General features: G+C 43.1%; 1 protein-coding gene and 1 non-coding gene across 2 annotated transcripts; both read right to left on the minus strand.

The window, feature by feature from the left end:
* Nucleotides 1-18331: 18331 nt before the first annotated feature.
* On the minus strand, nucleotides 18332-81807 carry CSNK2A1 (casein kinase 2 alpha 1). The gene is made up of 13 exons (XM_003273460.4): nucleotides 81659-81807; nucleotides 46146-46355; nucleotides 42836-42947; nucleotides 37569-37670; nucleotides 36991-37041; nucleotides 35471-35530; nucleotides 33494-33577; nucleotides 30043-30153; nucleotides 27612-27713; nucleotides 26510-26610; nucleotides 25268-25416; nucleotides 24211-24297; nucleotides 18332-21311 (listed from the first exon to the last, which is right to left on the minus strand). Exons 2-13 carry the CDS (start codon nucleotides 46244-46246, stop codon nucleotides 21196-21198), a joined length of 1176 nt encoding a protein of 391 aa, XP_003273508.1. The 5' UTR covers nucleotides 46247-46355; nucleotides 81659-81807; the 3' UTR covers nucleotides 18332-21195.
* Nucleotides 81808-125822: 44015 nt separating this feature from the next.
* Nucleotides 125823-125884, minus strand: LOC115838117. The gene has a single exon (XR_004033162.1). It is a non-coding gene; the product is annotated as a U7 small nuclear RNA (small nuclear RNA).
* Between the last annotated feature and the right edge of the window lie 2175 nt (nucleotides 125885-128059).

Genomic DNA, 128059 nt, shown 5'->3' on the forward strand with positions numbered 1-128059 from the left:
GACAGAGTCTCACTCTATCACCCAGACTGGAGTGCAATAGTGATCATAGCTCACTGCAGCCTCAAGCTCCTGGGCTCAAGCTAGCCTCCTGTTGCAGCCTCCTGAGTAGCTAAGACTATAGGCACACACTACCATGCCTGGCTAATTTTTTTAGTTTTTATGCAGAGGGTGGGGAATCTCCCTATGTTGCCCAGGCTGGTCTCAAACTGCCTTGGCCTCCCAAAGCTCTGGGATTACAGGCATGAGTCACAGTGCCAAGCTCTTGAAATTATCTTGGACATTATAGGAATTTAAAGTATCACATTTACACAGATGCCTTAATGAAAAATTATTAACACTAGAAGTTTGAAAACATTTCTAGTCTTTGTTCTAAATCATTTTTGAGGCTTATGCCTATAATCCCAGCACTTTGAGAGGTGAAGGCCTGCAGATCACTTGAGGTCAGGAGTTCAAGACCAGCCTCATCAACATGGTGAAACCCCATCTCTACTAAAAATACAAAAATTAGCTGGGCATGGTGGTGCTCTTGCCTATAATCCCAGCTACTTGGGACGCTGAAGCAGGAGAATTGCTTCAACCTGAGAGGCAGAGGTTGCAGTGAGCCAAGATTGTGCCACTGCACTCCAGCATGAGAGACAAAGCGAGACTCTATCTCAAAAAATAAATAAGTAAAATAAATAAATAAAATGAAATAAATCATCATTGAGGTTAAAAGATGCTTAGTGCCCACTGAAGGAAGAATTAAGTCATCCCAGTTTAAGGGTAACCTGCTCAAGCAATTTGAGGTATTTATTCCCTTCTCAGTTTACTGAGCTGGTCATCCAGCCAGCTGGATTCTTTTTTTTTTTTTTTTTTTTTTTTGAGACGGAGTCTCGCTCTGTTGCCCAGGCTGGAGTGCAGTGGCGCGATCTTGGCTCACTGCAAGCTCCGCCTCCCGGGTTCACGCCATTCTCCTGCCTCAGCCTCCGGAGTAGCTGGGACTACAGGTGCCTGCCACCGCGCCCGGCTAATTTTTTGTATTCTTAGTAGAAACGGGGTTTCACCGTGGTCTCGATCTCCTGACCTTGTGATCCACCCGCCTCGGCCTCCCAAAGTGCTGGGATTACAGGCATGAGCCACCGCGCCCGGCCTGGATTCTTGCTTTTGGTAGTGATGGAACAGTGACCCCCACCCCATTCCCACCACCACAACTCTAGGACTAAACAGTTGTGTGGTCGTTGTGAAGCTTGGGCTAGAATTTACTTTCAAAAAATGTCCTGCTTCATGTATAATATAAAGACCTTACAATAGATTCCAATTTCTTCCCTCCTGTTCTTCTTGCTGTTGTCCTATATTTTACTTTTTAAAATCCCTTCCTTCTCTTGCTTTCTCCCCTCTACCCACCAACCACTTGCAAACAACCACTGATCTACATCCTGTCACTATAGATTGGTTTTCATTTTCTGGAATTTTTTATGGATGGAATCATATAGTATGTAGTCTTTTTTGTCTGGTTTCTTTTACTCAGCATAATTGTTTTACAAGCAATCACGTTGCATTAATCAATAGTTCATTTGTTTTTATTGTAAAGTAGAATTTCATCTTAGAAATATACCATGATTCATTTATCAGTATTTTAAAATTTTGCATGTGCTGCAAGTACACAATTCATTGCTAATATGCTTGCCTTAGACCAGGCAGTTAGCAAAAAAGATGGTCTGCCCACCTGCAAGCCAAAACCACTCTACTGTCTGATTTTGCATGGCTCATGAACTGAGAATGGCTTTTACCTTTATAAATGTTGAAAAATCACAAGTTAATTGTAGCACATTAAAACGATATGGAATTTAAATCTCAGTGTCCATAAACTTACTGAAACAGAGCCACGCTCATTCATTTACCTACTGTCTATGGCTGTTTTCTATTTTTTTTTTTTTTTTTCCAGACGGAGTCTTGCTCTGTCGCCCAGGCTGGAGTGCAGTGGCGCAATCTCGGCTCACTGCAAGCTCCGCCTCCCGGGTTCACGCCGTTCTCCTGCCTCAGCCTCCCGAGTAGCTGGGACTACAGGCGCCCGCCACTACGCCTGGCTAATTTTTTTGTATTTTTAGTAGAGACGGGGTTTCACCGTGGTCTCGATCTCCTGACCTTGTGATCCACCCGCCTTGGCCTCCCAAAGTGCTGGGATTACAAGCGTGAGCCACCGCGCCCGGCCGTCTATGGCTGTTTTCATGCTGCAACGGTAGAGTTCAGTGGTTGCAACAGAGATATGGCCTACAAAACCTAAAATATTTATTATCTGCTCCTTTGTGTATTTATTTATTTATTTATTTTATGTGTGTGTGTATGTATGTATTTTTTTGAGATGGAGCTTCACTCTTGTTGCCCAGGCTGGAGGGCAATGGCACGATCGCAGCTCACTGCAACCTCCGCCTCCCGAGTTCGCGTGATTCTCCTGCCTCAGCCTGCCGAGTAGCTGGGATCAGCCCGCCACCATGCCTGGCTAATTTTTTTGTATTTTTAGTAGAGACGGGGTTTTGCCATGTTGGGCAGGCTGGTCTAGAACTCCCGACCTCAGGTGATCCGCCCGCCTCAGCCTCCCAAAGTGCTGGGATTACAGGCATGAGCCACCGCACCCAGCTTATCTGCTCCTTTATAGAAAAAGATTGGCAGGACGTGGTGGCTCACACCTGTAATCCCAGCACTTTGGGAGGCTGAGGCGGGCAGATTACATGAGGCTGGGAGTTCGAGACCAGCTTGGCCAAAGTGGTGAAACCCCGTCTTTACTAAACATACAAAAATTAGTCAGGCATAGTGGCACAGGTCTGTAATCCCAGCTACTCAGGAGGCTGAGGCAGGAGAATCACTTGAACCCAGGAGGCGGAGACTGCCATGAGCCGAGATCACACCATTGCACTCCAGCCTGGGTGACAGAGTGAGACTCCACATAAAAAAAAAAAAAAAAAGTTTTGTGACCCTCTATTGTAGAGATGCGGGTAGTGGGGCTGTTGCCCAGGCTGGTCTTCAACTCCTGGCCTCAAGGGATCCTCCTGCTTCAGCCTCCCAAAAATGATGGGATTTCAAGTTTGAGCCCCATGCCCAGCTCACTTCAGTTATTTCTAAGGTAATTTAAAAGAGATTTTAATTATGCTTACCTTCTTTCAATTTCTAGTGCTCTTAATTTCATTGTGTAGACCCAGGTTTTTTTCTGGTATCATATTCCTTTTGCCTGAAAAACTTCCTTTAGTATCTTGTGGAAGTAGCAATGAATTCCGTTTTTCTTTATCTGAAACAGGGTTTATTTCTCCTTTATTTTGAAAGACATTTTCATTGGGTATAGGATTCTGGAATTTTGGGTGGGCAGTTTTTGTGTGTGTATGTGTTTTTTCCCCTATCAGCATCAGCAATAAAGTCACTCCATTGGCTTCTAGCTTGCATGGTTTCTGACGTCTCCATAATTCTTAGCTTCCTCTGTATGCAATGTCTTTTTTTTCCTTGCTGCCTTTAAGATTTTCTTTTGTTTTAGCATTTTGAATATGTCTAATTTTATGTTTGTGTATATATATATATATGTGTGTGTGTGTATATATATATATGTTTATTCTGCATGTTCTCTGAGCTTCATGGATTTTGTGCTGTTCTTAATGTTGAAAAATTCTCAGCCTTTAATTCTTCAAATGTTTCTTTTCCTGTTCTCTCTCCGTTCTTCTGGGAATCTAACTATACATGTTTGAATGTTTGATATTGTCCCACAACTCTTGGATGTTCTCTTTTGACAGTTTTTTTTTCCCTCCACCCATTTTCCCCAGTGTTCCCTTTTGAATAATTTATCGTGATCTATCTTTGAGTTCATTCATTCTCTCCTTGGCTGTGTCAAATCCACTGATGAGCTCCATGAGGCATTCCTCATGTCTGTTAGTGTGTTTCTTTTTTTTTTTTTTTTTTTTTTTGAAACGGAGTCTCGCTCTGTCGCCCAGGTGTGCAGTGGCGCAATCTCGGCTCACTGCAAGCTCCACCTCCCAGGTTCACACCATTCTCCTGCCTCAGCCTCCTGAGTAGGTGGGACTACAGGTGCCCACCACCACGCCCGGCTAATTTTTTGTATTTTTAGTAGAGAGGGGGTTTCACCGCATTAGCCAGGATGGTCTCCATCTCCTAACCTCGTGATCTGCCCACCTCAGCCTCCCACAGTGCTGGGATTACAGGCGTGAGCCACTGCGCCCGGCCGTTAGTGTGTTTCTTATTTTGACCACTTCCATTTGGTTCTCATAGCTTCCATCTCTCTACTGAGATTGCATTTTTGATCTTGCATGTTGTCTACTTTTACTGTTAGACCTTTTACCATATTAGTTATTTGAAATTCTGTATCAGATAGCTCTGACATCTGTGTTTGGTTCTGAAGATTGCTTTGTCTCTTGGGATTATGTCATTTATCTCTTGCTTTATAAGTGTTGGTGAAAGTTGGACATCTTGTGTAGGATAGTAGAGGCCCAGGGAAATGGATTTTGTGTAGAAATGGGCACACTTTTCCTTCTGTTAGGCCTTTAGTGTGGGGGTTTGAATTAACCTAGTTAGGAGTTGTGATAGGCTGGGTGGGTGGCTCATGACTGTAATCCCAGCACTTTCGGAGGCCAAGGCAGGAAGATTGCTTGAACACAGGAATTTGAGATCAGCCTGGACAACATAGTGAAACCCCATCTCTACAAAAAAATAATAAAAATTACCTAGGCATTTTTGGTGCATGCCTGTTGTCCTAGCTACTGGGAAGGCTTGCTGAGTCTGTCTTGCAGACTCTGCCCGAGCGATGGATGAAAGGAGTACTCAGATACAGATACCCAGTGAAAGAGCGGGATAGGGGACTACCAGCACTAGGGGCCGAAGAGAATTTGCAGTTCCCGTAAGCCAGCAGCCCTCACATTTGTTTAGTACAGATTTAATGACAAAGGCTTGCAGCAAACACAATTTGTGGGTAATAAACATTGTTGACCCCCTGAGTAGAGAGCAGTCCTGCATGCAAATGATTAAAGGTTGGTTTCTGGAGACAGGAGTAGGCAAATTTATCTAAATAAGTTTCTTTACATTCCCTTGTTATCTGCCCTTTGCTCTCAGGCTGCAGATAAGAGAATTTGGCTGCTTTCAGCCATAATTTCCTTCCAAAGCTTTTGTAAAACCTCCTGGCCTTTCAAGAAGGTTTGTGTCTTTACTATACTTTCTCCCACCACCCTGACCAATCTCCTACATCTCCCCCTTTTCTGTTTTTTGCATCAGCTTTTGTTAATTGAAGAGTACAGATGTGCAGCAACAGATTTGTCAGGTGTAGCGGTCACTGCTTGTATTTCGGCTTTGCATCCTAGAATTAGTAAATAACATAAGATAAACATGAATATAATCAGTAACATTCTTTTCCAATCAGGGAGTGACATGCAGTGTTACTTGCCACCTCAGTTCAATGTGTGCCATTACTAGGGAACCCCACTGGGGGTATGTTAACCCCTTCCAGCCAAGCGGTTATGTTATTAGAGGCTGGGAAGCGGGTGTCCGCCCAGGTAATAGGGTGGAAGAGAAGCAGATTTAGAAGATGGGCCCAATAGAGCATAGCAGGTACTGGTTGCAGGCAGAGTGAGGGAATTAAACAAGGTTAATAAAGCATAGTAAGGAATAAATTATCTGGAGAGAATGGTGTTTGTGTCCGGGGCAGGATTCGTTCAGCCTCCTAAGTTGTCTTCTTCAGCGTCCCCCAGGTAATGTCCGGAGCTTGTGTCGTCTGAGGAAGCTGCATCATCCAGGGCTGTGGGTCCTGCAGGGACATTTCCTTCATTTCTGGTACCAGGTTGGGTCCTAGCCACGCCATGTTAAGGTTTGATGTGTTGTGCTGGAATCCAAAGAGGACCTGAGGTGATGTGAACACAAACATATCCTCTTCCCCATGTTAGCAACTCATTTGGACCACACCATACATTACTGTTTACATCTTTCCATAAAACTGTGGGTTTTGGCCGGGTGCGGTGGCTCACGCTTGTAATCCCAGCACTTTGGGAGGCCGAGGCGGGCGGATCACGAGGTCAGGAGATCGAGACCACGGTGAAACCCTGTCTCTACTAAAAATACAAAAAAAAAATTAGCCGGGCGTGGTGGCGGGCGCCTGTAGTCCCAGCTACTTGGAGAGGCTGAGGCAGGAGAATGGCGTGAACCCGGGAGGCGGAGCTTGCAGTGAGCCGAGATTGCGCCACTGCACTCCAGCCTGGGCGACAGAGCGAGACTCTGTCTCAAAAAAAAAAAAAACAAAAAAAAAACTGTGGGTTTTATGTCTTGAGAGGTTTTAGCAAAGTGCTTTTCTATAGCTGATTGAAATTTATCATTTAAATTTAAGAAATTAAGGGTAAATAAGGCTTTTGCTAGTAGTGTTGCAGGGTCCTTACTCATACTCCCCCTTTTTTGTTTTTTGAGCATATTTTTAAGAGTGGACACGTTCTACTATGGCCTGTCCTTGGGGGTTATATGGGATGCCTGTGGAATGCTGGATGTTCCACGTGTGACAAAATTGTTGAAATTGTGAGCTGGCACGAGCCAGACCATTATCAGTTTTAATTTTTGTGGGCTGCCCCATAAACACAAAAGTTAAGAGAAGAGTTTAATAACATATCGGGTGGACTTTCCAGGAAGAGCATGTGTGCTAATTAGGTGAGAATAGTTATCAATGGATACATGTACATATCTTAGTTTTCCAAATTCAGGGACGTGAGTAACATCTGTTTGCCATAACTGATTAGGTTCTAGTCCTCTAGGGTTAATGCCTGTTAAAGGAGGGGACATGCCTGTGAGCTGGCAATCCAGACATTGCAGGATAATTTGTTTAGCTAGTCTTTGGGTAAGTTGAAATTGTTTAGTTAAGTTCTTCCAATTTTGGTGGAAAAATTGATGCAACTGCGTGGCTTGGTCAAGCAGTGACGTCATAACTTGCAGGTCTGCTTGTTCATTGCCATAAGCCAGTGGGCCAGGCAGTGAGCTGTGGGCTCGAATATGTGTGATAAAAATAGGATGTGTATGTTGATCCAGCAACTGCTGAAGTTAAAGAAAAACTACACACAGGGTGGGCTTGAGAGTGGACTTAATGAGGGCTGTTTTAAGGTTTTGCAATACATAAACAGAGTAAGCAGAGTCACTAATATTGATAGGCAGAGCGGAAAAGTTCTCCAGGGGCAATATTAAGGCTCCAACCTCAGCTCTCTGAGTGCTAGTAAATCCAGAATGAGTGAGGAAATTATGCAGTCTCCACCAAATAGCCACTTTTCTGTTTTTACCAGAGCCATCAGTAAAAAGTGTTAAAGCATTGGGGTATGAGGGAGTGAACTACTTTTGTAGGTACAACTACAGGAGTACGAGATAAGAACTGAATTAGGTTGTCAGCAGGAAGGGCATGCTCTATATGGCCTGTGTAATCGAGAGTGCTATCTGAAGATCTAGAGATAGGGGCAATACTGATCCAAATTGCCTTTTACTCAAAGGAATTCTTATGACATCAGGGGCATAACCTAGCAACTGATTGCACTGTCTGCGGCCTGTATAGATGACTTCACTAACTAACCGGATATAGGAAGATAATGTTTTAGTCCTGGTATGTGAGCAAAAAACCCATTCTAGGAAGCGTAATCCTGGGGTCATCTGTCCTATTAATACTGTTGGGGAATGTTTAGTAGGAAAAACAGACAACTGAACTGAATATTGTGGGTCTATGTGATATAGTTGCCTCTGAGAAATAGCTTGCTCTATTTCCTCAATTTCCCTTTTTGCTGCAGGAGTCAAATACCTGGGAGAGTCTAGGGCTGTATTGCCTTTTAGGATAGAAAACAGGTTTTGTAACTTATCAGTAGTTATGCCCAACATGGGGCGAAGCCAATTAATATTGCCCAGTAATTTTTGATAATCATTTAAGGTGTGTAAATCGCTAGTATTTAACCTTTTGAGGTCTTATTGACTAGAAGTTAGCATGTATCCAAGATATTTCCAATTGTACTTTTTCAGGTGCTATGATTAAACCACTTAACTGTGTATTCTTTACGACAGAGGCATATAAACTTAAAAGCACTGGTTCTGTTGGGGCGGCTAGTAAAATATCATCCATAAAATGAATAATCTTGCAACTAGGAAACTCTTTTCCACTGGGAAGCAAAGCCTGATTTACATGATACTGACACATGGTAGGACTGAACAGCATCCCTTGAGGAAGTACTTTCCAATGAAATCAGCGAGCTGGCCTCTCATTATTGATAGCTGGTATTGTAAATGCCAATTTTTCTCTGTCCTGTTCTGCAAGGGAAATAGTATAAAAGCAGTCTTTTAAGTCAATAATGACTATAGGCCAATCTTGAGGAATCACCTCAAGGGGGAAGGGAGGTCCTGTTGAAGGGGCCCCATAGGTTGCAAATTAGTATTGATAGCCTGTAAGTCATGCAAAAATCTCCATTTGCCAGACCTTTTGGGAATGACGAAAATGGGCGAATTCTAAGGGCTGTTTGACAGTTCTATATGGCCAGCTTTTGATCGTTCTTCAACTAATTCATGGGCTTTTTGTAATTTCTCTCTCTTTAAAGGCTACTCTTTTACCCAAATAGGATTTTGAGAGAGCCATGTCAGGGGTAGGGGAGGAATAACAGTGGCCATTATTAGAAAGGTTTGCTGTTCACACAATTTATCAAATTCTGCCCTCCAGAGGAGGTACTGACTGGCCTTTAAAGTTGTTTTAGCTAGCACTGACCAGTCCCAGGGGTGATATGGAAGTTGTCTGCTATGGCTTCAATTATTCCTTTTGTAAATGGGCTAGCGGCTCCGTTTTCTTTAATGCTTTTTCTTATCTCTTTATAAGCATCAAAAGAAGTTGTCTGCTATGGCTTCAATTATTCCTTTCATAAATGGGCTAGCAGCTCCATTTTCTTTAATTTTTTTTCTTATCTCTTTATAAATGTCAAAAGAAATGGGTTCATATACCTGATTGCCTTGTCGATCTTGCATTACCGGGCAGGCTAAGAGCTCCCCTTCTGATGCCGCTTGCCTAAGACAGGGTCCCAAAACTGTAGTGTATCCCTTGTCTTTTTTCCAATTTATTGGAGGAGGGGGCTCAGGCAAAACCTCCGTTTCCTCTTGTTTTTTTTTGCCTGTTAATGGCAGGGCTGAGGGAGGAGGAGGAGACCATAGGGTAGATGACGGTTCCACCTCCCTTACTTTTTAAGGCTCTTCTGTGTAGAGTGGGACCAAAGCAGTCCTAACTAAAGCCCATAACGTTAAAGATGTTACTGGGACCCATTGCCCTTGTGCATGACGTTAAGATTTCTCCCCACTTGTTCCCAGAGCTCTACGTCTAGCGTACCTTCTTCCAAGAACCATGCGTTATGGGAAACAACAGTTTGCATTAGGTCCCATAATTGAGCCTGTGAAACTGAGGCTCTGCTAACTTTCAGCAGCTGTTTTACTACTTTTATATACTGTTGCTGTTGAGCTGACAACTGTCGTCCCATAATGACAACTGTCATCCCATGATGATCGTCCCTAGCTTGAGCAATTCCCTTGAACTTGGAAATGCTGAACAGGCACCAATGACTTACTGACTGTGCAGTCTCTTCACCTTCATTTTCGAGGGTTCCGTCGTGATATGTTGCAGCATTCCTCACACAGGGAATCACCTGCCAAGTCTGTCCCACAGACTCTGGCTGAGTGACAGATGAAAGGAGTACTCAGACACAGATATTCAGTGAAAGAGCAGGCTAGGGGACTGCCGGCACTAGGGGCCGAAGAGAGTTAGCAGTCCCCTTAAGCTGGTGGCCCTCACATTTATTTAGTACAAATTTAATGACAAAGGCTTGGAGCAAACACAATTTATGGGTAATAAACATTGTCAACATCCCGAGTAGAGAGCAGTCCTGTGTGTGAGCGATCAAAGGTTGGTTTCTGGACACAGGAATAAACAAATTTATCTAGATAAGTTCCCATACAATTCCCTTGTTATCTGCCCTTTGCTGTCAGGCTCCAGATAAGAATTTGGCTGCCTTCAGCCATGACTTCCTTCCGAAGTGTTTGCAAAACCTCTCAGCCTTCCAAGAAGGTTTGTGTCTTTCCTATAATTTCTCCCACCACCCTGACCGATCTCCTACAAAGGCTGAGGCAGGAGGATTGCTTGAGCCCAGGAGTTTGAGGCTGCAGTGAGCTGCGATCACACCACTGCACTTCAGCCTGGGCAACAGCACAAGACCTTGTCTCTAAAAAATAAATAATAAAAAACAGAGTTGGGCTAGGTTTGAGGTTTATTGTTGCTATGGTTACCCACAATGCAGAAGCTTCAAGTTCCTCCAATGACACCCTGGACTGAGGGTGCGGGCTGGCCTGAGAGAGGGATTTTCCTCCTTCCATGTGTGCTCCCTGCTCAGCTTTAGGTCCTCCCTTTGTGACCCTCAGAGAGGGTCTTCTTCCCATGCTCTTGTCCGTCTCCTATAACATTTTTACTTTTTACTCAAGGCTTGTCAGCTTACCATTGGCCAGTGGAGGAGGAGGGAATTTTCTGTTGTGATCAAGTCTCAGTCTCTGTTAGGCCCTTTGTGTCTCTGGATTTTGGGGTTAGGGTCTCCTTAGTGGTCCTGTTCCTCCCCCAGTTCTGGGCCCAGTGTGTATTCCTGCTCCTGCCCAGGGAAAGTTTTATTTTGTTCCTGTTTCATTCCCCCAGATGCAAGGGGGCTTCATCCAAGGGGGTGACAGGATTCGGTGTCCTTCCCTCCACAGACTAAGGCTTTTGTTCAGTAGGGGATACAGGGAAGGGTCTGGGTGGAGCACTGTGATCCTTTCACAGTGGCTGTCATTGTCTTCTTCCAGATCTTGAGACATTTTATTAAAACTTCCTCCAATCTTCTGTGTGCTCCCAGTGGGGTTCATGGTGAAAAACCCTGAAAAGGGTAGACTCCTGCAATCTCCATGACCCAGTCCCTCACCAGTGGCCACTTGTGTTTACCAGGTAACCAGTGCCCATGTCGTCTCTTCCATTTTGTGCCTGTCTCTCCTTAGATTTGAAGCCAGTTGATCATCCTCTGATCTCAGCTCTCCATAAGACCTTTTCCAGAAGACCTCTCCCTGTGTGTCCACCTCTAAACCAGTCACAACTGCCCGAGTCTCACAGCAGCAGGGTGGATATCCCGCTGTCCCTCAAACTGGGGCTCTGTCAACAAAGAGGAAGGGAGGAATGACTCCCTTAGGAGGAGACAACAACATTGCCTGCCATCTAGTCTTTGAAAGGCTTTTAAGCAAGGGACTGAGATAAAATTTATTTATTTATTATTTTTAAGAGAGAGGGTCTCACTCTGTCACCCAGGTCTCACTGAGAGTAGTGTGATCATAGCTCACTGCAGCCTCCAACTCCCGGGCTCCACGGATCCTCCCACCCAGCCTCCCCAGTAGCTAGCACTACAGGCACACACCACCACACTAGTTAATGTTTTCACTTTTATTTTTTGTAGAAAAGGGGACTCGCTGTGTTACCCAGGCCTCAAGTGATCACTGGGCCTTGGCCTCCCAAAATGCTGGGGTTATAGATTTGAGCCACTGTGCCTGGCCTAGAATATTTATTTTTGAAAGATCTCTGGTTGCAGGTGTCAGATGAATCAGGAATTGAGACGAGATGGGAAGGCATCAAGACCAGTTATCTGCAATGATACTCCAAGCAAGAGATGATGGTGGCTGGGATGAGGAATTTGGCAACTGGAATGGTGGAAAGTGGATGCATTCAAGATAAATATCCATTTATTAAAATGTAGTTGCTTTTTCACCAGAGTAATACATAAATATAGTTTTAAAAGTAAATACTGCTACTATGTTAACAATAACTTTAAAAATCTCAAAATAACATGCAACTGTTTGATTTTTCAATTTTAGGCATTAGTTCCCCTTATAAATGATGAGTTTAGAGCTTAGATCGCTTGTCCTGTTACCAACACTACCGCACATGCCAGCATTTCCCATCACTCCTCTTTCTATTGTAATCATACTGTAATCCTGGTTAGACCAGTATTCAGTGTTTCCACTAAGACTATGTAAATTCTAATCACAGCTGAACCAGCAGTATGATATTTAGTTTTCCCTCCTTTCATAACTTTTCCCATTCCTGCTGAGTTAATACTTTTTTGGCTTGTCTTACTCTGCTCAGTTTTCCTTTTATTTTGTAAACTTTTAAACATTTGAACTCTAGCAAATATACTGAGAAGTGCCCCAAACATAAATGGAGAGTTTAACAAATAATTATAGAGCAAATACAACATGTAACTACCACCCCAATAAACACAACACTGAGGACCCCCAGAAGCACCCTGTGTACAGTGGAATGTTGTGTTGTTTCTGGCCATGGAGTCTCAAAGACTGATTCTCAATTTTTGTTGCTTGAAAACAAGTACTCTCAGTTGGGCATGGTGGCTCACGCCTATAATCTCAGCACTTTTGGAGGCCGAGGCAGGCAGATTACTTGATGTCAGGAGTTCCAGACCAGCCTGGTCAACACGGTGAAACCGTTTCTACTAAAAATACAAAAGCTATCCGGGTGTGGTGGCATGTGCCTATAATCACAGCTACTTGGGAGGCTGAGGCAGGAGAATCGCTTGAACCTGGGAGGTGGAGGTTGTGGTGGGCCGAGATCATGCCACCGCACTCCAGCCTGGGTGACAGAGTTAAGACTCCGACTCAAAAAAAAAAAAAAAAAAATTTGGTGTAATCTTTTCCATACACACACACACACATATATACATACACACATAGATGTTATATGTGGTTGCCTTCTGTTCCTACTGATATATATTAATAGTATGGCTGATTGCATTATTGGTTTGTTTCTTCATTCCCCTGTAAAAAGACTAAACATACACACCTTTTGCCTTACAACCTCATAAAGTTTTCCCAACACAGGCTCTATACTTCCCTACTGCACTGATGTTGGGCTTGGCTGTGTGATTTGCTTTCACCAATGGGATGATGGTGCTTGTGACACAGCAGAGGCTTGAAATGTGCTTGTGTGATTTCATTTGGTCTCTTATATGTTTCTGTGATCCATGAGAAGAGCACGCCCTGGGTAGCTGCTGCAACTTCTGCCACATTGGGCAAACCTGAATCCAATTCACATGGAGGTGTCTAGCCCAGCCGACCCACAACCTGAAAAACAGCTGCTTGGGCTGAACTTGATCTACATCAGCTGAACTATATACAGTTGCCTTAGAAATTTGTGAGACTAAGACTAGACAGAGAGCAAAAGCAAGAGAAAGAAAAAATTTATCTGCAATGACTGGCTAGGAACCTGGACAGACTCCTGGTTAACACAGCTATGCAAAAGCAGCCCCGCAAGCAAAATTGAGCCAGGAGACAGGGTTCTGATGCCAGGCATGGGCCTTGGCAGCTGAAACTTGTTAGGCTGGGCCTCTCCCTAGCCAGTTCGGGCAGCCCCTCCTCTGAGGCCTCATGGGCCATTCTCTCTTCTCCAAGACTTCAAGATTCCTTCCTAGTGAGTTTTTCTTTTTTTCTTTTAGATGGAGTCTGGTTCTGTCACCCAGGCTGGAGTACACTGACGTGATCTCAGCTCACTGTAACCGCCACCTCCCAGGCTCAAGCAATTCTCCTGCCTCAGCCTCCCAAGTAGCTGGGACTGCAGGCACACGTCGCCATGCCCAGCTAATTTTTGTATTTTTTAGTAGAAACAGGGTGTCACCATGTTGTTCCGTCTGGTTTCAAACTCCTGACTTCAGGTGTTCCACTCGCCTCGGTCTCCCAGAGTGCTGGATTACAGGCATGAGCCACCATGCCCAGCAACTAGCGAGTTTTTCTGTTACTTTTTTTTTTTTTTTTTTTTTTTTTTTTTTTGGAGTCAGGGTCTCCTTATGTTGCACAGGCTGGAGTGCAGTGGTGACATCATGGCTCACTGCAGCCTCAATCTCCTGGGCTCAATCGATTCTTCCATCTCAGCCTTCCAAGTAGCTGGGACTACAGGCATGCACCACCATGCCCAGCTAATTTGTGTATTTTTTGTAGAGATAAGGTTTCATCATGTTTCCCAGACTGGCCTTGAATTCGAGTTCAAGTGAGTCGCCTGCCTCCACCTCTCAAAAGTGCTGAGATTACAGGTGTGAGCCACTGCACCCAGCCTGTTAAATCTTTTTTTCAATTAATAACAACTTCTTTTATACACAGGGTCTCACTCTGTTGCTCAGTCTGGGGTACAGTGGCACTATCATAGCTCACTGCAGCCTTGAACTCCTGGGCTCAAGTGATCCCCCTGCCTCAGCCTCCAGAGTAGCTAGCACTACAGGCATGTGCCACCACATCCAGCTAATTTTTAATTTTGGTAGAGACAGGGTATCCCTATGTTGCCCAGGCTGGCCTCCAACTCTTGGCCTCAAGCAATCCTCCTGCCTCAGCCTCCCAAAGAGCTGAGATTACAGGTATGAGCCACCACGCCCAGCTTCTGTGACTTTAAAACAATTTTTTTAGATAGGGTCTTGCTCCGTCACTTGGGCTTGAGTACTGTGGCACAATCACATCTCACTGCAGCCTCGACTTCTTGGGCTCAGGCAATTAATTCTCATCCTTTGGTCTCCCCAGTAGCTAGGACACAGGCACACACCACCACACTCAGCTAATCTATTTTTTGTAGAGATGGGTTTTCACCATGTTGTCCAGGCTGGTCTGGGAATCCCGGCTCCCAAAGTGTTCCAACCGCAGGTGTGTGGGCCTTTCGGGGTATCTTAACCTCATCTCCCAGAGGCAACAACAGCTAGTATTCTTCCAGTTTTTACCGCCCCCACCACCTCAATCCTGCCCTTGCAGCCTTTCCAAGTGCCACAGCATTGTTTCAGTTTCTATCTTAGAAAGCCCGGAGTCTGTGTCCTACCTCCCTGGGGGCATTCAAACCCTAGTCCATAGCCTGAGGCCCACCTATACCCAGACCTAGTGTCTTGGAGGCACTGTGACTTTAATACCCACTTAGGCTGGGCGCAGTGTCTCACGCCTGTAAACCCACCACTTTGGGAGGCCGAGGCAGGCGGATCACCTGAGGTCGGGAGTTCAAGACCAGCCTGACCAACATGGAGAAACCCCGTCTCTACTGAAAATACAAAATTAGCTGGGCATGGTGGTGCATGTAATCCCATGCCTGTCTCAAAAACAAAACAAAACAAAAAAACCCCACTTATATTCAGGATGAATTCTGCCTTCCTTTTTGCCACCTTGGGATTTCCGTTTCTTTCTCTGAAATAGGCATTTGCATTTTTCCTAGGATTTTTTTTTTTTTAACAGTTGGAATTATCCCATATACACAATTTTTTCACTTTTCTAATTATCATACATGACCCCATGGGCTTGTGTCTCACCTCTCAATCCCCAGTGTACAGCAAAGGACCAGGCTCAGGGGCACTTACAAATGTTTGTTGAAACCAAAGACATCCTATATTATAGAAATGAACTTTGGAAAGACCAGTCAGCGTGGGTGGGTGAGGAATGCCAGAGATGGAGGAACAGAATGAGGTATACTGTCAGGTTTGAAGGGTTGAGGGTTATGGAGGGTTCTTCATAGGAAGTTCACCATGGAGTTCTTGGAACTGTTCAACACACAGAAGCAAGGTCCTCTCCTTCCAGATATAGCTGAGACTCTGATTCCCAGGGTGGGATCAGGAAGCCAGCCTCAGCAGCTGCTGCATTTTTTTTCCCCTTTTTCTCATTACAGGAGCCAAGAAAACTGTCAAAGCAGATGATGCAAGAGTGAAGCTGACTCAGAAATACTCAATCCCCTCAGGAACTTCTCTAAGAAATGGATTGACCATCCTATAAGCTTCCATTTGGAGGTACCTGGGGAAGGGCTTCTCACATTGAGGCCAATAAGAATCCCTAGTGGGCCAAGTGTGGTGGCTCATGCCTGTAATCTCAGCACTTTGGGAGGCCAAAGCAGGTAGACTGTTGAGCTCAGGAGTTCAAGACCAGCCTGGGCAACATGGCAAAACCTCATCTCTACAAAAAAAAAAAAAAAAAAAAAAATTAGCCAGGCATGATGGCTCGTGCCTGTAGTCCCTGGAAGGCTGAGGTGGGAGGATCACCTGAGCCTGGGAGGTTGAGGCTGCAGTGAGCCGTGATGGCCCTACTGCACTCCAGCCTGGGTAACAGAGCAAGACTCGTCTCAAAAAACAAAACAAACAAAAAACTTCTAGTGATTAGGGCCACAGGGAGACAAATCCAGTTTGTAATTTGCTACAGTGCAAAATATCTGGCTTTCCGTAGAGGGAGTGGGAACAAGGCAATGCTGGCCTTCATGCAATCAGAAACTTGACTTGTACCCGTTGAAAACCTGTCATGTTTAATGCTTGGATATTTCTTCTTCTAGTAAAAACACTTTACTGCCATCTGCTGGAAAAGAGTCAGAGATTTTCCAAATGCAAACATCTATGGCCTCCCTATAATGTAGCATCCTTTTACTGTACATAGTCTGCACAACTATACAATTTAGAAGAGAAACCAACATTTGGTGTAACTCTACCATATGCCAGGCATCTGTCATAGAATCTGAACAACCACTCTATGAAATCAGTACTTATACCCCAATTTAACAGATAGGAAATACTGGGACCTCTGGGGAAGGAAGGAAGAAGAGGGTATCACCAAAAAAGGGCAAAAAGGGGGCTTGGTCTGTATTGGTAATGGAAATTCAACTTGGGTGGTAGGATTATGGATGTGTTACAGCTTTCTTTATAATTTGGTACATGCCTAAAATGTTTTACAATAACAATTTAAATCACCTGTGAAGAAAAGATTCAGAGAGGTTAACTGATCAAAAAAATCACACTGCCAGACAGAACTCTATTAGAGGTAGACCACTTGCAGTAACATTACATTGCTTCTCTGATGGTTAAATTTAGCACAGAATCAAAGGAGAGCTATAAAGTCTGGGAAGTACTTATTTACATAGGATTGAGTCCAGAACATCTTGTGACACCATCTACATATGTTTTACTTGGAGAATAGTCTGGATTTCGTATTACACGTTGAGCATTTCTAATTTGAAAATATAAAATCCTCAAAAATCTGAAATTTTCTGAGCATCAACATGATGCTTAAAGTAAATGCTATTTGGAATATTTCAAATTTCAGATTAGGCATATTGACCTGGTATGTATTCTGCAAATATTCCAAAAAAAATTCAAAACACTTCTGGTCCCAACCATTTTGGATAGGGGATATTCAACCTATATTACATACAGGTAATACAGCAGGGGAAAAGCAGGGAGACTGCAGCATCTAAGTCTACTAAATTGGCCAGGATCATTCCTTAGTCTTTAGATACCTATTTATCAGGGTCTCATTAAATAAAGTTACTTGTCATGTTAGTTCAGTCTGGCCTGTGGCTTGTAATTATAGCTGCAAACTCAAGGGCAAAGTTCTTAGGATTTTGAGATGCTCTTTATGCAACAATACTTCCATTTACTGTGTGTGTGTGTGTGTGTGTGTGTGTGTGTGTGTGTGTTGTGTGTGTAGGGAGAGAAAAGGGGGGCAATGGAGTGGAGAGTGGAACTACAATTTATTAAGCACCTATTATTACAAGCCAAGTAGGGTGTTAAGCATTTTCCTTGTGCCATTCCATTCAATACTCCTCAATCCTGAGGGAAAACGAACCCACAAAAAACAAAACAAAAGGTTTTAATGAGGATTGCATAAGACATGCAAGGTCACCAGGGAGTTTACATGCAAGTGGGGAGACACAAAATAATACAACAAAAGTTCAAGTGTTCTGAGGAAAAAGAAGGGCAAGGGTAAGTGATGACAGTGGGGGAAGTAGGATTCAGGATAAAAAAATTTTAGACTCATCTTTTGAGGAAGGAACTGAGGATGACCTTACTACACAGCCTTTTTAGTTAAGTGTTTCTTTAGGAAAAGGCCCTGGGAAGACAGCCTCTCTACTATGCAAACCCAATTCCAATCTTGGGAGAGAATTTGCTGGTGGGGACAAAATTAGGTTTTTCAAGAGATGCTTAAATGGTCAATTCTAATTATAACCATACTTGTCAAAAGGTGAAGCAAAGATGAAAGTTAAAAACTAAGAAGAAATTAAAATTCCCAAATCTGTCAACCAATCTCTAATTTTCTCTGCTACTTTAGGACTATAGTAATTAGCCATAACCTGAGGATCTACTTTACAAAATATATTCCTCTGACAGTCCCACTCTTAACAATTTAATCTATCTTATGTAAGTTGGACAGGCATTTCAAGTATAAGAAACAGAATTCAAAACGTGAAAACTGAGCCATCTATCACACACGGTGTCGGTTGGAGAAGCATATTGCTCAGGCTGCAGGGACATTTCATTTATTTAAATGTTTTTATTAAAAAAAATTAAAGACCTTCATGGCACAACTTCTTCCCAGCACAGTTATGTTTTAGTTATACCAATTACAATACAATTACAACCAATAAATCAAGGTGGGGAGGGTCTTCTGGCTTCAAACTTAAAAAAAAAGCAGAGGAAGAGGGGAGGGACCACTTCAAACAAAGTTTAAAAATACTTTAAAAAAATCTTTCAGAGTAACTGCCAACATAACTTTTTATGTTGGCCATTCCATTTCCTGCCATCTAAGCAATGCAGACCCAGGTAGTGCTGAGGAATAAAGTGTCCCAATACAAGGTATACAGATGAGGTAATTTACAACAACACATAAGTTGTTACTCTGTAAACCCTTGCCTCCCCCCAACCCCCCACCCAATTGGGTCTTTTTTTTTTCTTTCTCTCCATGCTTCTGCAGTGACTCTAAGTAGCATTTTTAAAAACTTCTATTTATTTTAAAAGGCTCTTGGATGGCACCTCAGAGTCCTCTGCATTCACCTTCGGTTTCTTCCAAGGTCTGACGGGTGTAAGGAGGTCCAGCTGTCTGCAGCTCTCTGCATCAGCCTAAGCTACACCTAAATTTCCGAGCTACAAGGATAGGGTATGAAGTCTTGATTTACAACCCTCTCCCCACCTCAAAAGAAAGAACTCATTAGTTATAAGTGTCCTGTTCAAATCACAATCCAGTGCAAACATAATCACAAATTGCATCTCTGGCACATCTGGTGCTTTTAGCTTCTGCACAAATTCAACATGGTAACCCTCACAGCATTCTAGGGCATAAAAGGGTCAAGTACAATAAATATCCACTGTAAGTGGTCATAAGGAAGAAAATCACCCTGCCACACAGTCAGAATGTTTTCCCTTCAGCTCTATCGTTGAGAAGCGCTATAAAAGGAGGCTTTAGTGTCCTCTAAAGTTTACCATTATATTCACTAAAGCCACCACCTTGATAAAGTTACTAAAGCCAAGATGGGTTACAAAGTTAGATAAGTTCATTAAATTCAACTCCCCAAACAATTACGTTTACCTATGATGCCTAGGCGAGAAAGGCCTGTGAATCTATAAAGGTAGGAGAATGGGGAACTAAGATTTTAGGCCTTAAAATATGTTGGAAGAATTTTTCCTAGTTCCCACAAGCAGCTACTGTAATGAAATGACAGGAGAAAATACAGAGCTGATGGTTTTGCTATTGTGCTTAAAAAACTAGGCTTCCTCAGTGAAGCACCTGATAAACTTAGGTGGTTGGATTGCAGTGGAAAGTCCACTTTACACACACACACAAACACACAAAAACTGGCGACTTTTTCCATCCCCAATCCCTGCACTGCTGAGACACAAAATGAGTTTTATGGCAAAGGATCCTTAATCCCCAGAGACGCTTTGGCTTGTGGTGCTTTTTTTTAAGGCCTCTCTGCCCTGCCCGGTACCATGGGTCGAACAAGGGGTGTATAAAAATGGGGGCCTTGGGAAGCCTCCACGGTACAGGGCTGCAGGCCCCTCAGATGTGAACATGAGACACCCACCCAGCAAGACCTTTACACAGGGAACTTAAATCTAACCTTGATAAATAAAACCAAACGTTTATTTACACCAAAGAATTCCAACACTGGATCTTTCACATATGAAGGACAAAGTATTATATATATACACACAGCAAGGGGTGGCAGGGCTGTAACAAGAGAGTTTATAGTTTTCCCACAATTACAGGTCTACCATTTCAGCTTCAATGGAGATAGTGGCTCTGCTCCTACCTCTCAAGATACATTTACAAGACTGAGGAGCAGGTCTTCTCACTGGATGGCATGTGAGGGAAGGGGAAGGTCGGAGGAAAAGAAGGTAGAAAGCTTAAAATGGAACTCAGTGTGGCCACATCTCCCATTAGCTCTAGCATGAAACCTGTACAGACAATGTTTGTTTCTTTTGCCAAAAGCAGTAAGTTATGCCCAGTAACTAAATGAATTCAAAACGGCCAAGACAAAGAAAACCGAGAAAGATTTTGCCTTTCCCCTCCTACCAGCTATAGAGCACAGCATGTTGGGAGATGAACAGGGAAAAGGCCAAGGTAAGGAGCCTGGGAGGGAAGGTATCAACATTTTCAACTGAACTAAAACTAAAATTATAAATGAGTTGGATTTAGGGTTAGGTCAGTAAGACATGATTCTTAATGAACAGAAGTTTTTAGTATCTGTCTGCATTTTGGGTAGATTTTCAACATCTCGATGTAACTAAGACACACTTCCACAAGAGCCACTAGGATAACCCCACTGAAGCGCTTATGGAGTAAAGTGATGTAAGTGACCAGCAGGCAGTCCACTGCTCCTACAGATTGGGTCCTCCCTTCCTTCTTTCCTTCCTGCCTTTCTTCCTGCCTCCCCTGAGAAGCTACATTTTTGTAATCTCTGGAGAAGAGCACGAGATACCAACCCCCTAAAGTGTGGGACGGTGGAGGAACAATGGTGGGAATGGGAAGAAATCTCCACCTAAATGCAGCAGCCGGGATTGAGGCTGGTTTATCTTTGTTCTTTTGTGATGAGGAACTAAATTTGGGAGGGGAGAAAAAAAAATTTGTCCATGAAATATTCCACCTGCAGGTAATTTTTCAGGGAATCCCCTGAGTTATGAAAAGTTCGAGTTAAAAAAAAAAAAAAAGAAAAAAGAAAAAAGAAAATCAGCCTATTATAATTTTTTTTTTTATGACTGAACTACTATAAATCCACAAGCAACGGTTCAGACACGGTGCTTCTGAAGTGTTTCACCCCTCCCCGCCAGGCGCAAGCTGCATCAAGGAGGGGGTGGACTCCCCCACCTCTGCTCAGGCATCAGGAGACAGATAGGGCCGTTACTGCTGAGCGCCAGCGGCAGCTGGAACAGGCATCCCAAGGGGGTTGGCAGCAGCAATCACTGGTGAGCCTGCCAGAGGTCCAAGGGGTGAAGGGGTTGGCACTGAAGAAATCCCTGAAAGAAAAGAGCTGTCAGTGAGCCAAAGACACCAACCATGGCAATCTTACCACTTTCTCATAGCAGAATCTCTTAGCCGGATTTTTACATATACTTCAAGTCTGATCTTCACAAATTCAAGTTAAAGTGGCAAGTCCTTATCAATTTAAGAGACAGGTAAAGAAATCTAGGCTTGGACAATTTAAGGAGTTTGTCCAAAGTACACGATTAGCAAGTGGCAACCATGGTTGGATTCTAACCCAGGCCTGTCTAGGGCAGAGATGTCCACCCTGGTGACCAGTAGCCAACCACATGTGGCTGCTGAGCACTTGAAATATGGCTAGTGCAACTGAGGAACTACATTTTAAATTTTATTCAATTGTAATTAAATAGCCTCACGTGGCTAGTCACTACCATACTGAACAGCACAGGACTGCAGTCAAAGCTCATGTGTTCTTACACCATGCTGTCTTGATAGCTGGCAGCTTTCAAAATTATTGAAAGTCAATTTGAATGGGGAAACAGCACTTTCTAAGATAAAATTTGTGTTTTGGAATTTATTTCCATTTGATTTCTTCCACCTCTCTAATCATGTTTTTGTGTGTGTGTGTGTGTGTACACACAGGTAATACATTCACATGGTTCAAAATACAAAAAGTTCAAAAAAGTATACAAAGGCCAGGTGTCTCACGCCTGTAATGCCAGCACTTTGGGAGGCCAAGGTGGGCGGATCACCTGAGGTCAGGAGTTCAAGACCAGCCTGGCCAACATGGTGAAACCCCATCTCTACTAAAAATACAAAAATTATCTGGGCGTGATGGCAGGTGCCTGTAGTCCCAGCTACCTGGGAGGTTGAGGTGTGAGAATCACTTGAACCTGGGAGGCGGAAGCTGCAGAGGCTGAGATTGTGCCACTGCACTCCAGCCTTGGCCACAGAGCAAGATCTTGGCTCAAAAAAAAAAAAAAAAAAAAAAGAGAACATTATTATATACTCTTCTCCACTCCTGCTCTAATAACGTATGAGAACGTTATTATATATTCTTCTCCACTCCTGCTCTTAGACATGGGCTCTGCATCTCACTTTTGTTTTGAGACAGTCTCACTCTCACCCAGGCTGGAGGGCAACGGTGTGATTTTGGCTCACTGCAACCTCTGCCTCCCCGTTCAAGCGATTATCTTTATTTTTTATTTATTTATTTATTTATTTTTGATTTTTTGAGACGGAGTCTCGCTCTCTCACCCAGGCTGGAGTGCAGTGGCGCGATCTCAGCTCACTGCAAGCTCCGCCTCCCGGGTTCACGCCATTCTCCTGCCTCAGCCTCTCCAAGTAGCTGGGACTACAGGCGCCCGCCACCACGCCCAGCTAATTTTTTGTATTTTTAGTAGAGATGGGGTTTCACCGTGGTCTCGATCTCCTTACCTCGTGATCCACCCGCCTCGGCCTCCCAAAGCGCTGGGATTACAAGCGTGAACCACCGCGCCCGGCCTCAAGCGATTATCTTGCCTTAGCCTCCAAGTAGCTGGGATTAAAGGCGCCCACCACCATGCCCAGCTAATTTTTTGTATTTCCAGTAGAGATGGGGTTTCGCCATGCTGGCCAGGCTGGTCTCAAACTCCTGACCTCAAGTGATCCACCTGCCTCAGCCTCCCAAAGTGCTGGGATTACAGGCATGAGCCACTGCACCTGGCCCTGCATCTTGCGTTTTAAATTTCACATTATTATATTGGAGTTGGAGATCTAACAGAACATGAAACTCTTATTCATTCTTTTCTCTGGCTGCATCACATTCCATTAAATGGATATACCATAACTGATTTAACCAGTTTACTACTGATAGCTATTCTCAATGTTTTGTTATTACAAATAAGGCTACAAGTAAGTTTGGATATACATTACTCTGTACAGAGGTAGGATACTCAAGGGATAAATTCTAGAAGGGAGCTAGTTTTTTTCTTAAAAAAGGGGAGGGCAACAGCAATTATTTGAGGGTATGTAAGTAAATGCCTTCACTACCAGATGTGCACTCACTTGGATGTTGCCTACATGTATAATTATTTATTTATTTATTTATTTTTTGAGACGGAGTTTTGCTCTGTCGCCCAGGCTGGAGTGCAGTGGCGTGATCTCAGCTCACTGCAAGCTCCACCTCCCAGGTTCCCGCCATTCTCCTGCCTCAGCCTCCTGAGTAGCTGGGACTACAGGTGCCCGCCACCACGCCTGGCTAATTTTTTTTTTTGTATTTTTTTAGTAGAGATGGGGTTTCACCTTGTTAGCCAGGATGGTCTCAATCTCCTGACCTCGTGATCCGCCCACCTCGGCCTCCCAAAGTGCTGGAATTACAGGCATGAGCCACCGCACCTGGCCGCCTACATGTATAATTCTTATGCTATGTGCCTGTAGTTCCTTTGGAATAACTGGGTACTCTAAAAAATTCACTACACATCACAATGATTCAGTAATGAAAAACCATTTTACTTATGTTTTTACAACTGATAGGCACTCTATAGTTGCTCTGGCAAATGTCACAGAACTGTCCTTGTACACATACACACCTATGTATAAACCCCACCTGTATACCCCATTTCTTAACATTGTTTCTAAGGGCCATGTAACTACTGTCATTTCAAACTACAAGATGAAATGGTGTATTTTTCCTTTTCATGGCTTGGCACTTTCAAGCCCCTATGCCAGAAATTTTCAGCCAGGAATGCTGGGATTCTAGCCTATAAGGGGACACCACACTCAACACAGTATCACTAAAGTATACCAAGTGTCAAGCATCCTGAAACCTGGTTAAAAAAAAGTCGTAAGGCCACCAGTACAGAGAAGAGAAGGTACACAAGAAATCAGACCACAAAGCTAAGAACAGTAATTGACTTTCACATTTTTTTAAAGAAAATTTACCAATGAACTGACCTGACATCATATTGGCGCTGCTGACAGGCGTACTGCCCCCTGGCATGCTAGATGAACCCATTCGAGCCTGGTCCTTCACAACAGTGTCTAGAAAAGAGACAAAAAGGCTAGGTTCTGTTTTGCTTGAAAGATTAAACTAATGGTCTGGAAGCCTGAAAGCAGCCAGCTTCATTCAGCGATTTATTTATACTCTACATTATTCCCCAAAGAACTTAAGGTGGCAATTGCCTTCACCATGAATTAGACAAGTGGTAAAAAACAGAAATAGCTTTCCTATCAAACTGTGGTAAAAGCTAACCTTTCAATCAAATGGTAGAAATATGAAGTAATTATTTATAGTAGAGCTAATTTAATGAAGCTGGTCCTGTTGAGGTTTAATGGAGACAAGACACTATAACTCAGCAAAGACGGTAATATATTACCAGTGTGTCCACAGCCCAGTACCAAGTAGGCCAAAGCTATAGGTCCATGTAGGTTAGGCCTATGACCACATTCTCTATCCCAATCAGCCTATCTGTCTGCTTCAGGTACAGGAGATTGGGCAAAAGTATAAATGATTCAGTACAAAACCATCACATTATCACCGAAGGAAAAATGTAATGTTGCAGCTAACATCACAGTGAGGACGGGGTGGGTCTAAGTGGTATTTTCACTTAGGATGGCACAGGTGGCTATACTCACAAATCTAAGTCAAGGTGTTCATACAATTTTAAGATTTGTAAGCCTCATTAGCTCTTTCCAATGAATGATTACTAGAGACAGGAAAGATACAGGGCTGTGTATTCTAATTCAACCATTCCAGACTGAGGCACTGAGAAGTGTCATCCTCACAGTATGAAAGTTTATTTAGGAATGCTCTTGTGTCATGTATTCTGTTACAGAAGAATTCTTCCAATAATTCTGCAATGTAGTTGCCATCACTATCCCCACTGGAAGAATCTGAGGCTCAGTGTGGGTGAATTAACTTTGCAGCAAGCTGACAGGAGCTGGGATTACGACTCTGTTCTATAGGACTCTGCGTCTGCACAAACTCTGTGGGCTAGATATCTAGACTCACAGAAATAGGGGTGCTCCATGGCCTCTCTTGCAGTAAGCCGTGACTGGTGGTCATATCGCAGCAGTTTGTCTAGGAAATCCAAGGCCTCAGGGCTGACAAGGTGCTGATTTTCACTGTGGACAAAGCGTTCCCATCGCTTTCGAGAGTGTCTGCAGGACCAAAAGAGGGAATGAGAAATGGGCCACGTAGGCACAGAAGCCCAACATTTCATTCCTACATTTTTCTTAGTGGCTAATAGCCCAGACAAAAGCAAAGAGGGATCCAAACTCAAGAGAGTAGTCTTCCACCACTCTGCCACTGAGTGGGACATTAAAGCTAACTGGAGACAGGAAACAACATAGCTAGAGTAAAAAAAGACATCTGAGTCCTCTCAATTTTAAGAAACGTAATTCAGGTTACTTGACAGGACGTGACTGCTTTTGTGTAGCAAGGAGGGTCAGGTGGCTGGGCTCACCAGGCCTATTTCCCATCCCCACACATATTCCTGGCATCTCTGCCACTTGGCCAGCAAAAGCCTTTGCATCAGGAAAGTCCATCTCCCTCCTGTTAAGTGGTTAAGTGTATAAGTACTATATCTAGTCACTACTGTTAAGAGTCGGTTGTCTGCATATAGCCTTTTTTTTTTTTTCTGAGACAGGGTTTCAGACTGGAGTGCAGCCACATGTTCATAGCTCTCTGTAGCATTCCCTCCTGGGCTCAAGGGAAGCTCCTGCCTCAGCTTCCTAGTAGTCTGGACTACTGCCACACATCACCATGCATGGAGTCGAGGTTCTCATTATGTTGTCCAGGCTGGTCTCCAACTCCTGGGCTCAAGTGATCCTCCTAAAGTTCTGGGATTACAGATATAAGCCACCGTGCCCAGCCTGCACATCAGTCTTAAAGCATGCATTTTCTACTTCAATTTCTTTCTCCTGGAGAGAGGTTTTTCACTTAAAGAAGCAAGGCAAATTTTGATTTTTGCCTCAACTGTAACGCTTCTACTAGAATCTATACTTCATTCATTTTGTAGGAATCCTCTAGCTATAACCCCTCCATCAAACTCCTGTGAGTTAATTTGAATAAAGGGCCATTCAATCCAATGCCTTTATCAGAGGCCTGCTCAATGCAGCATCCTGTGGCACTGGACCACTGACATCCTGACAGTGTTGGCAAAGAGAACATAACTGTTTTGAAGATCCTAAGTACCAGTTCACTCTCAAAGTGCTTAAGCCACAGATGCACATATTGTGTTTCATGACTTACCTGCCCAAGATATCATTGAAACGTGGATCTAATTCAATGTTGTATTTGTCAATATAGTCATATAAATCTTCTGTTCCCAGAACCTTGGCTATCCTCACCAACTAGTATTAAAGAAAGACAAAAACCCATACCACAAGCATATTATATTAACAAATCAACAATTAACAATGATTGAATTTACATAAATGGGTCATCATGTCTATAGGTATGAATGCTACCTCCTAACAGTTTAGACTTCAACTCAATGTGATAGTGTTAGAAAAAGCAAACTACTTTAAAAACTGGTTTCTTCCTCTTGAAATGTCACCCTGGTGAACTCTTATTTTTCTCCCCTCAAAACCCAATTGAAGATGTCACTTCTTTTGGGAAGTTCCCACTGCACACTCAAACTACTCACCACTACTGCCTTTTGTGCCTTGTCCACACTTCTACTCTGAAGTTATGACTGTAATCTATTTTGTTGTCTGTTTGACTCCCTTACAAGATCAACTATGAACTATCTGAGGGAAGAACTATTCTTTCTTTTTTCTGTATTCCTCAGTACTGCATGACACTTGATACAGAGTTATTGACTTTAATGGAATTCAGGTTGTATTCTTTGACTCATTAAAATTGGACATGGTGCTCAAAGGGAACAAGGCAATGGTACCTTCCACAAGGTCCTAGAATCATTCCAGGTTCTTGTGAATGAAAGAGCCCTTTGCTCTTCAAGGGGGAAGTGGAGTTAGTTTAAGAAACATCTATAACTCAACCCATATAAAGAGACAAAAGGATCACAAGAAATACCACATATGGGCTAACATACTGGAGAAAACACCATATTGGAGAATAAGGTTTTATTAGGGGAATTCTAAGGTAATGTCCTATTTTAAAAATCTGGATGACAATTTATATGTATTCTTCACAATAAAACAAGCAATGCAAATGACAAAGACTAGGGGGGAAAGTCTGATTTCAAAAGGCTAAGCTGGTAGCTCCCAAAACATCAATCTAAGGATCAATATCAGGGTGGCTGAACAAACAGTGAACTGAAAATTATAGGCAGTTCTGGCTATCATTGCATTAGACCAGTAAATTTTTCAATGGGTATAACATGTATTACCTGATCATAATTGTCATGTCCATGGAAAAATGGCTCCTTCCGAAAGATCATACTTGCCAGCATACAACCCAAACTCCACATATCCAAACTATAATCATACATCTGCATAAAAGTTAATCACTGTTATTATCTGTGAATCCTCAGGCTTGTCACTTCAAAATAAAAAATTAATTTTTAAAATAAAAAAAAATCACGCCACTGACTCAAAATCAAAACACTAATAACATCTTCATATATTTCTTTTTAGTCTTTTCTTTCTTTTTTTTTTGGAAACAGAGTCTCACTCTGCTGCCCATGCTGGAGTGCAGTGGCGCAATCTTGGCTCACCACAACCTCCGCCTACCAGGTTCAAGCAATTCTCCTGCCTCAGCCTCCTGACTAGCTGGGACTACAGGCGCGTGCCACCATGCCTGGCTAATTTTGTATTTTTAGTAGAGATGGGGTTTCACCATGTTGGCCAGGCTGGTCTCAAACTCCTGACCTCATGATCCGCTCGCCTCAGGTTCCCAAAGTGCTAGGATTACAGGCATGAGCCACCGTGCCTGGCTAGTCTTTTCTTTTATGTATCTTTCACTCGGTTTTAAAACAATTTTTACTTTTTTTTTTTTGAGACACAGTCTTGCTCGGTCGCCCAGGCTGCAGGGGTGTGATCTCGGCTCATTGCAACCTCAGCTTCCCAGGTTCAAGCAATTCTCTGCCTCAGCCTCCTGAGTAGCTGGGATTACAAGCGCCCACCACCACGCTTGGCTAATTTTTTTGTATTTTTAGTAGAGACAGGGTTTCACCATCTTGGCCAGGCTGGTCTTGAACTCCTCACCTTGTGATCCACTTTGCCTGGCTCTTTTTTTTTTTTTTTTTTTTTTTTTAAAGACAAAGGGTCTTTGCTCTGTTGCCCAGGCTGGAGTGTAGTGGCGTGATCATAGCTCACTGCAGCCTCCAACTCCTGGGCTTAGGCCTCCTGAGTAGGTAGGATTACAGGCATACACCACTATGCTCAGCTAATATACATACTATTTTGAATTGTTTTCTTCACTTACACACACACAAAAAAACCTCCAAATTGTTAACCCATGGAGACCATCTAATGTGTATCATTAGTATTTTATTACATAAATGTTTTAGAATTCAATCTTTAATTTTCCTATAATAGGACAGTGTTCTGTTTTTCACAATTACTATTAGTAATACTGTAAAAACTATTTTTATGCATAAAATGCTTTTTGAACTCAGGGCTATAGCTTTTAGACCCCAAGAAAGAAATTCCTACAAGAACAAAGAGTCTGAAACTTTTAAAATCAACTAATAACCTGGAAAGACTGGGCATAAAAGATACTCCCAAGAAAACTTTAGATTTTTAAACACTTGGCAAATCTATTATTAATTTGGTTCCTTTCTCCTTTTTCTGTGAGGAGAAAGAAGGCTTTTGGGGGGAGCTGGGGAGAAGACCTTTTTATTTAGTATACAATTCAGAAGAACAAGAAAACATTCTTGAATTTACTCTGAAGATTGGTTAAGCTTAGTTACAGGATGGGCATGGTGGCTCATGCCTGTCATCTCAGCACTTTGGGGAGCCAAGGTGGGAGGATGGGTTGTGCCCAGGAGTTTGAGATCAGCCTGGGCAACACAGTGAGACTTTCTCTCTACACACAAAAAAATTAAAAATTAGCTGGGTGTGGTAGTGCACGCCTGTAGTCCCAGCTACTCAGGAGGCTAAGCTGGGAGGATCACTTGAGCCCAGAAGTTCGGGGCTGCAGTCAGCTATGATCATGGCATTGCACTCCAGCCTGGGCAACAGAGCAAAACCCTGCCTCAAAAGACAAACAAAAAGCTGGGCGTGGTGGCTCATGCCTGTAATCCCAGCACTTTGGGAGGCCAGTGAGGGTGGATCAAGAGGTCAGGAGATCGAGACCATCCTGGCTAACACAGTGAAACCCAGTCTCTACTAAAAATACAAGAAAAATTAGCTGGGGTGGTGGTGGGCACCTGTAGTCCCAGCTACTTCGGAGGCTGAGGCAGGAGAAAGGCATGAACCTAGGAGGCGGAGCTTGCAGTGAGCCGAGATCATGCCACTGCACTGCAGCCTGGGTGACAGAGTGAGACTCCGTCTCAAAAACAAAAATAAAACAGCTTACAATTCTCAAAACAGTTCTGGAACTGCTGATTATAGAACATATCTTTGGCTACTTTCCCTCAAGTTAGGATCAAATGCAAACCTATTCATATTCTACTGACATTATGACAATAAAAGTGATGTAAGTCATGGTACATGAATTAAGGTGATTTATATTTTACATTTCATATAAAAAGGACAGCTGTGAATGTGCATTAAGTGGCCTACCTAAATGCACAAAATGATACTTTTTTTTTTTTTTGGTAAATTATGTGCAAAATAAACACAGGACCAAAATTGTGCCTGCCCTTCTCTTCTCACCTGATAGTCTACAAGTAGCTCAGGACCTTTGAAGTATCGGGAAGCAACTCGGACATTATATTCTTGGCCAGGATGATAAAACTCAGCCAAACCCCAGTCTATTAGTCGTAGCTGAAAAAGAATAAATCATGAGCAATTTTATCTTTCTCTAAGCTACCCCCATTGTGCCATTAGCATACTCTTCATAAAATATACCAGACACGTCTCTCTACTGAAACCGCTTCACTGACTACTTATAGCCTTTAGGATGAAAATAAGACTTCTTAGTTTGACATACCACTTTCTCCATGATTTTGTTCCTGAAAGACACAATCTCATTTGTGCTTTTACAAATGTCTTAAACTGCTCAATGACTAAAATGTCCCAACTACCCAGCCTATAATCCTATTGGTAAGCATTTCCTTAACTTTTGGGATATTTAAGTCAGCTTCTCAATGAAGTCTGATCATTGCCTTCAGCCCCCTGAATTTTAGATATATTTCCTTAACAGAACCTGAACTCTTTATGTTTTCTACCTTTCTTTTTCAATATGGACGACAAACTCCTTGGGGGTAGGGACTGTTTTATTCACCTTTGTAATTTTCAGAATTCAACATAATGCCTGGTATACAGGAGAAAAATGAATAAATATTTGCTGGATAGATGAAATAATAGAAAAGTCATACAACACAGCTTTTTACCAAAATGCGTCCTAAACATGGAAAAAGGGGTAAGAGGCAAGCTTATCTGCCCACTGTGCATAGCATGACCACGATCTGAAGTGCCAGCAGTAGGCCCTGAGGAATAACATCGGACTGCTCTGGCACTAAGTTTACTGCCTATATCTCAAAACTAAACCTTTGATTACTCCCTGCAAAACCACCTCCACTCATAGTCCCCCGCTGCTCAGTTAAAGGTGATACTCATCCTGTCATACAAGCCAAAACTTAAGATTCACCCTGGATTCTTGTTTCCCTCAAACCTCACATTTAATCTGTCAAAAAATTCTGAAGGTTCTATCATATTCTGACCATTATCATGACCTCCACTGCCACTGCCCCGATCCAAGCCACCACCACCTCTTGTTTGATATACTGCCATAGCCCCTTCTCCTAACTGGTCTCACTGCTTTCACTCTTGCCCTCTAGTCTAAACAGTTTAATAAATACTAAATAGTTTAATAGTTATTTAAAAAATAATTAAATATTTAAAAATAAACAGCTTTTTAAAAGGATTGTTCAGGTTGCTATGGAGAGATTATAGATTCATAGGAAATTGCAAAAGTAGTAGAGATTCTCTGCACCCTTTACCCAGTTTCCCCTAATAGTAACATCTTACGTAACTACAGTACAATATCAAAATCAAGAAACTGACATTGGCACAATTCAGAAAGATCTTATTCAGGTTTCACCAGTTTTACATGAACGCCTGTGTTTGTGTGTGTGTTTCTGTGCAATTTTATCACATATGTAAGTTCATATGATCTCCTCAACAAGATATAGAACTATTCCATCACCACACACATGTCCTGTGTGTTAGCCCAACACCTGGCAACCCCTCTGCTCTTTATCTCTATCATTTTGAGAATGCTACAAAAATGGAGTCATTGGCATATAACTTGTTTTTGACTGCCTTTTTTCACTAAGCATGAGATCCATCCAAGTTGTTGCATGTATCATACTTCTTTCCTTTTTATTGCTGAGAAATACTACTTCATAATAATATTATATGGTATGGATATGCCAGTTTGTTTAACCATTCCCTCATTGAAGGGCACTTTTCCCCATTTTTTTTTTTTTGAGATGCAGTCTTGCTCTGTCACCCAGGCTGGAGCACAGTGGCACGATCTCGGCTCACTGCAACCTCTGCCTCCGGGGTTCAAGCAATTCTCCTGCCTCAGCCACCTGAGTAGCTGGGATTACAGGTGCATGCCACCACGCCCGGCGAATTTTTGTATTTTTTAAGTAGAGACGGGGTTTCACCATGTTGGCCAGGCTGGTCTTGAACTCCTGAACTTGTCATCTGCCTGCCCTGGCCTCCCAAAATGATTACAGGTGTGAGCCACCGCACCCAGCTTTTTCCCCCAATTGTAAGCTATTACAAATATAGTTGCATTCATATATAGGCTTTTGTGTGGACCTAAGATTTTGTTGCTCTGAGATAAATGCCGCTGCAGGATTGTATGGTAAGCATATGTTATCTTTTCAAGAAACCAATCAACTATAAAACAATAGTTAAGCATTTTCCAAAATGCCAAACTTTGCATTCCTACCAGCAATGTACGAGAGATCAAGTTTCTTCACATTTTTGCCAGCACTTGGTACCATCACTATTTTTTATTTTAGCTGTTCTAATAGATGTGTAGTTAACTTTTAAATTTCAAGTGAGAACATGCTAAAGCTTAGAATATGCAAAAGCTCTCTATCTTCAGAGAAAAGGTCTCACAATGACCAATAAGGTTTTACACGATTTGGTTTTACCTCTTTGATCTCATTTCCTTCTTCTTTCCCCGCATTCATTCTGTCCCAGCTTTATCCTTGCTGCTCTTCCAATATGCCAAACATATCCTTACCTGAAGGGCTTTTGTACTTGCTATTTACTCTGCCCTGGGACATGTTTCTTCATAAGACTGCATGGCTGGGCCCCTTCCAGTGCTCTCTAAAATGTCACCTTTCCAATGAAACCTTCCCTTATAACTGGTTTAAAACTGCAAATACCCTCTTGCCATTCCCTATTCTTGTTTTTTCTTCTACATCAAAATAACTTTCTATCCCACCAGCCTCCCTAAATGTAGCTCCTAAAAGACAAGCATTTATTGTATGTTTAGTTCACTTATATATCCCTAGCCCCTAGAATGGTGCCTTTGACATAGCATGTGTCTAAAAAAAATTTAGTTGCATAAATAAATCACCTACCTCCCCAAAGACCGCAACAGATAAGTCATCATAGCTTGGTCACCTTAAAAAACTGAAATGCTAAAGCATGTGGCCATTACAGCTCTCATGTAAAAGCATTTGCAGACAATAGGGCCCTCACGACATCCAATAAACAGAAGTAGCATTTTCTGTATATTTCATCCACTTAACTGTGCACATTTAATTCTCATGAATACCTAGTCGCCTGCAGGGCAATTATTACCCACACTGTACAGGTAAGAAAAAGAAGGCAAATGGAGAGAAGGTAGTTTCTCAGGAAACTAGTTATTCAATAAATAAGACTAGAAGCCACGTTTCTGGGCTTAGAAGATGAACATTTTGCCCACTATACTAATGTTTCCTTCTTGGTAATATTCTTAGGAATATAAATAATGGTTCAAACATGTTAATTTGTAAATTCGTACACTGATTCACCAAGTATTTCTTAAGTGCCGAATAGGTACTAGGGTCTGTGACAATACAAGGGATAAAGTGTTGAAGATGGGCAATTAACTATATCACGTAGATAAATAACACTTGTCAGTCTATCACTTTACCTTTCTGTGCTCATGATCAATCATGACATTATGGGGCTTGACATCTCTGTGCATAATTCCCATGCTGTGACAATAATCCAGGGCCTGTGGGAGGAACAGGTCAGAAAGGAGTTAGCCTGAATTTACTTTTCCCTTCATGTAAATTTTCCTTTTAGCCTCACAATACCCCTGGGATTCAAGCTGAGGACACAGTCACTTCCACAGCAATGCTTCAGAGACTTGTTCATGATCTCATAGTCAAGCAAACTCAGCTCTCTGAGCTTAGAGATCTTTTTCTGACATAGTTGTTTCAACATGTTTTCTGTCCTAAAAGACCCAAAGTATACCCAAATTGCACCACTTCAAATTTTTCTGTCTTGTCCAGATCCTAGATTATTTTCACAGACCCCTCAAAGAAAGAAAACAGATCTTTAATATAAACCTCTTATTCAAAGAACAGTAATTCTTTAGCAATTAAGAGTCTGTAACAGAGGCTGGCAAACCACAGGCCAAATTTGGCCTGATGTCTGCTTTTGTAAATAATGTTTTATTGGAACATAGCCATGCCTATTTGTTTGTATATTGTCTATGGTTGCTCTTGTGCTACAACAGCAGAGGTGAATAATGTGACGAACACTACATGGCCCACAAAGCCTAAAATATTTACTATTTGGCCCTTTAAAGAAGTTTGCCAATGCCTGATTTAGGTCATCAAATCCAATCTGAAATGTTTCCAACCTCAAACTAAAGGGAACTGAGTAGTATAATCTTTGGGGTTTGTTAATCCCAGCCTTTCAGTCAACTGATATCGTTGGCCAAACTCTTGTCCTTCCTGAAGGGCAACTTGGGTTCCTACAGTTCCCAGGGCTGGGCAATCATATCTGTAACTTTCTAAAGCCTTGCTTGCCACAAACTGCATGAGCCAATGGAAAGATCAAGTATCTCTGCTGGCACAATCTCCTCAGGGGACTTCTAAGGCTCCAACAGCAGGCTTTATGTCAACTCTTGTTTAGTAAGAAACCTTAGCCAACTTTAGCAATTCTCTCATCTAGGAAGCTGATCTTGTGACTACTGGGAACAAGATATTTGGTGACCCCACTTTAGAAATGAAAGTAAATTTTCAATTAGCAACCTATAAGCAGAAATTTACACAATCCTTAGGACAATTACGCTTTGAGAACTGAGTTGAAGTTTACTGTTTTATTTGTTGAATCTTAAGAGAAATAAAATATACCAGAAGCTAGCACATCAGGTGTTTTCATGAGTTTTGAAAATTTAATTTTAACTTACGTAGGGGCACACAGAAATTACAAATATTTGTTAAGGGGTCAGTCCCAGCTATCTTACAAATATCCTTTTTCAAATTGTTCTAAATTATACTCCCACTAGACCCCATTCCATAACCCTTAGCACAAGGGTTCTGATACTATTATTTTTATTTATTTATGTATTTAGAGACAGGGTCTTACTCTGTGCTACTGCACTCCAGCCTGTGCGACAATCATAGCTCACTGCTGCCTCAAATTCCTGAGATCCTCCTGTCACAGCCTCCCAAGTAGCTGGAATTACAAGCATAAGCCACCATGCCCAGCTAATTTTTAAATTTTTTGTAGAGAGGGTCTCGCTATGTTGCTCAGGCTGGTCTTGATCTCCTGGCCTCAAGCAATCCTCCTGCCTTGGCCTCCCAAGTAGCTGGGACTTACAGGTGCACACCACCATGCCCAGGTAATTGAAAAATTTTTTTTGTAGAGATGGGGGTCTCACTATGTCACCCAGGCTGGTCTTTTGATCTCCTGGCCTCAAGCAATCCTCCTGCCTCAGCCTTCCAAAGCATTGGGATTACAGGTATGATACTACTAACTTATTAAAAACTTATATAGAGGTCCCTTCTTTTAACATACTTTACAAGGTTAATCTGCTGGCTTTTCTACCATCAACTGACTATTTAACAAAGAGAAGACCAATTTAACAAATATTTAGTATTCAAGGTTTACTTACCTTCAGAATCTCATACATGTAAAATCGAATATCATAGTCTGTTAACGTCTGGTACAATTGCTGTTAAAGACAAATGTTTGAGCCATGAAATAATGCTGACAGAAAGGCATTTTTCACCCTCACTCACAGTAATTCAAACCAAGACTTGGCTCATTTACCGTTGTTCCAAGATCTGTCCATTCACTGCCCTCTATTTCTCCAACATTACATTAACCTTAAAGAGATACTTTGGGTCTTCAACTCTTAAAAGTGAAGAATTACTTGAACATATATTGCGGAAGCTATAATCCACTGTTAGAAACATACTGATCTAGATACGTTAATATGCACTGATACACACCTATAATTTAGTTTGTTCTTCATGTATCTTCAGACCTTCTCAAGAGGCATTTTGGCAAATATACTGCCTCCTTAGTAGGGAACTAACTCATCTTTGGCTTACATAGTTGGCCCTGCAGATCACCAGTGGGTATGCAGATGGCATGATGCCAAACCTGTTGAGTCAATTTAACAAAACTATTCTTGTTCCAATTGGAAAGTAAACTCTGTGAACAACTGTTATTATCCTTTCCAATTCCCATAGAGTTGCAGAATGTTTTTTACATGGACATATCTTCTTTGAGACAGGGTCTCACTCTGTTGCCCAGGCTGGAGTGCCATGCTGCAATCATAACTCACTGCAACCTCAAACTCCTGGGCTCAAGCGATCCTCCTACCTCAGCTTCCCCAGTAGCTAGGACTACAGGCGTAAGCCACCATGCCCAGCCACAGGTACGTCTCTTTAAATGGTTAGCAATGTCTTCTGACAAAGTTTTTCTTCAAATTATCATTCTGACTCTAAAACAGTTCCTCTTCCTTTTTCCCTATCTCTGCAAAAGAATTCACCAATTTATTAATATATAACATTCTGGATACTGGACTGGTGGAAAGGCAAATCAAACATCTTTACCACTTTTACTCCAAAAGAGTAGCTATATTCTTTTGTAAAATTGGAACTGTGTGAATAAATAGGCCACTGGATAGACTGGAATTCTGAGATATCTCTTATAGAGGTTTGTGTTATGGCAGAATCTGACATTATCCTTCCTCGATCCCTGTCTTTTAAGATCTATAGCCCACAGTTTCTGAGGAATCCTAAGAAATAAGCAGTCCCTACTTTTATATGTACAATATATTTCCTCCTGAACACTATTGTTTAAAGCAAATTGCCATATGGCCAGATCCTAAGTGAACATGTGTTGCTGCCTTCATTAGGTTGAACATCAGCAGAAACTGTCAACTAAGTAGTGAGAAGTAAATGTGTTGGTCATTAAAAAGAACATTAAACAAATGGGCAAAATATCAAGATGCAGAAAGTGGGCACTGCTTATATAGGAGTTCTTCTATCTTAAAATTTGCACTGTAAGGATGAAAATCTTTTTAAAAACAAATGCGAAGCAAGCTCTTCTAACAGCATCATCCCCAAAGGCTATGTGGTCTAAAAACCCACTAGCCCGAAAACAGTTGGTTATACATTATACCTTGAAGTCTGTGTTGTTTACGTGTTCAAAAACCAAGGCGGGGGTTCGTGACTAGGGGAAAAGAACAAAAACAAAAACACACATTAGCAATAGCCCTGACAGCTTTAGTGGGGACAATGTTTGCGGATGCTGCATGGTGAAATTTGGTAGTCCTCGCCTCAGTAGTAAGAAACCCTCTATTGCTACAAGCCCTCCCCGCTCTGATCATCACCACACTTAGGTCATTTTTGGGATGGATTTCAAACAGAAGACATGGAGCTGAAGTCTCACCAGGCTCTAGGCAGCCCGACAATGCGCCCATCGCCCATCGGCATCGGACCTGAGTTTGCAAAATGGATTAACACATTTCAGTTTCCAGTGCTATCAGTCTCTTAGCCTAGAAGAATAAGAAATAGTCTGTGGGTGGAGGTCTCTTTGAAAGAAAGACCCAAGCTAGTTAAATGGTTTATCTGATTAAGCACTTTCAAAGCAGGACTTAATGATGAGGGTTGGGGGAGGGAACAAAAAGAGGCCAGTTGTGCTCCAGGTCAAACACCATCTCAGCTCTGGCGGGCCTTGCTAACACCTACTATACTCACCACAGGGTCTTTTACAATGTCTGCCAGTGTGATGATGTTGGGACCTCCTCTCAAATTCTCCAATATCTTTATTTCACGCTTAATTTTCTTCTTTTTTACTGGCTGAAAGGGGAAAAGCACATCAGCAAAAAAAAAAAAAGAAAAGAAAAAAAATTTCAGAGTATTTCAACACGTAGCATAATACATAAATGATAAATGGCTTACTTATGAGCACCTTGAAGGAAGAAAATGTGTCACATTCTTCTCTGAATCCTTCTCCTAGCACTGTGCCAGGTATTCTGCAGGTACTTACAAATGTTGAATTGAAAGAAAAAAAGATTTCTATTCCAAAGACCACACACTTCTGCAGAATTAGCATTTCAATCATCAGTCTTGATGTTAATGTTTTAAAACATGTTAAACATGTTAATGTCTTAAAACCTTACAAAGTAGCAATTTAAATGGTTAGTAATACTAAAGTATATCAAACTTTTTATCAATTAGGATGAAACATGGGCCCTTTCCATTTCTTCCTCTAATCAGGGCCAGCAAGAAGGATGGCCAAAATATCTTTGTGTAGCATAACCCTGAGGGTAAAGTGTGGGTCTTGGAGTCACAATGCCCAATGTGAAACCTACCTTTACTACCTGCTAGCTGTTAATGGTAAACTACATAACCTCTCTAAGCCTTTCATTAAGTGTAAAATGAGTAACAAGAGTACCCATCTCATAAGATTGTTGCAAGAATCAAATGAGGTATTTGAAAGATTTCGGAATATGGCTGAAACATAACATAATAATAACTGTCTAGCCTGATCACCAATACTCTTTTTTTTTTTTTTTTTTTAAGACAGAGTCTCGCTCTGTCACACAGGCTGCAGTGTAGTGGTACAATCTTGGCTCACTGCAACCTCCTCCTCCCGGGTTCACGCCATTCTCTTGCCTCAGCCTCCCAAGTAGCTGGGACTACAGGCACCCGCCACCAGGCCCAGCTAATTTTTGTATTTTTAGTAGAGACGGGGTTTCACCGTGTTAGCCAGAATGGTTTCGATCTCCTGACCTCGTGATCCGCCTGCCTCGGCCTCCCAAAGTGCCAATACAAGTGCCAATACTCATAAATGAATCCCTCCATTCTAAAGAGTATTCTGCAGAGGGTATCTTAAACATTCCTTTGTCCTTACCCATCCTTTCCACATCTGTTCTAGTATGGAATCCTTTTCGTTTTTTTCTGAGGAGGGCCTTGGTCCAACTGCACCTCCTTTATAAAGCCTTTTTTTTTTTTTGAGATGGAGTCTTGCTCTGTTGCCCAGGTTGGAGTGTAGTGACATGATCTCAGCTCACTGCAACTTGCGCCTCCCGGGTTCAAGCAATTCTCCTGCCTCAGCCTCCCGAGTAGCTGGGATTACAGGCGCCAGCCACCATGCCTGGCTAATTTTTGTATTTTTAGTAGAGATGGGGTTTCATCATGTTGGTCAGGATGGTCTCGAACTCCTGACCTCATGATCCACCTGCCTTGGACTTCCAAAGTGCTGGGATTATAGGCATGAGCCACTGTGCCTGGGCTTATAAAGCCTTCTCCTGAATAGTCTAAAACAGTGCTGGCCCAAACGAAATATAATACAAACCACATGTGTAATTTTAAATGTGTTAGTAGCCACATCAAGAAAATTTTAAAAAGGACAAAATTAATGTATTTTATTAATCTAAAATCTTATTTTAACATATAAATCAATATAAAAAATTACTCATCTATTTTACCTTCTTTTTTTGTATTAAACCTTTGAAATCTAATGTATTTTACTCTTACAGCATACCTCAACTCAGCCCAGCCATATTTCAAGTGCTTAACAGCCTCATGTGACCTGCGTGCCTGCTGTACTGGACTGTGCAGGTCTTTTCCTAGGGTGTTGGTCACCTCAGACTGGATGCACTGCATACAACTCTTAGAAGTTAAGTACATCTCATCTCTTCATTAACAAGATTGGTGGTTACTAAAGTTTGATGACCAACTATCACCTGGATTTTTTTAATATACAGACTCACAGAACCCACCAAGATTCACTAAATCAAAATCTTGGGAGGGAAATGGGGGATTTATTTTTAGATACTTTCCAGGCTGATGATCCAGGTCCAGAAACTACCAAATAATACTATAAATTCTTTTGTCTTAAGCCTCAAGCACATGGTAGCAGACAAGCAAGCAGATTTTGGAAACACGGACAGTTCTCAAAACCTGGCTTTGTGGTTGTGCAGTGTTCAGAAAAGCATCTAAATGTTTTTCATTGCTGAAAGGGACTATACTCGCCCGTTAGTGATTTACATACCACAGTTAGAATAGGTCCAATGCAAAGTGGTACCCAATAAATAGAAGCTATTTTACTAATGACTTCCATGTAGTCCACATTGAATTCAACCCACAACCTCTTATCCAATACAATATCTACCTAAGAAACAAGATAATATAAGTTTTCTCTTCCTGCTTCAACTATTCAGATCTTTATAAACTGTTGCAATATCTGGGAGATCTTTCCACCCTGCAGAGACTAACCCAACAACTTACCTCCTGTTTTCCATTGACCCAACTGCTGGATTTTTTAGTGGAAAAAAAAAGCTTCTGGTTGACAAAACTACTCTACAGAATCCTTCAAATCTATAAACTTAAAAAGCTGGTTTGTGACAGACCAGGCAGCTGACTCAGGCCCTAATTTAATGCGATCAATGCAACTTTTGTCTTATTAAATAAATAGGGGAGATTAAAAATTTTAAATATGGTTTACGAAGGAACTTCATCTATACTTATATCACCTACCCACAGTTACAGTAAAATATACACTACAGTTAGAAAAACTGAGCTGAAAAAAATCTTTCTAAATCACCCTTCATTCAAAATCGTCAAGGGCTCACAATTACCTAGAAGAGATAGTTATATAATTTTAAGACTGCAAGGAAATGCAGAGATTATTTTTTCCAGGCCTTTACCAACTTAATCTCTCTTTCCAAGTTCAACTCCTATGTATGGTCACATAACATCTTTCACATGAAATATTTCTTCGCTTTTCCCTCCTCCTCTTTTCTTATCTTGGTGCACTCTACAGCCTGCTTCCCTTCACCACTTCCACCCAATACCTATCCAAATCCTCCTCCTATTCAGCCTGAAGACAGCCCCAGGGAGCTTTTCCTAACTACTACCCTCTTCTGAACTGTAGACCCACTATTCATGCTTTTCATGTGGCTCTAAATAATAAATCACCTCATTCTATCATATACCTTTCCATATGAATATCACCATACAATCACAAAGAACTCCAGTCTCCAACGTATGTATATATACACACAATTTTGTGTTTGATCCTTTTTGTTTTTTGGGACAGGGTCTCACTCTCATTGCCCAGGCTGGAGTGCAGTGGTTTGATCATAGATCAGTGCAACCTTCAACTTCCAGGCTCAAGCGATCCTCCCACTTTAGCCCCTCAAGTACCTGCGACTAAAGGCACATGCCACCATCCTCAGCCAACATTCTTTTTAATAGATGGATAAACATGTCCTAGGTTAAAAGGACTACTATGGCTAGTCACCCACATGTTTTGATTTCCAACCTAGTTCTCTTTCTACATATTTCAAGATAGATAAATACTTAAACTCTTTGGTTCTCAAATGGCATGTGAGGCACCCCAGCAATGCACAGGAGTACTGTGGAATACTTTAAACTTTTGAGGAAAACACACCAACCAGTTGTTAAATCTGCCAGACACTGGGTGCACTACCAGCTTGAGGTAGTTCGTAGTTTCAATATTAGATTGTATTATACTCCTTGTGACGGCATATTTTTGTGAAGCTGGGTGTGCAGTAGTTGCTGTGATAAGAAGCAAGTACTGCGCAAAAATCAATGACAGGAAATGAGGGTGGTGGTGTCCAACCAATTACAACATTTGAAAAGCTGTGCTGTAACAGGTCTACATAACCCAATAGTAATAAATTATATAAGAATAAAATTAACTTTTTTCTTTTAATTTATGTGAACAACTTTTTAAATGGCTACCAAGTTGCTAAAATATAAATACTTAGTGGGCAGCTGCAGTGGCTCATGCCTGTAATCCCAGCACTTTGGGAGGCTGAGGCGAGCGGATCACCTGAGGTCAGGAGTTTGAGACCAGCCTGACCAATATGGTGAAACCCCGTCTCTACTAAAATTACAAAAATTAGCCGGGCATGCTGGCGTGCACCTGTAGTCCCAGCTACTTGGGAGGCTAAGGCAGGAGAATCGCTTGAATCCAGGAGGCGGAGGTTGCAGTGAGCCAAGATCGCGCCACTGCACTCCAGCCTGGGCGACAGGACGAGACTCCTTCTCAAAACAAAAACAAAAACAATTAAAAAAAAAAAAAACTTACTTAGCTATTTGGATCTTGCTACTTAATACAGAGAACTACGAGGTATTTCTTGACTTAGGAGTACCATGAAAAATTAAAGACAGTGTAAGTGTTATAAATTGAGAAAGTTTGGAAACTTCTATTTTTCAGTGTCAAATATGAAAAAGTTCCTGTGGTAAGGAACTATATGCTAAGTTCCCAATATATGACAGTGCACAGCATAGTTATAACTAAATTAAAAGTTGTATATTGGTCGCCCAGAGGCCAAATCTGGCCTGTGCATTGTTTTTTTAAAATCTTGAGCCAACACTTAAAAGTCAGGAAAATTCATATACAAATATAAATTTCTGGCTTTTATTTGCAAAACAGAGTATCAAGCAACAATGGACTTGCATTACTGCAGGGCAATCATCAACTTCAGCTGAGAAGCAGCTAACTCCTTTTGAAGAGGCATGTGTTTCCCAGTTTGTTTCAGTCCCTATCACTCACATCATCTAAGCAAGGGCAATTACACCAGACTAGCTGCACTAATATCATCTGTCTGTCCCCCTCGAGTCCAGTGACTCCTCATCTTTACAAAGTAGAGGCAATGATTTATTTATTGAATACAAAAGCCTCGTTATATAATGAAAAGTAAAGGAAATAAGTATTAGGCAAGAACTGGGAGAGAAGAGACTGTACCTTTGCTCCCTTACTCTGCCACAACCTAGCTATATGAGTCAACTCAAATCACTTCTCTTGCTTCAGTTTCCTGATCTGTCAAATAAGCAGAACTTGTTCTATTGAGTTCATAGGATACAATAAAATTTTATTTATTTGCTTTGGCACCAAAAACCTTTTAAATGCTGTTTTAAAAAAGTCTTCAGAACTATTTTTAAAAATCTCTATTCCAAATACCTCTGAAATTATCTCTTGTACTCACCTTGAGAATTTTAACAACAACTTTTTCATTATTTGTGATGTTGATGGCTTCAAATACTTCACTGTATTTACCTCGGCCTAATTTTCGAACCAGCTGGTAGTCATCTTGATTTCTGTGGACACAAATAAAATGACTTATAAATGGTCAAATTATCAGCATCAATTCAACTTACAGGAATCTATTACCAGCAGGTGTAATAGAAATAAGAAGTATTTCAAACAATTCCGAAACTGTTTGTCTGTTGTTGTTTTTTTTTGTGATGGAGTCTTGCTCCGTCGTCCAGGCTAGAGTGCAGTGGCGCGATCTCTGCTCACTGCCAGCTCCTCCTCCTGGGTTCACTCCATTCTCCTGCCTCAGCCTCCGAGTAGTTGGGACCACAGGCGCCTGCCACCATGCCCGGCTAATTTTTTGTATTTTTAGTAGAGACGGGGGTCTCACCGTGTTAGCCAGGATGGTCTCGATCTCCTGACCTCATGATCCGCCCGCCTTGGCCTCCCAAAGTGCTGGGATTACAGGCATGAGCCACTGTGCCTGGCCTATTGTATTTTTTTTTTTTTAATTAGGCCAATTAAAATACGTGTGTTTCAAATCCTAGAATTAGAAAAACTTGTATCTTTCAATTATTCTTTCTAATCCCAAATTGTTTACCATCTTTACTGGCATATGACATGGAGCTAGCTTGTATTAAGGTTTGTTTTAAATATGTTTGTCTCCAACAAGAGACAGCTTTCCCCAAGAGAATAATTTTTTTTTTTTTTTTGAGATGGAGTCTTGCTCTGTCGCCCAGGCTGCAGTGCAGTGGCGTGATCTCAGCTTGCTGCAAGCCCCGCCTCCCGGGTTCACGCCATTCTCCTGCCTCAGCCTCCCCTAGTAGCTGGGACTACAGGCGCCCGCCACCACGCCCGGCTAATTTTTTTGTATTTTTAGTAGAGACAGGGTTTCACCATGTTAGCCAGGATGGTCTCGATCTCCTGACCTTGTGATCCACCCGCCTCGACCTCCCAAAGTGCTGGGATTACAGGCATGACCCGCCGTGCCCGGCCCGAGAATAATTTTTATATATTCTTGTCCCTTAGTGCTTGGTCCAGTGTTGGCACTTAGCAGGAACTAAAAACATTTTGCAAGACTGTTTCAATCTAGCCACACTTTGGCAGCAGCTGATTTTTAACAGGCCTCTTTGAAGGTAAATGGCTTTCAAATGTATAGGCTTAATCTATTTGCCCTCCAGGGCAAGCTCTGGGGATAGTCCATGTGTAGTACAAAGCACACTATAGATTGTAAACTATAATCAGCGGTCCCCTCCTCTACTTATACCCATATTCTGTGACCAATAAGCAACATCAGAGGTAATAAACAGAGGTAGAATAAGGGAAATGCCAACATTTTCCTCCTGCCCCTGCCTGCTTCCAATGTAGAGAGCGCTTTGCTCTGAAGAATGACAAACACAGTTCCATTAAGGCCTAAATTCTATCTACTCCTGCTGGACCTACTAAGTATCCAATATGAACCAAATCAACCATCTCAACCATTCATTTTCCTCAAGTTGCTAAAAAGAAAGTGAATGAAAAGACAAAAGGTACTAAAAACAATGGACAACATAATAATCATGGCAGGTCTAGGGGAAGAATGCTCCTACTTCTGGCTGAGTTCTCTCCCTATGGAAGGGCATACAAACCAAATGCCAGCAAGCAAACAGAACCATGCCAAAAGCCCAAAAGGGCTCTTTAGTGCCATTTAAGCAGAACCAAGTGCAAAGCACTCAATTTGAAGATAGCAGCTGAAATTCCTATAGTAAACACAGTGTTACCTAGAGTCCAAAGCCTGTGACATAAGAGGAGAATCGTTAGATTATCAGTACTAACAACATTTATTGGTACTAAACCACACTGGCACTTAATGGTGTCTTTACAGCACACAGTGCCCCTGTATTCAGAAGCAATGTATTTACTGTTAAGAATCATGGCATACTCAGATTAGCCGGGTGGGGTGGAAGGTGCCTGTAATCCCAGCTACTCGAGAGGCTGAGGTGGGAGAATCGCGTGAACCCAGGAGGCGGAAGTTGCAGTGAGCCGAGATCACACCACTGCACTGCAGCCAGGGCAACACAGCAAGACTCGTTTCCACACACACACACACACAAATTCATGGCATACTCAAGATTAAAAATACACCCTATGACAATTTAGGGAAGCCATCCACTAACCACTTACAGGTTATGGAAATCACATGCAGTCAGATATAAAATACAGCATACAGGAGCTGTAGCTTTAGTTTTCAAATTGCTTTTGCACTTGAATGTCAAAATGCTTTTATCACAAAAGTATGATCTGACCAATTAAATGTCTACCACATTGGGACAGGAAATGCAAACATCCAAATGAGTCTGCACAGAGAATTAGGAGGGCAAACACAGCTGTTCAGGCAGACTACAAGTGTTCAAGATAGAATTTGGGCTGAATTCCATGCTAAGACATGCCTAGTCTCAGGATAAGGGCAAATGTTTAAGAATTTAATTGTTTCTGATTAGAAAGAAGTTACCTTTTTGGAGAACTGTTTCACCCTCCTGTATTAACACGAAACAACATTCCCTACCTCAAAAATACTTTATGTAAGAGTTTGGTGTTTTCAAAGTCTCTCAAGTATCAATTCTCACTGATCTGCAATGCCCTTGGCTTGATAAGCAAGCTGATAGGTAACTTTTTGTTGCCAGGTGCCCATACAGAATACTATCATGCGTTATTTAATGACAGTCTGAGAAATGTGTTAAACGTCAGAATGTTTACACAAACCTACATGGTATGGCATACTACATACCTAGGGTATAGCCTATGGCTCCTAGGACACAAATGTGTACCGTAATAAATACTTTAGGCAATTGTAACACAACGGTATTTGTGTATCTAAACATAGAAAAGGTAATGAATTCACTGTTGATGTTACAATGACATCACTAGGCCACAGAAATTTTTCAGCTCTCTTATAATCTTATGGAACCACTGTCCTACATGTAGTCTGTCATTAATTCAAACGTTGTTATGTGGTGCATAACTGCATATACATCAGAGAAAAGGATAAGAAACTAAAATGATTTTTAAATGGTAAGCCCATTAAAATTGTTCACTTGCCAAAACAACTCTGCTTCTTCACTGCAAAACCAAATTTTCAGCTCAAAAGAAGAAAACACAAATTGGGCTTTGATCCTGAGGTATACACATACAGAGTCATGGAGGTTTTCTGACAAAACCTACTCAACAGATCCGCAAGATTCAGCCCTTTGAGTGAGTATAATGAAGTCAACAAAAACAATTACCCCCATTCCACCACATGTGACTCGTAATCCCAGTATTCTCGAGGTCTGTGTGTATTAACATCTGTGTAAACTCTGGCCCTGCTTGGCACGGGTCCCGACATGTCAGACAGGTTGGCGGACAAAGCTGGACTTGATGTTTGGAGATCTGGCAGTCACTGTGTTCAGAAGCAGCTGGGGGTAAGACCTTGTTTCAGACCTGTTTTCTTCAAACTGCAGAAACAAAATGCACAAAGTCCAAGGAATCATTTACAGAAGGTATATGGGAAGGAAATAATCTTACAAATAATAATGGCCTGAAATATACCTCTGGCTCTCCTACCTACAGCCAGTAAATATAGCTCAACTGTGTCAACCGGTGCTTCCTATAACATGAGAAGAAAAATCCCAAAAAATATAGTAAACTGATAATTGCTTTAATCATATTTTGCCAAGTATCCTTTTACCTCTGCATGCAAAATTTGAATGATTTTTGTAAGATAGCCTGGAAGGGAAAAATGGCATTGAGGATAGATACATCAGCATTACCACTAGTTACATATTCTACAAAAGGTACTGGCAAGAAAAATATTTTCCTTTCAGCAGCTTTCTGTAACTTAAGTAGCGGTGCTAAAAGGTTCTAGAATGGCAGCAAAGCTGAGAGTACAACTTGTCAGTCTGACTCATATTTGATGAAACCAGGAAGAGAATAAAGGCTTGTTCTCATACATCAAAGCTCCATGTCATCTTATACCAATCCAAATCTTTTGGGGGAACCTTATGGTAATAATCAGTAGACCCTTCATCACCATTTGAAAGACACACTTGGTTTCATTAAATTTAAAAACAGAAATCAGTAATATTCTTTTTATATTTAATACAGGAGCTTAAAAACTGGTATAAAACAGTAATACAGATTAGCTGAGCTAATGTGAAATTTGACACTGGGGAAAGTAAGTAAGATGTTAGAAATATGCTATCAAATCAGATTCCTTTCCAATGATGTCTTCCCTATCTCCTACAACATTTGCTGATTCCCCTCATTATGCATTTAGATGAAATTGTATTGAGTCTCCAGATGTGATAATGTGAGAAGGATACAACACTTACGCCGTTTCCTGGATGAGACAGCATAACTTCAATTTGTATGTGTGTATGCACGTATGTATTTTAAGACAGGGTCTTATTCTACTGCCCAGGCTGGAGTGCAGTGGTGTGATCATGGCTCACTGAAGCCTCAACTTCCTGGACTCCGGTGATTCTTTCACCTCAGCCTCCCAGGTAGCTGAGACTACAGGCACGCGCCACCACCGTCAGCTAATTTTTTGTATTTTCGGTAGAGATGGTGTTTCACCATGTTGCCCAGACTGGTCTCAAACTCCTAGGCTCAAGCGATCCTCCCACTTCAGCCTCCCAAAGTGCTGAGATCACAGATGTAAGCCACCGCACCCAGCCATAACTCCAATTCAATTACCAGGAAACATTCAGAAAAAGAGGAAGTGTCTATTTAAAATGGAGGAAGGGGTACTAAACTCCTAAAACATGTCCATAGCATAAAAGACAAATGGAGGCTAAAGAGACATTGCATAAATGCAATACTCTATTCTAGACTGTAGCCCATACTGCAGGAGGTGGAGATGCTATAAAAAACAATATTGACAGAACTGGAATTCAGAGGATATTAAATTATTGTATCAATGTAAATTTGTGAGGTTGGTACATAATCACAATAGTTAAGAGAATATACCTATTCTTCTTTTTTTTTTTTTTTTTTTTTTGAGATGGAGTTTCACTCTTGTCGCTCAGGCTGGAGTGCAATGGCACGATCTCGGCTCACCACAACCTCTGCCGCTTCCCGGGTTCATGTGATTCTCCTGCCTCAGCCTCCTGAGTAGCTGGGATTACAGGCATGCACCACCACACCTGGCTAATTTTGTATTTTTAGTAGAGATGGGGTTTCTCCATGTTGGTCAGGCTGGTCTCAAACTCCCGACCTCAGGTGATCTGCCCTCCTCGGCCTCCCAAAGTGCTAGGATTACAGGCGTGAGCCACCTCGCCCAGCCCAAGAATACGTTTATTGTTAAGAAATTTTCCTGAAGTAATTAGAACAGCCACGATGCATATAATCTACCCTAAAATGATTCAGAAAAAAAATGTGCCCACACGTTTACATGTGTATATATAGAGCACACATGACTGCACACTCACAAATGATAAAACAAGTTGGGTAAAATATTACAATTGGTAAACGTGCGTAAAGGGAATAGAGATGCCCTTTGTACTATTTTTATTTACTTTTTGTTGAAATCATTTGTTTGAAACAAGGTCTCCCTCTGTAGGCCAGGCTAGAGTACGGTGGTCTGATCACAGCTCACTGCAGCCTTGACCTCCCAGTCTCAAGCAATCCTCCCACCTCTGCCTCCCAAGTAGTTGGGACCACAGGTATGGGCTACCACACCTGGCTAATTAAAAAAAAAATTTTTTTTTGTAAAGATGGGGGTCTCCCTATGTTGCCCAGGCTAGTCTCAAACTCCTGGGTTCAAGTGATGCTCCCAACACAGCCTCCCAAAGTGCTGTGATTATAGGAGTGATCCACCACGCCCAGCTTGTTGAAACACTTTTTAAAATTGTGGTAAAATATACATAACATAAACTTTACGGCCAGGCACAGTGGCTCACTTTGGGAGGCTTAAGAGGGTGGTTCGCTTGAACCCAGGAGTTCACAACCAGTCTGGGCAACATGGCAAAACCCCATCTCTACTGAAACTACAAAAAATTAGCCAGGTGTGGTGGTGTGTGCCTGTAGTCCCAAGTACTTGGGAGGCTGAGGGAGGAGAATCACCAGAGCCCAGGAAGTCAAGGCTACAGTGAGCTGTGATTGCATCACTGCACTCCAGCGTGGGTGACAGGAGAGAGACCCCATCTAAAAAAAATAAAAACTACCATTTTATCCACATTTAAACATAAAGTTCAGCTGCATTAAGTATATTCACATTCTTGTGCAATAATCACCAGATCACCCATTTCTATAAATTTTTGCCATCCCAAATTAAGACTACGTATCCACTAAACACTTAATTTTCCCTCCCCCTAACTCTTTGCAACCACTATTCTATTTTCTGTCTGAGTTGGCTATTCTAGGAACCTCATATAAGTGGAATCAGACAATATTTGTCTTTTGTTTCGTTTATTTAATTTAGCATAATGTCTTCAAGGTTGATCCATGTTGTAGCATGTGTTAGAATTCCAATCCTTTTAAAGGGTGAATGATATAGCACTGTGTGTGTATGTATATATATATAAGTGCATATATATATATATATATATATATACACACACATACATACATACACACATACCACATTTTGCTTATCCATTTATCTGCTGATGGACATTTGAGTTGCTTCCACAGCTCAGCTATTGTAAATAATGCTGCTATGGACATAGGTGTACAAATATCTGTTTGAGACCTTGCTTTCAAATCTTTTAGGTATATATCCAGAAGCAGAATTGCTGAACCATGTAGTAATTCTATGTTTAATTTTTTTTGAAGAACCAGCATATTGTTTCAACAAGCTAGGCACGGTGGCTCACTCCTATACAGCACTGTATCATTTTACACTCCCACGAACAGTGCAAAGGCTACAACTTCTCTACATTCTTACTAACATTTGTTATTTTCTGTTTTTTGCTTGTTTTTAGAGACAGGGGTCTTGCATAGAGACAGGGGTCTTGCTTATACCCAGGCTGGTCTTGAGCTCCTGGCCTCCAGGGATCCTCCCACCTCAGCCTCCCAAAGTACTCTCAAAATAGACTGTGCCTGACCTATTTTCTGGTTTTCTTTTCTTCTTCTTCTTCTTTTTTTTCATTAACAGCCCTCCTAATGAGTATGAAGTTATATCTCAATGACTGTGATTTTAATTTGCATTTCCCTAATGATTAATAATGTTGAGCATCTTTTTACATGCTTATTGGCCATTTGTATATTTGCTCTGGAGAAATGTCTATTCAAAGCTGTTGTCCACTTTTTGATTGGGTTGTTTTGTTTGTTGATGATGCATTTGTTAACTACACTATTTTTTTGTTGCTTACAAACCGCTCATCTTTCCAAGGCTGTATTTAAGCTATAACTTAGCTACCACACCCAAAGGGAAGCCAGAAGAGATACCTCCTTATGCCCATGGTGTCAGCAGCTAAAGGCTTTCAGAAGAATAGCAAGACTGGGATGGAGATTAATTCTGTATTCCTTAACCGTGACAAACACAATTAATGATACTCCACTCCAAATACATGAGATCAAGATTCACATGCTGACTTACGAACTCTCCCACCCAAAAAATTCCTGTAACTTGCCTCTGTTTAACTCAAACCTTCTGAGGTCCCATAAATGTACTAAATGACCAGAAAACAACAAAGTCATTCAAGTACCAAAAGTCTTTAAAATTATTTCTATTTCTTTGATTTTATAAAACCTGGGTGACACTAATCTATCTTCACTTAGTATCAGTTAAAAGTGTAAACATACACCCACACAAACACATCAAACATGCAAAAACCAGATGTTTTCTTATAATTTTTCTTCTTCCCAAAGAAATAAAGTCATCTATGTTGTAGGATTGGTGACTTTCTGTGACTGCTATGCCTGCATTGACAGCAATGAAAGACACTAGGAAAACAGTAGATAAAGGTGTGGGTGTGAATATGGCCAAAATAGTATAAACAACAGCATGAACCCAACAGAAATATTGTCCCCAGAAATTTATTACTTTTAATATACTAAACTTTTAAACTCTCAGCCTCTCCCCTGACAGGAAACAGTATCTTTCTCTACATAACTTTTACAGCCACTTTACTCTTCTGGTTAACATTTTATACGTGTAAGACAGCCTTCATCTGTGGATCTCAAAGCCCTTTTCCTATGCTTAAAAGTGATCTCTCTGTTGGGCTTTTCCCAGCTTTGGTTCATCACTTATAAAACCTGTCTAACTGTGCTTGCAGACTGAAGGGAAGATGAAGTGAAATGATCTTCCAGAAAGGGCTGAGAAACACCAAATGCATGTAAATTTGTATTAAGTAATTACTATCCCCTAGCTCCTTAGTGAAAGCTAATAAGCAGAAACCTATCTTTACAGGCTGGAATCTTCATTCTTTAAAATACAAAAATTATAGTAGCCATGGTTAACTCTCGGCCACTGAGGGCTAACTCCCAAGTATACATGACATTACAAAATGAGTCCTCATTTCTCCGTGGAAACCATCTGACATATGGAGAATAGCCAACTCCTATTACTAGTCATGTACATTCTTATCACCCAGTCTTCTTCTGCTGTTTCAAGGCCCTGGCATCCTCTGTGAGGAGTGGGAAAAGACTAATTACTAATGAAACTCTTGAGGTTCTCCAGTACTTGTCTGAATGACCCTTGAAGCTTTGGGCTCATCAACTGGGACCTAATTTATGAACTAGCAGATCTGATTCTCCACTGGGAAGACAACAAGCTAACTGTTTTTGCAGTACCCCCAAAGAGGTGCTTCACCTTACTGTCATGCATACCAAATAATCTGCTTATAGTAAGAAAGGTATTCACATGAATTTCAAATGGCTGGCCTTCATTAATTATATGGGAAAATAAAACAGAGGGTTCTTCAACTGTGACTCTGTAACCTCAGATAGATAAAAGGGTACTAAGGGATTAGGGGTTAAGGGATGGTGATAAAAAGGGGATGTGAAGCCCAGTGTGGTGGCTCATACCTATAATCCCAGCAGTCTGGCAGGATCACTTGAGCCCAGGAGTTTGAGACCACCCTGGGCAACATAGCGAGACCTCCTCTCTACAAGTAACATAAAAATGAGCTGGGTGTAGTGGAGTACAACTGTGGTCCCAGATACTTGGTAGGCTGAGGTGGGAGGATCACTTGAGCCTGGGAGGTCAAGGTTGCAGTGAGCCATGATCTCGCCACTGCACTCCAATCTGGGTGACAGAGCAAGATCCTGTCGCAAAAACAAACAAACAAAAAACAAAAACAAGAGGGGATGTGAAAAGACAGAAAAGAGAGGTCAAAGATAAATATTATCATTATTATTTTTTTGAGACAGGAGACAGGGTCTTGCTCTGTCACCCAGGCTGGAGTGCAGTGGCGCAATCTCGGCTCACTGAAACCCCCACCTCACCTCCTGGGCTTGAGCAATCCTCCCACCTCAGCCTCCCGAGTAGTTGGGACTATAGCTGTACGCCATCAGGCCCAGCTAATATTTGTATTTTTTGTAGAGACGAGGTTTCGTCATGATGCCCAGGCTGGTCTCAAACTCCTGGACTCAAGTAATCCACCAGCCTCAGCCTCCCAAAGTGCTGAGATTACAGGTGTGAGCCACCATGCCCAACCAAGATAAACATCTTATTTAGAAATAGTATTTCACTTATACCTCTGCAAATGCATATATATATTCACATGTAGGCTAACAAGAAGAAAACACACAGCCTACATTTCTCAATTTTTGGTTTGATTCTTCCCTACATTCCTTATTTTGTCCATCCCTTAAATATATAACCAACTACTATGAAAAAGTACTATCCTAGGCCTTAGGAATATAAGTGAGCAAGGCAGAACCGGGGTGAGACAAGTATGCCATTAAAGATTTTACCTATGGACTAAGAGTAATAGAAATTCACTGAAAAGTTTTAAGCAGAAAGTGACCCATACATATTGTTTTTAAAATTTTTACTCTGGCTGAGTGTAGGACAGGACTTAGGGAGAAGGCGGTTACAGTAGCACATGTTAGAGAAACGATGACCTAAGGTGGTGGCAGTGGAGATCAGTGGACTAATATGAGAAACAAAATTTATGGTGTAAAATCAATAGCTCTGAGTGAACTGGAAAATGCTGTATGAAGTGGGAGGTGACTCTTGGATTTCTTGCTTGACAGACTGTTGGTGCCATTCATGGAGATAAGAGTGCACAAGACAGGTTTTGGACTTAAGGTTAAAATGGTTTTGAATCATTCAAACGAAGATTCTGAATAGGCAGTTAGATATTACAAGTCTGGAGCTAAAAAGAGTTTCTCAGCTTTAAGTATCTAATTCTTCCAACAACTCTACGAGGGAAGCATCAGTTTCACTTATCTACAAATAAGAACAGCCTAAGTTCAGCAGCTTGACCAAGAATAGCCAATACAGTTACAGTTGGGATTCAAAGTGAGTTGGCCTCCAAGGTTCAAGTCTTGTCACCCCTACAGAACACAATCACTTTCTACTGCACATTCATACACACACACCAGTCTTCAAATCTTAATTTCTCAATTGGACCTTAAGTTCTACAAAGAACCATGTTTAATTTACCTTTTTAATTTACAGTACCTAGCCTAAGGCTTTGCATTTTGTAACACGTTCAGTAAACACTATTTGGTAATCAAATTAATCTTGGTTTATTTTTTAAAAATGAAATGAAAATGAAGTTGCATCCAAAGTATAGAGTGTTCCTAAATACTTCAGGTTATCTGGTACACAACTAAGAGAACTGGAAAACCAAGTCAAAGGTTCTTGAGTAATTGTTCCCTTCCCTCTCTCTTTCCCAATACTACAGCTTCTATTAAATCACAGGACTACAACTACGATTTGTCTTTTTCCCCTCGATAATTCAAATTAAGAGAATACTAAAGAAACTTGATTTTAGCAATTTTTATAGCAGCTTATTTGGAAGATGGAAAAAGTGCCTGAGTCCCAGATATTTGGAAGATCAAATCTCCTCTCCACTGTTCATAATACTAGTATATCTTAAGGCAATCTAACAGAAAATGCACTGCCTTTCTTATTAAGTTCCATTTTAAATTGTCTTACTTAGTGCTTACTGTTCCCATGTAATTGCATAAAAGGAGGTATAACTTTAGTGGCTAACCATTTCAGACCACCACATCTACCTTAAAGCCGTCAGAATGACTTTGAAGACGTGGCTAAGTCTTGTATGCTCAATGTTTAGCCTAACAGAAGCCAATTAATCAGCTATGAAAAAAGTATCATGTCAGTGAATTTTTCCCGACTGAAGTTAGACCACATCAAAGCCAACTGCATGGGTCTGCATGACCTATTCTTTAATAAAGTATAAGTAAATAAAAAGAAAATGCCATTAAACCATAAGGAAAAATTGTCCATTGCCAAAATCTTAAGTTTACTGATATACACTGAATACAGCAGAATTAATTTCAATAAAAACTCTTCTTGCCCTTAGCTAGCCCCTCCTTCTAATCTCTTATGTTCAGTTGTTATTTTTCAATTTGGCAACTAAAAAGAAAACTAGAGGCTTAGTAACAGTCCAATACCAGAAAACTATACAAACAAGTTTGCTTAGTCATTTCTGCTAATGTATTTTTATTGATGAATTTCCTAGTACCAGAAATGCAAAAGATCATTCTAGAACTTTAAGTCAAATTTTGAACTGTAATACAATTAGTTCTTTTTAACCCTAATGTTTATTAGTCTCCATCTTAAAAGGAAAAAAAAAACCTCCTTCTCATCCCTAAATGAACCATAGCAGATGAACAAGATCTCATCATCATCCAGACAGGACAAAGATTTCTATAGTAAAGAATGAGGAATGTGCTTAGATTGCACTGACTGCATGGTTTAGGACTGCCTGTTTAGAGGAAAAGCAGCTATACAGGAAGACACCTTTTATGCACTGCTGCAGAGAATGAACTCTTTTTCCAAGCAATCAGGCAACATAAACTAGTAAGAGATAAACAAGACTTGTGGAACTCAGGAAGAGCTTAAATATGTATACTTTTCTACCTTGCTATAGAAGCGGGAGAGCTTAAATATGTATACTTTTCTACCTTGCTATAGAAGCAAAGAGAAAAATTCAGTCAAACTTGCCCATTTCCCTTTACAAAAGGGGCACTGATTAGAAGGCCAACTTAATACAAAAAAGCACAAGTAGCTAATGTTACCTAAATTACTTATTTCAAATGTCCATACTTACCCTTAATTTCTTTCTTCCTTTCAAATCACGAGCAGAATGCTCATACAGCAAGCATTTATTGAACGTTTACTATATACCAGGAAATGTGTGCCTGACTGCCAGAAAGGCATTCTTTCTCTCGGCCCTGGAGAATAAAGAGAAAGTATCTCTGCCCTCAGACAAAGAAAACAGACCATTACAATCTCAAGTGATCAGTGCTTGAAAGAATTAAGTCATGGTGGTGTACAGACGTTGAAGGGTATTTAAACCATCACCAACCCATCATTCATTCAACAAATATTTATGGAGTACCTAAAATGGGGAAAAACTGTAAGAGAAAAAAAAAACTACGCTTAAAGTATGCACAGGAATTATTCAGATGGAAAACATTAAAACAAGAAATTGCAAAGCATAACACTTTAAAGCAAGTTAAGAATTTTAAAGACCTATAATTTTGTACCCTAAAATGACCAAAGGCTGGCACATTTTGTTATCTTCTATAAGAAACACATCGTTGGATGCCACACGCAACGTGGCACCAGGTGTAAAAAAGCACTTGCACATCAGGTCAGCAACCTTTTTATATCTGATTTGGAGACTATTAGTTTACTCGACTATTACCATTTTGTGCTTAAAACAAACAATATCATTAATTCACAAGCTTTGGAATTCTTTCTTTTTATTTGCTCTACTTCCAACACTAATCAGTTCCTTGTCGCCCAAGCTGGAGTGCAGTGGCACAATCATAGCTCACTGCCACTTCAAATTCCTGGGCTCAAGTAATCCTCTCACCTCAGCCTCCCAAGTAACTGAGGCTACAGGCATGTGTCACCACGCCTGGCCCACTCAACTTTAAATAAGACACGGAAGTAATTATAGCCAAAAGGGAATAGAAAATGCAAACCCAGAGATATAGGCAAGCAAGGAAGCCTGGAAAGCCTCTGTTGATCCTGAAAATTAGAATTTTGTTCTCACATAAACCAAAGCCCAGGGCTCTCACAAGACGCCCTCTTCATAAGGTGGGACTTCAGAGGCATACATCCTAATGGTGAGAGTCACTGGGGAGTGGAAGATCCAGGGAGGAATTAAAGCCCTACTGGAGGGAATATCATATCTTAAGCTTGTTTTAAGGCGGTCTCTGGATTAATGCCCATGCATACCTGATATAAGCAAGCTCTCCATGGAGAAAAATACCTTACTGTGGGCCTCAAATGATTACTACAAATATCTATTTTTATTTTTATTATTTTTTATTTTTTTATTTTTTTGAGACAGAGTCTTGCTCTGTCACCCAGGCTGGAGTACAGTGGCCTGATCTCAGCTCGCTGCAAGCTCTGCCTCCTGGGTTCACGCCATTCTCTTGCCTCAGCCTCCTGAGTAGCTAGGGCTACAAGAGTCCGCCACCACGCCCAGCTAATTTTCTTTTTTATCTTTTTTTTTTTTTTTAAGTAAAGACAGGGTGTCACCGTGTTAGCCAGGACGGTCCCAATCTCCTGATCTCGTGATCCGCCCACTTTGGCCTCCCAAAGTGCTGGGATTACAGGCGTGAGCCACCGCGCCCAGCCAAATATCTATTTTTAAATACAATGCCCTAGCAGATCTCAAAAAACAAGAGGAAAAATATAGTGAAATCGTTTTTTTTGTTGTTTGTTTTTTTTTTTTTTTTTTTGAGACAAAGTCTCGTTCTGCCGCCCAGGCTAGAGTGCAGTGGCACGATCTCAGTTCATTGCAACCTCTGCCTCCCAGGTTCAAGTGATTCTCCTGCTTCAGCCTCCAGAGTAGCTGGGACTACAGGTGCATGCCATCATGCCTGGCTAATTTTTGTATTTTTAGTAGTGAGGGGGTTTTGCCATGTTTTGGCCAGGCTGGTCTTGAACTTCTGACCTCAAGTGACCCGCCCATCTTGGCCTCCCAAAGTGCTGTGATTATAGGCGTGAGCCACCGTGCCCAGCCAGTTTGATATACTTTTAATTGGTACTAGCAGAAAAGAAGAGAATGGGATAAAGGCAGTAACTGAAGATAGTTGAAAATATCCCAGAAGCAATTAGACATCATCAAATTCCAGAAGCAAACAATTTCCAAACAAGATCAATAAAAAGAAATCCAAAACCAAACATATAATCACAAAATAGCAGGAAAAAACAAAGATGAGTTGGGTGTAATGGCACAGGCCTATAGTCCCAGCTATTTGGGAGGCTGATGCAGGAGGATTGCTTGTGCCCAGGAGTTGGAGGCCAGCCTGGGCAAAACAGCAAGACCTTGTCTCAAACAAAAACAAAAAACTAAAGACAAAGATAAACCTAAAAAGCAAGTACAAAAAAAGGCAGATTATATTCAAAGAGCGACATTAGAACAGCTGATTTTTCAAAACCAACAATGAAGCCAAGTTAGTTTAATACCTGCAGTATGCTGAAAAAAATAAATAGCCGCCAAATTAAAATTCTGTTATCAAGCAAATGTCTCTAAAGAAAGAAGAAAAATAATACCATTTTGGAAGGTCTGAGTTGAAAGAAAAAATACAGAGCCAAAAAGAGGAAAATTTACAGACAGCTCCAAACAAACATTGATTATACAAAAGAATAACAATACCCCGAGGAGCTTTAAAACATAGAATACATAACAATAAAAACACAGTGTATTGAGGAGATTTCAAAGTATTCTTTCTAAAGGTCTTTTATTATATGAAAAGAAGATAAAATTATGTCAGGTTTTGCTAAGTTATAGCTGCAAGTCACAACATGTATGACAACTAATTACAGAATAAAAATAGCAAGTATTTCCAAACCAGAGAGGGAAAAGTAAAATCATAAAAAGAATCCAAAAGAATGTTAAGATGGGAGAAGAAAAAAATCTAGAACATAAGAAACATAGGGGAAAAAAGTTGAATTGGAATATGATTAATTATATTAAATATAAGTGGAATAAATTATCCAGGTAAAAGACAAAGACTATCATATCAGACTGGATAAAAAAAGAAATCCAAATGAACCAGAATAATCCAAACAATTCTGAAAAATAGTAAAGCTGGAAGAATTATACTATCTGATTTTAAACTTATTACAAAGCTATAGTTGTCAAAACAGTGTATTGGCAAAAGGATAAAACATAGATCAAGGGAACAGAATAAAGAGTACAGAAATACACTCACACAAATAAGGCCAATTAATTTTTGACAAAGGTACAAAGGCAGTTCAATGGAGAAAGGACATATATACATACACATATATATAATATATATATATGTATATGTATATATGTATTTTTTTCGAGAAAGGGTCTGCCTCTGGTGCCCAGGCTGGAGTGCAGGGGTGTGATCTTAGCTCACTGCAACCTCTGCCTCCTGGGTTCAAGTGATTCTCCTGCCTCAGCCTCCCAAGTAGCTAGGACCACAGGAGTGCGTCACCATGCCCTGCTAATTTTTGTATTTTCAGTAGAGATGGGGTTTCACCATATTGCCCAGGCTGGTCTCAAATTTCTGAGCTCAACTGATCCACTCACCTTGGCTTCCCAAAGTGCTGGGATTACAGGCATAATAATTTTTTCTATAAATCGTTTTGGAAGACTTGGAGATCAATATGCAAAATCATAAACTTCAATCTAAATCTCACACTTTATATAAAAATTCATAATGAATCATAGATATCAATGTAAAACTTGGGTCAGATGCGGTGGCTCATGACTGTATAATCCTAGGCTGGGTGACAAGGCAAGACTCCACCTCTGGGGGGAAAAAAAAGATATAAATGTAAAATTATCAAACCTTCTTGCAACCAGGGGTTAGGCAGAGTTTGAAGATATGACATTAAAGGCATGGGCTGTAAAACTGATAAACTGAACTTCATCAACGTTAAAATATTTCTGCTCTGTGAAAGACACTATTAAGAAAATAAGCCAGACACGAGAAGAATGTATTTGCAAATCACAAATCTTAATAAAGAACTTGTATCTGTAACATATAAAAAACTCAATAAGAAAGCAACAATTTAAAAATGGGCAAAAGACGTGAACATACACACCACAAAAGAAGATATACAGATAAGTATATGAAAAGATACACAACACTGCCAGACAGCAGGGAAAATGAAATTAAATCATACCACTACCACTACAGATTTATTAAAATGGCTAAAATTAAAAAAAAACAGAAAACAAAACTGACTATACCAAAAGCTGGTGTGGATGCTGAGTAACAGTAGCTAATTCGTTCCTGGTGGGAATGCAAAATGGTTTTGGAAAACAGTTTGGCAGTTTCTTATAGAGTTAAACATGTACTTAACCATATAACCAGCATTCCCACTCCTAGGTATTTACTCAAGAGAAACGGAAACCCGTATCTACACAAAAACCTATACATAAACATTTAAGGCAGCTTTATTCATAATTGTGAAAAAAATAGAAACAACCAAGGTGTCTAACAGTTACATGAATAAACAAATGGTTTGCCATGGGATGCTTAGCAATAAAAAGGAACAAATTACTGATTTGTGCAATAAAATGGATGAATCATTTTTCTTTTTTTGGTAGAGACAGGGTCTCGCTTTGTTGCCCGGGCTGGTCTCAAACGTCTGGCCTCAAGCAATCCTTTGGCTTCAGTCTCCCAAAGTGCTAGGATCACAGGTGTGAGCTGCTACACCTGACCAACATGGTGAATCTTAAAGTGAAGAAGCCAGAAACAAAAGGCTACATATTGTATACTTCCATTTATATCGGGGTCCCCAATCCCCGGGCCATGGGCCTGTACCAGTTCATGGCCTGTTAGGAACCAGGCTACACAGCAGGAGGTGAGCATCGAGAGTCACTCGCATTACTGCCTGAGCTCTGCCTCCTGTCCCATCAGCAACAGCATTAGATTCTCTTGGGGGAACCCTATTGTGAACTGCGCATGTAAGGAATCTAGCAGGTGGAGCTCAATTTTCCTCCTTTTAGAAAAGGAAATAAGTAAGCATGGAAAGAGAGCCTAAATTTCTCCCTTTCCATGCTTATTCATTACAAGGGTATTCCTAAATCCAATGGGCTTGGAAAGGGAGAAATAGCAACTCTACAGTAGAAAAACCTGGCAGACTTTACTGAAATATCACTAGTGTTAAGTCACTTTGACATCATATGCCCCTGATATAATGTGATGAGAAGGGCACTTCACCTCTGTGGTAGTCTTCTCAAAAATCCATAACCACAATTTAATCTTGAGAAAACATTAAACCTGTATTGAAGGACATTCTATAAAATACATCACCAGTCTTCTTCAAAAGTTTCCAAGTAATGAAAATTAAAGACAGACTAAAAAGCTTCACAGACTGGAGGATACTAAGGAGACATAATGACTAAATTAGCGTGGTATCCTGGACTGGCTCCTTGAACAGAAAAAGGATACAACTGGTAAAATCCAAATAAAGCCTGTAGTTTAGTTAATAGTATTATACCGATGTTAATGTCTTAATTATTTTATTTATTTATTTATTTTTAGAGATGGGGTCTCACTTTGTCACCCAGGCTGGAGTGCAATGGTGTGATCCTAGCTCTCCCAGTTCACAGCAGCCTCAAACTCCTGGGCTCAAGTGATCCTCTTGCCTCAGCCTCCTAAGTAGCTAGGACTACAGGCACATGCCACCATGCCCACCTAACTTCTGAGATCCAGGATGGTCTCAAACGTCTGGCCTCAAGCAATCCTCCCCACCACGGCCTCCAGAGTTACTGGGATAACAGGTGTGAGCCACCATGACTGGCCCAATTTCTTAGTGTTGATGACATATCACGGTTATGGCAAGATGTGAACATTAGGAGATACTGAGGGAAGCATATATGGAGATTCTATCTGTGACTTCTGTAAATCTAAAATTTTTAACATTACAAGTTAAATACTGCCAATATTTAACTTGAAATGCTAAAGAGGATGAGATGCTAGAGAAGATGAGGAAAAACTGAAACTCATACATTGCTAGTGTGAATGCAAAACAGTACTGTATAGCCATTCTAGAAAACAGTTCGGCAACTTCTTTATAAATAAGTTAAACGTACATTTTTCATATGACCCAGCAATCCAACTCACAGTTATTTACCCTAGAAAAATGAAAACTTATATCCACAAAAGCCTGTAATGTTATGTTCACAGCAACTCTACTCATAATCACCAAAGAATGAAAACCAAAATGTCCTTCAAGGAGTGAATGGATAAAAATAACTATAGTCTATCCATAAATGGAATACTACTCAGTAATAAAAAGGAACTAACCATTTACACACACAATAACTTTGATGAATCTCAGAGGCAGTATGCTGAATGAAATAAGCCAGTCTCAAAATATTACATAATGTTTGATTTCATTTATATGACATTCATGAAAAGATAAAACTGTAGTAAGGCTGGGCGCGGTGGCTCACGTCTGTAATCCCAGCACATTGGGAAGCCAAAGCAGACAGATCACAAGGTCCGGAGATCGAGACCATCCTGGCTAACATGGTGAAACCCTGTCTCTACTAAAAATATAAAAAATTAGCCGGTCGCGGTGGTGGGCGCCTGTAGTCCCAACTACTCGGGAGGCTGAGGCAGGAGAATGGCATGAACCTGGGAGGTGGAGCTTGCAGTGAGCCGAGATCGCGCCAATGCACGATCTCCATCTCAAAAAAAAACAAATAAACAAACAAAAAAAAACTGTAGTAACTCAGAACAGAACAGTGGTTGCTAGAGATTAGGGGTGGGAGGCTAGGTATGTTACCAAGGGTAACATGCAGAAGGTGATATAACTGTTCTATGTCCCAGTTGTGATGGTAGCTACTTGAATCTATGTATGTATTAAAATTCATAGAACAGTATACACAAAAAGGAGTCAATTTTACTGTGTATTAATTTGAAAAAGAAAATTTAAAAAAAGGAAAAAAATTATATCACATGCTGTCTAAAAGAGATACATCTAGGCCGGGTGCAGCTGCTCATGCCTGTAATCCCAACACTTTGGGAGGCCAAGGTGGGCAGATCACCTGAGGTCAGGAGCTCAAAACCACCCTGGCCAATACAGTGAAACCCGAATACAGTGAAACCTGTCTCTACTAAAAATACAAAAAAGAGCTGGGTGTGGTGGTGCGTGCCTGTAGTCCCAGCTGCTCTTAGAGGCTGAGGCAGGGGAATCACTTGAAACAGAGAGGCGAAGGTTGTAGCAAGATAACGCCATTGCATTCCAGCCTGGGAGACGGAGTGAGACTCCTTCTCAAAAAAAAAAAAAAAAAATTAATAAACAAATAAATAAAAGAGACACCTCTAGGCCAGGTGTGGTGGCTCACTTGAGGTCAGGAGTTTGAGACCAGCCTGGCCAACACAGCGAAACTTCATCTCTACTTAAAAACAACAACAACAAAACACAAAAATTAGCTGGGTGTGGTGGTGGGTGCCTATAATCCCAGCTACTCAGGAGGCTGAGGCTGGAGAATCGCTTGAACCTAGGAGGTGGAGGTTGCAGTGAGCACTCCAGCGTGGGTGACAGAGACTCCATCTCAAAAAAAAAAAAAAAAAAAAAGAGATACATCTAAAACATGGGGTATATATACACGATGTACACGTGCACTGAAACATCACAATATATCCCATAAATATGTACAATTATGTATCAATTAGAAATTAAGAGCTGGGCACAGCTCAGGGGTCCCTGCACTTTGGGAGACTGAAGAGGAAAGATGGCTTGAGGCTGAGTTCGTGACCAGCCTGGGCAACACAGCAAGACTACCAACTCTACAGAAAAATTTAAAAGTTAGCTAAGTATGGTGCATGCACCTGTGGTCCTAGCTACTCAGAAGGCTGAAGTAGGAGATCATGTGAACCTAGGAATTTGAGGCTTCAGTGAGCTATGATCACAGTGCTGCACTCCAACCTGGCTGACAGAGACTGTGCCTAAAAATCAATCAATCAATAAATTTTAAACAAAATAAAACATAGGCGACACAGTTTGTTCATAAAAATATGATATTTCAAAACGTGAGATACAATTAAAGCAGGACTTAGAAATGTATAAACTTAGGCCAGGTGTGGTTGCTCATGCCTGTAATCCCAGCACTTTGGGAGGCTGAGGTGAGTGGATTACTTGAACCTAGGAGTTTGAGACCAGCCTGGGCAACATGGCAAGACCTCGCCTCTACAAAAATAAAAATTAAAAAAATTGGCCGGGCGTGGTGGCTCACGCCTGTAATCCCAGCACTTTGGGAGGCCCAGGCGGGCGGATCACGAGGTCAGAAGATCGAGACCACCCTGGCTAACACGGTGAAACCCCTTCTCTACTAAAAATACAAAAATTAGCTGGGCATGGTGGCGGGCGCCTGTAATCCCAGCTACTCGGGAGGCTAAGGCAAGAGAATGGCGTGAACTCGGGAGGCGGAGCTTGCAGTGAGCCGAGATCGCGCCACGGCACTCTACCCTGGGTGACAGAGCGAGACTCCATCTCAAAAAAAAAAAAAAACAATTAGGCTGTGCACGGTGGCTAATGCCTGTAATCCCAACACTTTGGGAGGCTGAGGCCAAGGTGGGAGGATTGCTTGAGCTCAGGAGTTTGGAGACCAGCCTAGGCAACACAGTGAGACCCTGTCTCTATTTTTTTAATTTAAAAATAAAACTATTAAAAAAAAAAAGAAAAAAAGCCAGGTGTGGTGGCATGCACCTGTAGTCCAACTATTCAGGAGTCTGAGGTGGGAGGAACACTTGAGCCTAGCAGGTGGAGGCTGCAGTGAGCTGTGATTATGCCACTGCACTCCAGCCTGGGTGACATAGCAAATCCCTGATTCAAAAATGAAAATTCATAAACTTGAACTTAGAAAAGCAAACTAAAAATTAAGAACTTACACATATCTCGATAAATTTGAAAACAGAAGCCCAGAGAAAGTAGAAGAAAAAAAAAGGGGAAAGCAGCAACCAAAGAAATATGAAACAAAGAGGATCCACAAAACCAGTTGAGTCTTTAAAAAGGCTCGTGCTGAGCCCGTGGCTCATGCCTGTAATCCCAACACTTTGAAAGGCCGAGGCAGAGGATTGTCTGAGTCCAGGAGTTTCACATCAGCCTGGGCAACAGAGTGCAACCCCCAATCTCTACAAAAATAATTTAAAAATTAGGCCAGGCATGGTGGCTCATGACTGTAATCCCAATACTTTGGAAGGCTGAAGCGGGAAGATTGCTTGAGCCCAGGAGTTTGAGACCAGCCTAGGCAACACAGTGAGACTCCATCTCAAAAAAATTGTTTTTAATAATAAAAACAATGGAAAAAATTAGCTGAGTCCCAGCTATTCAGGAGGCTAAGGCAGGAAGATCACTTGAGCCCAGGAGTTCGAGGCTACAGTGAGCTATGATCATGTCACTGCACTCTAGCCAGGGCGACAGAGAAAGACCCTGCCTCTGCAGGGCGGGGGGGAAGAAATTCAAAATGTAAGTGTGCTTGATTTAAGAAAAAAAAGAAGGGCCAGGTGTGGTGGCTCATGCCTGTAATCCCAGCACTTTGGGAGGCTGAAGCAGGAGGATCATGAGGCCAGGAGCTGGAGACCAGCCTGGCCAATATGGTGAAACCCCATCTCTACTAAAAATATAAAAAATTATCTGGGTGTGGTGCCACACGCCTGTAGTCCCAGCTACTCAGAAGGGTGAGGCAGGAGAATCGCTTGAACCCGGGAGGCAGACGTTGCAGTGAGCTGAGATCATGCCACTGCACTCCAGCCTGGCGACAGAGTGAGACTCTGTTTCAAAAAAAGAAAGAAAGAATGAGAGAAAGAGAGAGAGAGAGACAGAGAATGAATATTAGGGTAAATGTCCAATATCAAGAATGGAAATGAGGGAGTGAGGGATGAATTAGGGTAAATGTCCAATATCAAGAATGGAAATGATACATCACTACAGATCCTACAGATGGTAAAAAGACAAGAACAATATCATGAACAACTTTGTGCCCACAAACTTGAAATTCCCAGAAGAAAAATAATTTATCAAAACTGATACAAGATCCCAGTCTGATTCTCAGGGAGAAAAAACAAAAACTGACACAAAAAATGAAAACCATAAATAGTCCCATAACCAATAAATTCAATCAGTATTGTTTCAACCTGTTCTATCCTAATGTCTTTGTACTGCACAGATTAACATTTTCAAAACATTTGTTTAAACTGACTGAACTTGCTTCCCACTCCTCTCCAGGTCTCTGTGCTTTTATACATTGATTATGCCTTCCAATAGTGCTTGCTAGGGGAAATCCTACTCACTCTTCAAGAATCAGCAAACTTTACATCCACTATGAAGCATTCCCATCTTTCTCCAAAACGGGCCAAGTACCTCTTCTACAGGGCCAAAGCAACCCCATATAGTCTCTGACATTGTCACACTGAATGTGTTTTGTTTACATACACCTCTCTTCTCAGATTATGAATTCAGGTACTTAGACTTTGATTTATTTCTCTTGGTGTATGCCCCGTGTTTCACCACATTGCCCAGGCTGGTCTCAAACTCCTGACCTCAGGTGATCCAACCGCTTCAGCCTCCCAAAGTGCTAGGGTTACAGGCATGAGCCACTGTGCCTGGCCTGTGGTTGATTTTTAAAATGCTCCTCAGTCTTACCTATAAATGTTATTGCATCCATCCTTTTTAAATCAGGGGAAAAAGGTTTCCTACTATCACTTACCAAAGAGATGTGAAACTAGTCAGTATGGGTGAATGATGTTTCTTGGAGATTTTATGAGGTTCCAGGCTGCATGATTTACCATGTGATGAGCACACTGCTTGACAAGCCTTGATAGAGCTACAAAAACAGTTCAGTACTCCGTTACTGAATGGATCTTGGATTTAAAAGACATCATAAGGTTGCAGAAAGAATAAGTACACTAGAACCACTACAACCTACATCTGATGTTGGATATGTTATTTAACCTACCTGACTAAAGTGAGAAAACTGCAGAATATAAGGATTATCACCCTTCTCCCACTCCCTTCTTTACTGCCATGGTGGTAGGTTACACAGGAGACAACCATCATCTCTGCAGGTGATCAATAACCAACAGCTAATAAGGTAGGTTGTCCTAAAACTGACAAAAATAGAATAGGCTGGAAGTAAGGGCAGTAAAAACTGGTTGCCTTTCAATTCTGAAGATCTTATGTGAATGCCTATGTCAGTCACTGATTCTTGGGATTTATCATTTTTGTGTGTGTGACAGGGTCTTGCTTTGTCACCCAGGGTGGGTGACTGCAGCCTTGACCTCCCAGGCTCAAGCAATCCTCCTCCCTCAGCTTCCTTAGTAGCTGGGACCATAGGCATACACTACTGTCCCCTGCTAATTAAACTTTTTCTTTTTTTTTTTTTTTTTTTTTTTTTTTTTTTTTTTTTTGCTGAGATGAGGTCTTGTTATGTTACCCAGGCTGGTCTAGAAGTCCTAAGCTCAAGCAATCCTCCTACCTTGGCCTCCCAAGGTGCTGGGATTATAGGCATGAGCCACCATACCCAGCCAGATTTATCACTGTTAAACCAGCAAGTCCATGACCTAAGTAATGTCTTTCTCATTTTACGGAAGGCAAAACTGCGTAACCTTCCCAATGTCAGAGGTAGTGATTGGAAAACATTTGTCTAGATTCACAGCAAGGGACTGTAAACTGGTGACCACAAACACAGCCAACCCCCATACTCATGGTTTCAGTTACCTGCAGTTAACTGCAGTCTGAAAATATTAAATGGAAAATTCCAGAAATGAATAATTCATAAGTTTTATTTTCCATGTTTGTTTTTAGAGATGAGGATTCACTCAGTCACCCAAGCTGGAGTGCAGTGGTGCAACTGTGGCTTACTGTAGCAGCCTCTACCTCCCATCTCAGCCTCCCTTGTAGCTGGGACCACGGGCATGCACCACCACTCCTGGCTATTTTTTTTTTTTTTTTTGTAATTAAGGTTTCTCACTATGTTGCCCGGGCTAGTCTTGAACTCCTGGGCTCAAGCAATCCTCCCGCCTTACCCTCCCAAAGTGCTGGGATTACAGGCATGGGCCATTGCACCCAGCCATGTTTTAAATTGTACATGGTTCTGAGTAATGTGATGAAATCTTGCACCATCTAGTACCATCCAGCCCTGGATGTGAATCATCCCTTTGTCCAGCTGTATATGCCACCTGCTCATTAGTCACTTGGTAGCCTTCTTGACTACTTGAATGTTGCAGTATTGCAGTGCTTGTCTTCAAGTTACCCTTATTTTACTTAAGAAATGCCCCAAAGTGCAAGAGTAGCGATGCTGAGAATCTGGAAATGCCAATGTGAAGCTGTAAAGTGCTTCCTTTAAGTAAAAAGGTGAAAGTTCTTGACTTAATATGGAAAAAAAAATTAGTATGTGGAAATTGCTAAGATCTATGGTAAGAACAAATCTTCTATCAGTGATAATGTGAAGAGGGAAAAATAAATTTACATTTGTTTTGCTGTTGTACCTCAAACTGCAAAAGTTATGACCGCAGTATGCGATAAATGCTTAGTTAAAATGGGAAAGGCATTAAATTTGTGGGTGGAAGACATCAAGAGAAAACTGTGTTCTAACTGATGATAATCAGGTTTGGTATTATCTGTGGTTTCAGGCATCCACTGGGGATCTTAGAATATATTTCCCACAGATGGCTGGGAACAGGACTACTCTATGTGTGTATCTCCTATTTGGCTCACATACTACTTTTTAAAAATTGAGATAAAATCCATGTAACATAAAACTCATCATTTTAGGGTACAATCAGTACCCTAAAATGGTGTGTTTTCGTATATTCACAATGCTGTGGAACCATCACCACTATCTGATTCCAGAACACTTCATTGCCCCAAAAAGAAACCCAGTACCTCAGAGGATTAACTCCCAATAGCCTCTTCCTACAAGCCTCTGGCAACCAATAATCTGCTTTCTGTCTTCATGTATTTGCCTATTATGGACATTTCACATAAATGGAATCATGCAATATGTGGCCTCTTTCACTTAGCAAAATGTCTACAAGTTTATCCATGTTGTTGCCAAGTATCAGTAGTTCATTTCCTTTTATGGCTGAATTCATTGTATAAATATATCACATTTTGGTTGTCCATTCACTGATTGACAGATATTTGGACTGTCTCCACTTTTTGGCTACTATGAAATAATGTCACTAGGTGCATATGTGTACAAGTTTTTCACTTTTTTTTTTTTTTTAGAGTCAGGACCTTGCTCTGTTACCCAGGCTGGAATGAAGTGGCATGATCATAGTTTACTTCACTGCAGCCTCATACTCCTGAGCTCAAGTGATCCTCCTACCTCAGCCTTCCAAACAGCTGGGACTATGGGTGTAAGCCACCACGCTCAGTTAATTTTCTGCATTTTTAGTAGAGACAGGGTTTTGCCATGTTGCCCAGGCTGGTCTCGAACTCCTGGATTCAAGTGATCATTCCATCTTAGCCTTCCAAAGTGTTGGGACTACAGCATGAGCCACAGTGCCCAGCCTTCACACTGTTTTTAAAAAGTAAATCAGGGGCCAGGCATAGTGGCTCACACCTGTAACCCCACCAGTTTGGGAGGCTGAGGCAGGTGGATCACCTGAGGTCAGGAGTTTGTGACAGCCTTGGCCAACATGGTGAAATCCCATTTGTACTAAAAATACAAAATTAGCCAGGTGTGGTGGTGGGCACCTGTAATCTCAGCTACTTGGGAGCCTGAGACAGGAGAATCACTTGAACCTGGGAGGCAGAGGTTACAGTGAGCTGAGATCGTGCCATTGCACTCCAGCCTGGGCGACAAGAGCGAAATTCCGTCTCAAAAAACAAAAAAAAGGTATTAAGTTGAATTATGTATTAAAATTTTTCATAATTAATATTTTTCAAAGTGACAGCTACCAACACTAAAAAAAAAAAATTAACTTTCTATTTCTTAAAAGAAATAAAGGAGGAGGGAGGGCAGGTAGGTCTGTCTGGTAACAATGATTCTTCATTCCTGCACTGACAAAAACCAGCTGGATATGGTAAGCTGTGACTGTCCAACAACTGGCTCTTTTAAAAGACACCCAATGGAGATACCACGCGTAAACCTGAACAACTCTTCATTTACCTTATTGGCTCAACTCCTGAAGGCATTTGAGCAATCAATCCCTGGTTTATACTAAATACATAAATTTATAAATAAATAATAAGATGGGGGAACGCTTATTTAGACTACACAAATTTTGGAAATGAAAATGCAGCTCAACAATGAGATCAGTGGCCATGAACTCTCTGGTAAATGTATATAAAGTAGCATGTACACACACATTTTCTTTTTGAAGAAAAAAATTATTACAGGCTCAGGAAATCTGTAAACTCCAACAAAATTAATAATTCCTGAGTTAGACAAACAGAAACTCATCTAAGAAGGCTAACTTGGTGATTTACATAAATGTTAAAAAATTAAACTGCTCAAACTAAGTATATGCCAGTCTTTCCTGAAAGAAGACAAGAAGACAATGTATCCTAGGCTTCAGAGTATGAGACCCAAGCTTGATGAATGATTAACAAAATGTCAGCCTCAGAAAAGATACAGTGGCATTCAGAGTTAGTCAGGTAGAGATAACAGTTTTACAAAAGGGAACTTTATTTCTGCCTCACATTACTGCTTAGAAAATAAGAACTTGAATTTCTTCACTACTGTCCAACCTTAAATCGTTCACAGTCTTGTATTTTAAAGCATATCCTTTGAATCACGTGTCCAAAGAGAATTACTTGGGGGTCAGAGAGGTACCTTAAAATGGCTTTAAAAACTTAAAGCCAAGATTATTTTCAGATTGTTTACCCCCTTGAATCTTAAAACTGTTAAGATATCCAATTACTGAGCTTTCTAAATTAGTGCTCCCAGTTTTTTTTAACTTTTAACTTTTTTTTTTTTTTTGAGACGGAGTCTCGCTCTGTCGCCAGGCCTGGAGTGCAGTGGCACGCTCTCGGCTCACTGCAACCTCTGCCTCCTGGGTTCAAGCGATTCCCCTGCCTCAGCCTCCTGAGTAGCTAGACTACAGGTAAGCGCCACCACACCCGGCTTTTTTTTTTTTTTTTTTTTTTTTTTGTATTTTAGTAGAGACAGAGTTTCACCATGTTAGCCAGGATGGTCTCGAACTCCTGACCTTGTGATCCGCCCGCCTTGGCCTCCCAAAGTGCTGGGATTACAGGCGTGAGCCACTGCGCCCAGTCTTTTTTAAAGTCAAGACAGAAAATAATATTTGTATGGCACAATGGGGTAAATGATCAAGACTGCTCTGGATCTGAGGTCATTGGTTTGGATGCTGTATCCAAACTATATTCTGCATGAATGGCCAGAGGTGTGAGGGGACCAGTATCTCAACACGTCTGTAACGCACCCTGACACAATACACTGGTTGAGAAATTCTAGTTTAAGTAACTTGCGGAGATCACGACCTGAATAGTCAAAATCCATGCAGCAGGTTGAGAAAACTATTTCACAATTCCCCTTATTTCAAGAGATACGCAATCACCTTTTGCAGCTTTCAAATACAGACCAGATGTACTAACAGGCAACCATTTCGTCTGGAAGATCATCTATTTGGAGGTCACTGACACAAAAACAACAAAGACAAACCAAGCCTGCTTACCCTAGCTCAGAAGAATAAGCCAAAAGAAAACAGGTTAATGATAAAAATGTATGATTAAATGAAATTATTGTTTTTTTCCTCCATTCATATTGATTCTCTTTTCCCATGTCAATTTAAGGTGGTAACCATGGCCAACAACATTCTCTCTCACCTATCATACTAATGCCATATAAGTAGTAGTGTTTTTGTTTTTTCAAGTGGGGAAATATATACAGCTCAAAAAAAAAAAACCAATATCTAGCAACTAACTCCTTGGCAGTTCCCTTGACTCTCTGACCTTCAAGTCCCAAGGTTCTAAGTATACAATGAATAAGAAAACCACCTGTTCAAACCCAACAGAATATGTTTTTTTCTGGTTTGATTAAGGCTTTGAATTTGGAACATAAATACTCTCAGTAATACTTGGTAATTCATGAAGTTACTGCTTGTGTAAACTTGCAGAATATTTAACTTTAGGAGATGATACACCCTAACATGCCCCTGGGAGCCTTCTGCTTTTATTCCTACATGCAACACATACAACATTTTTGTTTTTAAAAACAATGCACATAGGCCAGGTGTGGTGGCTCATGCCTGTAATCCCAGCATTTTGGGAGGCCAAGGGGAGTGGATCACCTGAGGTCAGGAGTTCGAGACCAGTCTGGCCAACATGGCAAAACCTCATCTCTACTAAAAATACAAAAATTAGTCAGGTGTGGTGGTGCACACCTGTAGTCCCAGCTACTTGGGAGGCTGAGGCAGGAGCATCACTTGAACCCAGGAGGCACAGGTTGCAGTGAGCCGAGATCATGCCACTGCACTCCAGCCTGGGTGACAGAGCGAGACGCTGTCTCAAAATAAATAAATACATACATACAAAAAAATTAAGGCAATACACAGAAGTATTACTCCCATAAAACAAGCCAGGAAGTACAGTAAAACAGAAAACATTAGCATTTGGGCCTTTTATGTGAATTATATTTCTCCACCTTCAACCCAGAAAAGGGATCTGAGTGACAATGTGACATAAATGACATAGCCAACAGTGTGAGGTCTTCCAATGAAGGGAGGTGTTAGAAGAAAATCCAAGCAGTTTGATTTGGATTAACAGTTCTACCCCAAACACCTAAGAGAAATCGGAACTCCAGTACTGTCTCCTATAATATAATCATCTATACACCTTTCTACCATGCCACATAAGCAAAATAAGGTCACAATGTGAAACTTTATTCACTGGCTATAACCCTCTGGAACCAAAAGATGGAAAACTTCATTTGGGATATACAGTAATCTAAAGAAAAATTCAGCACTTATGAATGTAATAACTACTGCTACCATTTGAATGCCTCTTACAAACCAGGCACAGTATCAGATGCATATTCTGATTTTAGAAATAAACAGATTCAGAGGTTAAACAATCTGCCAAAAACAGCAGGATTACTAAGTGGTGGAAGCCAGATCTGTTTAGGATCCAAAGCCTAAATAGGTTCTTTTCACTAAATTTAATACTATTTCCTTAGTTCTCCAAACTGATTTATTAACAGCCTATCCAAAACACTATAATAAAATGAACTGCTTTAAATTTGGAGGCAAGGTGGGGGTGGGATACTAAGTTTCAATAATCAGGGTTCTTCATTATTCTTTTACCTGAATGGGCTGGCCACCAGGCCACAATTGCATAAAAATCAGATTCTAAACGATGGAAAAGCTTTTCTGCGTGGCTGCTGAAGGGGTAAAGGAAGACAACTGAGACATGCCCCACCATGCTGGCTGGGGGCTGGTGACATCTGTGGGCCTCAGTGTTGGACTCCAGATGCAACAAAGCCTAAAGTTTTGAATATGTATGAAGGTCAATGTGACGTTTTCCAAAAACAGTCATAAAAGATGGCTGTGAAAAACCCACTAGTATAACAACTGTATGTAACAAGAGCATATAGGTAGCTGCAGATGAATGCTCAGGTCCTTAGCTGTGGTGTTTAAAAATTCTTCAGACCAGGCCAGGTGCAGTGGCTCACACCTGTAATCCCAGCACTTTGGGAGGCCGAGATGGGTGGATTGCCTGAGCTCAGGTGTTAGAGACCAGCCTGGGCAACACAGTGAAACCCCATCTCTACTAAAATACAAAAAAAAAAAAAAAAAAAAAAAAAAAGCCAGGCGTGGCGGCGTGCGCCTGTAGTCCCAGCTACTTGGGAGGCTGAGGCAGGAGAATTGCTTGACCCCGGGAAGTGGAAGTTGCAGTGATCCAAGGTCGTGCCACTGCACTCCAGCCTGGCAACACAGCGAGATGCCATCTCCCCAAAAAAATAAAAAATAAATAAATTCTTCAGACCAGTGTGGTGGCTCATGACTGTAATCTCAGCACTTTGGGAGGCTGAGGTAAGAGGACTGCTTGAGCCCAGGAGTTTGAGACCAGCCTGGGCAACATGGTGAGACCTTGTCTCCACAAAAAAAATTAAAAACTACCCACAAAGAAAACCCTAGGTCAAGATGGCTTCACTGGAAGGAAAAATGAACTGGTCAGGAAGACAGACAAATAGAAGCAAATAATGAAAGCATTTTATTTGACATTGATAACCTTCTCACAATAAATTATGTAGCAAAATACATGTTTGAATACTTTTAATTGCTAGGCAATAGTCTATTTTCATTTTTTTACAAAAGGTAGACAACTCCAAAGCAGATAGCCATTTGTAGCCATTCTATATAATCATAAATACACAAAACACTGGCCGGGTGCAGTGGCTCACACCTGTAACCCCAGCACTTTGGGAGGCTGAGGTGGGTGGATCACCTGAGGTCAGGAGTTTGAGACCAGTGTGGTCAACATGGCGACACCCCGCCTCTACTAAAAATACAAAAATTAGCCCGGTGGGGTGGCACGCGCCTGTAATCCCAGTTACTTAGGAGGCTGAGAGAGGAGAATCACTTGAACCCAGGAGACAGAGATTGCCCCACTGCACGCCAGCTTGGGCGACAGAGCGAGACTCCATCTCAAAAAAAAAAAAAAAAAGTTTTAAAGTTTCGATAAATACAAGTTCCTGGTCTGCCTACAGTTTATCACTTAATAATACAAAGCAAACAAGAAAGCAAGTTAGTGGGTTACCTGAGAGAGCAAGACATAGAAAAGATGTTAATGCAGGGAGCTGGCCTCCTCCAAACATATCCCTAACACACAATATTCAAGCAATTCCCAAACTGTGATCAGAGAACCACTGGGATTAAGACCTCTGATCTATATTCACAGGTCTATAGGTGAGCAAAGGTAGACCTTTTCCTGAGTCTGAGATGGGAATATTACCTTCTCTATCTAGAAGCAAAAGAATCCTAGACTCACCAAGACTAGATAATAGACACTGTACACGAGTAATTGAGGTAATCTACACTGGGCGTGAATTACATACTGATCCACCCCTAGGCAGCAATTCATACCTCACCCACCCAACAGGCTATGTTAGAAACAGGAAGTACAGGTCAAAAGTCTCATTAAAAAAATAAGAACTCTTGGCAGCCGAAAATGAAAATAAAGAATGAAGAATGACAGCACTGGCAATAAACACATTCTTTTCTCTGAAAGAGAAGGGAAAGAACTAATGTTGGGCACCTATATGCCAGACATTTTATAAATTTCTCCTTTAATCCTCAGTAATCCTGAGATGATAATACTAGCTAGTAGTCTAGTTATTAATCTTCACAAAAATCCTGAGGTAGGTCCTACTAATTCCCATGTTACAGGTGAAGAAACCGAAAGTTAGTAAGTTGCCCAAGGTAGTTGTTATCCGAACTGTACAGACAAGAACTCCCAGACTTGAAGAGGTTAAGTAAACTTCCCCAAACTCAAAGTGGGAGTTCTTTCCCACTAACCTGTTGCCTTCCCCTCCCTACCCGCGATCTCAATTAATTTTCTATTCTACCCCCTTCTCATTTCTGTAGCTGTTTACAAAAACTATACCTAAGATACAAAGCAAATAGGAGTTATCATAAGAAAACACCTCCAAAAGCTACTAAGTTGTGGTATGATATGCCTATTATTAGAAAATGTCATTCAATTTTGAGCTTGGAGGGCAGCGATAGTTTGGAGATCTTTAGCACAATACCTGCCAGAAATGTAGCCCGCACTCAGGATCTGCTGAATGAACAACATCTTTTGAGTGGTTATGAATTCAATAACCCAAAATGACTATCTTGTACTTCTGGATATGACATGATCCCATTTTTTGGAAAATAATTAACCCATTCATTTTAAACAGGGTAGCTTTCTTAAAATTTATAGAACATTGATGAGATAGCTAAACTGAGAAATGCCCATTAAAGCATTAGTCATAACTTCAGGAAAATTCCAAGTGTTCACTTTTCCAAGCAAATTAAAATGTTTCAGCTAATAAAAACCTGTCAGAAAAACCCACAAGACAAGAAAGTATAAAAAGAAAAGAGCAGCCAATATAAGGGCATTTAAGATGTCACACATAAAAAATTATAAAGCATTAATCTAACTTGTACCTTGGTATTTAACCCTAAAACTGTCACCTCAGATAACACAGTATTTTCTATGCAAGAAAACATTATCACCACAAATGTAAAGAAGCTTGCCCACCATAGCAACTGTTGCTACGTAGGGTTTTTTAATGGCTAAGACTGAAAGACAGAATTTGTAGAAACCAGTTAAAATGCCACTCCTAGCAGTATCTTGTGATACTGTGAATGCTTTCACCTTAAACTTTTTAAAAGACTCAATCTTTGACTTCTACATGTGAAAAAAAAAGTACATCTGGGAGCACTCAACGTAAGAAAACTACCAATTGTCCATAACCCAATGAAAATACATCCTTTGTTACAATGACAGCAGCTACTTTTCCTTAATAATTCTAGAGGAATTTCTTCATTTGAAAAGCTGGCTGGCCTAGATTTCTCTATAAACTAAATGACATGCTACTTTCGAAATTATCCATCTCAGAAATTCAAAGAAATTTAGGTATAAGAACACATTAATACTCTCATGAAACAAACCTTATCCAGGTTACCCAAGAATTGTGACAGATCAAAATCCAGTTTCTCATTTCAAATCAAGTATCACATTATTTATTACCTTAAAATACTAAGCCCTTACCTAATTCAATGGCAAATCATATTGGTTTTCAGTTTCTGAACTTGTACAAATCATACTGTAATATTTATGCAAAAGTTGTCATACAGTTGAATATTACAGACAGTTAACATCTTTTTTTGTCTGTTTTTTTTTGTTTTTTTTTTTTTTTTGAGATGGAGTCTCGCTCTGTCCCCCAGGCTGGAGTGCAGTGGCGTAATCTCAACTCACTGCAACCAACCTCCGTCTCCCAGGTTCAAGTGATTCTCAGCCTCCTGAGTAGCTGGGACCACAGGCACATGCCACCACACTCAGCTAATTTTAGTAGAGATGGGGTTTTACCATGTTGGCCAGGCTGGTCTTGAACTCCTGACCTCAAGTCTTCTGCCCACCTTGGCCTCTCAAAGAGCTGGGATTACAGGTGTGAGCCACCATGCCCGGCCAACAGTAGAAAAGGGTACTCAGGGAACATAGTTCAAAAGTCATGACTCTCTATTGGCTGGACCAGCATTCTAGACTAGCTCTAGGGCTGAGGTATCTTGGTAGACCAGTTAACATTCACGTGGCCCAATTTCCCTTACTCTAAACCCAAAGTCAAACATAATCTCTAAAGCCTTTCATACCCTGAAATGCTTATCTTGTAATCATCTTTCTATTCAGGTAATAACTCAAAAGAAATGGTCTCATTTTCTTCATCCTCTGACTAAAGTTTAGTTAGTCCATATTTTATGAATCCAATCAACAGGATACTGTTAAAGAACAAAAACAAAAGACTTTTCTTAAAAGCTAGAAACGCCATTCTGTAGTGATGATTCCCAGATCTGACTCTTAAACTCAACAACCTCAACAGACAATGACAGGGAGAAAAGATCTTACAACTTTGAGCTGAGCTGGGGTTGGGTGGGAGGTGTGAGAGAACAGAGAGACAGTTACAAATTCACAAAAATGTATCACTCATTTCCATCTCCTCTAAAAAAATATGAAATAAGCCTTAAAAGGCTGTCATAGAAACCCATTATTAAGCCAATAAAAACTAATGGAGAAATTATGTCATTTATCCAAGATATGGAAGAACCACCTATTTACAGAAATCCTACCAATGTCCTAGATCTTCAGAAACTACATTTCACTAAGCTGATCATCAAGCCCCTTCAAATTTCATCTAAGGACAATAATAATATTCAAACATCAAAAAAGAGGCACAGGTTCCACTCAACACCATTATTCCGTGGAGTCTTCCAGGACTAAATCATTTTATAGAATCTTTGCTATCTTTGTTCTCTAGAAAATGATATCCCAAAGACTCTGAAATAAAACCAGCAAAACCCCTGTATTTGTTTTCCATTGTGTCATAACAAATTATCACAAACAAAACAACACAAATTGATTATCTTACAGAAGTCAGTGGGCTTGACTGGGTCTCACAAGGGCTAAATGAGGGTATCCAGTGGGCGGGTTCCCTGCTGGAAACTCTGGGGAAAATTTGCTTCCACACTCATTCAAGCTATTGGCTGAATTTAGTTCCTTGCAGCTGTAGGACTGAGGTTCCCACTTCCTTGCTGGTTGTCAGCTGGGACTGGCCTTTCCTACTAGAGGCTGCCTGCATTCCCCGTCTCATGCTTTCAATCTGGTCCCCTCCGGTAATGGCAGGCTGAGTCCTTCTCATGCTTCAAGTCTGACTTCCCTTTCTGCCTCATCTCTGACACCAGCCAGAAAAAGTTCTCTGCTTTTAAGTGCTTATGTGAGTAGAATAAACCCACCCAGAAAATCCAAGATAATCTACCTAAGATCCTTAACTTTAATTAAATCTACTTAATATATTCAAGTTCCAGGGTTTATAGTATGGAAATCGCAGGGGAGCCATTCTGCTTACCGCAGTCTGCCTTCTGGTTTCCAAGGATTCATCTCTGTCCCAAATGCAAAATACATCCATCCCATCCCAAGGTCCCAAAGGTTTCCCATCTAAAGCTTATCGTTTCAAAAGTCCCAAATCTCATTCATCTATTCAGGTGTGGATGAGGTTCTGGGGATAAAACAGTAAACCCAATTCCTGGGGCACAATTCCTAGAGAAAACAAGTTCTCTACTCCCAACATACTATTGTGAGACATGTACAGAATAACAGTTATAGACATTCCAGTTCAAATGGGCAAAATGTAAAAGAAAACAGAGCCTCGGGTCCAAAGCAGTTTCAAAATCTAGGGAATCTCCATTCCATTTCAAAGCCTGGGAAAAATCCTCTCCAGCTTTTAGCTCCACCTCTCTGGGCTCTCCTATCTCCGTCTGAGTCACCCTGCTTTTTTTATGAAAAGCAACACATTCACATGTGAGTAGTTTTATCAGCCTGCTTCATATCAGTAGAATTTGGGGGGTCCAACAGCCCTATTACTTTCTGTCTCTTTCAATCCAAACTAAAATTGTTTATGTTGGCATAAAATTCTCAAGAACTTAATGGGCTTTGGAAGTATTCCACAGGGGTTCACTCCATTAAAGTTCACATTCACAAATAAACCAGGCTGCACATTTAATACTTTGCCTGGAAATCTCAGCTAAATATACAAGTTCATCACTTGCAAATCTGGCTTTCCATATAACCATAGGATACAATTCTGCTAAACTTAGTTGCTACTACGTAACAAGGATCCCCTTTCTGCCAGTTTCCAATAAGAAAGACCTCACTTCTGTCTGGGCCCTCACTAGCAGTCATTAACATCCATATTGCTACTAAAGTCTGTCCTAGGCCTTTTCATTTTTCTTTTTTCTTTTTTGACAGGGTCTCACTCTGCCACCCAGGCTGGAGTGCAGTGGTGCCATTACCGCTCACTGCAGCCTTGACTTCCTGGGCTCAAGCGATCCTCCTGTGTTCTAGGCTTTTTCTATCACGCCCCTCAAAATAATTCTAACCTTTATCTACTGCCACTTTCATTTTTAGGTAATAGTACCCCACTCCTGGTACCAAAATCTATACTAGTGTTCTACTGCTGCCATAACAAATTACTACAAATGTAGTGGCTAAAAATAACACAAATTTATTATCTCACAGTTATTGCAGGTCAGAAGTTGGGTGGGCTTGGCTAGCTAGGTCTTCTGCTTAGGGTCTCATGAGGCCAAAAATCAAGGTGTCTCAAGGTTGCATTCCTTGATGGAAACTCTGAGAAATTCACTTACAAGCTCAATCAGGCTGTTGGCCAAATTCAGTTTCCTTCTGGTTGCAGGACTGAGGTCCCCATTTCTTGCTGGTTGTCAGCCAGGGACTGGTCTTTGCCACTACAGGCTGCCCACATTCCTTCTGATAACTTCCCATGTGGTCCTCTCTAGCAAAGGCAAATGGAGTCCTTCTCATGATTCAAATCTCTGATTTTCTTTTCTGCCCATTTCTCTGAGGCCAGTTGGAGAAAGTTCTCTGCTTTTAAGGACTCATGTGATTAGATTCAGCCCACCAGAAAATCCAGGATAATTTTTCTGTTTTAAGATTCTTAACCTTAATTACACTTGCCAAGTTCCTTCTGCCATGTAACATAGGATAGTTACAGATTCCGGGGATCAAGGTATTGACACCTTGGGAAGGGGGAGATGTAATTCTGTCTACTACAAATCCAAGTCCTATGGAAGGGTTTAAACTCACTTCCTAAAGAAAATCATCCCTTTCTTTAACAGAGTGTGAAGTAAAGATGTATATATTTTACTTACGTGAAGTATATATACATACATACATATGTCTTTACTTATGTAGCACAAAGATGTACGTTCAGAGATAGAGACAATAGTAAAAACAAGGACTTACTCTGGATGAATGAGTAGGCAAAGGAACTAAACGCGCAGTATGGAAAAGGAGTTGCCACCTGTTTCATCCTCAAATTGCAAGGCACTTCACCCATAACTACTTAGAAACTAACCCATGCTCCTCCTTAAATGTGTATTTCTCTTCTCTGTACTCCACAAGAGTACATAACTAGGCATTGTTTTTGTTTTTTTTTTAAAGAAAAGTCACCTCACGGGGACCTAACTTTATAATCAGTTGATTAATCAATCTAAGCAAATTTCCAATCTTGCATTCTTTCTTCAAGTCATACACCCTCCCCCAATAGCAAACCAAAGCCAAGTATTTCAAAGTCACAGAAGGACAAAAACATGCCCTGCTAAGACTGCAGGTGAACTTTTGAGAATACCACGGAGGAGAACTAGCACTGGTACTGGACTTTCAGCCCCAGGTCCACCAAGCCAGTAAAGCCAAATGACTTACAAAAAAACCCTACAACAATTGCAAAGGTAATACTCTAAAGCCCTGTCTACAGTCAAATTCTTGACTGTAAATTTTACTTAGAACAGAAGAGCCCCAAATATACCAGCTAGTTCCTTTACAGTGACAGGTAAAAGCTACTTACTACACTTACTACCTGCCAGACACTGAAGTAAGCACTTGACACAAATTGTCTTATTTACTCTTCTACACTTACTACCTGCCAGACACTGAAGTAAGCACTTGACACAAATTGTCTTATTTACTCTTCTCCATAAACTCACAAGCTAGAAAATACCATCATCCCCCTTTTACAGATGGGAAAACTGAGGCTTAGAGAGTTTAGGTCACACAGCTAAGTAGCAATGGCCCTGATATTTGAGAACCTAGGCAGTCTGGTTTTTAACCACTGGGCCTATACTGCACTCCTCAGATGGAATGAAGTCTCCAATTCTTGGAAAAATCTTCCCTTCTTAGTTTTCTTTTCTCTTTTTTTTTTGAGGCGGAGTCTCGCTCTGTCGCCCAGGCTGGAGTGCAGTGGCGGATCTCAGCTCACTGCCACCTCCGCCTCCCAGGTTCAAACGATTCTCCTGCCTCAGCCTCCCGAGTAGCTGGGATTACAGGCACGCGCCACCAAGCCCGGCTGATATTTGCATTTTTAGTAGAGACGAGGTTTCACCATGTTGGTCAGGCTGGTCTCGAACTCCTGACCTCGTGATCCACCGCCTCGGCCTCCCAAAGTGCTGTGATTACAGGCGTGAGCCACCACGCCCGGCCTCTCTTCTTAGTTTTCATTTCCTCTCCCCATGTCCCATTCTTGTAGAATTAAACAGCTGAAAAGTAATCAAGTCTTCCCAAATAATTTGCCACCTCCTTTTCAGAATTCTTTCCTCCACACAAAGCAATAGCCAAGATGCAACTTCTCCTGACCCTGACTCTGCTTCCCCAAAACAAACTACAGAAGCTCCACCCATCACCTGCTTAATCTAGCAATGTTCCAACACTGCAAAAAACACAACGAAAAACAAAATTGAAAAGTCCTACTCTTTCAAAAGGTCACCAACATATGTATACTCTTAGCCAAGCTTTCTCTCCATACCTCTTTTTCTATCCAGGCTCCTAACTAGTCCTTAACTCCAACTCCAGACGTTCTGCCCCACGTCTTGGTCCCTTCCCCCTTTCTCCCCAGCAACCCCGCCTGGGGTTCTCTCCACCTCGCACCCACTCTGCAGGTGGGAAGCTCAGCCCCGCCCAGAGGGACCCTAAGAAGGCCCCTACTCCAGCTGCCCAGTTCCGCGGGAGGGTTCACTGCACACTACCCAGCAGGCACCACTCCCTCCGCACCCTCCCCCAGTACCCCCCTGCGGCCCCACCCCTCAAGTTCCCTTCCCCCTCTGACGACCCCCTCCTCCAAGTTGTCCCCTAGTCCCCACCCAGTCCAGCCCTCTCCTCTGCAATAAGCTGGACTCCGGCAGCCGGTTCCCACCCTCACATCGGCCTCTGCCCCCAAACCTCGCCCTCCGCCCTGGGGGGTGGCCCTGGGCCTCCCCGATGGGCTGCAGGGGCCTCGGTTGGTTTATGTGTGAAGGTGGGGGCAGGGGAAGGCGACGGGCCGCTCGGGAGTCTGCTGGAAGCGTGAGGGTCGGCCACGCTCCGCTGCCCTATCCTGGGCCCACCCCACCCTCCGACGACCTCATCTGGCGGCTCCCAAGGTACCTGTGGTGGAAGCGGCAGCGGCGGTGGCCGCTATCCCCTCTGCTCACACAGACAATATGGCGGCGGTGGAGGAGGAGACACACGGCTCGGCCGCCAGCCGCAGGGACCAGAGCGAGGCTGCAGCCGCTGCTGCCGGAAGCGGAAACCCCCTCCTACCAGGAGGCGGGGCGAGACAGCTTCCGACTCCGCCCCCAGAGGAATCGCTCTGAGTGCGGCCATGCTGGGATGTCCTATTGTAGCCTTAGGGATTCAGTTCTGGCCCAGGGTGCAAAATGGAAGGAATTCCCAACGCCAAGCAGAATAAGGAGACTTGCAATAGTTAAGCGCATTTTATTTCAATAGTGTTAACAAGTGACAACAGAGAGAACACGAACCTCCCACTAGGTGAACAGTTGGTTTGACCCAAGTTAAGATGGCGGTACCCAGGTTTCCTGCACTTCACCCAGCTGGCCCCTCCTTTCTTGAAAAGAACCATGCGCGACCTGCAGAGCTGTAGAGCCAAGCATTCTGGGAGCTGAAGTCTCTTTTGCTCTGACCCCTCGTTTAAAATTAGGGTTTCAGCAACACTTTCTATTCAAACTTGGAGTTCGGAAGAAGTGAGTGAAAGTTGGACCCTAGGAAGGGCATGGCGCAGGAGTCTGGGAAGTGAGGATACTAGCTCTCAAGAGACCAAGGCCCAATTCCTTCCTCCTACAGGAGTCCTGCCAAGAGCTGTGCGTCTAAAATACAGTGGTTTTTTTTCCTTCTATCTGCGTCCCACCCCCGCTCTCCTTGCCCAAGCTACCTCCCCAAAACAGCCACAAAGCACTTTCTACCATGCAGAGCTCATCATGGTCTCCTCATGGTCAAAAATCTCCCATGGACCTCTTTATGCACCAAAGATAGCCCAAACTCTTCACTTGACATTCAAAGTCCTCCATAATTTGGCCAAACCCTCCTTTCTAGCCTCCTATTCTGCCACTCTCGTCTCAAAGTCCGGAAGATTCCACCACTAAGACTGCAAACAATTCCTGGAACTTAGCTGTGTTGCCTCCCTCCCTTTACACTGGCAGTTACTTCTCTTACTGTCACCTCATGTACTGGGTAATTTCTGTATGCCGATTGAACTAATTCAGGGATCCTTTCCTCTAGGGGTCTTCTCTCTGTTTAACTCCCTCCAACCCAGGCACTATCAGTCAGTAACCTGAGGACCTCAGTCTGTCTCCTCCATCAGACTGTGAGCCCCCAGTGGACAGGGCTCCGTCTGATGATCAACCTCTCCTTTGCAGGCCCTGCTAAAAGCTGAAGCGTCTAAGAGTTGCTGAAAGGAGTTCAAGTGTTAGTCTCACCTCTGGTGGGACAGAGGTGTGAGCACTGGAACGAGGGTGAGGAAGCCAGGTTATTTCAGTACCAACCATTATCCCTAGCTGTCTCAGAATAGCTGGTTGTCTCAGGAATGGGCCTCTCCACCCTCTACAGCCCTGCTTTCACAGTTTGTCAGCTGACTAGCACCTCTGCTCCCAAAGAGGCACCTCCTCCCCACGTGGGGTTAGGGCTGGTGGTGGCTGCAGACTTATAGTGATGGCCTCAGGGAGGTGGCTGTGGCCTTCTCTGGACTTCATCTGCTAGACAGCTTGTGACATCTAATCCCAATTGCCTGGGAACCCACAACAGTTTTTCTCTCGGTATCCTGTAACTGGTGATTCCTCGCCTCTGGGCCTCCATTTCCCCACTTGTGGACTGAGGTTATACAAGATAATCCCAAAGTTTCTGGGAAGCCATCTTCCAGGAAATGATACCCTTCTACCTCCTCTCGAACGTATCTTTTTGGCTCTCGTGACTTTGTTTTTCCCAACTGTATTCACATTTGTTTAACTCACAACAATTCATCATTTGCTATGAGCCAGGCACTGTGCTAGGTACTGGGGATGTGTTATGAGCAAGACATACACCAGTTGCTCACTGGTGGAGCTTACCTTCTAAAGTGAGAAGCAAGTAATGCACAGGTAAACAAATGCATAAACAAAGTAATTTCAGGTAGCAATAAGTGCTACGAAAGGAAAAGATAAGTAGCTGTGAAGTAGGTCCCTTTGAGAAGGAAACAGTAAGTGCAAACGTCCCAAGGCAGGAAAGAGCATCACAAGTTTGAAGAAGGAGGCCATGGTGGCTGAAGCACTGCAAATAAAGGGAAGAAGAGAAAGAAATATGGTGGGAGAGATGGGCAGGGCATTCAGGTCATGATAAGGAAGCTGGGTTTTCATCTGAGTGTAGTGAGGATATTTCCCATCGCTTAGCCTTCATGCCTTTCTGATCTCAGCCTCTCTCACAGCATTAGTTCTTCATTCTTCTTCCTAGTTCTGGCCTCTATCTGTGACTTCATTCAGAGGGCTCACCTGGGCACACATATACAACCCTCATACTCACACAGGACATAATTGAAACCCAACTCCTGCCATCTATCAGGCCAGCCTCATATAGGTCTCCAGTCTCAAGAGGCTTCCCATCCCGAGTGTTCACCTAGTTGTGGCCTTAACATTTATCCTTAACTCTTACTGTCTCTGATCCCCCACATCACACCTCTCAGGCTAGTCTTTCTGCAAACAACAGCAGCAGAAGCAAGAGTTAAGATGTTGAGAGTACTTGCACTGTGCCACACACTGAATGTTCATCATCTCACTTAATCCTTATGTCAACCTGATGAGGTAGAAACCAAAAGTATCTTGCTGTACAGATGAAGAGACTCAGGTTCACAGAGATCACAGGCCATGCCCAAGGTCACATGCCGGAGATGGAGCTTGCATTTCAACCTGGGCCATTAGAGCGACTCTCTGTCTCTCTCTTTTGAGACAGGATCTTGCTCTGTTGTCCAGGCTGGAGTGCAGTGTCATGATCATAGCTCATTATAACCTTGAACTCCTGTGCTTAAGCGATCCTCCCACCTTAGCCTCCTGAGTAGCTAGGACTACAGACATGCACCATCATGCCTGGCTCATTTTTAATTTAGTAGTATTTTTATTATTATTATTATTATTGTACAGATGGGGTCTTGCTATGTTGCCAGGGATGGTCTTCAACTCCTAGGCTCAAGCAATTCTCCTGACTTGGCCTCCCAAAGTGCTAGGATTACAGGCAAAGGTTTTAATCATGCACTAAGAACGTAAGTGTATTAGCTTTCTATTGCTGCTTAACAAAATCACCCCAAAATATAGTGGCTTAAAACAACAATATTTTATATTTGTGTGGGTATATTAGCTTTCTATTGCTGCTTAACAAAATCACCCCAAATATAGTGGTTTAAAACAACAATATTTTATATTTGTGTGGATAGGCAGTTTGGACATGTCTCAGCCAGGACAGCTCTTTTCTGCTCCAAGTGGTCTTTCCTGGCTTACTCTTACATTTGCCGTCAGTGAACAGGTCAGCAAACTGGTTAGAACTCTATGGCCTCATTGACATGTCTGGCGGTTGGGGTTCTTGGCTTGAGTGCCTTGGTTCTCCTCCATGTTCCTTCTTCAGTAAGCTAACTCAGGCTCCCTTACATGATGGCCCCCCAGAAGAAAGAAAACAAAAGCAGCAAGATCTCTTCAGATCTAGGCTTAGAAATGATATAGCGTCATTCTCACTGTATTATATCAATCAAAGGCAGTCATATGGCCAGCTCAGATTTCTACAAGGAGAGTAGAAATAGATTCCATCTCTTCATGAGAAAAACATCAAATCATACTGCAAGGAGTCATGTGTATAAGGAGGGTGGAATTGCTGTGGCCACCTTTGCAAACATTATATCACATAAGTAACCATAGGCATGGAACTGGTTAAAGAAATTATGGTACAGCCAGACATGGGGCTATTCACAGCAATGAGAACTAACATTTTTGAGCACTTAATATGTGTCAGACACTGTACAAGATGCTTTACATCTATTAACTCATTTAATCCTCACAACAGCTCTCTGAGGCCAGTACATTTTTAATCCCCATTTTAGAGATTAAGTACACCAAGTCTCAGAGAGGTTAAACAACTAGTCCAATGTCACACAGCAAGTGACAAAGCCATTGAAAAGAATGAGGACAGTATTATATCCTGACATAGAAATCTGGCCCTGACATTCTGTTATACGATACAAAGCAAGAGACAAACAGTAGTTTGATCAGAAAACATTCAAAAAGCACATTTAAAAAATTAGGAGATGTGTGTCTTTTTTTTTGAGATGGAGTTTCACTCTTGTTGCCCAGGCTGGGGTGCAATAATGGAGTTGGCTCACTGCAACCTCCGCCTTCTGGGTTCAAGCGATTCTCCTGCCTCAACCTCCCAAGTAGCTGGGATTACGGGTGCCCACCATGCCCAGCTAATTTTTGTATTTTTAGTAGAGATGGGATTTCACCATGTTGGCCAGGCTGGTCTTGAACTCCTGACCTCAGGTGATTGCCTGTCTTGGCCTCCCAAAGTGCTGGGATTACAGGCATGAGCCACTGCACCCAGCTGGAAATATGTGTCTTATAAAAATTAGTAGAATAAAAATTTTTATGTCTTGTAAAAATTAGTAGGCAGGGTGCGGTGGCACATGCCTGTAATCCCAGCACTTTGGGAGGCCGAGGCGGGCGGATCACAAGGTCATGAGATCGAGACCATCCTGGCTAACATGGTGAAAACCCGTCTCTACTAAAAATACAAAAATTAGCCAGGCATGGTGGTGGATGCCTGTAGTCACAGCTACTCAGGAGGCTGAGGCAGGAGAATGGCGTGAACCCAGGAGGCAGAGCTTGCAGTGAGCCGAGATCGCACCACTGCACTCCAGCCTGGGCAACAGAGCGAGACTCTGTCTCAAAAAAAATAAATAAATACAATAAATTTGTAGATCTATATGTCTTATAGTTTTAGATAAATTCAGGAAGAATTTACTACAAACTATTAATGGAGCTTATCTTTGAAGAGGAGAAAAGGAGAAAACTTTTATTTAAACACCTCTGTTTGTATTGCTTCAATTTTTTTTTTTTTTTTTTTTTTTTTGAGAGAGGTTCTTGCTCTGTTGCCCAGGCTGAAGTGCAGTGGCAATGGTCACAGCTTGCTGCAGCCTCAACCTCCAGGGCTGAAGTAGTCCTTGCACCTCAGTCTCCCAAGTAGTTGAGACCACAAGTGTGTGCCATCATGCCTGGCTAATTTATTTTTATATTTTGTAGAGATAGGGTCTCCCCATGTTGGCCATGCTGGTCACAAACTCCTGGGTTCAAGTGATCCTCCTGCCTTGGCCTCGCAAAGTGCTGGAATTACAGGCACGAAGCCTGGCCTTCTCTGAATTTTTTTAAAGCAATCATAAATTTGTATTTCAATACCTTATAAAGAAGAAAATGCTTTTAAAATGTCCTTCAACTTGGCTCTCACCTATGTCTTTTTCTATTTGGTTTTATTTTTATTGTTTTTTGTTTTCTTTTTTGAGACCACCCCAGCCCAACCCCTTATCAATTCTGACCCGAAGTTTTGTGGCTACCTTGAGGGCCCTTCCTCTCTCCCTCTGCAGTGCATCCTGCTTGCTGCTGGGGGAAAGTTGATTAACCATCATGTTCCATTTTTGTCTAAGAGTTTTCAATGATATTGCATTGTCTACACAAAGTCCAAACCCTTTGGCCTAGTGTGTTGGGTGTTTGTAAGTTTGACTCCAACTTGGTTGGGTTCCAGCTCTGTCACTTACTAGCAGTATATAGTTGGATAAGTTATTAGATCTCTCTGAGCCTCAATTTCTAGATCGTTTTTTAAAAAAATGAGAGAAAAGACCAGACGTGGTGGCTCATGCCTGTAATTCCAGCACTTCGGGAGGCCGAGGTGGGTGGATCACCTGAGGTCAGGAGTTTGAGACCAGCCTGGCCAACACGGAGAAACCCTGTCTCTAGTAAAAATACAAAAATTAGCCGGGCATGGTGGCACATGCCTACAATCCCAGTTACTTGGGAGGCTGAGGCAGGGAGAATTGCTTGAACCTGGGAGGTGGAGGTTGCAGTGAGCCGAGATTGTGCCACTGCACTCCAGCCTGGGTGACAGAGCAAAATTCTGTCTTAAAGGAAAGAAAGAAAGAAAGAAAAAAAGAAGGAAAGAAGGAAAGAAAGAAAAGAAAGAAGGAAAGAAAGAAAAGAAAGAAAGAGAGAGAGAAAGAGAAAGAAAGAAAAAGAAAGAAAAGAAAGAGAAAAGAAAGAAAAGGATATAGCATTACATATTTTGTGGCAAATTAGATTACTGTTCAGTGACCATTCACTTTCTCCCCCAGCCAGGGGCAATTGATATTTTCCTGCCCCATTAATATTAGGCTTGGCCATATGATTTGCTTTGGCTAGTGGACTATACATATCAGTGACAATGTGCAAATTCCAGCCTAGACCTTAAGAGGTCTCTCTTGTTTTCAATTGGCTGTCTTAGAATTTTCACCTCTGCCTTGAAGGGTGAGCTGTCATTGGTGCCTTATATCTTTTGAAACAGACTTCCAATCAAGGTTGTAGTAGGCAAGTCTGAGATAAGAATAGTTCTTTACTCTTTAGTTTTAGTTTGCATTAATTAAATAATAATTTATAGTTTTTCATGAACTCCATATTTTTGAGTGAGTGGAAGCTAAAGAGGTGGGAAGAGAATGCTCTGTCTCAATTTGGGAAAGCAGTAGCTTCTGTCCAAACCTCCAGCATCAAACAGGCTAGTCCTAGAAGAATAAAGGACACACATAGTAGATCTAAAATTGAGTCAACCCCAGCAGAGCCCAGCCAAGATCAGCCAAACCCAAATGACTACATATGAGAGAGGGAGAAATCAATGTTTGCTTCTGTCAGCACAGAGTCTTGGGGTAGTTTGATATGCAACATTATTATAGGAATAGCCAACTAACAGATTCACATCATAGGGCCTTCTTCAGGGTTAAATAAATGAATAGAGGAAATGCCTTAAAAATACACTGGCACATAGCAAGGGTGTAATGCATGTGAACTACTATTATTGGGGGTGCAATATTAGTAGGTGCTTATTCTGTGAACAAAACAAGCCCCTGTTCTCATGGATCTTATGTTCTGTGGAGAGATGTATGGAATGGCGTCAGGTGATGAGTGTTACGGAGGAAAATACAGCAGGGAAGGAGAGGGAGTGCTGAGGTAAAATTTCAAATGTGATCATCAACAAAACTTCAACTGAAGGTGAAACTTGACCAAATGCCCGGAGGAAGTGAGGCGGGGAGCCAGACAGTATGTGGGAGAAGATTGTCCCAAGCAGAGGGAATTAGGATGGGCAAAGACCGTGAAGTAGGCTCGTGCCTGGTGAATTTCAGGAATGGTCAGTAGATAGGGCAGCTGAGCCAAGTGAGTGGCTGATCTCTTCTCGGCTCTGCTGGGGTTGACTCAAATTCAGGTCTACTGCATGTGTCTTTTATTCTGCTGGGACCAGCTTGTTTGATGCAGGAGGTTTGGACAGAAGCGGAAGACAATGTCTCAGAGGTTCACAAGGCACTGTATTGTGCGCAGCCGTGTAGGGACTTGCTTCTGCTCTGAATGAGGTGGGGAGCTACGGGAGGGTTTTGACCAGATGGAGGGCAGGCTCTGCTATGCATTTTTATAGGATTTGTCCAGCTGCTAAGTGTGGACTAGATGGACCAGGAATGAGGGCTGAAGCAGGGAGAAAAGATAAGAAGCTACTGCCACAAGCCAGATAAGAGATGGTGTTGGTTTGAACCAAAGTTGGACTCTGAGGTTCTTTTCAAAGTAAAATAAAAAGAATTTACTGATAGGTTTGGTATGGGGTGTTTGAGGAAAAAAAGAATTGAGGATGACTCCAAGGCTTCTGGCCTGAGGAACTGAAAGAAGGAATTTGCCAGTAACTGAGATGAAGAAGGCTATAGAAGAGAACTTCTGGGGGCAGGTGGAGAAAGAGAGGAAGAATTAGCAGTTCCATTTGGGACTTGTTAAATATAAGTGAGCTATGAGACTACCAAGTGCAGATGACTAATCAGAAGTTAGATGTATGAATCTGAGCCCAGGAGAGAGGTCCAAGCTGGAGACGTACTTTTGGGGAGTTACTATATACTAAATTGTGTCCTCCCCAAATTTATATATTGAAACCCTGACACCCAGTGTGACACTATTTGGAGATAGGGCCTTTAAGGAGGTTAAAAGAGATCATAGAGTGGGCCCTAATTCAACAGGACTATTGTCCTTACAGGAAGATGAAGAGATATCAGAGCTCATTCTCTCCCCATGCAGGTTCTCAGAGGAGGGGCTGTGTGAGGACACAGCAAGAAGGCAGCCGTTTACAAGCCAGAAATAATTGACTCATGAGGAAACATTAGAAAAGCCCAAAGTGGCCAGGCACAGTGACTCACACCTGTAATCCCGCACTTTGGGAGGCCGAGGCAGGCAGATCACGAGGTCAGGAGTTCGAGACAAGCCTGATCAACATGGTGAAACCCTGTTTCTACTAAAAATACAAAAATTAGCTGGGCATGGTGGCATGGGCCTATAGCCCCAACTACTCAGGAGTCTGAGGCAAGAAAATCGCTTGAACCCAGGAGGCAGAGGTTGCAGTGAGCCGAGATTGTGCCACTGCACTCTAGCCCGGGCAACAGAGCAAGACTCCGTCTAAAAAAAAAAAAAAAGCCCAAAGTAAGGATATCTTTGCAAAAGAACCTTACTCTTTAAAAATGTTAAAGTGATAAAAGACAAAGAAAGACTGAGGAATAGTCTTAGATGAAGGACAATAAAGTAATTACAACTACTGAATGCAATGTGAGATCCTAGATTAAGAAAAAATCATTTTCACTTACTACAAAATATATTAACTAGATGAGTGGTGAAATTTGAATAAGATCTGTAGATTAGATAATGGTTTTGCATCAGTGTAAAACGTCCCTGTTTTGGTTATTATAAGAGAATGTCCTTCCTTTTAGGAAATATGTACTGGTTTTTAGGCCTGTAACTTACCATAAAAGAGTTCAGGGTTGGAGGAAAGAGAAATAAATGATAAAGCAAAGATGGTAAAATCTGGGTAATGGGTATTTGGCTATTCTCTTTTTGTTTTTGAGACAGAGTCTCACTCTGTTACCCAGGCTGGAGTGCAGTGGTGTGATCATAGCTCACTGCAACCTCAACCTCCCAGGCTCAAGCAATGCTCCCACCTCAACCTCCTGAGTAGCTGGGACCACAATTGCACACCACCACACCTGACTAATTTTTAAATATTTTGTAGGGATGGGGTCTCCCTGTGTTGCCCAGGCTGGTCTCAAATTCATAGGCTCAAGCAATCCTCCCATCTCAGCCTTCCAAAATGCTGGGATTTCAGGTGTTAGCCATTGTGGCTGGTGATATTTGAGTGTTCTTTGTACTACTTTGTAACTTTTCTGTAAGTGACATTATGTCAAAATAAATTCTAACAAGAGAGAATAGAAGGAAAGGAAGTAGAGACACGGAGGCAGTGAGTCCAGGTAACTTTTTGAGGAGTTTTGCTATAGAACTGAGGACAGGTGGCAGGTGGAGAGCAAAATGGGGTCAAGATAAGTTGTTCAAAGGCAGAAATTGTAGCATGTTTTTATGCTGATGAGAGAGATTCAGTAAATTGGAAAAAAAGTAATAACGCAGACAGAGAGAAGAGAGTGGCTAGAATGGTGCCTCTGGAGAGAAGGATGGGATCTAGTATACAAATGGGGGCTTTGACCTTGGAGCACAGATGGCTCATCCATGGTCACAGAAGGGAGGGCAGAGTATTTGGGTACTAGATTGGTAGGTAGGTAGCTGTGCAGTGGAAATGTGTGGAAATGCTTTCTGATTGCTACCATTTTCCCTGTGAAATAGGAAGCAAGGTCCTCGGCTAAGAGTGAGAATGGGGGAGAAGGTGATGGAGGTTTGAAAAGATAGGAAGGAAGTGCTCAGGGAAAATGAATGGATCTACTGTGATTGTCAGGCAGAACAAAAGACACCACTGAAGCTATCATCATTCAAGTAAAGTGAGGCCAGTCTACATGGTGGTGTGTTTTTCTCCAGCCACATTCCACTGCAGGGGGACAAACACAGAGGGATATGGAGTTGGCACCAACTAATAGGTGTTTAGTCAGAGAGGGGCAGGGGGATCTTGGGAGTATGCAGCACAGTGGGGATAAAGTTATACCATGGCTGTAATCCACAAAGAAGGAAGTGAGGACAAGGAAACACCAAGGTTCAGAGAGGTTTAGTGACTTACCCAAGCTTGCACAGCTAGTGAGTAATGAGTTGGTCTCTGCATCCAGGCAGTGTGGCTCAAAGCTTATTCTGTCACCAACCCAGCATACATAGGCTGTCCCCAGTGTGTAGCATGGCATTTGGCACATGTAGCCTCTGCTAAGAAGTGAATTAAATTGTACCCTGGGGTTCTCTCTGCCTTTCATTCTATGCCTCCGAAGAATACTAAATAAAATAAAATAAAACGACAACAACATAAAAACCTAGCTTCTGCCGGGCGCGGTGGCTCACGCTTGTAATCCCAGCACTTTGGGAGGCCGAGGCGGGTGGATCACGAGGTCAGGAGATCGAGACCACGGTGAAACCCCGTCTCTACTAAAAATACAAAAAAATTAGCCGGGCGTGGTGGCGGGCGCCTGTAGTCCCAGCTACTCGGAGAGACTGAGGCAGGAGAATGGCGTGAACCCAGGAGGCGGAGCTTGCAGTGAGCCGAGATCGCGCCACTGCACTCCAGCCTGGGCGACAGAGCGAGACTCTGTCTCAAAAAAACAAAACAAAACAAAAAAAAAACAAAAAAAAAAACCTAGCTTCTTCCTTGCCTTCAAACTGTCTTTGATGTCTTAGTGCGCACGATGAAGGAGATGGACCATCAGTCTCCTCTGGGTGGCCATTGGTTCATGCTTGCAGTCTGGCTTTCAGCAGGTCATTCTCAGCACATACTCTGGGGCAGACACTTTCTCGGGTTCTCAGTACACAGCAGGAAACACATCAGTGTTCCTGGTCTGGTGGAGCTCAGCCAAGTGGGGAGAAGATAAGCAGACAAATCTAGCATTGCAAACTGGGATTATCGCCAGGAGAGACAAGTGGGCAGGGTATGAGAGTGCGTGAGAGTAAAGCTGACCTAGTGGAGGGAGGGAAGAAGAGTTTACCCAAGGAAGGTCAGGAGGGGGTGGCCCATGGGGCTGACCAAAGAGGAGAAACAGCATGGGCAAAGGTCCTAAGATAGGAACGTGCCTGTTAATGGCATATCAAGGAGGCCAGTGTGGTCCAGACGTACATGGAGAGGGTGGAGGGTGGGAGGGAACATTGTGGGAAATGAGATGGAAGAGGTTGGCAGGATCCAGTACACCCTGTAGAGGAATCTGATTTAAGGACAATAGGGTTTAAGCAGGGGAATGATTTCGTAAGGTTTTACATTTATCAGCTGGGTGTGGTGGCTCACGCCTATAGTCCCAGCACTTTGGGAGGCCGAGATGGGCGGATTGCTTGAGCTCAGGAGTTCAAAATATACAAAAATTAGGTTGGGCGCAGTGGCTCACGCCTGTAATCCTAGCACTTTGGGAGGCTGAGGAGGGCAGATCACGAGGTCAGGAGATCGAGACCATCCTGGCTAACATGGTGAAACCCCATCTCTACTAAAAATACAAAAAAATTAGCCGGGCGTGGTGGCAGGCGCCTGTAGTCCCAGCTACTCGGGAGGCTGAGGCAGGAGAACGGTGTGAACCGGGAGATGGAACTTGCAGTGAGCTGAGATCATGCCACATGCCACTGCACTCCAGCCTGGGTGACAGAGCGAGACTCTGTCTCAAAAAAAAAAAAAAAAAAAAAAAAAATATATATATATATAATACAAAAATTAGCAGGGTGTGGCATTATGCACCTGTATTCCCAGCTGCTTGGGGGGCTGAGGCAGGAGGATTGCATGAACTCAAGCAGTTGAGGCTGCAGTGAGCCGAGATCGCCCCGCTGCACTCTAGCCTCAGTGACAAAGTGAGATCCTGTCTCAACAACAACAACAAAAATATTTAACATGTATAAAAGACCTCTTTGGCTGCTGGGCCAGGAGCAGGGAGGACAGGAGGCAGGGGTAGGAGTGGAGGTGTGGGAGGAGGGGAAGCAGGAGAGGAGTGGAGGTGTGGGAGCAGGGGAGGCAGTGGGTGGGCCAGGAGAGAGGTGATGTGGCATGGGCTAAGATGGAAGCAGTGCAGATAAAGAGAGGTGGATTGATTTGGGACATATTTTGGAGCTGGAGTTCACCACAGGGAAACTGAGGCCCAGTGCTTCCAAGGATAGCTCTCCAGCTCTCCCAGCCCAGTGGAAGCTTTTAGATACTTCTGCACTGTGGGGTCTCTTGTGGGTGGTTGCATTGAGGGATGAGTGGCCAGGACAAATGACCTCTGACTTTTGTCTGGTGATGCGTGAGTCTCAGATTGGGCTTTGAAGGAACCATTGGTACCTTGCTGGGCAGGTGGAGCATGTCCTTAGAGGATCATCCCATCATCCCCACGTAACCCTGCAGGTCTCTTCTGCTCTCTGAGCCATAGTTCTCACACTTGTAACATGAAGAGGGACAGTACCCACTTTGGTGACATCACTCCCTTCTTACAGATGAGACAACTAGGCCAGGTACAGTGGCTCATGCCTGTAATCCTAGCACTGTGGGAGGCTGAGGCAGGCAGATCGCTTGAGCCCACACATTTGAGACCAATCTGGGCAACATGGCAAAACTCTGAATCTACAGAAGATACAAAGATTAGCTGGGTGTGGTGGTATGCGCCTGTGGTCCCGGCTACTTGGGAGACTGAGGTAGGAGGATCACTTGAGCCCAGGAGGTGGAGGTTACGGTGAGCTGAGATCCACCACTACACTCCAGCCTGGGAGACAGAGGGAGACTTTGTCTCAAAAAACAAAAACAAAAACAAAACCACCACCACCACCACAACAAAAAACCCAAAAGAAAACAGATGAGACAACTGAGCCTCAGTGAAGGAAGTGGCTCTTTAGGGTCATACAGGAGTAAAGACACAGCCAAGACTAGCACCCAGGCCAGAGCCTGGGCTGTTGAACTTTCTGCTTCATCATTTGCCTCCCATACCTTTCCTGGGCTCGTCAGTCCTGGGGATGCTCAACTCACCCAACATTGTGTTTCAAGCCCAGGGAATCCAGGATTGGTTAGTTCAGTGGTTGGGAGTATGGGCTGCTTGGATTCAATTTCCAGCCCCACCAAGGGGCCTTATTCTGTCTGAACCTTGGTTTTCTCCTCTGCAAAATGGGGCTAACAGTGCATACCCTTGTAGCCACCTGGTAGGGGAACCGTACAGATGTAATGGTTTGGGTATGTGAGTCATTTACAAGCCTTTGGAGTGGCTGGCACCCATCATTGTTTGCTGTTGCTGTGATTATCATGCCATTGGACTATGGCTTGAAACCCTATGGGCCCAAGGCTCTCTTTAATAGTAGTTATAATGCTTCTTTTCTAAAATAAAATACATGAATAACATAACCTGCTGACGCACACAATTTTTTTTTTTGAGACTGAGTCTCACTCTGTCATCCAGGCTGGAGTGCAGTGGTGCAATCTCGGCTCACTGCAACCTCCGCCTCCTGGGTTCAAGTGATTATCCTGCCTCAGCCTCCTGAGTAGGTGAGATTACAGGCGCGTGCCACCATGCCCAGCTAATTTTTGTATTTTTAGTAGAGACAGGGTTTCACCATGTTGGCCAGGATGGTCTCGATCTCTTGACCTCGTGATCCTTCCGCCTTGGCCTCCCAAAGTGCTGGGATTACAGGCGGGAGCTACCACGCCCGGCCACACATAGTTTTAAACATAAATAATGTCCTAGTTGTAACTTGAAAGAAAATAAAATGAAAATAATTTAGAATAAATTAATATGTAAATGTTCCAGGACAATGTGTAGAAAACATCACAAAGTAGTTGGGTGGGCGCTGCTCTGGGTGGAATCATTGAGAATCTGCAGACTGAATTGGTAACGTCGCACTGGCAGTACATGCACCACAACTGCATGGCTGTGACAGTCTGAAATGTGAGCAGTTCTAAGTAAAGTTCTGAACCAAACACAATCCATTCCGTTCCCAATAGCTACAGACTAAATGTTTGTCTCCCCCAAACTCTTACGTCAAAGCCTAATCCTCAGCGTGATGGTATTAGGAGATGGGGCCTTTTGGAGGTGATTAGGTTTTGAGTGCAGAGCCCTCATGAGTGGGATTAGTGCCCTTATAAAAGAGGCCTCAGAGAGCTCTGCTGCCCTTTCTACCATGTGAGGACACGGTGAGAAGCCATCTATGAACCAGGAAGTGGTCCTCACCAGACATGGAATCTGCCAGCTTCTGGATGTTGGACTTGCCAGGCTTTGGATCTGTAAGAAATAAATTTCTGTTGCTTGTAAGCCACCAGTCTGTGATAATTTGTTACAGTGGCCCAAACTGACTAAGACACCAATTTATGTGAAGGTTGCTTTCCTGGCAGAGTCACTGGGTATTAAAACCAAGCAAACACACATTGTGCTGGAAAAGGCAAAACTACAGAGATAATGAAAAGATCAGTGGTTACCAGGGCTCAGGGGAGGGGAGAGAGGGATGCATAGGTGGAGCACGGGCATTTTTAGGGCAGGGAACCTCCTCTGTGTGATGCCGTAATGGTAGATGAAGGATGTTATGCTCTTGTCAAAACCCAGCATGGGTGGGGCGCGGTGGCTCACGCCTGTAATCCCAGCACTTTGGGAGGCCGAGGTGGGCAGATTGCCTGAGCTCAGCAGTTTGCAACTAGCCTGGGCAATACGGTGACCCCGGTCTGTACTAAAACATACAGAAAATTAGCCGCGCATGGCAACATGTGCCAGTAGTCCCAGCTACTCGGGAGGCTGAGGCAGGAGAATTGCTTGAACCCAGGAGGCGGAGGGTGCAATGAGCCAAGATCATGCCTCTGCACTCCAGCCTGGGTGACAGAGCAAGACTGTCTCAAAAAACAAAAAACAAACAAACAAAAAAACTCGGCATGGTAGAACTGTGCAACACAAAGAGTGAACTGTAAGGTAAACTGTGGATTTTAGTTAATAATTGTGTGTCAAAATTGGTTCATCAATTGTAACAAATGCACCATACTAATGCAAAATGTTGACAGGAGAAACTGCATGTTTGGAGAAGGAGTACAAGGGAACTGTCTATGATTTCTGTGTCATTTTTCTTTTTCTTTTCTGAGAGAGGGTCTTGCTCTGTCCCCCAGGCTAAAGTGCAGTGGCACGATTAGAGTCCATTGCAACCTCGAACTCCTAGGTTCAAGCAATCCTTTAGCCTTAGCCTCCCGAGTAGCTAGGACCACACACATGTGCCACCATGCCAGGGGAAAAAAAAAATGTGGAGACAGGGTCTTGCTATGTTGCTCAGGCTGGTCTCAAACTCTTGGCCTCAAGCAATCTTCCTATCTCGGCCTCCCAAAGCACTGGGATTACAGGCGTGAACCAGTGTGCCCAGTCTCTGCGCAGTTTTTCTCTAAGCCTAAAACTTCTCTAAAAAAGTAGTCTATTAAACATAAAAAACAAAATGAAAACCCCCACACATTGTGTTTATATGTAAAATAGAATTCGGTCCTTGGCTCAGATAATTAAAAACAAGGTTTTTACCTACACTAATTACCAAAGAGAGATTTGAAAATCACGACTTGAGACGCACTGCAGGATGTCTGCACCCTTGCTCCCCTCCTGTATGGCCGGGGCACCCCCTGGTCACTGGGAACTGTCCAACACTCTTGGTGACACTGCCCCCCTGAGGATCTCTGCACTGGATCTTTGCTCCCTCTCCTGTGGAAACCACAACTGCTGACTTGCTGATCTTGGGTGATGTCTGATTGAAAAGTCTCCCCAGCCTTAGGAACCTTAAGGTGCCACTGTGGAAACAGCTCCCACATTTCAGCTTCCAGAAATCCTGCTTCAAATCCAGATCCCAGCACTCCCTCATTATGTGGACTTGAATGAGTCACATCAATTTATTGAGCTTCAGTTTCCTCATTGATGGGAAAAAGGGTGATTGATAATACCTGCCATACTATATTCATTAATTCAGTAAATATTTATTGAACACCTACTGTCTGTACTGAGGATTCAACAGTGAGCAGAACAAACATCTCTGTCTTATTGGAGCTCACGGTCTCTTGATGGGGAGCAGACAAAAATCAAACAAATATACGAGATAATGTCAGTGATAAATAAAAATAAGGCAGAGTCACAGATGGAAAGAGGGTAGGGCAAGGGATCCTTGGTAACTGTCATCCTGGATGGCTTCCCAGAGGAGATAGCATTTGAACAGGGCTGGGAATGAAGTGAAGGAACGAGCCACGAAAGTCTCAGGGCGAAGAGGCAACAGCAAACACCAAAACCCTGAGGTGGGAATATGCTTGGTGAGTTCAAGAAACAGCAAGGAGGCCAGTGAGGCTGGTGGGGAGTAAGAGGGAAGAGGAAGTGAGGACAGAGAGATCTGGAGAAGCCAGACTGTGTAAGGAATTGGGGGTTTATCCCAAGTGCAGCAGGGAGAAAACTTGAAGAGTTATTTACTGGGGAAGGCTTCCTGTGTTGTGTGCCCTTGCAGGTGAGAAAAGGTGATGAGCACACTCTAAAGCCAACTCTATTGCCCATGACCGTGGTCTGGGACACTTTGAGCAGAAAGCGTCCTGTTCTCCTTGGAGTCAAAGGATTGGTGACAATGTCTGCCATGCTGTAGTTCCCACAAAATACCACCAGGTGACGACTCTGGGTCGTGCTTCTAACTTGCGGGTTCTTGATTCCTGGAGGGCTTGCTAAAACACGGGCTGCTCCTGGCCCCAGCCTTCCAAAGCGCTGGATTACAGGTGTGAGCCACCATGCCTGGCCTGACAGCCATGTTGTTAGCTTTTAAAAACAAAACTTTGGCATTAGCACTATCTTTTTGAGAGGGGCTGATCATTCCTGTTTTCCAGATGGGTCTATGAGGCTCAGAGAGGACGAATCATTGTCTCCATGAGCAAAAGTGATAAAACTGGCACTCGGCCCCATGTCTGCCTGCCTTCAGGGTCCCCAGTCCTTCAGGGATGCCACACCCATGTGGCCAGTGAGGCTGTGGGAATTTTAAAAACTCATCCAATTTAATCCTTACAACTGAACAAATACCATGAAATGTCAATGTCTCCATTTTAGAGATGAGAAAACTGAGGACTAGAACTGAGAAATAAGTCATCTGATGTCACTGAGCTATTCTAAGGCTGACATCACACATTTTGGAGTCAGAGAGACCTGAATTTCAACTCTAGCTCACACTCTCCCTAGCTATGCTCACCTAATTTCTCTGAGCCACAGTTTAAGATGGGAATAAGAGCCCCTCCTGCTTGGTAGCTGTTGGTAATATTTATGAACAAATCTAGACCTGGGGCCTCTTAGGCTTACAGTGACACCAGCCTCTTCTGTTCTGGAATCAGGAGGGAAAGTGATTGACCTGGCATTGGCCATCCCCGGCCCGACTGGGATCAGAAGGATCCTGGAAGGATAGGCAGTACCTGGCAAAGACTGGGGAGGGAGCTTGCCTAGCAGAGCTGTGAGGGAACTCACAGGAGTCCCCACAGGGTGTCCAGGTAGGCACAGGTATGGACGGCTGGACAGGGACTCCAATCGGCCAACCAAGAACAGGGATAGAGCTTGGGCTTTGGGGTCAGGCAGCTTGAAGCTCTCTGGGTTCCAGCTCCCAGATCTGTAAAGTGGAACAGTAATGACTCTTCCCTGCTTTGGATTATTGAGAGGACCCTGGGGAACAGTGGGCTCAGCTGGAGGGATGACATTCTAAAGTGTTCTCTGGGACCTTAACCCCAGTCTCAAAGGAGATGGACCTTTGCGGCCTTTCTGAAACCTGAGAATGTTAATGATCACATAACGTTAATAACAGTGATGGCAGATAACATCTGTCATGGATTAGAGGCCACTGGGAGGTTCTCCCTCACAGTTCTGGGTTCTTTGGATCAGAAACATGGCACAAACACACAGCCAAGGGTGGTTTAGGGCCTTGCAACTTAACAAAGTCCTTCCATAGCATTGCACTGCATCCTGTGTTAAGACAAATTCTCCGAGCTTTAAGCACTCTGCTAAGTGCTTGACAGGCCTTATTTCATTCTTCCAAAACACTTTGAAGTAGGTGTTGCCTTGACCCCCATTCTTCAGCTGAGGAAATGGGAGGCAGAGAGAGGTTGAGTGACTTACCTAAGGCTACACAGCTGGAACGTAGAGGCCTCATCCCATGCTTGACTCTCAGTAGAGCAAGGGTTGCACAGCAAGTCAGAGGCTGAGAGGGCCTTGGAAGGACCCGAGGCTCCCCTAGCCACTCCTGCCTGGCGCCGATTCCTCCAATCCCACCTGGAAGTGGCTGGAAGGGAGAGGGAGAGGCGGGAGGGGTGCTGAGCCTGAAGGGAGGTTTTAGGACTCAGGCCAGGAAGGCAGAGAAGGAGAGGAGGGACGGAAGTGCCCCTTCCCCCTAGAGCAGCTGAGGGGAGAGATAAAGGCATGAGGAGATGTAGCTGGGGCCAAGACAAGGAGGAAGAGAAGAGCTCAGGAGCTAGAAGGAACAACTACCTGGGGAGGAAGCCCAGTTCCAAGAGAGAAGGCCAGGGATGGGATGGGGTGGGCCAGGCCCTTGGGCTGGGGTCCTGGGTCCCAGTTTTAGCAGGTAGCAAGACCCCGAACTGGATAGGTGGTTGCCTTCAGTAGATACCCTATCATTCCTGTGTTATGAGAGGTTGGGGCCACTTGAGGTGAGCCCCAGATTCAGCCTTCGAGGCTCACACACTTGAGTCTAGCTGAATGACAGAATGAGCCATAGGACACTGCCCCAGGCCTGATTTCCTTCCTTCAACAAATATCTATGGAGGACTCACCATGAGCCAGGCTTGGCTCCCAGCAGGAAACAAGGTCCCTCTGAAGAGAGACTAACACCTTCGTTAAGGAGCTCCCAGTCTCATAGGAGAGATGGACAAAAAGCAGAAAATGAATTGGTATCCAGTATCACTTTTGGCTGTAAAGGTGGTCAGGGGAAAATGAATGGATTGGAGTCTACCTATTTTGTGATGGTGGTCAGGGAGGGCCCCTCTGAGAAGGTGTCATCTGAACAGGGGCCTGAAGGAGATGAGGCAGTAGCTATGAATCTGGGGGAAGAGCATTTCAGGCAAGCACAAAGGCCAGGGCAAAGGCCCTGAGGCAAGAGGATGCTGGTGTGGAGGAAGGAGGGCACCAAGCAAGGAGGCCAGTGTCACTGCTGGTGAGAGATAAGAGAGTGAAGGAAGATGAGGGTAGAGATCGGGGCGGCAGATCACATAGGGCCTCAAAGGCCACTGTATGGATTTTAGCTGCATCTCATGTGACACGGACATTGAAGGGTTTTTATGTGTGTTTGTTTGTTTGTTTGTTTTTGAGAGGGATTCTTGCTCTGTCGCCCAGGCTGGAGTGCAGTGGCACGTCTCGGCTCACTGCAACCTCCATCTCCCACATTCAAGTGATTCTCTTGCCTCAGCCTCCCAAGTAGCTGGGATTACAGGTGTGTACCACCACGCCTGGGGAATTTTTGTATTTTTAGTAGAGACAGGGTTTCGCCATGTTGGCCAAGCTGGTCTTGAACTCCTGACCTCAAGTGATCCACCTGCCTCGGCCTCCCAAAGTGCTGACACTACAGGTGTAAGCCACTGTGGCCTGTTGACATTGGAAGGTTTTGAGCAGAGGTATGTGTTGTGACCTGACTCAGGTTTTACCAGGATCCCCCTGAGAGATGTTCTGGCCACCACTGAAGAAGACTGGAGGATGGAGCAGGCAAGGGCTGATGCAGGGAGCCCAGTGAGGGGGCTGGTCAATGAGCACAGCAGTTTGGCCAACGATCTGGGGTGCTAAATATCAACAGAAACAAAAATATTTATTGCATGCTTTCTGTGGGTCACAAACTGTTCTAAGTGCTTGCTTGACATTGAATGCTTTTAATCTTCAGTACAGATTTTAGGTAGATCATATTTTTGTACATTTACGTCTATTTGTATCTGGACAGATTTTTTTTTTTATTGAGATGAAATTCACATAATATAAATCAATCATTTGAAAGTATACAACTCAGTGGCATTTAGTACATTCACGATATTGTACAACCACACTTCTATCTAGTTCCAAAATATTTTCAACACCCCCCCAAAGAAACTTTGTACCCATCAAAGATAGATGATATTTTTATCCTAATTTTACAGATGAGCAAGCAGAGGCATGGACAAGCGGAGTCATGTGCCCCAGGTCACACAGCCAGGAAATGGAACAAGCTGGCCACAGATGTTGGGAGGAACATGTTGACAAGCTGCCCAGGATGGCCTGGAGGCCCCTTCGGGGACCCCCAGGTAACAGCACCAAATTGCCTTTTATTTTTATTTATTTATTTTGAGACAGAATTTTGCTCTTGTTACCCAGGCTGGAGTGCAATAGTGCAATCTTGGCTCACTGCAACCTCTGCCTCCCGGGTTCAAACAATTCTCCTGCCTCAGCCTCCCAAATAGCTGGGATTACAGGCATGTGCCACCATGCCTGGCTAATTTTTTGTATTTAGTAAAGACAGGGTTTCATCACGTTGGTCAGGCTGGTCTCAAACTCCTGACCTCAGGTAATCCACCGCCTCTGCCTGCCAAAGTGCTGGGATTACAGGCGTGAGCCACCATGCCCAGCCCAAACTGCCTTTTAAGAAGGGCGTGTCAGCCGGGCGTGGTGGCTCGCACCTGTAATCCCAGCATTTTGGGAGGCTGAGGCGGGTGGATCACCGGAGGTCGTGAGTTTGAGACCAGCCTGACCAACATGGAGAAACCCATCTCTACTGAAAATACAAGATTAGCTGGGCATGGTGGTATATGCCTGTAATCCCAGCTACTTGGGAGGCTGAGGCAGGAGAATCACTTGAACCCGGGAGGTGGCGGAGGTTGCGGTGAGCCCAAGATCACGCCATTGCACTGGGCAACAAGAGTGAAACAATGCCTCAAAAAAAATAAAAATAAAAAAAGAAGGACAAGTCCTCACTTCTCCTGGGCTTTTGTTTTGTGGAAGGGGTGGGATACATTTGAGGCCAGAAAACAGAAAGCACTGGGAAGGCTGAACAGTGGCCCCAGCACCCTCTCTCAGGATGGCGCACAGAGGAGAATGGGGACTGTGCTGTTGAGTTCAATTCCCTTCTCCCACCTTTTTTCCATGTTGTGAAGTTGGGATAATAAGAGCACCAATCTCATCAGTGTTAGGGGAAAGTGAATTTCCCATCAGTAGAGCTCAGCACTGACCATAGTATTTGCTCAATAAACAGCAGCCTGCATTCTCTTTGCTGCACTCTCCACTCCTGGAAATAAGTTAAGCAGATACCTAAATGCAATCTCAGTGTTGGGCCTCGTAAAACATCTGGGACAAGACATCCTCCATTACCAGAAAAAATGCAGTCATAAAAATCTCAAGGATGACAGGATAGTGCCCATTTTTATTTATTTATTTATTAATTATTATTATTATTATTATTATTTTGAGAGGAAGCCTCACTCTGTGGCCCAGGCTGGAATGCAGTGGCATGATCTTGGCTCACTGCAACCTCCACCTCCCAGGTTCAAGCGATTCTCCTGGCTCAGCCTCCCAAGTAGCTGGGATTACAGGCACCTGCCACCACACCTGGCTAATTTTTGTATTTTTAGTAGAGACAGGGTTTCACTATGTTGGCCAGGCTGGTCTCGAACTCCTGACCTCAAGTGATCTGCCCACCTCGGCCTCCCAAAGTGCTGGGATTATAGATGTGAGCCACTGCACCTGGCCCTGATACCCATTTTTAAAAATCACATACAATCAAAATCCAGGATATAATTTACATAAAAACAAAAGCACCCATTTTGTCCATCCCTTGCTTTGGGTTTATCTACCGGTCTTTTTGACTCCATTGCTAATATACATCCAGGTCCCATCCCATCTTCCCAACCCTTCCCAGCCTTTCATCCTTCAGCTGCACCTCTATGGCAAGGAGCCACCTCATGAACGTCAGTTTCAGACTTGACAGCTGATGGCCGGGGGTGCACATGGGCTTGTGGAGACACAGTCAGGGAGCCCTGGGTCTAGATCTAAGTCTGCCTGGGCTGCTGTCCATTGTGTAATCTTCATCAGGCCACATCCTCTTTCTGAGTCTCAGTTTTCTTTTCCTTAAAGTGGAGATGAAAAAGTCTGTCTCGCTTGGCAGTCAAGAAGGTCCAACAGGATAACTTCATCCATGGTGAGAGAGTGGAGGAGAGGCCCCCCGGAGGAGGCAGGGATTTCATTCTGCGGGTACTGTACTTGGTTCTGGGAGTGGGATGGCAGACAAAAGTGTCACTGTCTTTGTTCTCAGAGCTTTGGGAGTGGAACGGGAATGGGAAGGTAAGGGAGGGTACCCCCGGCAGGGGCACAGCATAAAGCAGGGTGTGGCGGTGGGATGGTGAGGCAGGACTGCCTCAGAGCTCTGTCCCCAGGGGCTGGCAGTGCTGAGAGGGACAGAGGGAGAAGTGATTTTTTATTCTCAGCCTCAGGAGAACACAGGAGAATCTCAGGCATCAAATTTAGTCCAGCACACCTGCCTAGGCAAAACTGGACAGCTCCACCTCGACTTTGTAGAGGGGCAGAGAAAGCTGTGGGGAACCACCTTCCTGCTCTTGTCATGAAGTCCCCCTCGACTGGAAGCCCAAGCTTCAGGCCAGGAACTTTCCCAGCAGAGGCAGCCTTCCCCAGGGGGCCAAGACCTTGGCAGAATGTCTGGGGCGCTCATGGCAGTGCCTCTCACCTGGCCCCTGCCAAATCAGTTTCTGCTTGGCCTCTGCAGGATCTGACCTCGTTGAGTCCCCAGGGCCCAGTTCTCTGCCTCTGAGGCTAAAGGTGAGACTGTATCCTGGCTGAGGAGTGACTAAAAGACTTCTGTGTGTAGAGACCAGATTTCGCTACGTTGGCCAGGCTGGTCTCGAACTCCTGACTCCAAGTGATTCACCTTAAGGTGAATGTGTGCCTGTGTACACGCACGTGCAGAGCATGAACCATCACTCTGCTTGGGCTAGGCAGCTGGACTAATCGTCCATTTCCCCCCTGGCCCGGAGGCCTCCTCCAGGCCCCCAGCTGCCCTGATGGGCCAGGTCAGCCCCCGCCCCCCCACCCCACAAGAGCCCCCAGCCGCTCCCCATTCGGCTTTCCTTGTATTGTGCGCTGCCTGGTTTCTCGAGGAAATGGGGCGGCTGCTGGGTGCGGGGGCGGCCGCCAGCAGCCCCACCCCCTTCCCCCCATTGTCACTCCTGGCTTCGGACCCTAGCCCCTGCTGCCGACACTAAAAATAGACCTGTTCACAGGGCGACGGCCCCACCCCTGAGCGGGGCCCCAGGCTTAGTGTCGGGTTGGGGTTGCCAAGACAGAGCTGCCCTGGGGACTGAGGTGGCTCAGCTAAAAGACTGGAGTCAAAACACGTTAGGGCTGTGCGAACTTAGGCCCCCTTTTCTCCTCTCTGAGCCTCAATTTCCTCACCTTTAAAATGGTGTAAGGCTACCTACCTGCTAAGGTTGCTCTTGACAATGAACAGAAGCTGGGTGAGTCGCGAGCGCACTGCGTTCTTGTTCTGCCCGTGGTTTGGTGCTGCCTAGCGGCTTGAGAACCTGGAGGACAGGTGGCATAACACACGCCTTCATCTTCAATCTGCCTTGAATGATTGCCAAGGACTTCCAATTCCCCCTAAACAGAGGAGCTGGAAGAGCCGACTTGGGAATCCAAAAGTGTCCGCAGCTCTGCTGTGTGAGCCCGGGTAGGTGCCTGCTCTCTGGCATCCGTGAGCTCACACGTGAAGTATGCAGCCAGGCTGGGACTCGAACCTGTGTCTGCAGCCTCTGAAGACTGTTTTTTCCGCTTTAAGGGGCTGCCTCCATGCTGATGACTCCAAGGACTTCCTGGCTGGGATAACCCTGCCTTTTCGTCTACAAACACATGATTCATAGTGAAGGAAGATGCTGGGCGGTGGGCATGGAAGCCTGATTTGGGGGCTGGGTAGTTCCCCTTGAGCCCATGCAGACGGGCAGCTGTCCTCAGAGGCCACCCGCAGCCACTGGGTTGAGCCCTGCAAAGGAGATACTGGCATGTGTCTGTCTACCAGGCTCTTTTTTGTTGTTGTTCCTTTGTCCTTCTTTTTAAACCACGGAATATTTCAAATATGGGTCTTTCATACACATTCAAAATCCTGAACTCTTAGAATTACTTTTGTCACAGTTACAATTTTTTTTTTAATTTTTATTTTATTTATTTGTCTATTTATTTTTTGAGACGGAGTCTCGCTCTGTTACCCAGGTTAAAGTGCAGTGGGCTGATCTTGGCTCACTGCAACCTTCACCTCCCAGGTTCAAGCAATTCTCCTGCCTCAGCCTTCCAAGTAGCTGGGACTACAGGCGCACACGACCATGCCCAGCTAATTTTTGTAGTTTTAGTAGCGACAGGGTTTCACCATGTTGGCCAGACTGGTCTTGAACTCCTAACCTCAGGTGATCTGTCTACCTTGGCCTCCCAAAGCGCTGGGATTACAGGTGTGAGCCACTGCGCCTGGACTGCAATTTGATATATGTCTATGTAATTACCTGTCTCCCATTAATCCTGGGCCCTAGAACAGGGACTGAGACTTTATTATTAATCCATGTATCCCCCCCAAAACAAATACGGTACTGTTATTCTCCCATACAGACCCTGAGAGCAAGCAGACTTGTCTCTATTGCTTGTGTTTTGGGATTTGTGGGGACACCTTATGACCCAGTTTTGTTGTAAATCTTGTCCATGGGGTTTTGGTTTTGCTACCTAATTGCTTTGCCAATTTTTATGTGGGGATTTAGAAAGATTCAAAAGCTGAGTTTTCCACTGCAGACATACCCATCTTCCCTAATCTTGACTCTTTCTAAATATGTATGTACATGAAAAAAAAAAATCAGCACTCAAGGTATTCAGTGACAGGTTTCTCTTAGACCCTGGAAATGCTGGAAATGACCACTGTTGCTTAGTCGGGGCTCCTTTCTTTTCTTTTTCTTTTTTTTTTTTTTGAGACAGAGTCTTGCTCTGTTGCCCAGGCTGGAGCGCAGTGGCGCAATCTTGGCTCACCGCAACCGTTGCCTCCCGGGTTCAAGGAATTCTTCTGCCCAAGCCTCCTGAGTAGCTGGGATTACAGGCGCATGCCACGACTCCCGGCTGATGTTTGTATTTTTAGTAGAGATGGTGTTTCACCATGTTGGCCAGGCTGGTCTCGAACTCCTGACCTCATGATCTGCCCATCTTGGCCTCCCAAAGTGCTGAGATTACAGGCGTGAGCCACCGCGCCCAGCCTGAGGCTCCTTTCTTATATTTTATGTGTATCAAGCAAACTTAGGTACCCAGTCTAGTTCTTACAGAAAGAGTGTACTTCCCCACTTAAAAATGGCTACATTGGGCTTGGTGTGGTGGCTCATGCCTGTAATCCCAGTATTTTGGGAGGCTGAGGCAGGTGGATCATTTGAGGTCAGGAGTTCGAGACCAGCCTGGCCAACATGGTGAAACCCTATCTCTACTAAAAAAAACAAAAAAATTAGCCAGATGTGGTGGCAGGTGCCTGTAATCCCAGCTACTCTGGAGGCTGAGGTGAGAGAGTCTCTCGAACCCAGGAAGCGGAGGTTGCAGTAAGCTGAGATCACAGCACTGCACTCCAGCCTGGGTGACAGAGCAAGACTCTATCTTAAATAAATAAATAAATAAAATAAATACATTAAAAGTAGGATTTTTAGCTTTTGTTCCATAGACCTCTTCAGCATATGGTGAAGTGGGGATGGACCCCTTCTCAAAATGTGTTTTTTTTTAAAATTAGTCTTTTTTTCTTTCTTTTTCAGTAGAGGTGGAGTCTGACTATGTTGCCTAGCCTGGTCTCCAACTCCTGGGCTCAAGTGATCCTCCTGCCTTGGCCTCCCAGACAGCAGGGATTACAGGCATGAGCTACTGCACCTGGCTTTTTTTTTTTTTAATGTTTTATAAATGCATAAAATAAAATGCACGATATTACAAAGGAAACCAATTATACTGAAATGCTATTACTGCAATATCAACAAGGGTTTGTGATGCAGTGATGAGGTGAACTTCTTTATTAGTACATTAAATAACAAGATAGGGAAGCAGGTTGCAGGTCACCATGAATGTAAACAATATGTAACGTTATCTGCAACCACTGTGATATGAAATGGAAGTATCTTTGACTTCTGTTGTAACAGTCACTGCTAACCCCACCATGCTTCTTGATCCACATTCATACTTGAAGGAAATGCTGCATTTCAATTAGAGGTTAGTGATTATAAAGTTATTTTTTCCCACCCAAGTTCATGAAGTTTCTGAGTTCTAGACCAGGTAAAGAACCTCTGCTAAAAAGTGTGGCTGTCCCTCACTTGATTCAATCAGTCTCTTATTGAAAAGTCACCCCATCTCAGCATTTCTTCAAATCTCATCCTTACACAGTTGGGGAAACTGAAGCCCAGGCTGGCGAACAAACTTGAGTCATTCTGCCCTGGGGCGATTGCAGAGTCCAGTGTCCTGATTCCTGGCCCAGGTTATTTTCCAGCTCCTCCCCTACCAGGCGGGTGGCAGGGACCCCCCTTGGCCCCACCTCCCTGCTCGCCAGGAGCAGCTGGCATCCTGTCCTGAGAGTGACCCAGCCCCGCCCCACCCTCGCCCCACCCTGGCCGGCCAGCTGTGGATGTGACAGGAGGCTTGGCTCTGGCTCACTCCGGCACATTCCTGGCCCAGCCACTGTTTTCCTCTTCTTTTTTTTTTTTTTTTTTTTTTTTTTTGGTGGTGACTTTTTCTCCCACACCCCTCCCACTCCTTTTCCTCAAAAATGCTGTGTCTTTCCCCAGAGGGTCCCTCTGGGCGGCTCCGGGAGGGAAATGTGGCCTGGATTTCCTGGAACACGTGGAGCTGGAGTCTCAGCGCTGGGAGGAGGGAAGCTGTTGGCAGCAGGGCACCCCCCCAACATAACTGGGCCTCCCTGGAGAAAGAGAGTGAGCGGAGCCTCAATATTCCCTTTGCACTGGACCCTCTGAGCAGTGGCACCCGCGGCTGCAGCAAGTGGGCTGCTGCCTCGGGGATAGTGAGATGCCTCTAGGAAACCGCAGCTCTGTGATCTTGGGGAAGCTGGGCATTCTCTCTGAGCTTGGGTTTCCTTGCTCCTTAGAACTGAGGATGTGATCTGGATCTGCCACAGCTGGTGGGACAGTCCAGTGAGGCGATGGCTGTACATGGTCCCTTTCCAAACAGGGAACGAGAAGCGAGGTGTTGGGGGCATCTGGGGATGCAGGTTTGGGGGCTGCATTTGGGGCAGCAGGGGTGGAACCAGAGAATTTCCACCCTTCCTTCTTACCTTCATTCATTCATGAGACAAACGTGTATCAGATAATTACCATTGTGCCTCTCGGGGCTCACAATAAGAGAAAAGTAAATGTCTCCTGTAGGGGCAGGTGCAGATGAGTGCCCTAAGAAAAAATGAAGCAGGGTGCAGGGATAGAGTTTCTGAGGGTGCTGGGGAGAGCCGCTCTGCTGGGGCACCATGTGAGCCCAGGCACAGGGAGCAGTGGGTACTGAAGGCTTTGAGGTGAGAGCAAGCAAGGAAGGGAAGAGAAGGCAAGGTTTGTGTGGAGTGGGGGAGACAACAGAGAGGGCTGTGGGGACTTCTGGGTGAGGCGAGGACTCTGGCTCGATTCATGGGAAGCTACGAAGGGCTTTGAGCCTGCAGTGACACAGTCTGTAAAGGACCCACGGGGGCTCTACAGGAGGTGCGCACGTGGAGCAGTGACTTGGAGGCCGAGCAGCTGGGGTCCTGGCTTCAGCTCCTCCCTGGCCCTGTGAGCGTGGGCAGGATGCTTCTCCTTGAGCCTCATTTTCCTCCTCAGTAGAGTGGGCTCATGGAGCTCTGATGACTAAGAGGAAGGGTCATCAAAGTGATGACCGTTTGCCATCACTTTGCCTGTGAGCTACAGCTCTCCATAAGTGGGAGCTGTTTTTTTCTATGAGCCTCTGAGGATGGGAGCCACTTGTTTAGGGGCAGGCTCTGGGGACAGAGCCAAAAGCTGGTTCCGAGCCCAGATAGAGCAGTGGCTGCTCAGATTTTGGGGACATGTGGTGTCATGATCTGGGATGGGGATATCCCTGAGTTGTCTGCAGCCCTTTTCCCCTTATGGGTACGTGGCTGGATTTAGGGAACCCTAGGGCAAGGGAAGAAGGGCTAGGAGCTGCCCCTGAGATCTGTGAGATGGGAGGTGGCCAGGGGTTCAGAGGTTCTTGAGGTTGCAGAATGCCCTGTCAACCACTCTCCCACACCCAGGGGGTGCTGGATGCATCCCTCTCTCCCTTGTCCTCAGTCTCGGTTTTCTCATCTGTGAGGTGAGCACAAGTCCTAATCCTGGCAGTGATAGGAAAGTTTGGGGAAGCAGTGATTTGTCATGCATGACGTGGTTGGACAGGACCCTGCCCTTAAGAAGGAGGGAGCCCACGTGCCCAGGCACTGTGCTGAGCTTCTGTGCATTAGCTGAAAGTGGACAAGACAATGTCACTTCACTGGAACTTTCTGTGGCTTCTCTTTGCTCTCCTATGGAGGTTCCATGGGAGGTAGGAGCTGGGGGCTAACCCTGCATACCTTATAAACCTCAACTCTCACATCCTTCTGGATTTCTGTGTCCAGGTTCACAGGCCTCCTGAATCTCCCTCCTTAATGCCCACGTTGTTCTGGCCTCTGAGACATTGTGTTACTCCCTGAATTCCTTCCTCTTGCCCTAGTAAACTCTCCCTCCCTGCTCAGCTCAGTTTAACTATCTCTTCCTAGAGGAAGCCCACCCTGTCCTGTAGACTAGGCTGAGTCTCACATTGCAGCATCTTAACGGTGCTGCCTCCTGTCCTGGTAATACCTGTCGCTGTTGTAATTTCACATGTGTTGCTGCAATTACCTGGTTGCTGACTCTCCCCACATTAGGACTGTGTGTTCCATGAGGGCAGGGGCGTTTTCTCCATCACAGCCATATCCCCAACAGTAACAGCAAATTGCAGACGCTCAATAAATGCTTTCTGGATAAATGGAAGGGTGAAATCATTTTGACAATCAGAAGAAGAAGGTGCCCCCCTTTTACAGATAAGGAACCAAAGGTACAGAGAGATTAAGTAACAGGCCCCAAGGTCACACAGCCAGAATCAGATGGTGTCTGTCTGGGAATGTTTCCCTGCAAGCCAGGCTTAGAAGGTGGGCAGATGGGGTTACGCAGAGAGGAGCTAGGACCATCTGGATAAGGGAGGGTTGTGGGGGCAAGCCCCACCCATCCTTGTTTTCTCCACTCGGTGGTTTGTGGCTGTTTTCCTCAAGGGCGACTCAGGTGACCTTCAGGTTGGGGCCTCCTGGGTCCCAGGGGCCTGTTGGGTGGAGGGCCCGGTCTGGCTGGGCTGCTTTTCTCGCCCCTTTGCCTGCCCGCTGGCTTCACGCACAGATTACAACTTCCCCTCTTCGGCTGTCTTACGCAGGCCACCTCCGGCTCGCCATTGTCTCATTGTTTGCTGAGGGAAGCTCCAGGAGGAAATTAACCCGCTGCTCACCCCAAGCAGGGAGTTTCACCCCCAGCCCCCACCCAGGGAATGCCTGGGGGGAGGGCAGGAGGGGTGGGGGCAGGTAGCAGACAATACAACAGGCAGCATTGAAGGGAGTGAGCTCCCTGACCGGGAAATATGCAAGCAGAAGCTACATTCACAGCACCTATTTACTAGGCCCTCTCCCAGCCCAGGCTGCATGTCAGGCAGCTGGAGACACAGATGCTAGAAGAGGGTCTTGTCCTTAAAGACCCTGTAGCCTAGAAGAGATGCTGGGCAGGGCCTCAAAGTCAAATGCCTTGGGGGCCAGACAGGTGACAGAAATCTGCAGGCCTGCCAGCAATGCTGAGTGGTCGGGATATTAAATGAAAACTACTGTGAGCCACGAAGGAAGGCTTTTAGATTCCAATTTTATTTTAACATGTTGCTCATCAAACAAATGAATCCTCCAGCCTGATGTACCCTGCGGAACCCCGGCCTAGCCTTTTAGAAAGGAATTCTTGTTCTGGGGTGAAATTGGATCAATAGTTATTGGTGTCTGCCCCTATGCCTTTAGCTATAGCTGTGGTGGGCAGTTCCCAGCACACTGACGGTGTCCCTTTTCAAACACCCAGCAGTCATTTGGCTTCTCTGAAGACTTGGGAACTCTCTCAGGGACCTGGGAGGAGTTGATGCCACTAGGGGCACCCCTCAGTCAATGGGGAATGGGAGTTAGTGGGTAAATGCCCCATCCTCTTATCCATTGGAGGTTCCTGGTCACTCAAAGTTCTGCAGTGAGATGGGGGCACTGGTTGCCCATACTGGAAACTGGCTCAATAACTCACTTTTTATCCCTTTCCTCTCTTCGCTGTCACTCTCACAGATCCCTTTGGCTTCCTGGGCTACCAGCTCCCAAATCCTTGCCTCAGGCTCCGCTTTTAGGAGAACCCAAACTAAAACAGTCTTTAATGTTCTTTCCAAATAGCTTATGATTCTAAACTTAGGTGATTCTAATATCCGATGACTTTAACTCTGTGATTATAAGTTTTCATAAGTAAACCCAACTGTGATTCCAGAATAATGTCGTTCTAATGTGGCCGAGATACACCTATCAGAACTGGAATGCTCCATTTTGTACAACTGAATTTTGCTTCTCTTGAGCTCCTATTTTTTTTTTTCCAATGCCAGAAAATGCAAACTTCAAAAAAATCTAGACAAAAAACAGTTATTTCAGATTTGAACTCAGTTGGGTGAATCAAGCTTTCCCTGGCATCCCTTTTTTCCCAGATTGATTTAAGTCCTGGAAGGGTAGAGGCATCTTGGCATTGGTTGAGGGAAGAAGGGGTCTGTGACTGGTATTTCTCAAGCTATACCAACCCATCTGGCTCTCCAGCATGCTTCTGCCCCCTTGGCATTCACTGGAAATGCCCCGCTCACGTTGATGCTTTGATCTCTAGGGTGAAAGAAGCATAGCTTTCTCCTCCTGGGCCGTACACTGTAAGAGTCACGTCCACTCCATTCAGTCACCTGAAAAGATGTGGTCACTTTTTACACCTCACAGGGCCCTGTATACAAACTCGTCATTCAATCAAATGTATTTGCTGAGTAGCTAGCATGTGTTGGCATTGAGCCAGGCACTGAGGATACAAAGATGAGAAGACAGGTCCCTTTCCTCCAGTCATTTGCAAGCCAAATAATGTATAAATATTTTCAACTTACATATTGTGATGTCCATTATGAAGGAACCAAATAGGGTGGGCAGACAAAGCCTCTTTGAAGAGTTGTCATTGGAGCCAAAGTCTAAAGTCAGGGGAAGCCACGAAAAGGTTTAGCAAGAAAGACATGTCTGATTATATCTGTAACTGTAAAACATTTTCTTTTTTCTCTTTCTTTTATTTTTATTTTTTGGAGACAGGGTCTCACTTTGTCACACAGGCCAGAGGGCACTGGTGCAATTTTGGCTCACTGCAGCCTCAACCTATGGGGCTCAAGCGATCTCCTTCCTCAGCCCCCCAAGTAGCTGGGATTCTAAGCACATGCCACCATGCCCGGTTAATTTTTTTGAATTTTTTGTAGAGATAGGGTTTCACCATGTTGCCCAGGCTGGTCTCGAAATCCTGAGCTCAAGTGATATGCCCACCTTGGCCTGCCAAAGCATTAGGATTAGAGGTGTGAGCCACCACGTTTGGCAGGTAACTGTAAAACATTTGGTAATATTGAAGGCATCTCCTGCATTTTTTCATACATTTTACTTTTCCCCTATTTATTAGTGGCCTCCATCACCTTAGAGATTCATGTCTCAAAGAACAAGAGTCATGGAAATTTAGTCAAAGCCCTGAGTAATTTGAGAGTGTACAATTTATGCCATAAATAATAGATTGAGAAGAATAGATGAGTCAAATTGGTTTTCCTCTTTAGGAAACGAGATAAAGATTATCGGGAGGTGGGGAGAAGGGAAGTGTAGCAGAGATGTCCAGCTGTCATGCAATTATCTGACTTCCCCTTCTTCTATAGCTGCAGATGGCCATGTATCTACACTACATTTCACTGTCTCCCTTGCAGTTAGGCGTGGCCATGTGACCAGGCTCTGGCAAAGGATATGTGAACTGAATGGTGTGCAACTTCTGGGTCATGCATTGAAAGAAAAAAAGGGGCATCCTCTTCCCACACCTCTTCTTCCCTTCCTGCCAGCTAGAATTTGGCATGGTGGCAGGAGCAGTAGCAGCCTTATTAGACCACAAGACTGAAGCCACACGTTGAGGATGTCAGAACAACAAAATGGAAGGATCCCAGGTGTCTGACGTCATGGGACTCATAGCGGCCTAGACTGCTTGCCCCCTACTGGTTAGTGAGAGAGAAATCAATAGCTGAGTTAGCATCCCAAGTAATACAGCGGGTCAGAAATACAGGAAATTAGCCTGTTGCTGTGGCTCACGCCTGTAATCCCTGCACTTTGGGAGGCTGAGTTGGGCAGATCACTTGAGGTCAGGTTTTGAGACCAGCCTGGCCAACATGGTGAAACCGTCTCTACTAAAAATACAAAAACTAGCTGCGGCATGGTAGCACATGTGCCTGTAATCCCAGCTACTCGGGAGGCTGAGGCTGGAGAATTGCTTGAACCCAGGAGGCAGAGGTTGTAGTGAGCTGAGATCGTGCCACTGCACTCCAGCATGGGTGACAGAGCAAAGCTGTGTCCCAAAACAGCAACAACATCAACAACAACAAAGAAAGAAAAGAAATGTAGGAAATTAGTGTGCATAGACACTGGTGTAACCCTGAAAAAAGAATAGAAACTTCGTGTGGTCTTGAGGGGTCTAAGATCTGGGACCAGAGCCTTAATTCTGGGTAGAACCCAAGGAAGCCATGAAACTAAGTGCCTGAGTGTGTGTGCAGGCACCTGGAGCAGGACACTTCGGGGGAATGGAGGTGAACTGAGGGGAAAAAGCAAAAGAAGACACCCACAATTGACCAAGATTAAGTTTCTCCCACCTAGTGGAATGGAGGCTATTTATTTTGTGTGTGAGCTGAGAGTTGTACCTGCTTCTCATTTTATTATTATTGTATTATTATTCCTGGATCCCAGCCCAGCAGTTAACAGGAACCTGAGTGGAGGCTGAGTTTTACCAACAAATTTTTGCTGAGCACCAAGGCCCAGGCTCAGGTCCCAGCCCAGCTCCCTACTTGCTGGGTGGCCTTGAGCATGTTACTTCTCTTTTCTCAGCCTTGGTGATCTCATTGGGAACATAAAGGGGTTGAACTCCAGGATGCCCAAGGTGGCTCTTTTTGCATTGATGTCCTATGGTTCTTCTCTGAGTCTGGCACTGAGGGGAGTTCAGGAAAAGTGTGATAAAGTAGCTCTATTTTAGTTCATAGAGGGACAAGACACAGTCACATGGGCACACACGTATATATACACACACACACACACACACACAAATGTGATTAACCAAACATCATGGTAGCCAAGAAGATATGTAGCATTAAGTTTTCGAATACAGGCTTTGAAGTCAAACAGACCAGAGTTAACAACCTCATTTTCTTTTTCTTTTTCTTTTTTTTAATTTTTTTTTTTATTATACTTTAAGTTCTAGAGTACATGTGCACAACGTGCAGTTTTGTTACATATGTATACATGTTCCATGTGGGTGTGCTGCACCCATTAACTGGTCATTTACATTAGGTATATCTCCTAATGTTATCCCTCCCTCCTCCCCTCACCCCACAACAGGCCCCAGTGTGTGATGTTACCCTTCCTGTGTCCAAGTGTTCTCATTGTTCAATTCCCACCTATGAGTGAGAACATGCGGTGTTTGGTTTTTTGTCCTTGAGATAGTTTGCTGAGAATGATGGTTTCCAGCTTCATCCATGTCACTACAAAGGACATGAACGCATCCTTTTTTATGGCTGCATGGTATTCCATGGTGTATATGTGCCACATTTTCTTAATCCAGTCTATCATTGATGGACATTTGGGTTGATTCCAAGTCTTTGCTATTGTGAATAGTGCCACAATAAACATACATGTGCATGTGTCTTTATAGCAGCATGATTCATAAATCTGTGGGTATATACCCAGTAAAGGGGTTGGCTGGGTCAAATGGTATTTCTAGTTCTAGATCCCTGAGGAATCACCACACTGTCTTCCACAATGGTTGAACTAGTTTACAGTCCCACCAACAGTGTAAAAGTGTTCCTATTTCTCCACATCCTCTCCAGCACCTGTTCTTTCCTGACTTTTTAATGATTGCCATTCTAACTGGTGGGAGATGGTATCTCATTGTGGTTTTGATTTGCATTTCTCCGATGGCCAGTGATGATGAGCATTTTTTCATGTGTCTGTTGGCTGAATACATGTCTTCTTTTGAGAAGTGCCTGTTGATACCCTTCGCCCACTTGTTGATGGGGTTGTTTGTTTTTTTCTTGTAAATTTGTTTGAGTTCTTTGTAGATTCTGGATATTAGCCCTTTGTCAGATGAGTAGATTGCAAAAATTTTCTCCCATTCTGTAGGTTGCCTGTTCACTCTGATGGTAGTTTCTTTTATTGTGCAGAAGCTCTTTAGTTTAATTAGATCCCATTTGTCAATTCTGGCTTTTGTTGCCATTGCTTTTGGTGTTTTCGACATGAAGTCCTTGCCCATGCCTATGTCCTGAATGGTATTGCCTAGGTTTTCTTCTAGGGTTTTTGTAATTTTAGGTCTAACGTTTAAGTCTTTAATCCATCTTGAATTAATTTTTGTATAAGGCGTAAGGAAGGGATCCAGTTTCAGCTTTCTACATATGCCTAGCCAGTTTTCCCAGCACCATTTGTTAAATAGGGAATCCTTTCCCCATTTCTTGTTTTTGTCAGGTTTGTCAAAGATCAGATGGAACAACCCCATTTTCATCACTAACTAGCTGGTGACCTTGGATAAGTCACTTTACTTCTCTGAGTCTTGGGTTTCTCCCATTTAAAAGGAGGATGATAATACCTATATTTAGGGCTTTCATGTAATAAAATAAGGTAATTTATGTACAGCTCCAAGATCATGCTGGGCACATTACAGATACTCAATAAATGGTGGTTATTTTGATGAGGATTGTGAGTCATGGTGAGAATCAAGTGAACGGTGGAGAAGGGCAGAGCTGGTAGGTCTTGAGTATGGACTAGGAAGATCCATGAAGGCCAGGGTGTGGGGAGGCTCTTGGAGAAGGCAGGACATGAACAGTGCAGGGATGTGTAAAAGTGTGACCAGAGGGGATGAAATACCCTTTTAGAAGGAGAAAATAGACACAGAAGCAAGGTAGAGCCAGGCTTGAGAAAATTACTTCCTCTTTCTGAGCCTTATTTTTCCTCTTGGTAAAGTGTGTGTAACAATATCTGCCTTGCAATGTTGTTACAGTGATTATTGAGATGTTAGAAGTCAAGCTCCCATTAAGATGCCTGTCTCAGGTAAGGCATCAAATATTAGTTTCATTCCTTTCCCAAGAGAGGGTACTCACAAAATATCAGAGCTAGTAACACAAAGGATAAATATTTGAGGGGATGGATACCTCATTCTCCATGATGTGATTATGTCACATTGCATACCTATATCAAAACATCTCATGTACCCCATAAATATATACACCTAATACATACCCCAAAATTAAAAATAAACAATTTTTAAAAAAATCCCCCAAGACAAAAACAAATGAACAAACAAAGACAAAATATCAGGGCTAGAGTGACCCTCAAAGCCTTTCTATGGTAACATACACATCTATTCATGAACTGTTCACACGTCATTCACCAATCTATACAGCTATCACTTATGCATTTTTCATATATCCATTCAAACACCAACAATTCATTCATCACCCATTCTCCATTCATCTAGCCAAAAGTCCATTCATCCTTCACTCACCATCTATCCTTATCCATCATCCTGCATTCATCAGCAACCCTCCATCTGTCTACCTATCATCCATTCTATATTCATCCTTCATCAATCTATTTCATATCCGTACACCCGTTCAGCCAGCTACTCAAGCAGCCATCATTCTTTCATCTGTCTATCCACTTATTATTTATCCATCATCCATCTATCCACCTGCCATTAGTTAGCCATCACCATCTCTCATGAATTTATTTGTTCCTCAACTATCCATTCTTCATGCATCTATCCATCTATTTATCACTCAGTGATCCATCCATCCATTATTTCATTCATCATTTATCCACCCACCATTTTTCATGCATGAAATATTCATCCAAAATCTTCTATTCTTCATTCATTTCTTCATAGCTATCATTTACAAGCCAGACATCAACCCACCAATTTACTCTTCCTCCATTCCTCTTCCATGCATCATCCATCCTTCATTCACTCTTTCACTAAATATCTGTCATCTATTAGCCATGCCTATCATCATCTATGTATCTTCCATCGACATAACCACCTACGATCTATGTAATTTCATCATCCATCTGTATATGTTTATCCAGTCACTCATTCATTTATGTTTCATCTTCCATATTGCCTGTCAGGTAATATACACCAGAGATACAGACTAAATAAGCTACAACCTGTCCTCAAGTTTTCAGAGTCTAGTGGAGAAAGATAAATAAGCACATGATAGCTGCTGTACCAGAGGAATGACTGTACCAAGCACCCCAAGGGAGACCACACAGGAGAGAGCCACAGACTCTGAGGGAACTGAGGAAGGACTCACAAAGGAGGTGGCAGTTTATTAAACTGGGTCTTGAAGAATGATTAGAAGGTCCACTGTTTGTTTGTTTGTTTTTTTGAGACAGAGTCTCACTCTGTCCCCCAGGCTGAAGTGCAGTGGCACGATCGTGGCTCACTGCAACCTCTGCCTTCCAGGTTCAAGCAATTCTCGTGCCTCAGCCTCCCGAGTAGCTAGGACTACAGGTGCCCGCTACCATGCCTGGCTAATTTTTTGTATTTTTAGTAGAGATGGGGTTTCACCATGTTGACCCGGCTGGTCTCGAACTCCTGACCTCAAGTGATCTGCTCCTGACCTCAAGTGATCTGCCCGACTTGGCCTCCCAAAGTGCTGGGATTACAGGCATGAGCCACCGCACCCGACCCTGTTTCCACCTCTTATGCGAAACAGTAAGTTACTCAAGGGAAGACAAGTAAGCAAAGAAAACCTGCCTTGAAGCACCAAAAGGCTGCTGTTTTAGGATCTGATTGTAGATGGGGTGGAGAAGGGGATTTTCCTAGACCTCAGCTTCTCATTCAGGGAGAGGTAACAGCAGAAGCCCCAGGAAGATTTGACAAAGGGCAGGAAAGAAGGAGGAGGAGAGACAGAGCACAGTGAGGTGAGGACAAAAACAGGTCAGGCACAGTGGGGCTCATACCTGTAATCCCAGTGCTTTGGGAGGTCGAGGTGGGAGGATCACTTGAGGCCAGGACTTGGAGACCAGCCTGGGAAACTCCATCTCTACCAAAAAAGAATTAACCGGGTGTGGTGGCATGTGCCTGTAGTCCTAGCTGAGGCAGAAGGATCCCTTGAGCCCAGGAATTTGAGGCTGGCTGCAGTGAGCTAAGATCGTGCCTCTGTACTCCAGCCTGGGTGACAGGGCGAGCCCCTGCTTCAAAAGGAAAAAAAAAAATAATTAAAAAAACCTACCTAGTATTTTCTTGTTACCTTTACTTGGGTAATTAATAATAATATTGTTACTGCTGGGCATGGTGGCTTATGCCTGTAATCCCAGCACTTTGGGAGGCCGATGTGGATGGATCATTTGAGGTCAGGAGTTTGAGACCAGCCTGGCCCACATGGTGGAACCTGTCTCTACTAAAAACATGCAAATTAGCCAGGTATGGTTACACATGCCTGTAGTCGTAGCTACTTGGGAGGTTGAGGCAGGAGAATCACTTGAATCCGGGAGGTGGAGGTTGCAGTGAGCCGAGATCATGTCATTGTGCTCCAGCCTGGGCAACAGAGTGAGAGTCCATGTCAATAATAATAATAATAATAATAATAATGTTGTTAATATTCTAGCAGCTATGTTTTATTGAGCACAGACTATGAGCTGAAACACTATGCTATAAATTTTTCATGCATCATACCATTTTATACCTTACCCTCAGCAGCCCCAAGAAGCAGTTATTACTCGTCCCCATTTTGTGAATGAGGAAACTAAGTTCCTGAGAAGTTAAGCTAGGATTTAAATATGGTCTGTGTGACTACAAATTCCATGTCCTTTCCACTCCTCTTTGCTGCCTCTCTCATCGTTCTTTGGGTATGGTATATGGTTACGTTAGTCACTGGGCATGGGGACCAAGGAGAAAGGAGGAGGGGAATAGGAAAAGGAGAATAATAAGTGACTCTGACATACTTGTGCATTTACTAAGATATATCCTTCATTTTACTGGAGATTTTCTCTGTATGCTCAGACTCTAAAATGGTGGACATAGTAGGAAAGAAAAAATTTGTTGAATTTTCATAGCTATCATTTATAAGCCAAACATCAACCCGCCAAGAAATATCTTCTATTTCTTGTTGAATTATCTTGCAAAGAAAATGGATGATCAATTAGAATATAGGGTATACAGGTTTGTCTATTCTGACACAAGTCCAAAGTTTTTTTTTTTTTTTTTTTTTTTTTTGAGATAGAGTCTTGCTCTGTTGCCCAGGCTGGAGTGCAGTGGCACGATCTCGTCTCACTGCACCCTCCACCTCCCAGGTTCAAGCGATTCTCCTGCCTCAGCCTCCCAAGTAGCTGGGATTACAGCTGCCTGCCACCATGCCGGCTATTTTTTTTTTTGTATTTTTAGTAGAGATGGGATTTCACCATGCTGGCCAGGCTGGTCTTGAACTTCTGACCTCAAGTGATCTGCTTGCCTTGGCCTCCCAAAGTGCTGGGATTACAGACATGAGCCACCGTGCCTCGCCAAATCTGAAGTATTAATAGCATAAAGATATAATTTTTTTTTCTCCCAGGTCTGGGAGTAGGCTGGGCATGGTAGCTCATGCCTGTGGTCCCAGCTACACAGGAGGCTGAGGTGGGAGGATTGCTTGAGCTCAGGAGTTCGAGGTTGCAGTGAGCTATGGTTATGCTGCTGCACTCTAGCCTGGATGAGAGAGGGAGAATCTATCTCAAAATAATAATAATAATAATCCAGGACTAGCTTATTGGGGTCCCAGGCTTCTTCTGTCTTGTAGCTCTGCCACCCCCAGGGTGTTGCCCTAGACCCCATGGGCTCAGATGTCACCCACATATCTACACCACAGGCAGTAGGCAGTGGGAAAGGCATGGGGCAACTATGACTTGCAGGTTGCTCTCTCCACTTCTGTTCACCTACCACTGGTCAGAATTTAGTCATGTGGCTATAACCAGCTGCAAGGGAGGCTGGGCAATGTAGTCCTTATTCTGAGAGGCTATGTGTTCAGGTAAAAGTGAGAGGTTTTATTTCCATAGGAGAAGGGGAAAATGGATATGAGGGGCAAGTAGGGGTCTCTGGCGTAGATGAGAAGAAGATGTATGGACACCAACATTCTCTATCATGTGAAGACTCCTAGGGTCGCATATCATCTCTCCCATTAGACAGCAAGCTCCCTGAGGGCAGGGGGCTAGATTAATCACCCTGGTGTCCCTGAAAGCTTCTAGCTCAGACTTAAGGAAGAAGACTTTTTCAGTCCCGGATAGAAGTCTAATGATTTGATGGAACCAGAGCAAGTAGGTTAGAGGCCTTTTGCCTGGTGATGACCAAAGTGGAGAGGCCAGGCGTCTGGGAGGCGGCCAGCAACAGTAGAGAGAGATGCAGGAAAGCGACTTGCAAGGGGGCTGGAATGGGTGAAAGGTCAGAGAAGAGTCTGGAAAGGAGGATGCAGTGTTGCAGGGCGGGCAGAGCCGGGGGAAGGAAGAGATAATTTAGTAATCACAGCTCTTTCCTCAATAGAATGCTCAAGGGCTCACAAAGCATCTTGGCCTCCATTTTCTCACTGGTGAGGATAGATGGTACATGAAGTTAGGTGGCAGATGGGAGGGTGCTTTGGAGTGCCACCAGCCCATTCCTGTCTAGAGAACTGTCACTGGTTTCCTTCTTCCTTTCCCATTTCCTTCCTTTCTCCTTCCCTTTCTCCCTTCCTTCCTCCTTCCTTGATTTCTCTCTTCTTCCTCTGTATGTGTGTGTATACACATGTATAACATAAACACACACATAGACATACATATATACGTATATCTGAATGTATGTCTCTGTATGTACAGATATACACATATACATATACATATATGTATATGTACATACACATATGTGACGACCAAAGTGGAGAGGGCTGAAAGATGAGGCCAGGCATCTGGGAGGTGGCCAGCAACAGTAGAGAGAGACGCAGGAAAGTGACTTGCAAGGGGACTGGAGTGGGTGAAAGGTCAGAAAAGAAGTGTGTATATGTGCGTATGTATATGGGTATATATGCATATGTACATATATGTGTGTATATGTGTATATGTGTGTGTGTGTGTGTGTGTGTATGTATAATCACCTATTATGTGCCAGGAGGTATTGTGAAAGTTATTGAGAAACACACTGGTGAGCAAAGCAGACAAGATCCTTGCCCTTATGGAGCTTATGCTAAAGAGAGACAGATATTGCACAAATAAATGCACAAATATCTCTATAACTGTTGAATGTGACCAATGATTAGCGCTATGCAGAAGTGCAGAATGCTGTGAGAGCATATTCATTGTGTATTCCAGCATTTATTAAACAAATATTTAATAAAACAAATTATATGTATTAGAGATTTGCTTTTTTTTTTTTTTTTTTTTGAGATGGAGTCTTGCTCTGTCGCCCAAGCTGGAGTGCAGTGGCACGATCTCGGCTCACTGCAACCTCTGCTGCCCAGGTTCAAGTGATTCTCCTGCCTCGGCCTCCTGAGTAGCTGGGATTACAGGTGTGCACCACCACATCTGGCTAATTTTTGTTTTTTTAGTAGAGACGGGGTTTCAGCATCTTGGCCAGGCTGGTCTTGAACTCCTGACTTTGTGATCCACCTGTCTCGGCCTCCCAAAGTGCTGGGATTATAGGCATGAGCCACTGTGCCTGGCCTAGAGATAATTTTTAGAAAGGAATAAAATCACGCTCTTGTTCAAATATAAAATGAACATGTGTCAAATATTTTATTTAACTCATTAATATATGAGGTAACCGATAAGGTGCTAAAAAATAGTTCAAAGGAGAATCCAAAGGGAAGAGGCATACATAGGTAATGAGGAGTGCTTACATTAATTTGCTAAAGATGCAAAACTGTTTTCTTCCAAGAGTACCGGGGGGAATGAATTGCATCTTTATTATTATTATTATTATTATTTTGAGACAGGGTCTCTCTCTGTTGCCAAAGGGCTAGAATGCAGTGGTGTGATCATGGCTCACTGCAGCCTCAACCTCCTGGGCTCAAGCGATCCTCCCACCTCAGCCTCCTGAGTAGCTGGAACTCTAGACAAGTGATGTGTGACACCACGTTAGCTAATTTTTAAATAATTTTTTGTAGAGATGGGGTTTCTCTCTGTTGCCCAGGCTGATCTCAAACTCCTGGGCTCAAGTGTTCCTGCCACAGGCTCCCAAAGTGCTGGGATTACAGGCGTGAGCCACCGCATCTGGCCTCAGCTGCATCTTGAGCAGAAGAAATTTGTTTGCATCTCTGTGACGAGAATTGTTTTTATTATCATCAATCTTGTTATAACGTATTGAAGTGTACACTAGCTCAAAAACGTGAAATGCATCAGCCACCATAGAATCAGCTAGCCTGAAATGATGTAAAGACAATTCATAGCATTCTGGAGGACTTCCAGTAATCTTTGTGGACATTTTTGTTTTTCAGCTTCAAAGTATTTTACAATTTTTCTTGATGTGAGTCAGACCGGTACTAGATACAAATAATACAGAGGTAAACCATACGGACACAATTTCTCCCTCAAGGACAATGTTCCCTTATGTTCTAACTGGGGTGGAGTGTTGGGGAACAGTTTTTGGAAGCCAAACTGAGTCTTTGCCATTTATACAGTCATATGTTAATTAACAACAGGAATATGTTCTGAGAAATGTGTCATTAGGTGATTTCATTCTTGTGCAAACATAGAATGTACTTGCACAATTCTAGATGGTACAACCTACTATGCACCTGGGCTGTATGCTATAACCTATTTCTTCTAGGTTACAAATTTGTACCTCATGTTACTGTACTGAATATTGTAGGCAATTGTAACACAATGGTAAGTATTTTTGTATCTAAGCATAGATAAATATAGAAAAGATACAGAAAAAAGATGTAGAAAAGATTGTTTTTTTAAAAAGACACACTTGTATCTTTACTGTGAGTGGAGCTTGCAGGACTGGAAGTTACTCTTGGTGAGTTAGGAAGTGGTGACTGGATGTGAAAGTCTAGGACATTACTGTACACTGCTGTAGGCTTTATAAACACTGTACACTTAGGCTATACTAAATTTATTTTTAAAATTTGTTTCTTTCTTCAATAGTTAACTTTAGCTTACTGTAACTGTTTTGTTTTATAAACTTAAAAAATTTTTAAAAACACTTTTTGTATTATTTCATAATAACACTTAGCTTAAAATAGGAACACATCGTACAGCTGTATAAAAATATTTTCTTTCTTTATATCCTTATTCTATAAGCCTTTTTCTACTTTTAAATGTTTTTTTCTTAAATTTTTTTTTGTTGTTGTTAAAAACTAAGACACAAACACACACATTAGCTTCAGCCTACACAAGGTCAGGATCATCAATATCACTGTCTTCTACCTCCCCGTCTTGTTCCACTGGAAGGTTTTCAGGGCAATAACACATGTGGGGCTATCATATCCTGTGATAACAATACCTTCTTCTGAATACCTCCTGAAAAACCTACCTGAGGTTGTTTTACAGTTAACTTATTTTTTTTTAATAAGTAGAAGGAGCACACTCTAAAATGACAATTAAAAAGTATAGTAAATGTGTGAATCAATAAGTTGTTTATTGTCATTATCAAGTATTATGTACTGTACATTTTTGTTTTTTTTTGAGATGGAGTTTCGGTCTGGTTGCCCAGGCTGGAGTGCAATGGCGCAATCTTGGCTCACTGCAACTTCTGTCTCCCGGGTTCAAGCGATTCTCCTGCCTCAGCCTCCCGAGTAGCTGGGATTACAGGCATGCACAGCCACGCCGGGCTAATTTTGTATTTTTAGTAGAGATGGGGTTTCTCCATGTTGGTCAGGCTGGTCTTGAACTCCCAACCTCAGGTGATCCTCCCGCCTCAGTCTCCCAAAGTGTTGGGATTACAGGCTTGAGCCATCGGGCCTGACCCATAATTGTTTTTTTTTGTTGTTGTTGTTGTTTGTTTTTTGAGATGGAGTCTCGCTCTGTCGCCCAGGCTGGAGTGCAGTGTTGCTATCTCGGCTCACTGCAACCTCTGCCTCCCGGGTTCAAGCGATTCTCCTGCCTCAGCCTCCTGAGTAGCTGGGATTACAGGCGTGAGACACCATGCCTAGCTAATTTTTGTATTTTTGGTAGAGATGAGGTTTCGCCATGTTGGCCAGGCTGGTCTTGAACTCCTGACTTGTGGTGATCCACCTGCCTCGGCTTCCCAAAGTGCCGGGATTACAAGCGTGAGCCACCACACCTGGCTATGTACATAATTGTATGTGCTAGACTTTTATACCACTGCAGCATAGTAGGTTTGTTTACAACAGCCTCACCCAAAACATGTGAATAATACATTGCACTATGTTGTTAGAATAGCTACAATGTCACTTGGTGACAGGAATTTTTCAGCTTCATTATAATATTATGGGACCACTGTCATACACATGGATGGTCTTTGACCAAAATGTCCCTATGGGATGCATGACTATAATTAAATGATAAAAGCACTTTGTACTCTGAGAAAAACCAGTGCTACCTGTCTAGCTCTAAATCCCCAAATAAATGAAGATTGGAGCCTTTCCTGTTAGACTCCCTAACAGAAACAACTTTATTTCTTACTTGTGCAATATACTATGTCTGAAAATATGTGATTGCCTTTATAATGATCATATGAGAAAATTGCTGTTTTTTTCTACCTTGGACAGGTAAAAAAATAACCCCTTAGTAATTTTTTCCCTGAAATATCTTTTGTATTTTTTTCCCATGGGGGTATTCTGATAAAAACTGGAAAATCTGCTAGACAAATTCTAAAAGAGCTATAAAACTTGTATTTTTAATTTGGCGATTTATCATTCTAAAGGCCCTTGAAAAACTTCTTTCCTGATAAATTTTTGTTTTCTAAATGCTTTTTTTGGTCATTTTTTTCTTCTTTTTTTGTGATGACAAACAACAACCAAAATAATTACAGATTGTGGTACATCTGTACAGTGCTGTGTAAGAAATAAGGGCAGTGATACAATGGAGATCAACTTGAGAAGGGGAAATAATTGCTTTGGATTAGGGGTCAGCAAACTTCTCCTGTAAAGGATCAGATAGTACATATTTTAGGCTCTGTGTGACATCCCTTCTCTGTCACAACTCACAGTTCAGCCCCTGTTGTGGGAAAGTAGCCACAGACGATATGTAAACGAATGGGCATGACTGTGTCCTAATAAAACTTTATTTACAAAAACCGGTGGTGGGCCAGATTTGGAACATGGGCCATTGTTTGCTGATTCTTGCTTTATATCACGAGCTCATGCAAGGCCTTCCTGAGGACATGATGCTTAAGATAAAACGTGAAGAATAAAAAGAAGCTGGCTTTCCATGCAGAAAGGATAGGCTGGTCAAAGGCCCTGAGGCAGAGAAGAGTCTGGTGTATCTGAGGAACAGTAAAGGGGCCAGTGGCTGAAGCACAGCAAATCAAGGAGAGTGTGAGATCAGCAATGTTGTCAGGAACTGGGTCATGCAAGACCTCGTGGGTCCCAGTAAGGAGTTTGGATTTTATTCTAAGAGCATCAGAAACTTATTGTAGGATTTTAAACTGTGGAGTGACTTTATCAGGTATTACCTTTAAAATGGCTGCTGTGACTTAGAGGGGGACGAAATACATGGGTTATAGTAAGGAGGTTATTATAGTAATTTGTACAAAAGAGGATGGTCAATGTGAAAGATGGCACTGGAGATGGAGAGACATGGTTGGACTTGAGAGGCATTTTTTAGGGTCCACTGATAGGACCTTTCGATTGTTTGAGTGCAGGTGTCAAAGGAAGGATCAAGGATGACTCCAAGGTTTCTGGCAGGAGCTGGGTGAATGGTGGTGCTGTTTACTGAGATAGAAAGAGTGGGCGAGTGACAAGACGTGAAGGCGAGGGAGAGTGAACTCAGAATGACACTGCTCACATGCCAAGTTGGAGGTGCCAATTAGATATCCAAGTGCAAATGTCAACAAGGCAGTTGGAGCTCAGCGGGAGAGGTTGAGACTGGAGAAGTACACTTGGGATTTATCGACATAAACGTGGCACTTTAAACCATTACATTGCATGGCCCATAATCCTGGCACTGTGGGAGGCTGAGGTGGGAGGATTCCTTGAGCCCGGGAGTTCAAGATCAGCCTGAGCAACACAGAGAGATCCTGTTTCTACAAACAATACAAAAATTATCAAGGCCTGGTGGTGTGCCTGTGGTCCCAGCTACTTAGGAGACTGTGGTGGGAGGATCATTTGAGTCCAGGAGGTGGAGACTGCAGTGAGCCGTGATTATGCCACTGCACTCCAGCCTGGGCAACGGGAGTGAGACCCTGTCTCAAAAAAAAATTTGTGCTAAAATATATGTACATTCACATTGTTGTACAGCCATCGCACCACCCATCTCCAGAAATTTCCATCCTCCCAATCTGAAACTCCATACCTATTAAACAGTAACTCCCCATTCCTCCCCCTCCGCCCCGGCAACCACCATTCTGCATCCTGTCTTTGTGACCTTGATCACTCTAGATATCTCATGTAAGTGGAATCACACAATATTTGACCTTTTGTGACTGGTTTACTGCACTTAGCATAATGTCTTCAAGGCTCATTTGTATTGTAGAGTGTGTCAGAGTTGCATTCCCTTTTTCATTTTTTTTTTCTATTTTTTTGTTATGGTGAAATACACATAACATAAAATTTATCATCTAAACCATTTTATTTTATTTTTTAGATTTTTTTTTTCTTGAGATAGGGTCTTGCTGTGTCATCCAGGCTGGAGCGCCGTGGTGCGATTTTAGCTCATGGTGACCTCAACCTCCCGGGATCACGTGATCCTTCTGCTTCAGCCTCCTGAATAGTTGGGACTACAGACGTGTGCCAAAACCATCTTAACCATTTTGAAGTGTACAGTTCAGCGGTATTAAGTACAGTCATAATGTTGTACAACCATCGCCACTATCCATTTTCAGAACTCATTTCATCTTGGACAATTG

The sequence above is a fragment of the Nomascus leucogenys genome, chromosome 13 (assembly GCF_006542625.1).
Source record: "Nomascus leucogenys isolate Asia chromosome 13, Asia_NLE_v1, whole genome shotgun sequence".
Classification (NCBI taxonomy): Eukaryota; Metazoa; Chordata; class Mammalia; order Primates; family Hylobatidae; genus Nomascus; species Nomascus leucogenys.

Coding starts and splice junctions, on each gene's coding strand:
- CSNK2A1 (XM_003273460.4), bottom strand. CDS start 46,246: ATGTCGGGACCCGTGCCAAGCAGGGCCAGAGTTTACACAGATGTTAAT. Junction 25,417..26,509: donor TTCAATGATATCTTGGGCAG/GTAAGTCATGAA, acceptor TTGGTCCTGCAG/ACACTCTCGAAAGCGATGGG. Junction 21,312..24,210: donor CAGCGCCAATATGATGTCAG/GTCAGTTCATTG, acceptor CTTTTCTTTCAG/GGATTTCTTCAGTGCCAACC.